Source organism: Grampus griseus (genome assembly GCF_964374135.1).
Source record: "Grampus griseus genome assembly, chromosome: 19".
Taxonomy (NCBI): Eukaryota; Metazoa; Chordata; class Mammalia; order Artiodactyla; family Delphinidae; genus Grampus; species Grampus griseus.
The window spans coordinates 6,551,091-6,676,837 of record NC_139013.1 but is presented as its reverse complement, the minus strand read 5'-3'; the positions used below and the strand labels follow the sequence as shown (position 1 = coordinate 6,676,837).

Below are 125,747 nucleotides of genomic sequence, written 5' to 3'. Positions count from 1 at the left end.
TGTTGCCCCGAGGCAGAGCTGGGGCCCATCACCTGGGGCATCTCTGGGGTCACTTCTGCCCTGGTTCAGTGAGTCTCACACCCACAGGGTGGGGCACTGTTACACCCACAAGCTACTGTTACACCCACAAGCTCCAGGCTCCAAATACTGTCACATCCACTGTCCGGGTTCCTCTCAACTCTTGTCACCCAGGCTGGGTGGGGGGCTATGACATTTCTGTTCAGACTTTGGCTCTGAGGCTGCTCCTGGGGCCAGAGCGCCCCACACCCTCCCCAGGTCCTTCCTGTTCTTCAAGCTCTGTCCCTCACTCTGTTTTTCTCTCTTTTTGTCTTTCCCTTTGTCTGGTCTCTGTCCTCCATCTCTGGATCTCCATCTTCCTGTGTCTCTCCTTTTCCTTGGCTTACTTTTTCTTTTCTTTCCTTCCTGGCGTCCTTTAACCTCTGTTCGGGGAGCCACACACTTGCTGTGTGATCTTGAGCAAGAGCCCTTGCCTCTCTGTGCCTCAGTTTCTCATCTGTACCACAGTGCTTGCAGGGCCGATGTGAAGCTGGAGGGAGTTACCACGTGTCCCAAGGGCAGCTGGTGTACAGCTAGTGCTCAATCAAGATCACAGCCAACATTGGCAACTCTGCGCCAAGCCCTGGGCTAAGATTTAAGACATAATGATTCATTTACCCCTCACAGTATCCCTATAAAGGAGGTAAGGTATTGCCCCCAGTTTACAGATGAGGAGACTGAGGTTTACAGGCTAGACTTGCCCAAAATCAAACAGCGAGTAAGTGGTGGGGCCAGAATTTGAATGCAGGTCACCTGGCCCGACCCCTAACCCTGAGCTATGAGACTTCTAGAGTATTAACTGTTATGTTTATCAATAAATATCAGAATTTCTGAGGTACTACTGACACCTGGGGCTGTATGATTCATCTTGTGGGGGCCATCCGTGCACTGTAAGATGTTCAGCTGCATCTCTGGGTTCCATCCACGAGATGCAGGTATCACCCCCATAAACATAAGCTGAAAGCAGCAGGAGAGGTATTTCATTGATCTACTCAGAAATTCTGATTGGGGAAGACTCAGACTCTGTCCACTCCCCTAGCCTCCTCCCTGGACTCCCTGCCTCCAATCTCCCCAACCAGCCCATTCCCTCCAGGACCCCAGAGCTGATCCTGCCCCTCCTTTGCTCACAGCCCTCTCATAACTCCCCAGTGGCCCCAGGACAGCGCCCAGCCCTTCATTGGAGACACCTGGCATCACCCTCTCTTGCACGTCTATATCACCTACGCCCATGAGAGGCGGGCACTCGGGGATAGTCTGACTCACACCTCCAGACTTTGTGCAGGCAGGTCCCTCTGCCCAGAACGCCCTCCCCATTCTCTCCTTCCCCACCTGCCCAGTGGACTCAACTCCATGCCTGAGTCACAGCCTGGCATGTGCCCTTTGACCAGCTACTCCAGTCTAGGAATTCAGCCTTCAGATAACAGTCACACATGAACTTGAAGAACCAAGCACATGGATATTCACCTCAGCACTGCTAATCCTAGCAGATTAGAGGGGAAATAACCTAAATGTTCATCAGGAGGGGACTTCAGATAGATTCCAGGGAATAGACTGGATGGAAGCGGAGAGCCCAGCAAGGAGGCAATAGATAAATCAGGAGGTGATGGTGGGCTGGACCAGGGTGGTGGCAGCTGGGTAATGGGGAGTGGTGGAAACTGGAACATATTTTTGAAGGTACAGGCTACAGAATCTATTGACAAGTTGGTTATGAGATGTGAGAGGAAGTGAGGAATCCAGGATGACTCCAGAGGTTTTGGCCTGGAAGGATGGACCTTCCTCCCCCTGAGACAGGGAGACAGAGAGGAGGAGGTCTAAGGATGGTGGGGTAGGCTGAATAATGACACACCCCCCATAGATGGCCAGGGCCTAATCACCAGAATCTGTGAGTATGTGACTTTACATGGTAAAAGGGACTTTGCAGTGGTGAGTTACATGAAGGATCTTGAGGCGGGAAGATGATTCTGGATGACCTGAATGAGCCCAGTATCATCACAAGCGTTCTTATAAGAGGGACGCAGGAGGACCAAAGGCAGTAGTATGAGATGTAACCATGGAAACAGAGGTTGCAATGGGCCATGAGCCAAGGTGTGCAGGCAGCCTCTAGAAGCTGGGAAAAGGCCAGGAGACAGATTCTCCCCTCAGAGCCTCCAGAGGAACCAGCCAACAAGCCCTGTCGACACCTTGATTTTAGCCCAGTGAGACTGATGACAGACTTCTGGCCTCCAGAACTGGAAGAAAATAAACTTGTGTTGTTTGAAGCCACGAAATGTGTGAGAATCGGTTACAGCAGCAACAGGCAACGAAGACAGAGGGGGAGAGGTTAGGAGTTCAGCTCGGGACAGGATGAAATGTCTGTTTGACACCCATGGGGAAATGTCAGGTGGACAGGTGGGTAAGTGAGTCTGGGGTTTAGAGGAGAGGTCTTGTTGTGAACAAATGAATGAATGAAGTCATCTCGGTCACTCCAGAGGGATCAACGGCTCCCTATCTGCTCTCCCTACCCTGCCCCGCCAGTCCATTCTCCATTCTTTGTTGTAGGGACCCTTCTGATACAAAATCCCATCCTGTCCTCTCTGCTTAAAGTGTCCGGAGGCTCCCTGTGAGCTCAGGATTCAGTCCACATTCCTCGCCACTGAGCCGTGCCCATATCTCCAGCCTCACCTCACGCTCCATCCTGCTTGCTTCTCTCCAGCTGCACTGACCTTTCTGTTTTCTGCGTGAACCTTGTATCTTCCTGTTACGGGACCGTTGCCTATGCTGTTCCTTCTGCCTGGACCACCTTTCCCTCCCGTTCTACCTAATAACTCCTACTCACTCTTCAAGTCAAAGCTCAATAAGGACACCTCCTCAGGGAAGCACTCTGGATGGTCCCAACAAGGTCAGATCCCTCTGTTATATATTCTCAGGGCATCACGCATCTTTCCATGGAAGCCGTCGGCAGGGAGGGGATTTTACATAAGAAGGAAGCTCTAAGAGGACAAGAACTTCCTGCCTGCTGTACCCCCAGCATCTAGACCAGCACCTGGTACACAGTAGGTGCTCAATAAATATTTGTTGGATGAGTGAATGAATGAGCAAATGTATGAATGACAAAAATAACAAGGATGCATACTGACAGCCACGGACTCAGAGAGGAAGGGATAAATGTCAACCCTTTGGCAAAGGAAGTATGGGCTGGGGATGGTGTGAGGGGAGAGGAGGAGACGGATTTGGAGAGAAAGAATGATAATAACCTTGGCCGAGAGAAGGAAATCCAGCCAAGAGAGTGGAAGCTTAGTCCAGACCTAAAAGGACTCCCCCTTTTTTTTTTTAAAGAAGATGTTGGGGGTAGGGGTTTATTAATTTATTTATTTTTGCTGTGTTGGCTCTTCGTTTCTGTGCGAGGGCTTTCTCTAGTTGTGGCAAGCGGGGGCCACTCTTCATCGCGGTGTGCAGGCCTCTCACTATCGCGGCCTCTCTTGTTGCGGAGCACAGGCTCCAGACGTGCAGGCTCAGTAGTTGTGGCTCACGGGCTCAGTTGCTCCGCGGCATGTGGGATCTTCCCATACCAGGGCTCGAACCCGTGTCCCCTGCATTAGCAGGCAGATTCTCAACCACTGTGCCACCAGGGAAGCCCCAGGACTCCACTTTTAAGCTGCATTGTCCAATGTGGCAGCCAGTTGCTACCTCTCACTCTTCTTTTTTCTTAAAATTTATTATTTTTTATTTATTTACTTTTGGCTGTGTTGGGTCTTCGTTGCTGTGCGCAGGCTTTCTCTAGTTGCAGCGAGCAGGGGCCGCTCTTTATTGCAGTGCATGGGCTTCTCACTGCGGTGGCTTCTCTTGTTGCGGAGCACGGGCTCTAGGCACTCGGGCTTCAGTAGTTGTGGCTCGAGGGCTTCAGTAGTTGTGGCTCGCGGGCTTTAGAGCACAGGCTCAGTAGTTGTGGCACAAGATAAGGAAAGGCTCACCATGCAGGTGAGGCAGGAGATAGACGGGCTGCAGGCTGAGCCGCTGGAATTTATCCTCTGTGGACAGATACTCCAAGATGAAGACAATAGCAGGAGAGAGGAGCTGAGCCCTGCCCAGATAAGAGATAAGTAGACCACATATTTCTCATTCTCAAGGTCAAGGAGACCTTCCCAACTACACATGTACAGAAAGGCTCCTCAGAGGTCGAAAAGGGAGGGGGCGCCTTCCCATAGTAGGTGCTGTCAACCTACCCATAGGCCTCTTTGTTAGAATCCATCTTGGCTAAGAGATGTGCGCGCACGCAGGGGAGGACCCTGAGATATACGAAATACAGACTCAGAGCCAGGCAAAGCAAGATGATTGACCAAGGAAACCCGGAAGAATTGTCCCATATAAGTGATTCAAACTACCATGAGGGCGCGACTCCCTCTCTGAGCCCACTCATTTGAGTCTATTCACACGTACCCTTTTTCCTCCTAATAAACAATTTACTTGTTTCACTACTTTCCGTCTCTTTGTGGGAATTCATTTCTACACAGCTGATGGGCCAGGGCCTTGTCACTGGCCAATGGTCCCTGGTGGTCTAGTGGCTAGGATTCAACCTTCTCACTGCCATGGTTTGACTTCAATCTCTGCCTGGGGAACTGAAATCCTGCTTCAAGCCGCTGCAGGCTGAGGCCACCTGGGATCACAGGGACTTCTGTTTTGTTCAGTGCTGTATCCCCGGCGCCTGGCACACAATAGATACCCAGTATATATATTTATTGGATGAATGATGAATGAATGCATGAAAGAACGAGTAAGTGCAGGAATGGAGTAACCAGGACACGTGCTTGTCTTTTGAAGATAGTAATGGAGGGTTAGAGTCCCAGCTGTGCGGCTTCGGTCAGGCAACGTCAGCTTCTTGGGTCCTGGTAGCCAAGGGGAAGAGAATTTGGGTAGAGGGAAAACCTGTTTATAATGATCTGACCCTGGAACTTAACTCTGTTTTGCCCGTAAACACAAAATACTTCTTGCTCAGTCTGAGTTATGCCAACTGTTCCAGGGGTGTGGCTGGCATGTACATTGAGAGATTTTGCTCCATCGTACTCTGAGATCATCAGAAGAGTTGACCGCGATTTTGGAAAAAGATCCCACGTCTGACAGCACAGTATCTCCTGGTTTTTGACTTCATACGTATCCCCGTGTCAGGCTGGGTTTCTAGCTGTTGCTTTCATGTTGATTGTTATCCGTACGTTGTTATCCATGCAAGCCCTGGCTACTTCTTTATGTAGGCTGGGTCTCAAACTTTAATGAACATATAACTCCTCTGGGGGGAGGCTGTTCAGAGGCAGATTCTGATTTACAAGGTCTGGGATGGGGCTGGAGAGTCTGCATTTCTAACAAGCTTCTCAGAGTTGCCATGCGGCCGGTCCATGGATTGCACTTCCGGAGTAAAGTTCTGGGGTGGGGTTTCTCAGCCTCTGCACTACTGACATTTGGGGCCAATGATGCTTCGTCGTGGGGCAGCCCTGTGCATCGTAGGATGTAGCAGCGTCCCTGGGCTCTACCCAGCAGCACTCCTTACCAGTCGTGACAATTGTCTTAGTCTGTTTGGGCTGCTATAACAAAATACCATAGATAGGTAGCTTATCAACAACAGGTATTTATTTATCACAGTTCTGGAGGCTGAAAGTGGAAGATCAGAGTATCAACACGGTTGGGTGAGGGTCACAGACTTCTTATTGCATCCAAACATGATTGTAAGGGTAAGGGGGTTCTTGGGGTCCCTTTTAGAAGGGCACTAATCCCGATTGTGAAGGCTCCATCTTCAAGACTTAATCACCGCCCCAAAGTCCCACCTCCAGGTACCATCCCTTGGGGATTAGGATTTCAACATATGAATTTTGGAGGTACACAGACATTCAGACCTTAGCAACAAACAAAATGGTCTTCAGACATTGTCAAGTGTCTCCTGAGTGACACAATTGCTCCCTGTGGAGAATCACTGATCTAATTAGAAAAAGATCAGAAAAAGTTTGACAACTCTTGTTCTAGAATGTTCTTAGCAGCCTTATTGTAATACCCCCAACTGGAAATTACACAAATACCCATTCACAGTTGGATGAATAAATAGACAGTGTTGTATTCGTACAATGGAATGTCATCCAGCAGGGGCTGACAAACTTTTTCTGTTGAGGACCAAATAGTAAATATTTTCAGCTTTCTGGGCCATATGGGCTCTGGCACAGCCATTGAGGCATGCAAGCAGCTACTGACAACAGTAGTTGAATGGGAGTGACTGTGTTCCAATAAAACTTTATTTATACAAACAGTCAACAAGCTGGCTCTGACCCCCAGGCTGTAGTTTGCCAACACCCACCATACAGCAATGAGAATAAACAGTCCACAACATAGAACCTTGATACATTATGTTAAATGAAAGGGGTACAGACTGTCCAATTCCATTTATATGAAATTCAAGAACAGGAAGAACCGAAAGAAAAAAAAAAAGAGAGAGAGGAAAAGAGAAAAAGAACAGGAGGAACTAATCTATGGCAATAGAAGTGAGGACAAAGGTGACCCTTGAGGGAAGGAACACAAGGAGAGCTATCCTGATTTTTTAATCTGGCTTCCTGGACATGCTCGCTTTGTGATAATTCATTGAGCTGTACACCTATGGAGTGAGCCCCCCTTTTCTGTGCATATTATTGTAAATAAAGATGGCAGGGGCGTTGGCTGGGATACAGCAGCTGGGACTCACTAGAGGCCCCTGATCTCTCGGTGGCATAGGGATCTGACGGCTTCGCAGCCTCACAGCTGTTGGGGCTTCTCAGAACCGCTGACAGAGTGAATTCGACACGGTGTAAAAATTCTCAGATTCTTACGAGAACCACACCCCCATGAGTCTACTCCCTTTTAATCTCACCAGTTTCAGACCAGGAAATGAGCAGGAAAAAAACAAATTAAACACCTCCAAGATACCGAGGGAAATGTCGTAAACACCAGGCGGTGAAATTTATATTTGTTACTCATAGGAGAACACAGTCAACTCCTCTCCTTCAGGCTATGACTCGAGTGACAGAGAGACCTTCCCAGACCACTCTATCTAGGGGAGCAGCCCCTCACCCCACCACTTCCTGTCCCCCTTCTCTGTTTGTGTTTTGCCTTAGTGTGTGTGAGGGGTTGAATTGTGTGCCCCTCAAAAGGGTATGTTGTAGCCCTAGCTTCCAGTAGGTCAGAATGTGACCTTATTTGGAAATAGGGTCATTGCAGATGTAATTAGTTAAAATGAGCTCATACTGGAGCAGGGTGGACCCCTAATCCAATGTGATCGGTGTCCTTATAAAGAGAACACCATGTATAGACAGAGATGCACAGGGATAATGCCATGTGACAACAAAATTAGAGATTGGAGGGGCGCAACTGCAAGCCAAGGAGTGCCAAAGATTGCTGACAGCCATCAGAGGCTAGGGAGAGACAAGGAAGAATTCTTTCCTACAGGTTTCAGAGGGAACATGGCCCTGCTGACAATTTGATCTCAGGCTTCTGGCCTCCAGAACCATGAGACAGTAAATTTCTTCTTTTTTTAAAAAAAATATTTATTTATTTATTTAATTTATTTTGGCTGCATCAGGTCTTGGTTGTGGCATGTGAACTCTTAGTTGCGGCATGCATGAGGGATCTAGTTCCCTGACCAGGGATCGAACCCAGGCCCCCTACAAAGTCTTACTCACTGGACTACCAGTGAAGTCCTGAGACAGTAAATTTCTATTGTTCTAAGCCATCCAGTTTGTGGTACTTTTATTTATTTTTTTAATATTTATTTATTTATTGGCCACACACATGGCATGTGAGATCTTAGTTCCCCAACCAGGGATCAAACTCATGCCCCCTGCAGTGGAAGCACAGAGTCTTAACCACTGCACCACCAGGGAAACCCTGTGGTCCTTTTTTTAACGGCCACACCAGAAAACAAATAGAGTGTGCATTACCATCTGACTTATTTACCTTGTTTATTCTCTCCCCACTGGGATGTAAAATCCATGAAGGTAAGGATTTTTGTTTGTCTTGTCCACTCCTGCATCACCATGGACTAGCACAGAGATTGTCATTAGTAGGTGCTCAATAAATACTTGTTGAATCAATTAATTCATTAATTTTGAAAACGTAGAGTGAGCACTTTCTTTATATCAATGCACTGCGTGGACAGAGAGGGTGTCTAAGGCATTGATGCTGCCCTTGGTGAGCTCCCACCCTAAGAGGACAATTACAAAATACAGACAAAAATAACTAGACAAGTCTGCATGAAATGAGTCTGGAGGACAAGGCTCTGGAGATTTAGGAGATAGAGCAGTGAGGGTTAGGCGATGAGGGAACACTTTAAGGAGGAATCTGGATTTCAGCTAAGCCTTGACAGGTTGAATTATGTCCCCGCCCCACCAAAGATGTTGGAGTCCTGACTCCAGGGACCTGCAAATGTGATCTTATTTGGAAACAGGATCTTTGCAGATGCTCAAGTTAAGTTGTGATCATTAGAGTGGACACTAATCCAGTATGACTGATGTCTTTATTAAAGAAAAGGGGAAACTTGGACACAGACACATACAGAGGGCAGATGATGTAAAGACATGGAGAACATTATCTACAAGGCAAGGAATGCATGAGACTACAAGAAACTAGGAGAGAGGCCTGGGACAGATTCTCATAGCCCTTACAAGGAACCAACCCAACCTACACCTTGATTTTGAACTCCTACATTCCAGAACTGTGGGAAAATACATCTGTTGTTTAAGCCACTCAGTTTGTAGAACTTTGTTCTAGTCATCCCTAGCAAACTACTACAGATGGGTGAAATTCAGATATGTGGAAGAGAGAGGTTGGGCATTCAAGGTGAGGGAGCAGACTGGGCAAAGGTAAGGAGGCAGGAAACCACTGGGCTTACACAGAGAAGAAAGCACAGGTTGGTTTTATGGGGCTGTGGCATGCAGTATTATAGGGTGCCGCATCTCTGGGACACCTAACCCAGACATCTTAACCTTGCATCTCTAGGACACTTAACCTCCTTCTCAGTTCCAGACACATATCTCTTCTCCTGGAAGAGGGGATATTTGAGTTAGGTGTTAAAGGATGAATAGGAGTTCACCAGGGAGAGAGGGGGAGGGAATTCTGGGTAAAGGGGGCAGTGCTTGTGCAGAGATGAAAATTGAAGGGCTGGGATGTTGTCCTAGAAGCACTGGGGAGCCCTGGGAGGACTGAGCAGAGGATGAGCTCTGGGTGTAGAAAGACCTGGGACCACATGGGGGACAGACCAGAGGGGAAATCTGGAGGCCTGGGAGGAGGATGGGGTAAGAGCCTGAACTGAGGCTGTAGCCATGGGGATGGAGAGAAAGGCTTGGGCAGAGATGGGAGCCAGAGGGCCCAGCTGTGAGAGAGGTGCAAGGAGGAGAGAGGCAGTGATGACGGTGCCTCTGTTATCTAACCTAGACAACTGGATGTATGGAGAAGTCATTTACCAAGAGAGAAAATACAGGTATTAGAGCAGGTTTGGCAGGAAAGATAATGAGTCTTGTTTTAGGATAAGTGCACAGAACATTTATGAGAGACTTCCTTCCAGGATGTCTGGCCCCAAGAGGTGTGGAATTTAAAGAGTTAATCCCTCTGCTATTTGGAAAAGAAAGGGCTTGGCTGGAGTGTCTTTCTCTCTTGCCCCTCCTTTATGTCTCTGGGAATAAACATATGTCAGATAACCTAGTCAAGAAAGCACCTGGCACTCAGTAAATAATCATTAGATGGTAATTAAGTGTGTATTTTTTTTAATGTAATGAGTGGAATGGTTGGAATTTTTTCTCATTCTTGCCACTTCTTTATTTCGTCTTCTCTTCACCCGCAGTGGGAAGGCAGTTGTCTGGCATAATAACACATTTGTGTAATCTTAAGAAAGGCAGTCACTTCTGCAAGAGACAGGTTGATTTCCCTGTAGATACTTCTAGAACTTTCCACGAAAGGGAAATGTTGCATGTCTGTGCTGCCAACATGGTAGCAACCAGCCTCATGTGGCTGTTGAGCATTTGAAATATGGCTAGCAGGACTGAGGAACTGAATTTTCAAACTTATTTAATTTTAATTCATTTAAACTTAAACAGACTTATGTGACTAGTGGCGACCATGTTGGGCAAAGTGGTCCTAAAACTAAACCGACTCCCCAGGAAGTGTAAAGAAATACCCTGCTTTCCTCAAAGACACAGAAAGCCTCAAGGACTTCTGAGGTGGCAGTGGAGGGGAGATAAGAGAGATAGAAGAATAAAAGAGGGACAAGCTGGGAACTTTCTATGTGGATGACAGGAGTGTGAATTGAATCAGTCAAATAAAAAAGGCACACATCCCTCCTGGAACTCAGAAAGAAAAAGACAAAAAAACCCAATTCAAATATGGGCAAAAGATCTGAACAGACACTTCATGAAGGAGAAAATACAGATGGCCAATAAGCTCATGGAGAAATGGCCAACATCATTCGTCATCAGGGAAGTGCAAATTGAAACTGTAATGAGACACAGCCCATCTGCCATGATGGTTGATATTAAAATAACTGACAGTGTTAAATGTTGGTGAGGAGGTGGAACAACCAGAACGCTCATTCACTGATGGTGGAAATGTAAACGGCAGGCAGAGTCATATCCCCCAAAGATGTCCACATCCTGATCCCCAGGACCTGTGAACATTACTTTACGTGGCAAAAGGGACTTGGCAGATGTGTAAATTCAGGATCTTGAGTTGGGGAGATTATCTCGGATTATCCAGGAGGGTCCTGAATGTCATCACAAGGGTCTTAGTAAGAGGGAGGCAGGAGCGTCAGGGTCAGAGAGGAAGATGGAAGCAGAGGTTGGAGTGATGAGGCCAGGAGCCAAGGAATGAAGGCAGCCTTGAGAAGGGTTGGAAATTAAAGTTCCAGATCTGTGCTGCTGACATGGTAGCCACAAGCCTCGTGTGTCTATTGAGCATTTGCAATATGGCTAGCGACACTAAGGAACTGAATTTTCAATCTTATTTCATTTTAATTCATTTAAACTTAAACAGACTCATGTGACTAGTGGGCCGCCATACTGGGCGGTATGATCCTAAAACTCAGTCTAAGGGATGGATTAGAGCCTCCAGAAGAGACACATTTCCGCTGACACCTTGATTTTAGACCTGTAAGACCCATTTCAGACACCTGACCTCCAGAACTATATAATTTGTGCTGTTTTAAGCTACTAAGATTGTGGCAATTTGTCATAGCAGCAATAGGAAGCTAATACAGCCACCTCAGGAAAAGATGTGGCATTTTCTTAGACATTAAACCCACATCCACTCTGTGACTAAGAAATTCCACGCTAGAGAAATAAAAACATGTACCCACAGAAAAGACTGGTAAAAGAATATTTTGGGGGGGTAAATTCTATAATAATTTTATTTATTTTTTTATGTGTATCTTTTTTTAAACATCTTTATTGGCGTATAATTGCTTTACAATGGTGTGTTAGTTTCTGCTTTATAACAAAGTGAACCAGTTATACATATACCTATATCCTCATATCTCCTCCCTCTTGCGTCTCCCTCCCACCCTCCCTATCCCACACCTCTAGGTGGTCACAAAGCACCGAGCTGATCTCCCTGTGCTATGCAGTTGTATTGATAGCAGCTTTATTCATAATAACCCCAAACTGGAAATATGTGTCCAATAGCAGGAGAAGGGATCAACAGATTGTACGTCCATACAATGGGATACCACACAGTGATAAAAAGGAAGAGACTACGAATTCATACAGCAACATGGGTGAATATCAAAACCACTTTGAGGAGTGAAGGAAACCAGACACAAAATATTACCAACTGTAGGCTTCTGTTTATGAAAAGGTCTAGAACAGATAAAACTTAATCTAGGGTGATAAAAATCAGAGCAGTAGTTGCCTGGGGTCGGGTGAGGGGCGGGGTGGAGTCAGGGATTGACAGGGAAGGAGCATGTGGTAACTTTCCGGGGCATGAAAATGTTCTCTATATTTTCATAGTTGGGTATATATTTGTCAAAACGTATCGAACGGTATCTTTAGGACTTGTGCATTTTGCTGTATATACATTTTACCTCAAAGAAAGAACCATTGAAGAAATAACAAACTAGCTGATAATGTGTGTGATGAAGTGTGTAGGATGAACTGGACTGATGTCTGCAAATTATTTTAGCGAATGGGCAGACTGCCATGTTTCTCAACTTCAGCGTTATTAACATTTGGGGTCAGAGAATGCTTTGTTGTGGGGGACCGTCCTGTGGGTTGCAGGATGCTAATAAGATTCTCTCCCACACACACAGGTTGCGACAATAAAAAAAAAGACTTCCAGACAATGCCAGATGTCCCCCCAGGAGCAAATTTGCTCCTGGTTCAGAACCACCGAGATAGAGCGAAGGAAAAAGGGATACATTTGTAATAAAGCACATACAGTAAAATGGTACAACTGTGGGATCTAACTGTGTGTTCATTGCATACTTGTTTTCAATGTTTCTATGTGCTTGAAATGTTTCATAATAAAAATTAGGGAACAATGCACGTGCCCTACGATCTACCAGTACTAGTACTAGTATCCACTAGGGAGAAATAATTGCTCTGTATTCATAAGGAGACATATATGAGAACATTCACCATTCCCCCATTTCCTTATTTATAATAGCAAAACGCTGGAGACAATCTAAGGGGTTCTATCAATGTAAATGTCCATCAACCCCATCAACTGGGGATTGTGTACAATAAGCCGCGATGCGTTTGTGTTACGGAATTCTGTGCTGCCTTTTTTTTTCTTGAATGAGAAAGACATGAATGGACTGACACAGAGAAATTTTTAGGACATATGATCAAATGTAGCGCTGCCTGTAGAACTGGGCAACAGAAACTACAAAAGGGGCAAGGGAATTTCAGGGGTGATGCATCTGCCCTGTATTTTGATCGCGGCGGTGGTTACACCACTGTCAGCATTTGTCAAAACTTCACAGACTGTACACTAGAAAGAATGAATTTTACCTAGGAAAACTATACATATATCTATGATATGATTATACATTTGTCTATAAATTATACCTCATAAACGCAACTTAATTATTCTGAGAAAGAGTCCGTAGGTTTTATCAGATGCTGAAGGGATCCACGACAAAGGAAGGCTTGTCTGGTGTGCAAAGGTGAGCTCACGTGGGTGAGGTGTGGGCATTGCCTGAATCACCTGTCACAGTGGGAATGGAAGAAAGGAAAAGAAGGACATTCCAAGGAGAGGTCCTTGCATGGGCTCAGGCTGGGGCTCAGAGGTGGGTCCTGGGACAGGTGTGCCCCCAGGAGGCTGGAATGCAGGGGAGGGGGAGACGAGGAGGCAGGAGGCAAGTTGAAACCAGATGGGGACCCTTGGCATATATAGTTTCCACCCTGTCACCAGGCTATTATCATATACAGCCTGCTATATATTCATTAATGATACACCTGCCTTATCTGCCCCCTCAGCCTGCATTTCGTTCAGGTTAGCAGATGGTTCTGGAGGCCCGAGGGACACCGGCCGCTGTGTCGGGCTCCGAGGAACCCGAGGGGAACCGACCCTGGTCCCTGTCCTTGAGGAGTTCCAGCCCAGCGGGGGAGATAGACAGCTGAGTGCCCTCACCTGGGGAAGAGGCTATACTGGAAGGACCCCAGGCGCTGGATGACAGAGCAGGAATTGCCCCTTGATCTGGGGCAAGTTGCTTCACCTCTCTGAGCCTAATACCCAAGACAGTTTTATATTGCTGCATAACAAAAAATTTAGTGACTTAAAATAACACATATTTATCATTTCATAGTTTCTGTGGGTCAGGAAACTCATAAAATTACATAGTAAACTTTTTGTGAATACACACCAAAATATTACCAGGGGTACATCTGGCTAGGGAAATGAGATGGAGGATGCTGGTCTATAAAGGTACCTGCAGACATTATTCCAATCCAGTGTGATCAGAGCCCATCCATCCATCCATCATCAGTCCTTCCGTCCATCTGTCCAGCTGTTCCACCATTTATGCATGAATTGATTCTTCCATCCATCTGCCCACTTATTTATTCATGGTGTATACCTCCATGCATTCATTTATTAATCCATCCATTCAAACATCTATGCCCTCATTCATTCATTTATTCCATCAGTTACACATCCATCCATTCATGTGTTTATTCATCAGTATCCACGGTCATGTGATCTTTCCACTCCAAATGTCACCTCCACAGGGAGCCTTTCCTGACCCCCTTTCTGAAAGAACATACCCCACCCCTTCCCTCTCTTACCTTCCATTGCTATTTCTTTGTAGCCCTTGCTCTGACTTGTCACTGTGCTCTGTAATTATGTGTTCACTTGTTTGGTGTCTGTGTCCACCACCCAGAAAGTATTTGTTGAGGATCTACAGAGTGCCAGGCTCTGTTGTAGGCACTGGGAACACAGCAGGGGACAAGACGGACAAAAGTCCCCACCCACACAGAGCTGACATTCTAGTCGGGGGCTTCAGACAATAAACAATAAGTGTAATAAGCAAATTACTGGCAGGTTGGAGAATGCTTAGTGCTGTGGTCAAAGAAAATGTAGAACAGGTGAGGGGTATCAGGGGTCCAAAGGAGAGGTTGCTCAGAGAAGTCCTCATGGAGGAGGTGGTATTTGAGTAAAGACTGGAAGGAGATGAGGGAGCCAAGTGGTTTTCTAAGGGAAGTGCATTCTAGTAGAGAGAGAATGGCACGTGCAAATGTCCTGAGGCAGGGCTGAGCCCTGTGTGTTTGAGAAGCATTGAGGAGGCCAGCATGGCTGGAGCAAAGTAATCAAGGGGGAGAGGGTGGGAGCTGTGGATAGAGAGGGGACAAAGAGGACCTGTTGGTATAGGGCCTGTGGGACCTGGTGAGGACTTTGCTTTAACTTTGAGACTGGACCCAGGGGTGGGCCCTGAGCAGAGGAGGGACAAGATCTAACTTAGATGTGAACAGCTTTCCTCTGCCTGCCATATAGGAGTAGATTAATATCTGAATTCTCTGAGGGCTGAGACTATATCTTTGTTCACTCCATCTCCTTGGCTTCCAGAACAGGGGTCTGCAAACTACAGCCCACAGGCTAAATGCTCCCACTTCCTGTTTGTATAAATAAAGTTTTATTGAAACAAACCCACACCCATTCATTTACATATTGTCTATGGCTGCTCTCCTTCTCTGCCACCAAGTAGAGTAGTCATAGCAGAGACCATCTGGCTCTCAAAGCTGAAAATATTTACTGTTTGGCTTTTACAGAAAACGTGTGCAGACCCCTGGTCAGGAACAAGACCTGGCACATGGTAGGCACTCAGTAAATATTTGTTGTCGCATAACTGAACCTGTCACTCATCTGTGACCCACACAAGGCTGCCAGATTACTCTTGTCTCAAAGCCAGTTCCAGTCACATGCAGGAAAACAACAGCCCAGGGACCAAAAATAAAATACTGGAACCAATCACATCTTTGCCACAGAGGAATTGCCCAGGCAGGAATACAGTCAGGACCCACAGAGAAACTTAACACACTCTTTGTCCCTTTCTTTTTCTCTATTAAGACTTGGGGCTCCTTAACCCCTGCCAGGCATGGAAACTGCTCCCCCATTTTTTTCTCACTTAAAAAATCCCCCTAACCCTCTTCCATAGAGAAGCCCCCTCCCCGACTCTCCTGTCTCCTCCCGTCTCAGCTCCAACGTTTCGTTTCTGTACATGAACTTAGCTCCCTGCTGTTTTTTTTCCCACACTTGTGCTGCCCATTACTAAGATTCTGCATAACAAGGTAGTTATGAGTTACGAATAATGGGGCTGTTTCAGCTGGAAGGAATCCCGCTGGTAACTGAAAAAGCTCCCACACTCCTATTTCCTTTTCTTCTCATACACATTTATCCCAGTATTCTATCCATCCCCATTTTCCGAGTTCCCTCTCTACTGCAGTTTATCCTGCACCCTTGGGACCCAGAGAAGAATCAGACCTGGTCCCTCATAGCCAAGGACTCACAATTTAGTGGAGACAATCCCAGTGCCTGGCGTGAAGAGGTGGATGCATGGTGGGGATGCCTTGACCGTCAAGGGAATGAGTTTGAAGTTTTATCCTGAGGACCCTCTCTGGCAGACTTGGATGGAGGCCAGATGGAGGGCTCTGAGGCAGCAGAATGTCTCCTTCTGACCTGGTTTCCTGGGTCTCAGCTACATTCTGGTGGTTTCACATAGGGATCCACAACGCAAGCTCTGGGGCCAGACTGCTTGGGTTCAAATCCAGGCTCTCATGCTTTCTAGCTGTGCAGTCTTGGGCAGTTTTCCCTCAGTGTCCTCACCTATAAAATGAGTATGACACTAGTACCTACCATTTAGAGTTATTGGGAGGATTATGGGACTTAATACATATAAAGAGCTTAGAACTGTGCCTGGCACACAGTAGGCACTCAGTAAATATCAGCAACTATTAATGTGCTTAGTACAGGCATCCAGCTCATAGAAAACCCTCAGCAAAAGGAAGCTCAATATTATCCTTTGGTGATGTCATCACTTACCCATATAGATCTCCAGTTTAGACCCTCGGTGGGAATGATGACATCACTAGTTGCCAGGTAGATTTAATCCCAGAGGGTGTTGATGACATCACCAGTCACAAGGCAGGAAATGGTTAGAATGTGCATGCCCGAGGCTTCCTTCCTGTTTGAACTTCTCTTGTGTCCCAGGCCACACTCTTCCCTGGGGCACATGAGATTTTCATCTATTTGAGCCCAGTTTTCTATCAGTCGAATGCAGATAATAAAAGTATCAATCTCGTAGGATTGTTGAGAGAATCCAATGAGTTATATACATACGAAGGGCACAATGTCAAGCACACAGTCGGCACTCAATAAACAGCAGCTCCTGTTAGCCTCACGGCAGGAGGCGTCCACGGTGGACACTCGGGCCAGAGTAACAGGTGCTCTCCTCTCTGTCTTGGTTAACAGCACAGACTCAGGAGTCTGACCTACTGCAGTCTGAGCCCAGATCTGCCATCAGGAGCAGGTGGGAGACCCTGGGCACATTGCGGGACTGTAAAGTGAGGTAATGACAGTGCCAACTCATAGGACTGGCATGAGGAGGCATTGACATGATGGTCATGTTCCCAGCACACAGTCAAGCTTATACCCGTGAGCTGCGTTATCACTGAGGATGTCCTTGGAAAGGTCCTCCCCTCCTTGGAACTCAGTTTCCCTGTCTGCAAAGAAATGGGCAGTGGCCATGGCAATCTCAAAGCTTCTTGCCTACAAGGACTCACCTTTGCCATTGCTGAGCAAATGCGTTGGGAGTTGGATGCTCTCACTTGTATCTGCTCTCAGCCCAACTCCAGCTCTCTCCTTCTGTCTCTTCATTTCCCACCTCTTACCTGTCTATTTTTCCCTTTCTCTGGCATCCTTCCCTTGCTCTGGACTTTCTCTCTCTTGTTTCTCTCCTGCATGCTATCAGCAGGCCATTTGCAGAGCAATAAATAACAACAGTAATCATAATCATAATTTGTTTATTTAGTCTTTCCCCGAGGCCAGGACTGCTCTAAGCTCTTTGCATGCATTAACTCATTTAATTCACACAATACAAGGACTTGTTATTATTGATTCAACAAACACTTATTGAGCGCCTACTGTGTGCCAGGCCCAGAGGAGCCAGCATGGAGCAAAACAAAGATCCTCATCCTTGTGGGGCTTACGTTCTAGTGGGGAGACAGAAGATAAACAGGTAAACAAGTAGAAAAAAAAAAACAACCAAACAAACCTCTACTAGTGCTATGAGGAAAAAAAAAACAAAGCAAAGTCAAAGGGAGAGAGAGTGATGAGGGGAAATGTTTTCTACAGAATGGTTAGGAAACACCTCCTGAAGGAGGTGACATTGGATCTGACCTGATGACGTGAGAGGGAGGCAGCCATGCAAAACCTGGGGGAAGAAAGATTCCTGGTGAAAGGAACAGCCAGTGCAAAGGCTCTGAGGCAGCACCATGCCTGGGGAGTGTTTGAGGAATTGAGGAACAGCCAGAAGGCCTGTATCACTGGAGCTGAATGAAGGGAAAACAGTATCACACAGGGCCCCGGGGGACCACATCATGCAGGGCTTTGTGGGCCATAGTGAGGACTTTCGCTTTTACTCTGAGAAGGAGCCATGAAAGGTTTGGAGCAGAGGAGGGGCACAGTCTGAATAAAGTCTGACAGGATCCCATGGGCAATAGGCTGTGGGGGGAGGGGGAGAGGGAGGTGAAGGTAGAGGCAGAGAGAACATCCTCCCCATTTTACAGATGCAGAAATAAATGGACCCTCACAAAAGGCCAGCAAAGCGGGCTCAAGCCCACACAGCTGTTGAGCAGCAGAGCCAGGTTGGCAGGCTGGCTGGGACTTGAGTCCCAAGCAGCCACCCCCACTGCCAGCCCAGCTGCTCACTCCTCCTGGAGCCTCAATGTACACCTGTAAATTGGGGACACAGCTCAGTGGTGCAGGGCTCTCCAGCGACATGCTAGCTTCGGACATGGACACCACCTCGGGGTTCAGTGGAGCCTTCACTCTGTGACCTTGGGAAGGTGCCTACCTCTCCTGAGCTTCAGTTTTTCCATCTGTAATTTGGGAAGCATTAACTAACGTCTGGGTGTAGCCTGGTGGTTAAGAGCGCAAGTTCTAGCGTCAGATTTGGCGGGATCTGAGTCCTTGCTCTGCCACTTGCCAGCTCCATGACTTTCCGCAATTAAACACCTTCTTTCTAAGCTTCGGTTTATCTCACCTGGAAGATGAAGCTCTTAACAGCACCAATTCCAAGAGGTAGTTGCAAGGATTAAATGAGATCATGCAGGTAAAGCGCTTAGCACAGTTCCTGGCATACATCGGGCACTCAATAAATGATCATTATTATTACTGACAGTAATGCCCACACCTCTGGGTGGGTGAGAGCCTGGGAGAGTGCCTGGTGGTACGCGGTCGGCGTTCGACAAAAGTGAATTCTCTCTCCCTTCCTTCATGCCCGCCGGCTCCCGGGGGACCCAGGCATTCCGGCCTCCGGCCGCCCCCCCACGCCGACCCTTACAAAGGCCCTCATTCATGCCTCGTGCACAAAGCGGCCCATTCACCCGGGTCCCTTGGGCTTCCCGCCCCTGGCCGCCCCCCGAGTCTCGCCATTGGTCTCACCCCTTGCCTGTCAGACTTTGGGTCCCGCCTATGACCGCGCCGCCTAGCTCCACGCTCCGGCGCCGTTCTTTTCCCACGGCTGGCACACTCCGGCAACTTCTGATTGGCCCCGCCCGCCAGCCGTTCCTCTTGATTGGCGGGAGCGTCCCTCGTGGGCGGGTCCATAGCTTGTCGCAGCGGGCGCCTATTGGCCCCTTTTGCGCTTGTGTGGGCGGGGCTTTTCTGACTGGCCCGCCTCTCTTTCTCCCAAGGCCGAAGCCTCTGGACGGCCCTGGAAGCCGGTGAGTGCCCGGGGCCAAATGCCCGCCTGAGACGGCGAAGTGGGACTGGGCCCGGGGAGGCTGGAGCTTCGGGGCTCCGGTCGCGGCTCCGGAGGCCGGCGCGAGCTGCGGGGGAGGGGCGGTGACGCGGACAGTCACCTCGGGCGAGCCGCCGGACGGCAGCGGGGGTCGAAGGGAGGGGGGTGGGGCGGGGCGCCTACACTCCCCCAACTCGAGCTCCTACTATGTGCGAGGCCGGGTCGGGGTCCTCGCCGGAGCCCCAGGCCTACTCCGCAGAAGGGGAAACTGAGGCTCGCTTTGGGACCTTGGACGCTTTAATACCTGAGTCATTGCCTTCAATCCCCCACTCCCAGATGACAGTGTCTCTATTTTCACGTGTAAAAATTGCGGACCAGAGACAGGGATCATCATGACTGGCGGAACAGAGGGGTGGGGAAGGACATCTTTGAGCCCCCACGGTGTACTTGGGTGCTTTTATTTTTATAACTAAATAATTACCTTTAATTATATTAACTCGAGATGGGTTATATTGCACCCATTTTACAGGGAGGGTAAACAGGCTGGACAGAGGCGGTGACTGCAGGGGGACAGGGTTGAGAACAACACTTCAGAGACCAACTGTGTGCTGGGTTCCTTTACCTTTTTAATCCCACAGTAGTCCCCCAAGGAAGGCTGTAGTCTCTAATAGATGGGGAAGCAGGTTGAGGGAATTACCAGTTGGGAGGAGGAAATTGACATCTTTGAGGACACGTTGCTCTCAAATCCCCTCTTTAGAATGACCGAAAATGGTCTGGGCTTGAATCCCATTTCTCCCTTTTACTGACCGTATGACCTTGAGCAGTTTACTTCGTTCACCTCTCCATGCCTCAGTTTCCCCATCAGAGAAGTGGAGATTCTGACTGTCCTTATCTTACTGTTTTTCGAGATCATTCTATGAATTTGGACAGCTGTTCTAAAAGCAGGAAAACAGCCGGCACATAGTAGGTGCGCTTACCACTATTTAGTCCTCAGTTCACCCCTGAGAGAAATGAACTGGAGCTCCAGAGCCTAGAAGAACATTTTGTCGTCTTCTTTGCTACTCCTAGTGCTTTCTGTGGATTGTGTGGTCCCATTTCCAGGGTCGGGGAACCTGAAGTTCAGCGAGATTAAATGATGTCGTGAGGCATTACTTGTTTAAGCGCTGGGCTGGGCACTTTCTCCCACATCGGCTTATTCATTTCATTGGCCTCAATTCGCGGAGAGGAAAGCCGATGCCCAGGAAGCTTGAGCGGGATTTGAACCCCCGGAGTCCTCAGCCCCCTCTGACGCGGGTCCTTGACCTTTGCTCGCCAGAAGAAGGAGGGGCCCCTGGCGCTGCTGCTGCCGCCCACCTGGCAACAGGCTTATCCCCGCCTCCCGCCGTCCCCCTGTCTAGAGCCTTGCAACTCCAGGACCCGCCCCCTTCCCAAGCCGGGCAGGTGCTGGGTGACATCAGAGCCGGGCTCCCTCCCGGTGACGTGACGTGGCCCCGCCCCGCGCTGGACCGCGGAGGTAGCCGCACCTGAGAGCTCGGAAGAGGACTTGGGTTCCCGTGCCTCCTCCCCATCTTCCCGCTTCCTGTACCAAGCCGGCGCCCCCCAGGTAGCCCCGAGGATCCGCGGGTTGAGGGGACAGCTACACGGGCACTTGGGTCTCAGGGAGATGGGGGTTGGGTGCTGAGATTCCGAGATCTGAGGAGAGGGGCTGGGGGTCAGGAATGCCAGGTCTGATTAAGGACTGCTCTGGGAGTCTGGGCTCCTGGGTCTGGAGGGAGGAAGGCACTGGTGCCAGGGCTCTGTGTCTGGGAGCCTGAATTTGTGGGTCTTGAAGGAGGAAGGGGCTGGGGACCTGGACTCCTGGGTCTGGGGACCCAGGTTTCCGAGTCTGGGGGCAGAGCAGACCCCTGAATCCTAGCACTAGACTGAGGTCAGAGGGCCAGGTGCCAAGGGCCCCAGCCCCTGCCCCAGGGGCGGATCCCTGGCTCCTTTGCCTTTCCAGCCCGGCAGTCTCTGCCCCTCCCAGGGTAGGTGCTTTCACCTGCGCTGGTGACAGAAATGAGCCCTGGCAAAGGTGTTCCTGCAGGCTAAGGAGGGTGGGGCTGCCAAAGGGGCAGGCCCACCTCATCAGAGCTGTATCAGCCCTCAGGATCTGGATGTCCCAGGCGTCTTCAGCTCTAGCCCGCCTGCAGTAAGGTGAGGGGGCTCGGACTCATGGGCCCAAGGGAGGAGGGGGCTGTAGGTTCCGATTCCTGGCTCCTGGATGAGTAGCCTGCTGGGGGCCCAGACTCCTGAGTCTGGAGGAGGAGGGGACTGGGGGCCTGGACTCCAAGGGAGGAGGGACTGGGGGCCCAGATTCCTGGCTCTAGGGAGGGGAAGCATAGGGCTGGGTGATTGCAAAAAACTCCCAAACCCTTCCTGGTCAAAGGCCGCAGGCTGGAGAGGAAGTGGGTGGGGTGAGGGTGGGGGTAAAGTCCCAGGGATGGGCCTTGGCTATGAATGGATCAGGGCCGCACCGGAGGCCTGGGGTGAGCCTGGGCAACTTGGGGCCTGGGAAGTGGAGAAATGGTATCCAGCGGTGGGAGAAGCCTGCTGTTGGAGTGCAGGGGCCTTGGGTTTGAGGCCCGAGAGCATCAGGACCAAATGAGAGCATCAGGGCCAAACGTCACGGGGTGGGCTGGGGCCCTGGGACTGCTGGTGGTGAGGAGAGGGTCTGGGGGGAAGAGGGACATGTGGCCTGGAGCTGAGTTTCTGGGTGAGGGGAAGACAAGAGCCTGATGGGACCAGATTTAGGGATGCCCCAAGAGGAGCTGGGTGTTTGGAGGGACTTCTGCAGGGATATGTCGGAGGTGGGGGGGCCTGGAGGGCAGAGGCAGAGGCACCGAGGTGGGAGAGACAGAACACTGGGGGGTTCCTGTGACAGGGGTGGCGGTGGCCAGGCAGTGATGTGGCCGTTTGAGGAGAGAATAGAGGCCGACTTTTTTCCTGACCTGTGCTTAGACTGCTGTAGAATTGCCGTGGTCTGTTCACTACTGGTCTGCAGCCCCTTTAAGGGTGGGGAGGGGTCTAGCACAGGCTGGCTCCCCCAGTGCCTCCGCTATCAGCTCACAGCTCATCTTGGGTTCTGACTGTCTGAGCCTAGAACTGTCCGAGACTAGATCAGCCCCAGACCAGGAGCTCCTCCAAGCAGGGCCCTGTCTGACTCACCTCTGGGTCTCCAGACTCACTCTTGGCAGAGGCTGGTACTTGAACAGCCTCAGGGAATGTTGAGTGAATGCCGAAGTGAATGAATGGGGCCAGTCTCCCCATTATAAAGAGAAGGAAGTCAGGTCACAGGGAAGGAAGCCATTAACCGAGGGATGAGATTCAGGTCTGTTCTGGGGTACACCAGAGGTGGTCAGGGAACCTGAGTTACAGAAATCAGATTGACACCCTCCTAGGGCTCACATCTATGAGATCAAGGTCCTCATCACAACACAACCTGACCCCTTTGGTCCCTAATCTTACCTTACCTACCACCCTCTCTGCCTGGATCACCTGGCACCAGCCACACTGGCCTCTCACAATGCCACAGACATACAGGCACACACCTGCCCCAGGGCCTTTGCACGGGGCTATTCTCCCAGCCTGGAATGCTTTTCCTCCTGACGTTCCCATGGCCTGCTTCCTTCATCTCCCTCAGATCTTTATGCTGATGCCACATCAAAGAGGCTTTCCCTGGCCACCCCAATTGAAACTTCAGCTCCCCTCAACCCCTAACATCTCCTGTTCCCTGCTTCATTTTTCTACTTGGCATGTATCATCATTTAACATACTATATAATTTACTTAGTTATCTTTGAATCCATCTCCTGGGATTAGAGCAGTGCGAACTCATACAAACACAATGCAAGCCAAACGTGTAATTTAAAAATTTCTAGCCACTTTCAACATAAAAATGTAAAAAGGAACAAGTGACATGAATGTTAATGATGTATTTTATTTAACCCAGTACATCCAAAATATTATCAGTGCAATATGTCATCCAATGTAAAAAACACGAATGAGCTTTTTGTCGTACTGTCTTTGAAACTGGGTGTATGTCTTATGCTCAGAACCCACCTCAGTTTGGATTCTCCATTTCAACTTTCCAGTAGCCACACAGGGCCATGGCTCCCGAAATAGCCAGAGCAGGGCTAGAATGTAAACACCTTAGGAAGGCAGGGATCTTTTTCTGGCTGGTCTTTGGCTATATGGCTGATGCCTTGAATAGTGCCTGGCTCACAGCTTGGCTTCTTAGAGAATTAATTCTTTTTTTTTTTTTTTTTTGTGGTACGCGGGCCTCTCACTGCTGTGGCCTCTCCCGTTGCAGAGCACAGGCTCCGGACGCGCAGGCTCAGCGGCCATGGCTCACGGGCCCAACCGCTCCGCGGCATGTGGGATCTTCCCGGCCTGGGGCACGAACCCGTGTCCCCTGCATCAGCAGGCGGACTCTCAACCACTGTGCCACCAGGGAAGCCCGAGAATTAATTCTTAAAAATCTATTTTATTGAAGTATAGTTGGTTTACAATGTGGTGTTAATTTCTGCTGTACAGCAAAGTGACTCAGTTATACATATATATATTCTTTTCCATTAGGGTTTATCACAGGATATTGAATATGTGTCCCTGTGCTATACAGTAGGACCTTGTGGTTTATCCATTCTGTATATAATAGTTGGCATCTGCTAATCCCAAACTCCCAATCCTTCCCTCCCTCATCCCCCACCCCTTGGCAACCACAAATCTGTTCTCTATGTCTGCGAATCTGTTTCAGTTTCGTAGATAAGTTCGTTTGTGTCATATTTTAGATTCCACATAGAAGTGATATCATATGATATTTGTCTTTGTCTGACTTACTTCACTTAGTATGATAATCTCTAGGTCCATCCATGTTGCTGCCAATGGCATTATTTCATTCTTTTTTTAATGGCTGAGGAGCATTCCACTGTATATATGTACCACATCTTTGTCCATTCATCTGTTGATGAACATTTAGGTTGTTATTAAAGAATTATTGAATCAGGGATTCCCTGGGGGTCCAGTGGTTCTGACTTGGAGCTTTCATTGCTGTGGCCAGGGTTCAATCCTTCGTCAGGGAACTAAGATCCAACAAGCCACGTAGTGTGGCCACACACACACAAACAGAATTATTTAATGAATGAATGGATAGAGAGGTGAATGGGTGGAATGAGTAAAGGAAGATCTGTGGATCCATTTTGCAGACGTGTAAATCGAGGTCTGGTGGAGAAAGGCAGTGGCGACTGGGGTGGGGATGGAGCCCCCCCTTCCCTGAACCTCGCCCTCTGCTCTCTCCCTGCAGACCATGGCAGCAGTGACCGTGTCGGTGCCCGGGCGGAAGGCACCCCCCAGGCCTGGCCCAGTGCCCGAGGCGGCCCAGCCGTTCCTGTTCGCGCCCCGTGGGCCGGGCGTGGGGAGTGTGCCCGGGGGCTCGGCCATGTCCCCGCAGGTGGAGTGGACGGCACGGCGCCTGGTGTGGGTGCCTTCGGAGTTGCACGGCTTCGAGGCGGCGGCCCTGCGGGACGAGGGCGAAGAGGAAGCCGAGGTGGAGCTGGCGGAGAGTGGGCGGCGGCTGCGGCTGCCGCGGGACCAGATCCAGCGCATGAACCCACCCAAGTTCAGCAAGGCCGAGGACATGGCTGAGCTGACCTGCCTCAATGAGGCCTCCGTGCTGCACAACCTCCGCGAGCGATACTACTCCGGCCTCATCTATGTGAGTGGCCTCCTTCCCCGGGAGGGCGTTGCCCGGGGTGCGGGTCTGGGTGTCAGCACCGCAACCTGAACCAACCTGAGCCTGTTCATAATCTTTATCCCATGTCGAATGACTCTGCCTGCACTTACTTGCCAAATGATAAACTATTGCATATCAAGAGTGCCTCAGACCCCATGGGGGCGTCCTGTAATATTATAGGGTAGATGCTCCTTATTATTTTCCTTAAGTTAAAATAATTCTGAATCCCCAAATAGAACACATCCAAAGGTTTTGAGAAAGGGATATGGATCTGTAGTGATAATTAATGGGAGCCGCTGAGTATGGAGAACTGCATGCCTGGCTCTGTGCATTTGTTTCCTTTCGTCTTCCAAATAGTAGAGTGTTTTATACCTAAAAGGAAACCGAGGCCCAGAGAGATTTAATAACAGTAAAAACTAACATTTATTAAGCATGTGCTAGGTACTCTAAAATATATTGTTTCAGTACATTTGCACAATTATAAAGCATTTTGTCCCCATTTTACAGATAAAGAAACTGAGGCACAGAAAGGTCAAGTGCCTTGACCAAGGTCACCCAGTTGGACTTGGCAGACGTGGGTAGTCTGGCTCCAGACCCCACCACTTTGCCATGATGCCTCTTAGGATTGAGACGGGATTGATGATAGTGAGGTTGACTATGGTCTAGTCTCTGTTAAGCATTCACCGTCTCCCATTAAAAGCAAACAGGTGGAGTAGGGCGGCAGTTCTTAACTCTGCCTTCACGTTAGAATCATGTTAGGAATGTTTTTTAAATACCGCCACTCAAGCCCCGCCTCACCCCATTTAAATCAGGCTCTCTGAGGGTGTGACTGGTCTTGTTAATAAGCTTCCAGGGTGGTTCTAAGGGACAGCCAAAGCGTTATTCAGGGCAAACAGGATTAGAGAGAGCGACAAGGAATGTGGACTATAATAATGAGAAATAATGATCATGTTGGCTAGCAAATATTTATCAAGCACTTGTGATGTGCCAAGTGCTGTTCTAAGTGCTTCCTGTGGGTTATCAGCTCACTTCTGGGGCGGAGCTTGTTCTTATCACCTGATGTTTCAGGAATGTTAAGTGACTTGGGTCCCAGGTCACATGGACATGAAGGATTTGAACCCAGGCAGCCGGCCCCAGAGTCATGCTCCAAACACTGGCTTAGAGTGCTGGGGTCTCACTACCTTACTCATTTCAACTGACCCCACAAGAAAAACTACAGAATACCTCGCTAAAACCCTAAAAGGAAAAGTGCTGGTTTTATATTTTTTTAAGAACCACAAAACTTTAATGAGAGTAATAAAAGAATATTTCAATAAATGATGAGATGTATCAAAAAGATAAATAAACTGGCCCCAGTATCCACCTCACAAGCACAAGATTAGAATATTTTTTATGAAATCTGATTCCTGTTTAGGGAGGAGACTGAGGTTGTGAGAGGGACAGTGGCTGGCTCAGGGACCCTCAGCTTTTGGTGGCAGGGGTGGGATTTGAACTGAGGGCTGTCTGGCCCTGGATGGAGGTGGCAGCTTCTCCAGGCTGTACTGGGCCCTTATGATTCCTCACTAACCTTTGCGAGTCCTGGGAAAGAGACCTCTGTCCAGGCCACTCCCCTGGACCTCACCAAAGACAGGGGATCAGAGGGGCACCCAAAACACTGAGCCACCCTTTTCCTGTTAATAAACACTCTGAACCCTCATGGCAACTTTGTAAGGTATCTCCTATCATCCCCATTGTGCAGCTGGGGACACTGAGCCTCAGAGAGGGGCCAGGATTTGGACAAAGCCCCACCAGCTATAAACCAGCTTAACTGGGATTTGAACCCAGGCCATCTGACTCCAGACCCTACATCCTATCCACTGCATTAGGAAGATTATTGGGAAAGTTCAGGGGAAAAAATGGTAAGGCCTGAGCTAAGGCTATGGCCCAAGAGCCAGAGAATTGGGACCTGAAAAATGAAAGTGAGATAGAAGATTCCAGAAGCCCAGACAGGAAGCAAATAGGGCCTTAACAATAATCATTAGCAATTAGTGAGGGCCTGCTTTCTCCATCAGGAGCTGTTCTAAACTTCTTTCCAATATGATCTGTTGACCCCCTCTCCACATAAGGCTGTGAGGTAGGGGTTATCACTTCCTTTGTCCACGGCTTGGAGAGGAGAAGCCATTAGCTCAGGAGTAGCTAACAGCTAACATATTAAACACACACAGGGAGCTCCCTGGAGGTCCAGTGGTTAAGGCTGCAGTGGCAGCACAGTTTTGATCCCTGGTCGGAGAACTAAGATCCTCGCATGCCGCGCGGCCAATAAATACACAAACAAACAAATAAATAAATATGCATGCACAGGGCTCCAGGGCCCACGCTGAGCCCTGTACTTGCAACGGGAACTTGTGGATGGCTCCCAGCAGCCCTCTGTGGAAGCGCTGTTCCCGTCCCTGTGTGATGAGAAAATGGGACCCAGAAAAGTTAAGGTGCTTGCTCAGGCCACACAGCTAGAAGATTCGATTCAAACTCCACCTTGTTCGTCCTTGGACCCTGCTTAATAAATACTAACTGGCCAACTGGTGATGGGGAAGACAGCGCTTCCCAGTGCAAGGAGTGGGGGGCGTCCAGGGTTCTAGAAACCCAGCTTCTGTCGCTAATAGGCTGTTTGGCCTTGAGTGGCTCAAGGTCTCGGTCCCTTCACAGGGATGCTCAGGGCAGGAAGGGAACCCATCTGCTGGACACTGGCCATGTTTCTGCTCCGTGAGGCACTGGAAGATGCATGGTGGCGTGCCACTCTCAGAATCCTTCTAGACTGTGCGGGGGGCGGGGGTTACAGCTCCATCTTACCAGGACTGGCAACTGAGGCTCAGAGAGGGCGAGCCCCTTGTGCTAAGTCACACAGGGCTCGAAACCCAGGATGACGTGGCATCCGAGTCTGAGTGAACTCTTAGCTTTCAGGTGGGATGGGAACGTGAGCGTCTTGGGACCCATGGCTGGAGTGCCTTTCATGGGGCCCCGCCTTGGGCTGGCTGGTTTTTATTCATTATCATCCTTAATCCCCACAGCCTCTGTAATGAGGTGGGGAGGGTTTCTCAGGGAGAAAACCGAGACTGTGGGGAGAGCCACGGGGCTGAGGAGAGGGGGAGGCAGGGAGCTGCACCCGGTGGGTCTGCCTTCAGAGCTCTGAGGGCCCGAGCAGCTACCCCAGACCCTTCCAGCCAGGTTTTCCGCAGCTGTGCCCCGGCCACTCAGGTGTCCCCGACCCTCTCTAGGCACACCAGCCTCTGCCCTTTGCCCCCTGGCCTTGGCAGCCAGCTCAGGTTCCATCTGGGGTGTCGCCCTGGCCACGAGGTATGGTTGGCAGGAGGGGGCTGAGATGGGGAGTGGCACGGGTCGGGGAGGCTCCTCTGTCAGCCAGGAGTGGGGGCCTGGGCGCCAGCAGCCATGAGATACCCTCCCTGGGAATGTGGTCCGGCCGCCCTGCCCTCGAGAGCTCCTGGGAGCTGCTGGCAGGGAGGGCAGACACCCAGCAAACCGGTTGTGCCACCCGCCCTCCCATCCTTAAGAGCTTGGCACCTGGGAGCCGGCAGCCTGCGGTGGCCACACCCTCGCTCTGCCTGAGAAGCTCTAGCCACCTGGGAGCTTAAAGCAGCTCTGCTACCAACCAGCAAGTAACCGGCTAGCCATTTAGCTAGCTAAGTAGCTAACTAGCTGGCTAAGTAGCTAAGTGGTTTCATAGTTAACTAGCTAAGCCCCTAAGCAGCTAACTCTCTGCTGGATTAGCTAGCTTAGTGCAGCTAACTTAGCTCGTTAGCTCTCTGGGTTGGGTTAGCTAGGTGATCAGCTAGCCCTCTAGCTGTCTAACTGCCTCTATCCATCCTAAGTGCGTCTTGTCTACCCGAGGCTCTGTCCGAGCTGGAACAGTTCTTAAACCGTTACAGGGTCCTGCACTCAGGCCCAACAGCTGTGTGGACAAATTCAGGGTGTCCATGAACTTGGATGCAAAAAAAAAAAAAAATCACATCTTTATTTTCACTCACCTTGAGAACCTGTTTAGCATTTCCTCCAATAAGAAGGAACCACCAAGACGGTCGTGGAAGCAGGTCCTGTGTGTCTGTTATGAACAGAAACTGCAGACATGCTCTTGTTGTGTTTCAGCTGCTGCAGATACTGGGAGCACCCTTCCAGAAATATTCTATGTGTATTCAAGCAAATTCATAAAAATATTCTTCTTGTACCCCTTTCAGTGCAAACAGTTCTTACCTTGTCTCCTTTCTGTGATAATGTTTTGGAGATAGTTCTCTACCTGTATACAGTACACCAGAAGCATCATAGGAATCCATTATATGACCGAGCATCCGGATTGTCTCCAGTCTTTCGCTGTTTTAAAAATGATGCTACAGATGAACTTGCACATGGTCCTTTCACGCATGTGCGAGTCCAAGCAGTGACAGGGCTCCAGAGCCTACATTCTCTCTCTGTGTATGAATCCTCATCTGTACAGCACCTTTATGCAGTTTGGAAAGCTTCTTTTCAACCATCCGCCTGAAACTGTAACAAATGTTCAAATCTACATTGTCATGATGTGAATGGCAGCCCCTTTGCCGGATGTCCTTGTGCAGTGCACAACCTGCCCAGCTGTACACGGCAGCCCCATGCCGCCCTCTGGGCCACAGGCAGGCAGCTAGCTGAGGCCCTCTCCTTCTTGCCCACTGCAGACCTACTCCGGCCTTTTCTGTGTGGTCATCAACCCGTACAAGCAGCTTCCCATCTATACGGAGGCGATTGTGGAGATGTACCGGGGCAAAAAGCGCCACGAAGTGCCGCCCCACGTGTACGCGGTGACTGAAGGGGCCTACCGAAGCATGCTGCAGGGTGAGTGTGGGGCTTGGGCTGCTGGAGGTGCCCCTTCAGTGGGGACTGGGCTGGGGGTCAGGATCAGATGACAGGTCAAGGGTTTCAGACACTGTGAGGCTTCTCTGTGGGGCAGGAGGTAACACCAGTGGAGGGCTGAGTGGGCAAGGCTCTGGGTCCTACCAGACAGGCCCCTTTTTATCTGTCTCTCTGTTCACCCCTTCCCTCAACAAGTCTCACTGGGACCTCACTGTTGCCAGCTCTTGCAAAAATTCCTCTTGAAACAGTGATTCTTAAGACTGTTCATTCATTCAGCATTTATATTGTTGACATGATCTACATTGTCATGGGTGAATGGCTGCCCCTTAGACAATGGGCAGCATGGGGTCGCTGTGTACAGCTGGGCAGGCTGAGCACTGTGCAAGGATGTTCGTCAGAGAGGCTGCCATTCACCCCATGACAGTGTCGATCAGTTCAGGCAAAATTCCATAATTCCCATGTCGTATTCATACTAAACTCATTAGATATTTATTATGTATGCATACATGCATATATATATATATATATATATATATATAAAATACCTGCAAATACCTGCATTATGCATTCAAACATATTTATATATAATGTTTTTATAGTCACGTTATAAATTTGTATTTAGTCAAACGTAACATTTTATTTGGTTATATAATCTAATTTGTTACATATTTTTTATACTAGTTAATGTAACAGGAATAAATGTTCAAGAAAATAAGAGTGAGTGCCTACTCTGGGTCAAACACTTTTCAGGGATGAACACCTTTAACATCACAGCCACCCTATGAAGGAGGTGTGCTCGTTATCCCTGGTTGCCAGATGGGGAAACTGAGGCATAGAGCAGCACAGTCACTGCCCACCGTCCCACTGGTGGGTCAGTGGCTGAGGTAGGATTCGAACCCAAGACCCCCAGCTGCAGCTTGCGTGTAGGTCACACTGTGGATCATGTCCTCGTCCTGGGCTGGGCACTGTTGAGTTTTGACATGTGACCCTCCTGGATTCTAATACCTGACCCCGACTCAGCCTCTTGCTTGCTGTGTAATCCTGGGAAAGTGGCTGTCCCTCTCTGAGCCTCAGTTTCCTTTTTTTCTTTTTTTTGGCCACACCATGAGGCTTGCAGGATCTTAGCTCCCCGACCAGGGATTGAACGTGGGCCCCAGCAGTGAAAGTGCCAAGTCCTAACCACTGGACCACCAGGGAATTCCCCCTAAGCTTCAGTTTCCTCGACCTGTAAAATGGAGACAATAAACTCCAACTGAACAGAATGTAATTCATTCAAGAAACTTCAATTTGAGCCCCTACCATGTTGTTCCTCCTTGTGCTGAGCATGTGAAATTCAAAGACATGAGAGCAAGGTTCTGGATCCCAGGTTCAGCCCTGGATACAAAACAGGCCACAAAACTGTATTATATACTAGCTGGTATATTAAAAAAAAATTGAAGATTCTCTCTGAGTTCTGACTATGGCCCTGTGAGGTAGGGGCTGTTTTGAGCCCCATGTTTCATCTCCGAGATTCTTTTTTTTTTTCTGGCCACGCGGTGCAGCTCGCGGGATCTTAGTTCCCCGACCAGGGATCAAACCCGGGCCCCTGCAGTGAAAGCACCAAGTCCTAACCACTCTGCCCCATTTTTCAGATGGGGAAGGTAAGGCACAGAAGACCTCAGAGACTGACGCAAGGTCACACAGCAAGGCGGGGAGGTGGCTGGGCCTTGAACCCATGTCCATAGGCTCCCAAACCAGGCTGCTAACTCTGAGGCCCTATTGAATGCAGCCCTCTCTCTGGCTTAAAACCACCCAGAGACCTCCTGCCCTCCTTAAAAACCATCCAGACCCTTTAATCGTGGTCTCCAAACCCCTCTGCATCATCTCCAGCTCTGCCCCCTCCCCCAGCCTCACCGGCCTCCTTGCTGTCTCTCAAACATCTCCAGCTTGGTCCCACCACAGGGCCTTTGCACTGGTTGTGCCCTCTGCCTGGAATGCTCTTTCCCTGCTTCCTCGACCTTTAGGGCTGAGCTGAAACAGCACCTCTTCTGAGACGCCTTGTGGCCCTCGACCCCTCCCCTCAGTCACTTCTTATGACTCTAGACCAGGGCTTCTCAACCCTGGCTCTGCTGACATTGGGGCTGGATGATTCTTTGGAGTGGGGGGTCGTCCTGTGCATCATGGGCTGTTAAGCAGCATCCCTGGGCTTTACCACTCAAACCTCCCAGGTTGTGACAACCAAGAATGTCTCCAGACATTGCCAACTGTCAAACCTCCATTTTTAGTTTATGGCGGGGGAGGGGGGGTTGTTGTTGTTTGGTTTGTTTGTTTGTTTTGCTGTGCTGCATGGCTTGCGGGGATCTCAGTTCCCAGACCAGGGATTGAACCCAGGCCACGGCAGTGAAAGCCCAGAGTCCTAATCACTAGGCCATCAGGGAACTCCCCTAGTTTATGTGCTTTTATCCCCCACTCAAGCGGATGCTCCATGAGGGCAGGGACCTTGCAAATTCCCACTGCCCTCAGTGTCTGACACTTAGTAGGTGGTCAGTGTGCATTTGTTGAAGGGTTGTGTCAAGCCCAGGACGAGCGCAGGAGGAGATGGTGGGGACTGAGCTGTGCTCTCTGCCCTCAGGTTGGGCAGATGACCCACCAATGGGCCACCAGTCACCATAACTATGATTCTGTGGCCTGTTGTCCGTTAGAGGCTGAGCCTGGGGCCCAGGATCTCACTCTCATGTCTTTGAATTTCACACACTCAGCACAAGGCAGCACACGGTAGGGACTCAAATTGAAGTTTGTTGAATGAATCACATTCTGTTCAGTTGGAGTTTGTTGTCTCCATTTTACAGGTGAGGACACAGGCTCAGAGAGAGGTAGCTGCTTTCCCAGGGTCACACAGCAAATGAGAGGTTGAGTTAGGATTAGGTATTAGAATCCAGGAGGGTCACATGTCAAAATCCAAGCTTTTCCTTAGCCCTTCGGAAGGATTTTGAAAAGAGGGTGGCCAGTGTCTCGCTGGAGAAATCCTCCCCGGTGACACGTCCCCCTCTGTCCCCTACAGATCGTGAGGATCAATCCATTCTCTGCACGTGAGTAATCCTGAAGGACTTCCTGGAGGAAGCGGGGTCCCGGCTGGGAGTGGCTCTGCTTGGAATGGGCGGGGCTTACCTCGGAACATTGCTGACACTTTTTGTTTCCCTTTGTGCCCCCCCTTAGCGGGGAGTCTGGGGCTGGGAAGACAGAAAACACCAAGAAAGTCATCCAGTACCTCGCCCATGTGGCATCATCGCCAAAGGGCAGGAAGGAGCCGGGTGTCCCGGTAAGTGACCTGCCTTGGGACATACTCTGGACCCTGCCACCAGCAAGGCCCCCTCCATCTCAGGTTCTGCTTCCCCCCATAACTAACTCCCTGCCTCCCTCATGGAGGGACACAGTTGTGGGCCTTCTCCTGGCTGCCCATACCCCCTGCGTCCCTACTGTGTGCCTGATATAGTGCTGGGAGCAGAGGCAGGGTAGACACAAAAATGTGAAGGCCAGTCCTTGGCCTCATTGGCCCTTGGAACAGCACCTGGCACACAGTAGGTGCTTACATTCCAGAGCATCCACTGTGCGTCAGGCCTGTTTAGGTTCCGGCAATGCCCAGGTTTGCTCTGTAAGTGAGCATTTATATAGTGCCCGTCCCTTTGCTTCTATTACTGTAACACGCCGGTGAGGTGGGTGTGGTCTTCCTGCGTTAAAGACGGGAAGAGTCACAGCTGGGGTGAATTGGTTGTCCGAGGCCGCACACCCAGGAGGGACCAGCCTGGATTCAAACCCCAGGTGCTGTGGGTAACCCTCCCCCCCGATGCCACCCCACTCCACATGGCCAGTTTCCCCAGCCCCTTGTCTCTCCGCCTCACCCCACCCACCACCTGAGACCACCAGTTCACCTGTGTGTCTGTCCACGTTCCATGTGCTGTGTCCTGCTCCGTGTCCCGGTCCGTGTCTCGTGTCCTGTGACTTCCTCAGGCCTCCACCAACACCGTGTCTTATGTGAGTAGTGGGGAATCGCCTCGAGTCCTGTCACCCCTCATACCACCTGGGTCACCCCAAACCACAGTCTTCCTGGCAGACAAGGCCCCCTCGGACACCGGTGGGCACCCCTGCCAGGAAGCCACATTGCCACTTATGACAGTCCCGTGCTGTGCACGCCCAGCCCCACGCTGTCATTTCACACAACCCTGCTGTGTGCCACAGGCCCCCCTCACCCCACTGTTGCTTATGGCAGCCCTACTGCACACACACACCTAGGGCCCATGCTGCCATTAGTGTGGTCCTGCCGCACATGTGCAGACCCCAACCACACAGCCGTTTCTGTTAGCCCTACTGTGTCTGTGCAGACTGGCCACAGATCCCAATGCGAAACAACCCAGAGGCCCAAACTACCATTTATTGTTGATCTGGTAAATATATGTAGACAGAGCCCACAGACACCACGAGTTCACACAACCCACAGACCCACACTGATAGTTACGGTAGGCTTGATGTGTACACCCAGCTCAGGCTAGTGTCTGAGGGCTCACAGGGCACTTGAAGAAATAGTTGGTGTCTTTGAGAGCCTGGCTAGGAAAGAGGGGAAGGGGATTGCTGTTGACTGAGCACCTACTATGTTCCTGGCTCTGCCACTGAGGTGGCTGTAGGGAAGTTCAGAATAAGATCCCTACCCATGGGGGTGGGGGGAGGGATAAACTGGGAGTAGAGGATGAAGAGATGCACATTACCAGGTATAAAATAGATAAACAACAAGGATTTACTGTATAGAACAGGGAACTATATTTAATATCTTGTAATGAACTATAATGGATAAGAATCGGAAAAAGAAGAATATAGGTATATACATATATATGTATAGCCATATCATTCTGCTGTGTACCTGAAACTAACACAATATTCTAAATCAACTATACTTCAATTTCAAAAAAAGGTTCCTATCTTAAAAAAATAAATCAATAAAAAATCCCTACCCATGGATCAGCCTGACTGGGGGAGGAGACTACCAAGCTGCCAAACAGTTCGAAGCACTTTACACGGATGGTGTAGATTTTTCTTTAATTCTACAAGTGATACATGAGTACATATTCACTGTAACAACAACAACAATCAGATAAAGTGAAATTCCTCTTTCCTTCTCTCAGTCCTTCCTTGGAGTGTCTTATGCTGTTGACAGTTTGGTGTGTATCCTTGCAGGCCTTTCTCTAAATGTTTACTGACGTGTCTATCCTTATAGAAATAGGAGTCCTGTTTTGTGGTGCGCTTTTCCCTCAGTTTATTTTTTATTAATGGGATCACGCTGTAGGCATTTTCCTGCAGCGTGCTTTTTGTTTTGTTTTGTTTCCACTAACAATGTATCCTGGAGATGTTTCCTCAGATGTTTCCTCGTTCCCTTCCCAGTAGACTGAAGGGCAAGACCCACATGCGGGAAAGAGGGCACACACCCGGACACACAAAGGCCCCCCCCCCACAGACACTCAGCCAGCTGTGACCCAGACCCACCCCCATTACAGCTGGGCCAACCCCCTCCCCCCACTGACGGGTCCTCCCCCGCGCCCCTGCAGGGTGAGCTGGAGCGGCAGCTTCTTCAGGCCAACCCCATCCTGGAGGCCTTTGGCAACGCCAAGACAGTAAAGAATGACAACTCCTCCCGATTTGTGAGTGCTGGGGGAGGGCGGTGCCTGGGCCTGAGTCAGTGAAACAGGAGCTGGGAGTTTAGGAGGATGGTGGAGGGGAGGCAGGACGTATGGGTCTGTTGAAGGGGGAGGGGCCTGGGGGCCGTGGCTCCTAGGTCTGAGGGATGAAGGAGCTGGGGACCTGGGTCCCAAAGAAAGAAGTCAAAGGGGCCTGGACCTTGAATTCCCCTAGGAACTGCCCCCCGAACTGGAACCTCACGATTGGAGTGGGGTTCAGTGGAGGGAGAAAGCAAGAGGCAGCCCTGGCTCTGGGAGGGGTGAGTGCGGGTTGGCGGTGCTCTCTAGGCCCACGGGATCCTTGGCTAAGTCCCTCCACCCGCTTCCCTCGCAGGGCAAATTCATCCGCATCAACTTCGACGTTGCCGGGTACATCGTGGGCGCCAACATCGAGACTTGTATCCTCTCACCGCCCGGAGGGGTGCCTGGTGGGGGGACGAGGGGTGGCAGCCAAGGAGGGTGGCTCTTGGGATCTCACCGCTTACGGAAAACAGGCGTCCACACTCGCCGGGAAACCTGGCTCCCTGCAGCTCAGAAACTGTGCCTCAATTTCCCCCTCTGCACAAGGGGAAGGATCCTAGAACCTCAGGAAGGGGCAGAGGCAGCATCTCCACATGAAGGGAGGAGGGCAGGGCCTCCCGGAGCTTTTAGGAGAAGGCCAGCCCAGCCTCGCTATGGGGCGGAGGGTCGGCTATGACTTAACCATAGAGAAAGGTCGCGAGCGCAGGCAGCAAAAGGGGAAGGCGTGTGGGGCTGAATGGGTGGGGGGGCAGAGGCCTTGCCCCATGGAGTCACACGGGACGTGCTTAATTCCCAGGTATGCCAACATGTGTGAAATGTTTTCTACCAGGCATGCTCATCAGAGACTCCGTGCCCAGGGTTTTTACTGGGGGCTGATCACATAGGCACCCTCTCCCTGGCACGTACCCAAATTCCGGAGTCCCTGCAGGAAAGCGGGTGTTCAGAAGAAACCATGTTGTTTTGCACAAACAGTTTAGGTGCAGGGAGCCCCTCCTATCAGCCAAGGAAGGCTGGGAACCCTCCCGAAATCCAGATTCCCAGACACCAGCCAGAGGCGGGCTTTGCAGGCCGGCTGGCTCAGGCCGGCTGTGTCAAACCTTTCCCACACATGCTCGGTAGGAATTTAAAAGATAAACCCCAGAAGCTCCAGGAGTGCAGCGCATAAGAGAACGAGCAAAGAAATCACACCCACCCGCGTTCGAATCCCAGCTCTGACACTTTGAGGCTCTTGAGCACGTGATTTGACCTCTCCGGGCTTCAGTTTCCCCCTCTGTAGAAGGGGACGGATCGTTGAACCTACTCTGGAAGGGTCTGAAGTGAGGCAGGTTCTTAGCGTGGCACCTGTCACATCGTAAGCACTCAAGCATGAGCTCTCTGGGAACTCCCTGGCGGCCCAGTGGTTAGGACCCGGCGCTCTCACTGCCGAGGGCCCGGGTTCCGTCCCTGCCTGGTCGGGGAACTAAGATCCCACAAGCCGTGTGGCACGGAGGAAAAAAAAAAAAAAAGAATGAGCTATCATTATTAGGAATGAATGATTAGATTAGCAGTGTCCTTATAATGTTAATATTGATATTCATAACAAATCACATCCCCATCCCCTCGGTATCTAAGCTCACTGTCTCCCCCCACCCCCCGTAATCGGGGGCTGGGGGGAGGGTTGAGAAGCAGTGTGTTGGTGAAGGGTTTTTCCTAAGAGGGCTTAGGGAGTAAGGAAACAGGGACCTCGCTGTCAAGCAGCTGGGCCCCATGGACTCTGCTGCCACCTGGTAACTTCTTCCTTGGGCTCAAGGCCTCATGTCCCCTGCCGCCACCAGCTTCTGATCCCCACAGTTCCTGCGGCCCGTCACCCCTCTGCATCACGGTTCCTGCTCACACAACTTCTTAGAGCTCACGGCTCTCCCTGCCCCATCCATCCTGCCATCCCAGGCCTCCACGGACCCCGGAGTCTTCTCTGCCTGCTTCCAAACGCTAACTTTCTCCCATCTACACTCCCCATCCAGTTGGGGCTGCCCCCACCAGGCACGGCTCTCCTTCCTGGCTGTCTCTGCCTCGGGGCCAATGACCAGCCTGTGGTCATTGGTGTTCGCGGGGCAGGTGCCACCCCCAGGGTCAAACAGATGGATCCCGGGCTTGGCCTGACCCCTCACACCAGCATCAGCATGTCCAACATTTCTTGAGGGTTTACTGCGTGCCTAGCAGTGTCTTGAGAACTCTCCATATGTTAACTCAGTTCCTCGTCTCTGTAACCCTGTGAGGCAGATGCTGTTATCCCATTTCACAGATGAGGAAAACGAGGCTCGGGGCTGTCATCACCCAGGGTCTCACAGGTCGTGCATGCTCCCTTCAGCCCACCTTGCCCTGTGGGACCTCCTCCCGTGGGTCCTCCCTGTCTCACCCAAGCAGGTTAGCGCCCCAGGGTGTCGGGTCAATGGTTTGCAGTCCACCTTGGGCGAGGCTCCCCAAGGCAGGTCCTGCATTATGACAGTTGTGCACAATATGTGCTCGGAGGTCCCTGAGTGAAGGACACAGACGGCCACACCAATTATCAGATGTTTTATTTTCCTTTAAGGCGTCTCACCAATTTTCAGTGTGTAAACGTGCCATGTGGCTTTCCCAGAGGGAGAAGCTGAGAGCCCCAGTAGTCATACGGGGAAACTGAGGCTGAGAGGGTCATGACAGCAGGAGGTATTCTTATCCTTGGTAACGAAAAACCAGGCACAGCTCCAGTGTTTGACACGTAATAACTCATTTACCCCGACAGCACCTCATAGACTCATGGACGGGTGTTATTATCGGGCCCCTTGCACAGATGAGGAAACTAAGACTTGAGGCTTAAGTGACACATGTCCAAAGCCACTGGTCCAGTTAGCGACCAGGTCGCCGGCCGGGGCTATGAGTGACTCCACTGTTCCACGGGATAGCAGGGGGTTCCCCTCCATGGAGTACCTTAACTCACCCCCCGCCCAGACCTGCTGGAGAAGTCGAGGGCCATCCGCCAGGCCAAGGACGAATGCAGCTTCCACATCTTCTACCAGCTGCTGGGAGGCGCCGGGGAGCAGCTCAAGGGTTAGTGTCCAGTGGCTCCCCACCCCTCCCCGGGGTCTGGGTGGTAGCCGCGTGTGGACCCCCTGGGGCGGAGGACATGGGAGGCACTAACCTTTGTCAAGCACCTGCTTTGTGTCAGGCTCCTGCTGGGTGGTGGATTCTCTCGCCTCCCGGATCCCACCGCCCCTGGTTTCTGCCGCCTCTCGACTCCTGCCACCCCCAGACTCTGCTGCCCTCTGGTTCCCGCTGTCTCCCGGGTCTTGCTCATGCCAGCTACGTGGCCACGTGTCTCCTGCCCACACTCACTTCTCTCCTGAAACTCCGGGGCTCTGCCTACTCCAGCGGGTGCTGTAACAACTCCAGCTTTGCCATCTCGTGGTTCCCGAAGATCGTGGTTTGCGTGGCTTGTAGGCTCCTGCTGCCTCATGGCTCCTGCCTGAGACTCCTTCTGTCTCCTGCTCTGCGCTCCTCCAGCCCTCTGGCTGTGGAAACGCCCCAAGGCTGTCTCGTCTACAGTGGCCCCGCTGCCCTGTGGCTCCCTGTCATTCTGGCTTCTTCCACCCCGTAGCTTGGGCCGCCTCCTGGCCCCTCCGCACCCAGCCTCCTGCTTACGGTGGCTTCCGAACCCTGTGCCATCGACCCCTCCTGTCCCATGGCTTCTGCTAACTCAGGCACCCGCAGCCCTGTTGCTTCTGCCAGTGGGCGGCTCCTGCCTTCTCTGGGCAACTCTGCGACTTGAGGATCATTATGGAAGGAGGGAAGAGGAAAGGTCTAATATGTGCTAAGTACCCACTTCACGCCTGGCCCTTCCCACCAAACCCTTGAAGAATGGATCCCCACTCGTTTGACAGAGGAGGAGACCGAGGTTCCTAGTGGGGAAGTGATGCTCTTCCTGGGGTGGCTATTGAGGAAGCCGGGACTTGAGTCTGACTCTACAGCTCATTCTTGACCTTGGCCTCCCCCCGTTATTCCTACAGCCGACCTCCTCCTCGAGCCGTTCTCCCACTACCGCTTCCTGACCAACGGGCCATCATCCTCTCCGGGCCAGGAGCGTGAGCTCTTCCAGGAGACACTGGAGTCCCTGCGGGTCCTGGGATTCACCCACGAGGAAATCACCTGTGAGTGAGCCATGAGCCCAGAGCCCCCCATGAAGGATGGGGGTGGACACCTGGCCATTCATTGCTTGGTTTGAAAACTAAAACAGGGAACGGAGGAAGGAGGAAGCTTTTAGTAGGGGATCGGGAAGGACACACTGAGATGGTGATGTTTGCGCAAAAGCCTGGAGAGCCGAAGGTGTGAGCATTGGTGCTATCTGCGAAGAGCGGTCTAGGCAGGGGGAAACAGCGTGTGCAAAAGCCCTGAGGCAGGAAAGGTGTGGCATGTTTGAGGAATTGAAACTTCTCGAATGGATTCAATTAGTGGGTGACCCAGGGGAGTGGGGAGATGGAGCCACAGAGGCAGGTGGGGTCTCAAATGCCAGCCTGAGGGGCTGGGATTTGTCCTGAGGGCACTGGGGAGCCATGGGTGGGCTGGGAGCGTGGAGGAGCAGCTCTGGGCCGTGTGGAGGATGGACTGGAGGGCAGGAGGAGGCTGAAGCGAGGGTGCAGGGAAGACCCTGCCCCTGGCCCAGGGTCTTCCTTGGTTGGTCTGGGCTCGGGGGCACTGGGGTGAAATACTCAGCTCATTATCCGTGTTCTGCTGCTTTGCCCCCCACCTTTCTCACCAAACAGTACATTTTGACAGTAGTTCCGTTGCAGTACTGTATTTGTTTGCCAGGGCTGCCATCACAAAGCACCATAAACCGAGTGCCTTAAACAAGTGAAACTGATCATGTCCCAGTTCTGGAGGCCAGAAGTCCGAGATCGAGGTGTTGGTGGGGTTGGTCGGTCCTGGGAGAATCTGTTGCCTTCCCCTCCCCTAACTTCTGGTGGTTTCCTTGTTAGAAACGTCACCTGACCTCCGCCTTCAGCTTCATGCGGTGCGCCCGCCTCCCTGCCCAAGCATCTTTATGCAAATCTCCCCTTTTATGGGACACCCGCCATTTTGGATTAGGGGCCACCGCACTCCCATGTGATCTCATCTTAACTTAAATAATTACAGCTGCAACGACCCAGTACCCAAGTCAGGTCACATTCTGAGAGGTCCCAGGCATTAGGATTTTAATGTATTTCTGGAGGGAGTAGGGGGACACGATTCAACCCATTATGCGCACATAGAGGGGGAAATCTCAGTCTTTTCTCCGCCTACCTGGCGTTTCATTGTCTGGATGAATTGTGATTCCTTTCACCAGTCCCGTGGAGACCTTGATTTCCAGTTCTGAGCGGGTCCGGTGCTGAGTCTCATTCTCCTCTGGTCTCTGGGGCTGCGGAAGGCCTCGGGAGCCACTGTCCACCCAGGCAGCAAACAGGCCAGCATCCTCAGGCATATTGACACAGGGTCCCAGGCCTCCCTGCTAGATTTCCCAACCACGGGTTGCGTAACTGCCCTGCTCCTCCCTGGGCAACTGACAAACAAATTCAGATGGAGGCCACAGTGGGGGCCTGAGCCCCTCAGGTACCGCCTGCCCTCCTGACACAGGTCACCTCAAGTAACCCTCCTGCCGTGTGGTGGGCGCGGGTAGCAGCTCCAATTTTTCCAGTCCCGAAACAAAAATTTTGCAGCACCGTCGGCATGTAGTGACATAATCTGAATATGATCAAAGGTCATCGTGTGAAAACCGAGTCGCCCTGGGCCCCTCTGAGCCCAGTTTTCCACTGTTAAGTTTCCTGCATCTCCTGCCAGAAATATTTCAGACATGTAAGAAAAGACACACATTATTCTCCAGCCCCAGGGCTGATGTTCTTCTGTAATGTTGATCAAAATGTTACCGAATTTCTGGGACTTCTCTGGTGGTCCAGTGGCTAAGACTCTGCGCTTCCACTGCAGGGGGCATGGGTTCAATCCCTGGTGGGAGAACTGAGATCCTGCATGCTGCCCGCCCACCCCCCCCCCAAAAATGTTACTGTATTTCTCTCCTGATTTAAAAGTTCCTGCACAGTGGTTGATCCAGATGGGCCCCACCTCCCTGACCTTCCTCCCAGTACCCGCTCAGAGGCACCAAGTAACAATGAAAACACCTGGCGTATCACGCCCCGCACCCTGGCCTGGGTCCTGGGCGGCACTGGGGTAGAACGCTCAGCTCATCGCCCCCCGTGCTAGCGTGGGCTTTGTCCCCTACTTTTCCCACCAAACAGCGTGTTTGGCAGTCATTCTGGTTTTGTAGGTATAGGTGAATTTCAGGTTTTTTTGTGGTTGCAGAAGGTTTCACTGTTTAGATGAACTGTGATTCTTGTAACCCATCTGTCCCTTGCAGACACACCCTTCAGGTGACTGCCTCCTATTGCTGTTGGAATCAAAAAGTGCCAGGAATATCCTTATAAGTAGATCTTTGTGCTCGTGGGCGAACAGAACTGCAGGATCAGTTCTTAAGCCACAAAATACTGAGTCCAAGGAGAGGTGCAGTTTTTGGTTTTATCCAGCTTTCACGGAAATCTAACAGCCTTATTGAGATATCATTCACATACCAGAACATTTACCTATTCAAATTATATGTCAGGGAATTCCCTGGCGGTCCAGGGGTTAGGACTCCGCACTTTCACTGTCAAGGGCCCAGGTTCGATCCCTGGTTGGGGAACTAAGATCCCGCAGGCCCTGTGGCGTGGCCAAATACAAGCCAGTGGCTTTTAGTACCTTCAGAGCTGTGCAGCCATCCCCACAATCAATTTTAGAACATTTTCAGTGACCCAAGAAGATAACTTGTTCCCCTTTGCGGTCGTCTGCTGGTTTTCCAATGCCAGCCCCTGGCAACCACAGATCTGCTTCCTGTGTCTATGGATTTGCTTATCCGGGACCTTTCATATAGATGGAATCATACAATATATCATCCTCTGTGGCTGGCTTTCTTCCCTCGGCATTATGGTTTGAAGTTTCATCCATGTGGTCGTATGTATCCGTGCTTCCTTCCTTTTTACTGCTGAATAATTTTGCTTTTTACCTTTGTCTTACGGAACCTTTCAAACAGGTATGCAAGTAGAGAGCAGAGGGTTGTGAACCCCCCACCCCTCCCCCAGGAACCTGGCACCAGATCCAGCAGTTAACGGGCTCATGACTTCTTGGCTTTCAGCTCTAACCCCCAGCCCCTTTCCCTTCCCCCAACCCCACTCTGTTTTTTTAAATTGTACTGAATCGACCTCGCCGCCGTCCAGAAGGTGGCGCTAGTTTCCAGTTTCTCCCACCCTGTGTCTGGAGCACCTGTTCCCCCGACGTGGTTGTCAGCAACCACTGTTGTCAGCTTTTTTGCTTTTGCTGGTGTGGCAGGTGGATGGGGTCTCATAACAGTGTGATTTTGTGTCTCACTTCCAAGGAGTGGAGCCAGCCAGTCACCTTTTTTCTAGACTCTCCTTTGGAAGAAAGAGGAGACAGAGATGGGGAGTTCCCTGGCGGTCCAGTGGTTAGGACTCGTAGGTTAGGGATGGCCCTGGGTTCGATCCCTGGTCGGGAAACTAAGCTCCCACAAGCCTCATGGCATGGCCAAAAAGAAGGACACAGAGGTCCAGGGAGGTGGGGTGTCTGCCCTATAGGACTCACTGCCTTTGATGAGGTGGTGGTGGAAACCGGGTCTGACTCCAAAGCCAGCCCGTGGTCCGTTTCCAGAGAGGCAGGTGGGCGCCTCTGGGTCGCCCACGGGAAGCCCAGGGCAGAGAGCGTTCGGGGCCAGTGGAAGCAGGACCTCCACGCCCCTCCTCACTTCCCATCCACGTTGGCGCCGTAAATGCCACCAGGGAGGTGGAACAGGCAGCCTAGCACGCAGGGAGGTGAGCTCCTGTCACGTGAGGCCGTCGTAGCCTCGCCAGCCCCGCGCCTCCGCCCGTGCAGGTTGGGGCTTGCTTACTGCCGGCTGGGTTGAAGTCAGCAGCCAGAGCTGACTGCCAACCCCTCAGGCGTCAGGTTCGCCGGGTGCTTGGAACCCACGCAGGTTCCGAAGCCAACCGTAAAAGGCCACCGGGGGAGCTCGAGTCTGGGTCGGGTCTGAGCTGATGTTAAGAATGAATAATCATCCGGTTTGTTAGGGGTGATGATGCCTTTGTGAGTCTATCAGGAGATGTGCTCATTTATTTATCTTTCGGGAGGTACCTCGCTGCCCTGCCGCAAAACCTCCCAGCGTTTCTGGGACCCTGGGCTGTTCCCGACACCCCAGCCCCCTGACCCCCCCGCCCAGCCCCTCCCACTGCCCAGCAGGGGAAACCTAGGCCCAGGAGGCCACTGGCTTGCCCCAGGTCACGCCTCAGTAATGTACCCCCCACTAGTTAACTCTCGGCCATTTGTTCATTCGTATATCGATTCATTCAACACATGATGGAGTCTGCGGGCCAGACCCCTGCAGACCTGGGAGAAATGAACTGTGACCGAGACAGAACAAGCCCCTGCCCCCTGGAGCGCTGAGACCCAGGGAGCATCAAATCACACAAGTGGATTAAAGTTGATCCCCTGGAAGAGTGATGGCTGGAAGGTGCATGGAGTAGTGACTGTGGGTCAGGGGGGTGGGGGCGGGGTCTCGGAAGGGGCGGGGCAGCCCCTGGAGGAGGCGGCGCTTGGTTGAGCCCTGATGGTCAGGCAGGAATTAAGCAGGTGTAGGTGGTTCTGGACCGCCTCAATGGGGAGGGAACTCCCAGGGCAAAAGCCTGGGGGCAAGAGAGGGTGTCAGGTGTTGGCGGGGATTAAAGAGGTTGGCCTGGCTGGTTGGAGTAACTGAGGGGACCCGAGGCTGGAGCAGGTGGGAGGATCGGGGACAGGGTGCCGAAGACCTTGATAAGGGATAAGATTGAATCCCAGAAGTAGTGGGGACTGTGGAAGGAATTCTTCCCCCCAGAGTGGCAAGCTGAAGTTCATTCGTGAACGCATTTATGGAGTGCTTACTGTATACAGAGGATACAGTTAGAAGGTGAATAAGGAACAGATACTTTCCACAAGGAGTTACGATCCTGATGGAGATCGAAAGGAAAATTCAGATTTGTTGCACACCCCAGCGTGCCCCGAAAACTATACCAAAACCTTTTTTCCCTGGGGGACTAGAATTCATGGACCGTAAAATTCGCCATTGTCAAGTATACAGTTCAGTATTTGTAACATATTCATAAGGTGGTGTGACTCATCACTGCAATTTCACTAATTCCAGAAACTGAGTCTTTTCTCAGCAGTGATCTTTTTTTTGACTACATTTCAAGGGGTATGAAATTCAAAAAGAACTAAAAGTCTTTGATCATTCCAGTGTCCCGGGCTCCCAGGAGGCCACCTCTGTTAGCTGTTTCTTGTGTGTCCTTCAGAGTAAGGCTTCTTGAAGCTGTCAGGCCAGTGACCAACACCCCCCCTTCTGTTTTCAGGGATTTTTTTTAACCTCTTTTTTTTTTAAAAAAAATACTTATTTGGCTGTGCTGGGTCTTAGTTGCGGCACGTGAGATCTTTGTTGCAGCATGTGAGATCCTTTTAGTTGTGGCATGCAGGATCTTTTAGTTGTGGCATGGGGAGTCTTTAGTTGCGGCATGCAAACCTTTAGTTGCAGCATGTGGGATCTAGTTCCCTGACCAGGGATCGAACCTGGGCCCCCTGCATTGGGAGCGCAAGTCTCAACCACTGGACCACCAGGGAAGTCCCTAACCTCTTTATTTTGAATAATTTCAGATTTACAGAAAAGTTTTAGCGTACACAGAATCGCTGCATACCTTCTCCCAGAGTCCTCAAACATTACCATCTTGCCACATCTGCTTTATCCTTGTCTGTCTTTCTGATTACTTGTTCTGAGCTGTTCGAGAGTGGGGGTGTAGCCCAGGGATCCCGTCACCCTTCGTATCTCCGATGACCACTGTCACAAGTGACCACAAACCTAGTGGCTTATAACAACACACATTTATTCCCTCACGGTTCTGGAGGTCAGAAGTCAAAAATCAGTCTTACTCGTTAAAGTCAAGGTGTCAGCAGAGCAGGTCCCTTCTGGAGGCTCTGGGAAGAATTCGTTTTCTTGCCTGTTTCAGCTTTCAGAGGCCACCCGTATGCCTTAGCTCATGGCCCTTTTCTGCGTCTTCAAAATGCATCACTCTAGGGACTCCCCTGGTGGTCCAGTGGTTAGGACTCTGCGCTTTCATGCCAGGGCCTGGGTTCGATCCCCGGTTGGGGAACTAAGATCCCGAAAAGTACGCGGCGCGGCCAGAAAAATTGAAAAAAAAACCAAAATGCATCACTCTAACCTCTGCTCATGTGGCCTTCCCCCTCTGCCTCCCTCTTGTAAGAACGCTTATGATTACGTTTCGGACCCACCTGGATAATGCAAGATTAATCTCCCGTTTTAAGATCCTGAATTTCATCACATCGGTAAAGTCTATTTTTCCCTGCAAGGTAACATTCACAGGATTCAGGCCGTGGACATCTGGCGGAGAGGGGGCATTACTCATCTTACCGCCCCCCCCCCCGAATCTGTCTGTGCTCATTTCCTAAGAACATTCTCTGACACAAACACAGTACAGAATCATCATTAGGAAGTTAACATTGGCACTGTTAGTACTGTTATCTAATCCACAGACCTTATGCCAACTGTCCCAATAATGTCCTTTATAGCAAAAAAAAATTTTTTTAAGTTAAACACACACACACACGCACACACACACACACACACACACTTCCCCAGTCCAGGATCACACACGTTGCATCTAGTCGTCACACTTTACTCTCCATCCATCTGGAACCGGTCCTGAGTCTTTATCGTTCGTGACCTTGACACTTGGGGAGATTACAGACCAGTTGTTTTGTCAACGTGCGTGTGTTTCCTCGTGATTAGATTCGGGTTACGCATTTTTGGCATGGGTCTCCCAGAAGGGCTCCCCCCTCCACCTTCCGCCACTCCCTTTTCCTAAGTAAACTTTGTACAGAAGCTTACGTAGCACAGACACCGGAAAATGAGCGCGGTGCCAAAGCGCCCAGCTCAGGGGAATTTCTGCAGGTGACGCCCCGTATCACCCGCACCTCGAAGCCCCCTCAAGCCCCTTCCCCTCGCCGCAACCCCCATCACCACTGTGTTGGCATCTAACAACATGGAGTTGTTTCGCCCGCTCTTGAATTTGGAACAAACAGACCCGTACAGATCGTGCACTTTTGAACCTGGCTTTTTCCCTGCAATCCTGTGAGTGCGCCATCTGTCCGAGTTCAGTGAGTGGCCAGAAGGGGGCTTCTGAGGGGCTGGCCCACTGGTGTGTTCGTTTTGTAAGCTCTCACTGAGCTGCATGGAGGTGCTCTGTGTGCTTTTCTGTGTGTGTGCTCTACGGTCGTACAAACGTCCGAATTTTATGCTAAAAGAGGGACGGAAAGGGCTGCACGGCTGTTAAGAAGACAGACCCCAGGGCCAGACCACCGGGTGTGTCTCAGCCATGCTGCTTATGAGCTGGGTGATCCTGGGTAAGTTGATTACCCGAATGTGCCTCGGTTTCCCTGTCTGTCAAATGGGGGTTTTACTGTTTCCCATCGCAAGATGCTATTGCAGGATTTGGCTCAGTGAGTTGTTCCGAAGGTGACATGAGGTCATTTGTGAGTGCTTGGAACAGGACCTGGCACGGAGTAAGTGAAAATAGATCAGTGTCCTTTTCAGTCCGTAAATCGTGGAGACTGTTCTAGGAGGAACGTGGATGAGGTAGCTGGGTGTTGGCGCTGGTCTGAAGCATCACCACGAAAGCAGCAGACAGGAGCCCAGTCTGATGTAGGCGTGTTATATGGTCCACTCCAAGGAGCCCAGCCTGATGTAGGCGTGTTATGTGGTCCACTCCAAGCCGAGGGCAGCCTCGCGGGTGGAGACAAGGAGGCTTTGACGCGATGACCAAATCTTGATAAGTTCTGAACAAAACCAAGACCAGCCTTCCCTCGGATTCCTCAGTGACTATCCTCCTAGAAAATGCACTGTGTATTAAAACCAAACACAAAACACTTTTGTGTGTATACATAAAACTGCTGGGGTTAGTCTCAGAGCATTCCAAACCATGATTTCACAGACGTGAATGTCCACTGGGACGTTTCGCAATCAAACGGAATGTGGGCAACTCTTTGTTGATACAGAAGGGCAACTCCTCTGGTTCCCACCTGCCCAGTCTCTGTGGCATCCAGAAACGTTGCCAGGGTGGCCCCCATCCCTATGCTAACCAACCCCTGCACGTTCCCGAGACGTCCTTTAGGGGGCAGCATTGCACACTCACGGCGAGATTTCTAGCCGCTTTGCGCAGACGTGCAAATATTAATACAATCGATCTTCTTTTACGATGTCCGAGTTGGAGAATTCACCTACCCACGACATTTATTCGTAACCCCCAAACCAGCAATCCTGGTGCTTTTGTGGTCATTGCTGTCATGCATAGAGGAGTGAAAGTTTTGAGTTGCCCAGTGTGCACCCAACTGAAGTCTCACGGGGTGACATTCAGCCTTCTTGTTCCAGCCCATACTGTAAACCACTGTCCTTTCTACAGTCTGTTGAGTGCCATGCTTTTCACTTTTGGGGTGCTTTTTGGTTGGTGATTTCACTGTCTGAAATGTCCCCCTAAATGTAGTGCTTAATGCTGTCCGGTGTCCCTAAGAGCAGGAAGGCTGTGATGTGCTTTACAGAGAAAATACGTGTGTGAGAAGAGCTTCCTTCAGACTCCAGTTGTAGTGAATGTTGGTTGTGAGTTCAGTGTGAATCAATGCTGTATATCAGATAAGATGTCTTTAAAAAAATGTTATTGAAGTATAGTTGATTTACAATGTTGTGTTAATTTCTGCTGTATACCAAAGTGACTGAGTTATATATATGTGTGTGTGTGTGTGTATTCTTTTTCATATTCCTTTCCATTATGGTTTATCACAGGATATTGAAGAGTGTTCCCTGTGCTGTACAGTAGGACCTTGTTGTTTATCCATCCTATATACACTAATTTGCATCTGCTAATCCCAAACTCCCACTCCTTCCCTCCCCTACCCCCCTACCCCTTGGCAACCACAAGTCTGTTCTCCGTGTCTGTGAGTCTGTTTCAATTTCATTGATATGCTCATTTGTGTCGTATTTTAGATTCCACATATAAGTGATATCATATGATATTTGTCTTTCTCTTTCTGACCTACTTCACTTACTATAATAATTTCTAGGTCCATCCATGTTGCTGCAAATGGCATTATTTCATTCTTTTTTATGGCTGAGTAGTATTCCGTTGTATATATGTACCACATTTTCTTTATCCATTCATCTGTCAATGGACATTTAGGTTGCTTCCATGTCTTGGCTTTTGTAAATAGTGCTGCTGTGAACATAGGGGTGCTTGTATCTTTTCAAATTAGAATTTTGTCTGGGTATATGCCCAGGAGTGGGATTGCTGCAATTCTATTTTTAGTTTTTTGAGGAACCTCTGTACTGTTTTAGATAGTGATGCACCAGTTTACATTCCCATCAGATAAGGTGTCTTTAAACAGAAACACACATAAACCAAGGTGGTGCATTGATCAGTTGATGAAAATGTGACCAGAGGCTCCCAGGAACCAAACCTGTATTCCCCCATAGGAACGTTTGTTCACATTCGATAATTCAGTGTTTCAGGTGACGCTATAGAACATAATTACCAAGAATAAGGAAAATTGACTGACCTTGACATTTTCTGCCTTTTTTTTTTGCATAGATAGTGGTTGCCATATATACCTTTCTGCACCTCGAATTTTTTACTCGATATTTTAGAAATCTTTCCATATTGCTAAAGATCTTCCTCATTCATTTCTCTAAATCCTTTTAAATCTTCTATGCATTGCTCTATAAAATGGACATGAGCAGACACCAAATGACGATAAAGCAAACTTTGAATATAAAATACAGAATTCAGGGACTTCCCTGGAGGTCCAGTGGTTATAACTCCGCTCTTCCACTGCAGCGGGCGCGGGTTCAATCCCTGGTCAGGGAACTGAGATCTCTCGTGCCACGCAGTGTGGCCAAAAAATAAAATAAAATACAGAATTCATTTATCCGTTCATGTATTTAAGACCTGCTTGGTGTCAGGTGGTGGTATAATTTGACATAAGGTTTTTAAGCTAGATTTCTTTTTTTTATTATCTTATTTTTTAATTGAAGTGTAGTTAATGTACAATGTTGTGTTAGTTTCAGGTGTACAGCAAAGTGATTCAGTTATACATACATATACATATATCTATTCTTTTTCTGATTCTTTTGCATTATAGGTTATTACAAGATATTGAGTATAGTTCCCTGTGCTATACAGTAGGTCCTTGTTTAAGCTAGATTTCTAAGGGGCTAGTTTAGACCACATGTCAGGACCCTGAGCCTCGCTGATCTGTGTCTCTGCTGCCCCTTAGCCATGCTGCGGATGGTCTCGGCCGTTCTCCAGTTTGGCAACATCGTCCTGAAGAGAGAACGGAACACCGATCAAGCCTCCATGCCTGACAACACAGGTACCACCACATGGCCTGCTACCCACCTACGTACAGAGCATCCTCCCTTCCCAGCCAGACCCACCTCCCATCCAGGACCACCCTGATTTCCTGCCCTTTGCTGAATCTTTACCAAAATAACACCATCCACTCTTTTCTTGATTATAAAAAGTGTGAGCTCTGCTGAAAATTTGAACAACACCAGTGTGCCAAGGTGGAAGGGGGCGCGGACAGCAGGATCCTCTATCATCCCAGCCCCTCCCAGAAAACCAGCATTAGCACTGGCCATATCTCCTCCTGGCCTCTGCGCTCTGCGTATATATACTTCTGGGGTTTTTTTGCCTTTCAGCAGAAGTATAGTTGATATTCCTTTTTTTATCAAAATGGAAATAGCTTTGCTTCTTTATTATTATAAAATAATACAATCTGAATGGGGAAGAAAATATGGCAAGACAGGGAAGTATAAAGGCAGGGAAATTACCCATAATTACTGCTAACACTTTGGGGGCATTTCTCTCGGGGCTTTGTTCTACGTCTGTATCAATGTGGAAATAATTATCACAGAAATGGAATCTCGCTTTACACCGCCTTCCCCTCGAGATGGGAAGAGCTTTCTGTCCTGATTATGACACCCTATGGGCTGTTTTCAAAAGCTGTGCAACACAGAACATATGAAGGAAGGGGCATCTCTCACGATGTCACTGATCTGAGCTGTCCCTGTGACATCTGGGGGCCAGGTTCACACACGCAGCAGGTGTGCCATACATACTCATTCGTTTGATTTTCAAAATTGGGGTCAGACCTTATAAACTGTTTTGAAACCTGCTTTCCCCTCACCCCCTTAATGCAATGGGGGTAACTTTTCAAGATTATTAACTAGAACTCTACTGGGGTTGCTTCACCTGGGCTCTGTGAGGAGAACTGTATGTCAGTATAATTAATCTCCTTTGGAATCCCTTGTATTTCCTTTTCTGCATTTGCAAACATTAATTGGAGAAGCAGCCCCCAGGCTCCACCGGCTGGCAAAGTACACACCAAGGGCTTAGAACCCTGTTAAGTCACCCTGTTACTGGCAGCATAGTACTCCATGCTGTTTTTTCAGTTTTAAATATTCCCATATAATGCAAAATCACTGTAGAAGAAGTAGAAATTGCAATTGCATCAGAGGGAGGGAGAGAGAGAGAGAGAGAGATTGATTTAAATCCTCATCACCTCTCAGAAATAACCACTGTTGACATTTTAATGTGTCTCTTCCTCAGTGTTTTTCTCTTTTGCTGGAGCTGAGTATTTGTAGTAACTATCTTCCTGTGACGCAAGTGATAGAGGCTCAAAAACACTTCTTAATGATCATTTTAATTCAGAGGCGAAAGAAGAAATACACCTGCCCACACAGCCCTTCCTCCATCTTCTGCCAAAACAGCTATTAACATTTTGGCAATTTTTTATTCCTACAAAAATAGGGAAGAGCAGTGAATTTATTAAGATTTCTTTTAGGTTTGGCCACCTCACTGAACTCTTATTCCAAGAGTTTTCCCCCAGCATTTTATTGAGACATTTTCCAACATATAGAAAAGTTCAAAAAATTTTATACCGAACACCCAGATCCACCACCAAGATTCTACCACTGACACTTTACTACGCTTGCTTTATCGAATATCTTTGCATCCTCTGTTCATCCGTCTCCTTTTCTGGCGCGTTTCAAAATCTCAGATATTGGTACAGACCCTTCAGCCTGTATATCATTTACTGGCATCCGATATTTGTTTACAGTTCTTTCATGGACTGGAAGTGAAACATACAAATCATGAAATGTACATGTCTTAAGTGTACTGTGTAATAATTTATAATGATTATTTATTTAGTAAATAATAATTATTTATAATGCTTATATTATTAATTATAATGTTATAAATAATTATTATTTATAATAATAATATTTAGTGACTGCAGAACATTTGTTCAAATGGATGCACCCTGACTCTCTAACCAATCCCTAGCTGTTGGACATTCAGGTTGCTTCCTGGTTTTCCCCATTGTAAACAGTGCTGTGACGGACATCCTCCTAGTCCAGCTTTTGCCCACATCCAGAATTATTTTTGCCAACTTAGGGTTCCAGGAGGAGAATTATTGGGCTGGAGAATGCACACACCTTTAGGACCCGTAATGCCTCTAGCGGGAAAGGCTGGTGTTCCACCAACGGTGGGGGGTGGCACCCTCTCCCCCCTCCCCCCCTCTGCACTGTCCCCACCTCCCAGTGCTGATCGCATCTTGGTGCCTCTCGCCCTCAGCTGCGCAGAAGCTCTGCCGCCTCCTGGGCCTGGGGGTGACAGATTTCTCCCGCGCCCTGCTCACCCCCCGCATCAAAGTTGGCCGGGACTACGTGCAGAAAGCACAGACCAAGGAACAGGTGGGCAAGGCTGGCGGCAGGTGGGCGCAGGGAAGGGCCCTGGATTTTTAAGCAGCTTATGCCAGTTTTTTCTCGCTCACTCAACAAACTTTTGCTGAGTGTCTGTTCAGTTACCGACTCTGGTCTAGGTGCTAGAATAAAGACAGTCATGGAAACAAAGACCACGCCTTCAGGGAGCTCAGGCTGTAGTAGGGAATCAGATAATAAAGGAAGAAACGGGTGCTTTCTTCAAAGGAGGGGATTGAGGTGCTCGGGAAAGTCTTCTCGGAAGAGGTGACATTTGAGTTGAGACTTGGATGGTTCAAGACAAAGGGAATATAGCATGTGTAAAGGCCCTGGGGCTGGAACAAGCTTGGCAAGTTGGGAACATTAAGGAGATCAGTGAGACTAGACAGTGGGGGAGAGGGTGGTAGAAGCTGGAGTCAGAGAAGTTGGAAGGGGACAGATCACATGAGGTCTTAGGAGCCACAATAAGGAGGTGAGTTTTATGCAGAGTGCAGCAGGAGGCCAGTGAGGATTTAAGCCAGGGAATAACTTGGTTCAGTTTGTCTTTATAAAGATTCCCTTGTCTACTGTGTGGAGAATTGGGTCCAGGGGGACCCAGTAGAAGCAATGAGACACAAGGAGGCCACTGTCACAGTGCCGGCAAGCGATGAGAGCAGCACAGATAAGCGTGGTGGCAGTGAGGGTGGGGAGAGGTGAACACAGACTAGATGTTTTCAGAATTCCAGTTTTGGGGCAGAGGCCTCTGCCTGACCCCAGGCTGGGCTCTCGAGGTGCTAGGACAGAGGAGGCACAGTGACGGATATGAGCTTGGGGATCACACTGACCTGGGTTCTGCTGTCAGTCAAGGTACTATTGATAGGATCCATTTTACAGATGAAGACACTGAGGCACAGAGAGGTTTATTCACATGCCTGAGGTCACACAGCCTCTAAGTAGCAGAGCTAGGATTCCAATCTAGATGTTGGTCTCCAGATTCCACCCTCTTACCTGTTCTGCCGTGGAAATTGGTTCAAGGGTTGGGTGGAATATTCATGAACTAATGTGCCCCCAAGCACTTCACACAGTGCCCGACGCACAGTAGGGCGTCACTAATGATCTGCTGTTGTTAATGTCACTGCTCTTGACGAACTATGATGGGGCTCCGTCCACACCCAGTGTCTCCCTGCCGGCAGGGCGGGGTCGGGGGGCACTAATGTGCAGGCTGGGCCCTCACTGTGTGCCCTGACCTGCAGGCTGACTTTGCGCTGGAGGCCCTGGCCAAGGCCACCTACGAGCGCCTCTTCCGCTGGCTGGTCCTGCGCCTCAACCGAGCCCTGGACCGTAGCCCCCGCCAAGGCGCCTCCTTCCTGGGCATCCTGGACATCGCCGGCTTTGAGATCTTCCAGGTCTGCGCTTTGTGCCTGGCTGGGGGCTGGGAGGGCTCCATCACGGTGGCCCTGTCCCCCTCTCTCTGGGTCCCTTTCCCCCTCTCTCTGGGTCCCTGTCCTCCCCTCCCTGGGTCTCTGCTCCCCTTTCTATGGGTCCCTGTTCCCCCCGGGTTCCTGCCCCCTCCGGGTCCCTGTCCCCCTCTTTCATGTGTCCCTCCCCCCCGCAGCTGAACTCCTTCGAGCAACTCTGCATCAACTACACCAACGAGAAGCTGCAGCAGCTCTTCAACCACACGATGTTTGTCCTGGAGCAGGAAGAATACCAGCGCGAGGGCATCCCCTGGACCTTCCTCGACTTCGGCCTCGACCTGCAGCCCTGCATCGACCTCATCGAGCGGCCGGTGAGCCCACGGCTGCTCTACCCTCCACGTGACCTTGGTCCAGCTCCTCACCCCACCGGCCTCAGGCCTCTCCATCGGTTAAATGGGGAAAACGGCATAGATCCTTGTGGCTGCTGGATGATTAGAACCCAGAACATGCCTGCCACAGGGCGTGGCTCGAATCAAAGGGCTAATCGATGGCTATAACGGTTGTTCTCGTGTTTGCTCGTAGGTCCCAAGTGGCACAAGAACTAAAAATTAGCAGCAACCTAAGTGTCCAGTATTTGGGGATCTGACTTAACTCTTCTGCCCTCCTCTGTTAATGGTCAGGCCAACCCCCCTGGGCTCCTCGCTCTGCTGGATGAGGAGTGCTGGTTCCCAAAGGCCACAGACAAGTCCTTTGTGGAGAAGGTGGCCCAAGAGCAGGGTGGTCACCCCAAATTCCAGCGGCCAAGGACTCTGCGGGATCAGGCCGACTTCAGCGTCCTGCATTATGCGGGCAAGGTAGGGAGCAGGGGCCAGCCTTGGGGGCTGTGGGTGGGAGTGAGGATGAAGGGAGGGTGCAGAGGGAAAGCAGGGGCCACCTGGTGTCCACTGGGACAAGTCACAGCCAGGCCAGGGGTAGGAAAGCCCTTGGAGGAGTGAGGACTCTGTCTGATGAAGTCAGCAAAGGCTTCCTCAAGGAGGGGATATTTGCAGTGGGTTTCGAGAGATGGATAGGAGTTCACCAGGTGGAGAATTAGGTGCATTTTATTCACTCATTTGGCCAACATATGCCTTTTGTGGGCTCAGCCCTGTGCTGAGCAAAGCTGGGAACCCACGTCAGATATGATTCTGTCCTCACAAAGTTCCTTATCTGGGAGGGAGACGAAGACAGACCATCGGGATATAAGGCCGATAAGTGCTTTAATGGGGCCAGCTAGGGATAGTGTCAAAGTCCAGAGGAGCAATCCCAGGGAAGGTCTCACAGAGGAGAGTGATGCTTGATCTGAACTCTAAATCAAGGGTCAGCAAACATTTCCTGTGAATAGTTTCAGTTCTGTGGGCCAGTCTCTGGCACAACTACTCAATTCTGCCATGAGAGCACAAAAGAAGCCACAAGTTCACACATAAATGAAGGCCATATTCCAATAAAACTTTATTTATTTTATTATTTTTTAAATTATCTATTTATTTATTTATATTTATTTATTTATTTTTGGCTGCATTGGGTCTTTGTTGCTGCACGCAGGCTTTCTCTAGTTGCGGCAAGCGGGGTCTGCTTTTCGTTGTGGTGCGCGGGCTTCTCATTGCAATGGCCTCTCTTGTTGCAGAGCACAGGCTAAGCACACAGGCATCATGGCGTGCGGGCTCAGTAGTTGTGGCTCGCAGGCTCAGTAGTTGTGGCACACGGGCTTAGTTGCTCCGCGGCATGTGGGATCTTCCCGGACCAGGACTCAAACCCGTGTCCCCTGCATTGGCTGGCAAAGTCTTAACCACTGCGCCACCAGGGGAGTCCTATTTATTTATTTTTGGCTGTGTCGGGTCTCAGTTGCCACACCCTGTGCGGCCTCTTTGTTGTGGCGGGCGGGCTTACTTGGCCCGTGACACGTGGGATCCCAGTTCCCCAGCCAGGGATTGAACCTGCGTCCCCTGCATTGGAAGGCGGATTCTTAATCACTGGACCACCAGGAAGGTCCCTAAAACTTTATTTATAAAAGGAGGTGGATTTGGCCGGGAGGCCATTGTTTGCCAATCCCTGGTCTAAATGATGAGTAGGGACTTCCCTGGTGGTCCAGTGGGTAAGACTCCATGCTCCCAATGCAGGGAGCCTGGGTTTGATCCCCGCTCAGGGAACTAGATCCTGCATGCCACAACTAAGACCTGGTGCAGCCAAATAAATAAATATTTTAAAAAATAATAATAAAATAAATGATGAGTAACCCGTAGCCAGAAAAGAATGGGTGGAGGGAACGGCATACACAAAGGCTGAGGGGTAGGAGACCCATGTGTTCTGTTCTAGAACTCAGTTGTTTTCCAGACATTTGCTAAGATTTCCTGTGTGCCCAGTCCTCTGCTGGTTGTGAGTCAGACTCAGGCCCCGGCCTCTGGAAGCCACCATCTGGTGGGGGGGAACGCATGCAGGGAATCGTGGTGGTCAAGACTGTGATTCCATGGAAGGGAGCTGGCCACGTGAAAATCCACGGAGAGGGAATCACAGGTGGCGGGAACGGCAGGGGTCAAAATTCTGAGGTGGAAATGAGCTTGCACATTTGAGGACCAGAGTGGCTAAATGAATAAGGAAAGAAGTGTTGGTGGATGAGGTCCCAGAGGTGGGCAGGGTCCTCTTAAGGGAAATACAGAAAGGGAGAGGGACCATGCTGCGGGTGGGTGCAGTTCAGGATATGGGCACAAGGTGTCCACCAGTGCTCTCTCCTGAGTGGTGAGCCCCAGAGCTGGGAATCTCAGAGCTTCTGGGAGGCTCCCTGGGAAATCAGCAGTGCTGGTGAACCCACCATCCCGCCACCCTCCTGTGCCCAATTTCATTCAGGTTGACTACAAGGCCAATGAGTGGCTGATGAAAAACATGGACCCTCTGAATGACAGTGTCGCAGCCTTGCTTCACCAGAGCACAGACCGGCTAACGGCAGAGATCTGGAAAGACGGTAAGGACCAGCTTCCGCAGGCCCTGTCCCTGGAGCTCTGTGCATCCCTTCTCCCAACTCACAGTGTGAACACTTTTGTTCCAGACCTGAGTTGTCAGCTCAGAGGCAGAACTGGTGCCAGTAGGCCAGACAGCCTTACAGTAGTGATTCCAATTAGTGATTATTGATTGATATCTCAAACCAGCATCACACTCAATGATAAAACACTCCTCTTTAATCAGAAAAAGACAAGGATGCCCACTGTCAACACTGCTGTGAAACACTGTTTGGGCGATAATAGTTTATGCAATCAGACCAGAAAAAGAAATAAGTATATGAATTTTCAAAAGGAAGCAATGAAGTTATTAATTGTAGATGGCATGTGATCCCTAAAAAAAAAAAAAACAAGAGATTCGACTGAAAAAGAATTAATAACAACAAGAGAACTCGGAAGGGCAGTATTTACAGGTTAGTCAACTTTTAGGCTTTGCTTTCATTGATCTCTCCCAAAGTTCCCTTCAGGGATTCAGGGAAGAAAAAAAAGAGCAAAAACCCAGGTATAGTTTTGGAGTTTTCCTGCTCCAACAAGGCCCGTGTGAGTTTGGCCATCCGTCTTTTCAGACTGACACTTTCAGACCAGCAAGCCCTGTCCATCCTTGCCCTCCATCCTTAGAGGAGGTTTGAGAGATGATTTTATAAAACGGACAGAACCAGTATCTTGGTTTCCTGATTCTGGGTTTCCAGAATCTGTCAGTTTGCCTTAATCTTTTATTGAAGTGAAAAGCATAGTAGTAGCAGCGCCAGCCCATGCAATTGGACAAGAGAACAAAATAAGCAAGATGAGTCATTCCCAAAACAAACTCACAGAGCAAAAGGGCATAGCACACCTTGATATGGTGAGCTGATTTTAGACAGGGAAATTTGATGTTAGTATCTCATATAGTTTATACAAGAGGGATTGAAAAGCATCGTTTGATGTTCAGTAACAGAGCCAGATTCTGCCGAGAATCATCTCCTTCAGACTGAAAATCTTCCCCGTCAACTTCTTTAAAATTTGTGCCATGTTCACGGGCACATGATGTTCCCCCTAATACTTCACATGCTCCACCCTGTATATGCTCGGCTCTCAAAGTGTTCCAAGAGAGAAAGTAGAAGTGGCAAAGCCTCTTGAGTCCTAGACTGGAACCCCACACAGTATTATTTCCTCCACAGTTCTTCTGAACAAAGCAAGTCACAAGGCCAGCCCAGATTCAAGGAGCTGCAAGTCACAGAGAGGGGTGGGGGATTGGGGCCATTTCTGCATCAATCTCTACTACAGCTGCCCTGAGCCCAGAGTTGGCTTTGCTTTTGGGCATCCTGACAGCCCAGAGTTGGGTACCCAACATCCTGGAAGCCCAGGGGAAAAGGCAAATGAGACAAACTCTCTTCAACAAGCTGGGTGGGAGCCTTGAGTTAGTCCTTGAGCTTCCTGGTGGCCAGGGCAAAAGGGGATACCTAATAAAACAGATACAGACTCAACCTATAGGGAGAGAAGTTTTTTCCCCCCGGGTATTAAATTCGAAGGGGGCATTTGCCCTTTCAACCAACGTTGATGCCCTCATAAAGCTGAACAGGACAGTCTCCCTGGCTTTAAAAGTTTATGGCCAGGATCAGGTTCCTCCTCCTGCTTTGCTCTGTGCTGTTGACTAATAACCCTTTCTTCTTTTTTCTTCCTGCCTCTTCTCATGCTGCTCCCTTTGCACCTGCCATCCCATCTCCCTGCCTCTCCCCCCGTCTGTCCTCACCCCCACCCAGAGCACGGGGGCTTGCAGCAGTTCTCTTTCCTGGGCTCCTTCCCACCGTCGCCCCCAGGATCTTCAGGGAGGCGCGGCTCTGCCATTTCTCCGTCAGGGGGTGGGTGTTGCTGTGCACCAACGGGTGAGATTTGCCAGACGAGGAGGGTGGGCCCTTTGGACCGGGAACCTGGTTTTGAACGTCTATCCCCTTTCCTTACCATACAGAGATCTTTCCCTCTTCTTTCCTGTCCCCACCCCCTGTTGGCTCCCTTAGCAGTTTCCAGACTCTTTGTAGCAGCACAAGGCCTTCTTCTAACTAAACCGCATGTAAAAGTGCAAACAACTGTGATAGTATCAGCTGGCACTAATTGAGCCCGTACTGTGTGCTGTGCACTGTGCAAAGCCCTTTCACCATTATTAACACATGGAATCCTCTGAACCACCTAATCAGGCAGCTGTTAGTACTGTTACCCCTGTTATACGGTTGAGGACATGGAAGCACAGAGAGGTTAAGTCACCTGCCTGTGGTCACACAGCCAGTAAGGGACAGAGCTGGGATTTGAACCCAGAGCCTCTGCTCTTACCTGTGCTATAAGAACTTAATAAATGATAATTATCCTTTTGATAATAACTAGGAGCATGGCGGTAGGAGGGAGACTTGAACCTGGGGAGGAAAAATGCCATATCTGAGCCCCCACTGTGTGCCAAGCACTGCCCTCAGAGCGAGTTATCTAGTTGACCGTGATAACCCTCGTGATTGGGGGTTGCAGGCCATCAGCTTCTGCCCCAGCTGCAGGTTCTTGAGAAACTGGGAAGGATTCAGTACATAGAATTTGAGACAAAGGAGTGCATATTTCTCACTAGTTGAAGTGACAGCATCAAATGACAATAGGGAAAAAAAATTATCATGAAATCAGGCCTTTCTGGGAAAATGGTGACTATGGAGGCAGTTTGCCTTATTTTATTTTATGTTTTTTCATTTCTTTTTATTTATGTATTTTTAATTTTTTGCCTTATTTTAAACATTGCCTTATTTCAAATATCGTAATAAAGCCAGACTTCATTACATTGTTAATGTGACACTGTTTCAAGTTCCTGAAAATGCAGCTGTAGTTATCGCCCTTTTCCCTCTCTGTGCCTCAGTTTCCTCATCCATAAAATGGGAATGATTTTTATAGGCTTATAAATAAGCTGATGTATGTCAAGTGCTTTGAGCAGTGCCTGGCAGAGAATAAGTGCTAAGGAAGCATTTTCTATCTTCATCATCATCATTTGCTGATAAGGAAAATGGAAAAGAAGGGTCAGAGACCAGGGTTCAAGAAGATTCATACTGCCTGGGTTCAGATCCTGGGTCTTCAGATCCTAAACTGTGTGGCCTTGGGCACAGTCTTCCATCTTTCTGAGCCTCAGTTTGCTGGTCAGTCCAATGGGCTGATAACACCTACCTTACTAGGCTGTGAGAGGTGTTTCATATGTAAAGTGCCAGGTCCTATAAATAATAAGATCGTTGACCTTTGGCCAACCCAGCCTCATAAAACTGACCTTTGACTTTACTCTCTCTCTACATCTGTTTCCTCCTCCCACAGTGGAGGGCATCGTGGGGCTGGAGCAGGTGAACAGCCTTGGGGATGGCCCGCCTGGTGGCCGCCCACGCCGGGGCATGTTCCGGACGGTGGGACAGCTCTACAAGGAGTCCCTGAGCCGCCTCATGGCCACACTCAGCAACACCAACCCCAGCTTCGTCCGCTGTATCATCCCCAACCACGAGAAGAGGGTGAGTGACCCAGCCCAGGGAGGGATGGCAACTCTGGCAGTGGGTAATGTCCCAGTCGCTGGATGTGGCTGGAACCATGTCTGGCCCCAGGCTCACTTCTGACTGGCTGTGTGACCTCGAGCAAGTTGTTTTCCCTCCCAGGCTCAATGCCCTGTTAGGAAAATTCATTCATTCATAGGACTTAAGTTTTACTGAGCACCTACTAAGTGCCAGGTAGTGGGAATACAGTGAAGTCAGGGAGGGCTCCCTGGAGAAGGTGAGGTCTGAGCTTGGAAGGATAAGTGGCATTCTAAGCAGAGAACAGCTTGTGCAGAAGCCCAGTGGTTGGTTGGAGCATGAAAGGTACAAGGGATGGAAAAAAGACCGTTGGAGCTGGGAGTGTCATGTAAGTGTGGGGTGACCATGCCTGGCCTCCTAGGCCACCAATAAGTTTTCTTGTTGGGAAAATCAGAGAATAGGCCCTGTAGAGAAGGGTCAGCATAGAAGGTGAAACTAGGTGCCTGGGGCTTATACTGTCCTCAGAAAGCAGGAGCTGAGGTTATTGAGTAGGTGGATCTGTGTTTCTCATAGCTGTAAATACCATATTTTATCAAATCTAAGACACATGTATTGTGACATTTTAGCATCTCTGAAGTTGGGATGTGGCTTACAATCAAAGGCCTGTCAGAGTTTAATCGACAAGAGCTTTTCTTTCTTGGTGGTATAGAAGATAACAGTGTGTTTTACAATTGATAGTGGCTTTTATTTGATGAAATACGGCATACATGGACTCAGCCACTTCTCCAAAGAGCCTTAGTGGAGAATGGTGCTTACAGTCTAAGATCTGGGTGCTAGGTGTGCTCCATGGTATCAAGGTGTCACTCTCAGGATCTCTCAGTAAATAGAGCTATGTACGTACACACTAATGTACATGCATGCATACACATATGTATATACGTGTACACATATATGTGTACACACTTACATCTATGTTTATTTCTATGACTATCTTTATATATCGAAAACTACGAGTTCCCACCAGTATGTCAAGTTCCAGTCCAACATCTCTTTTTAGCAACAGTGAGATCCTGTAATATAGCACACATTTACTAGTTTTCTCAGTCCCCTTTTACGTAATCAGTCTCCTGACCTTGCTGGGCACCTCCCCACTCAAGCCTGCCAAATGTCTTGTTGAAGGGTGGAATGGAGGAAGGAAGGAGGAAAGGAGGGAGGGAGGGAGGGAAAAAACCAAAATGTTACTGTGAGACCATCCTATATATTATTTCCAATTTCCAGCTACTTTCAGCCATTTCCTTGGGGCTCTTTTGAGAGAGCCACTAAGATGGCTTAAGCAAAAGTGAGAATGTATCAGGAATTCCCCGGCGGTCCAGTGGTTAGGACTCCACGCTTTCACTGCCGAGGGCCCGGGTTCCATCCCTGGTTGAGGAACTAAGATACCACAAGCCACAGGGCACTGCCAAAAAAAAAAAAAAGTGAGAATGTATAGATTCACATAATTGAAGATTCCATGATTAGGTTCAGGCACAGTTGGATCCAGGTGCTCAAACGGTGACGTCAGGAATCTTTTTCCTCTGCTTGGCTCTGCTTTTCTATGTGTTGCCTCCTCTCCGATGAATCTCTGTCTCCATTCTCAGGGTGGCACGGCAGCCACCAATGGCTCCAGACTTTCATTCTTTCAGTTCAGCAACCCTAAAGGAAAGAGAGAGCCTCTGGCAGCATGGATGTAGCAGCAGTCCCAGGGCTGGCTTTCACTGGCCTAGGATGGCTCTTGTGCCCACCCTTGAACCAGCCTGATTGACCTGGCCTGAGTCACATGACCATGTCTGGAGCCAGGATGAGGTCAGTCCTAGCCACTCATGGACTGACAGCATAGGGGGAGGAATAGCGCCCTCCCTCCCACAGAATGGAAGTGTTATTACCAAGGAATAGGGAACATATATAATAATAAATAAACAGAAACTCCCTTTTTGCTGGGACATAAACATTCTGAGGGCAGGGGCTTTTATCGCCTTTTTTACTGCTGAGTCCCCAGTGCCTAGAACACATTGTGTGGCAGACAGTGAGTATTAATAAACATTTGATGGATGAATAAGTACATATATGCTTAGATAGCCCTTGAAAAAGATATAGAATGGTGGTTCTCATTTTTTAACCCTCGTCCCTACCAGATATTTATATTCTGCCCTAGCCTGGGGCCAGGGCTTTTTTTTTTTTTTTTTTGGTTTTGTTTGTTGTTTGTTTTTGCTTTTTTAAGCATGTGAGGGGACTCCAGTGTGTAGTCTGGGTTGAGAACAACTGATCTAGGAGGCTCCATAAAAACCTGGGTATTGTGTTGACCACTCTGGGGGCCTGGGCAAGGCAAGAGTTGTTTTTCAGAATGTGTAATTTGAATTTTTTTGTAGTGTTTAGATTTTTACCATTTGTGTATTACTTTGGGGGGAAAAAAAAACAGGTAAGAGAAAGAAAAGGCAATGAAAGCTAACTACCAAAAATAATGATGTCCGTGCTTTGTTCACACATCGCCTTCCTAGACTGTCCTATGCAAATTCAGCACTCTCCGTCCTCCCTCCCCTCTGCTCTTTGCCCCTCAGCACTTAGTACTCATTTACTCCTGACGTTTGTGATGTCTTGACCTCATTTATTGTCGACCTCTCCCAGTGGACAGTGAGCTCCCTGGGGCAGGCATTTCTGCCTGGCATGTAGTAGGTGCTCAGTAAATGATAGGTTGAACCAGATGAAATTGCCAACCATTTTTGACCTGCCCAAACTGCCATCCACCTGAGTTCCCCTGACGGCTGCCATCCAGTGAGTGGCGCCCCCGTGTGGCAGCCACTGACCTCGCATGTCTGTGACTGCTCTTTGCAGGCTGGGAAGCTGGAGCCGCGGCTCGTGCTGGACCAGCTGCGCTGTAACGGCGTCCTGGAGGGCATCCGCATCTGTCGCCAGGGCTTTCCCAACCGCATCCTCTTCCAGGAATTCCGGCAGAGGTGAGCGGCATGGGGTGGGGTAGGGCTTGGGTGCCTGCAGCCGAAGCACCCCAACTGCTACTTCTGGGAAGGGTCAGGGGTGGGGCCTCAGCGCGAGTGGAGGGGCGGGGCCTCCGGGCAAGTTCCTTTGGTTACTGAGTCTCAGCTTTCTCCTCTGTGATTTGGGAGAGCAATGCCCCCATTCACTGGACTCCCCAAGAGAAAGGGCATAGAGTACTATGTTGCGATCTGGGTATCGCAATCGGCATTTCTTATAAAAATGCAGTCAAGGACTTCCCTGGTGGTGCAGTGGTTAAGAATCCACCTGCCAAAGCAGGGGACACAGGTTCGAGCCCTGGTCTGGGAAATTTCCACATTGCCACGGAGCAACTAAGCCCGTGCACCACAATTACTGAGCCTGTGCTCTAGAGCCTGTGAGCCACAACTACTGAGCCCACGTGCCACAACTACTGAAGCCCGTGCACCTAGAGCCCATGCTCCACAACAAAAGCCACCGCAATGAGAAGCCTGCGCACTGCAACAAAGAGTAGAAGCCCGCGCATGGCAACAAAGACCCAATGCAGCCATAAATAAATAAATAAATAAGTTAATTTTTTAAAAAATGCAGTCGAATAGGAGAGAAGGAAAAAATATCAACATATAATAAGCCAGTAATATGGTGAATATTATAACAAAAATTATGCTTCATGCAAGCTGTATATAGCAGCACCATGCAATAGAAAGAGAATGTGAGCCCATATACAATTTAAAATTTTCTAGTTGCCATATTTTTAAAAGTAAAAAAAAACAGGTGAAATTAATGATAACAAGAGTTTATTTAACCCAGTACACCCAAGATATTAGATCATTTTAACATGTAATCAATATAAAAAATTAGTAGTGAGACATTGTGCATTCTTTTATTCCTACCGAATCTTCGAAATTTGGTGTATGTCTTACACCTGTAGCACATCTCAGTTCAGACACTGAATTTCCAGTGGTCAAAGTGAAATGTAGTCCTATCAAAACAGTGAAATCGTGGGAACTCCCTGCGGTCCGGTGGTTAGGACTCCCTGCTTTTACTGCTGAGGGCGCATGTTCAGTCCCTGGTTGGGGAACTAACATCCCCACAAGACGAGCGGCCAAAAAAAAAGAAAAGAAAGAAATTGTGTTGAACAGAAAAATATTTTACACTGCTTCAGTTTTTTTTTTTTTTTTTTTTAATATTTATTGATTTATTTGGCTGTGCTGGGTCTTAGTTGCAGCATGCAGGATCTAGTTCCCTGACCAGGGATCAAACCTGGGCCCGCTGCATTGGGAGCACAGAGTATTAACCACTGGTCCACCAGGGAAGGGAAGTCCCCCCTGCTTCAGTTTTTAAATTTAAATTTCACTTAGTTAAAATGAAACGCAGTTAAAAATCCAATTGCCCAATTGCCCCAGCCATGTTTCAGGGGCTCAGTAGTTGCGTGTGGCCAGTAGCTGCTGCACTGTACAGTGCACGTCTGCAGTTTCATACTCAAAGTGTGGTCCCCAGGCCAGCAGCATCAGTGTCACCTGACAGCTTGTTGGGTATGCACATTTTCAGGCCCCACCCCAGACTTACTGAATTAGTATCTGCATTTTAGCAAGATCCCTGGTGACTGAGAAACTCTGATACACACACACACACACACATACACATACACATTTCCCAATCACCAGTCAAAAAAAATCGCATATTAATATATGACATTAATATATAATATTATGTATATGTGTTTGTGCATATATGTTGTACATCTAATATGCATTATTTTTAATGAAATGTCAGGATCCAGGGAGAGGGCACAGCAGGAGAAAGGCTCTGAGGACAGACACGTGTGCTTATGAAACGTACTTTTAAAATTTGGAGTTGCACTGAGAAATGTGAAAGAAACAGCTGTAAAGCACTTAGCTCAGGACCTGACACGTAATAAGTTCAAGAGCATCAGCCCCTATTCGTTGTTATTCTCACACTTCCGAGACACACCTTGCCTTTACGTCTCAATGACCTATGGTGTTGGTGTAATTAAACACTCATAATCAGCACGTGGTGTGTCCTAGGAGTGGACACACCTAGGACATATTGATGATGTTGCCATTGGTGGTGGTATTAATGCTCTCTGCCTGGTGTGTGGCCCTCGGTAATACTTAAATATTTGTTTTTCTTACTGTTCCTATTGTTATTGTTATTATTGCTATTTGTCACTCTGAACCCAGTGCCTGGCCATGGTGACAGTTTGCTGTTACTCTTCACCCCTCCCCCACCCCTCCCCACCCACTTCAGGTACGAGATCCTGACACCCAATGCCATCCCCAAGGGCTTTATGGATGGGAAGCAGGCCTGTGAGAAGATGGTGAGTGTGGGGTGGAGGCTGAGGGTGTGTGCATGAGTGTGAACGTGTGTGCACAGTCTCAGGTGGTGGAGGAGGTTGAACTGGAGCCTCCCCTTTCATCACCCTTCCTCCTCATGACCCCTCCCCCACTCTCACAGATCCAGGCCCTGGAATTGGACCCTAACCTCTACCGCGTGGGACAAAGCAAGATCTTCTTCCGGGCAGGGGTTCTGGCCCAGCTAGAAGAAGAGCGGGACCTGAAGGTCACAGACATCATTGTGTCCTTCCAGGCAGCTGCCCGGGGATACCTGGCTCGCAAGTGCGGCTCCCCACTATCTCTTGGGGTCACGTTGGCCAAGGCTGGTTCAGGGAGGGGTTGACCAGATGGCCCCAGAGGCTGGGTCAGGGAGGCTCCAGGATGGTAGAAGATCAATTGGCTCCAGATGTCAGGGCCTCCAGGATGGTAGAAGGGCTGAGAACAAAAGGATGGAGCCACTGGACGCCCAGGCTTCTTGGTTCTAGAGTCCCTGAGGCTTCTGAGCAATGCTGGGGACTCAGAGAAGAGCTAGACTCAGCATTAGGGTGACCAACCATCCCGGTTTGCCTGGGACTGGAGGTTTCCCAGGATGCATGACCTTCTGTGCTAAAACAGAGAAAGTCCCAGGCACACCAGGTCCGTGTGATCACCTTAGTGGCCAATCCCTCAAGCGACTCCAGTCTGGAGGGGGAGACATACACGGGCTCAAAGTGTCACAGTCCAGGGCGAGATGTGCTTTGATGGGGGTCATACAGGTACAGCAAGAGGCCCTTCAGACCAGGTAGATGAAGGAGGATGGGAAAGGTGTTCCAGGCAGGAGTGACAGCTTGTGCCAAGGCCCAGTGATGTGAGAGCCTGGTACATTTCAGGAATGCAGGGAGTTTTCAGGACAGTCTCCTTCTCCCTTGGAACTGGCCCAGAGGAAGGATCAGAGAATAAAGGACTCCTCAAACACCAGGCAGAGGGGCAGGGACCATATCCAGGGGCACTGAGGAGCAAGAGAGGGGTGGGTCAGCTGTGGGCATAGAAAGCCCTCTCTGGAGGCTGGGAAGCTGGGGAGGTGGCTGGGGTGAGGGTCCAGTGGGTGGAAGATGAGGCTGGGGCTGAACTGGGGCTGGGGCTGTGGGGACAGAGAGGAGGGAATAGGGCAGAGAGAGTCAAGGGCAGAGAGACTGATAGACGGAACCCAACAAGATTTACTGATAATAGAGCAGTGCTTGCACACAGTAGGCATTTAATAATGGTTGACTAATTGAAGAGAGCTTTGCTCCCTTGCTAAGGGGACGGGGCCTGGAGGGGCTGAGTCTCCATTGTCCCACCCACCCATCTCCCCACCCAGGGCCTTCCAGAAGCGCCAGCAGCAGCAGAGTGCTCTGAGGGTGATGCAGCGGAACTGTGCAGCTTACCTCAAGCTGAGACACTGGCAGTGGTGGCGGCTCTTCATCAAGGTGAGGGCACCTGGAGAGGTGACCCAAGTGGCAAGGAGACAGGTCCTTGGGGCCAGGTCTGCTTGGGCAAGTGACTTTCTTGGTTTGGGCCTCAGTTTTGTGCATCTGTAAAATGGGACTGATCAGCCCACCTTTTGTTCATCAGGATTCTCGAGGTAACAAGCGACAAAAAATCTGACTCAAACCAACGTGGTTAAAAGATATGGGACAGGGCTTCCCTGGTGGCGCAGTGGTTGAGAGTCCGCCTGCCGATGCAGGGGACACGGGTTCGTGCCCCGGTCCGCGAAGATCCCACGTGCCGCGGAGCGGCTGAGCCCGTGAGCCATGGCCGCTGAGCCTGCGTGTCCGGAGCCTGTGCTCTGCAATGGGAGAGGCCACAACAGTGAGAGGCCCGCGTACAGCAAAAACAAAACAAAACAAAACAAACAAAAAAAAAGATATGGGACAGCTTTAGGTGCAGCTGGATCTAGGGTTGAGTTGAGGTCCCTAAGACCCCCTAGGATTCAATGATTCACTGGAAGGACTCACAGAACTTAGAAAAGCTGTTATGCTCATGGTTACAGTTTATTACAGTGAAAGGATGGACATTAAAATCAGAAAAGGTAAAAGGCGCACAGGGCAGAGTCCAGGAGAGACCAGACACGAGCTTCCAATTGTCCACTCCCAGTAGAATTGTACAGATAGGACTTAATTCTTGTAGAAATGCTGTATGAGAGCGCATATGGAATATTGCCAACCAAGGAAGCTTACCCAAGCCTTAGTGTCTAGGGTTTTCATAGGCATGTGATTGACCCCCTTGACTGTCCACGTGGTTGACCTTAGTTACTCCAGCCCCTCCAGAGGTCAAGGTAAACAAAGGACTCTTATCAGGCAGGATAATCCAAAGGTTTAGAGATGATCTCCCAGGAACCAGCCAAGGGCCAGTCCTTTCCTTGAAATATGCAGGGTTTGAACAACCCAGACCTGCTGAGTTAACCCTTTATTGCACAAGGGCCCAAACAATGTTAGTTATCTGACATTCTGTGCCTCCCATGTGACTTTCCCCCATGATGATCCCTGCAGACTTTTCCCACATGGCGGCCACCAACTAGGCCACTGTGGTCTTTTCTTATCACAGACCTCCAGCCAGAGTCCCAGGTTTCACTCTCACTGGCCTGGCTGGAGTCATATGACCCTCCCAGAACCAGTCAGTACACATCAGATGAGCCAGGCCGGCATCACATGCCTCCCCAATGCAGAGGGGCAGAGCCAAGTGTGTGAACTTCGAGGCAGGGTGTTCTCCCAATGGGAAATTGGAGAGCAGGAAGGAGGATGGAGATTTGGAGGCAAAAACACAGCTGTTCAGTGTAATTCTGAATATGACGTCTGAACTGTCAGCCTACATGCCCTCAGCCCATGTTAACTGAGCACCTACTATGTGCCAGTAACTTTTGAGGGTACAATAATAAAATGGTAAATAAAAACAGACAATGCCCCACCAACAAGGACCTACTGTATAACACAGGGAACTATACCCAATATCTTGTAATACTCTATAATGGAAAAGAATCTAAAAAAGAAAAAATATATATATATTAGAATATATAAGAATATATATAGTTATATATAACTGAATCACTATGCTGTGCACCTTAAACTAACACAACATTGTAAATCAACTATATACTTCAATTAAAAAGAAAAATACAGTGCCCTGCCCCGCGAAGCCCACAGTTTAGGGCAGGGGTTGGTAAGCTATGGCCCATGGGCCAGACACCTGTTTTTGTAAATGCCCATTGGTTTGGTTACTGTATTGTCTGTGCCTGTTTTTGAGTTACAGCAGCTGAATGGAGTAGTTAAAACAGAGACAGGATAGCCTGCAAAGCCTCAAATATTTCCTAGCTGGCCCTTTAAGAAAAAGTTTGCCTATCCTAGGTCTGGGGACAGGAGGTGTGGTTTGCCAGGTGTCACTGAAAAAAAAATACACAACCTACAAGTTGAGAATTATGTTTTGTTTGGGGCTTTACTGAGGACTTTAGCCCCGGATACAGCCCTCAGATAGCTCTGAGGGACTGTTCCAAAGAGGTAAGGGAGGAGCCGGGATATATAGGAGTTTTGAAACAAACAAACAAACAAAACCAGGTAGTCAAACATCAAGATTACTGCTAATTAAAGAAAAACCAGTCACCTTGAGTTAATGAATTTAGCACTTTTCTCTGAATGGGAAGATGCAAGAGTCTGGGCTGAATGAAATTATTCCTTTGATATGCACCTTAATGACCTAGGGCCAGTATCCTGTTTTCCTCCATCCTGAATCCCCTCAGGGTGCACCGTTGGGGGCAGTTGCAGCGGCTCACGGCTTGATGGCCTCAACATCCTCTGTTTACTGATATGTCAGGCGATGTCCGGCAACATTCTTGGTCCACACAGGCATCAGTGAATGAATCCCACAAATAAACAGAAAGTTATAGTTGTGATAAATGCTATGAATTAGCTCAGAAAGGAAGATAATAAAACAGAATCAAATACAGTAGAGAAGTTGAGAAGAATCGGAGTTGAGGAGAACCAAAGAAAAGCAATAGAACAGATGTGAGCAGAGTATATCCCGCTTAGCAAAGGGGAGGGTGGTTTGGTGAAATTTCATTTCGGTTATTCATGTGGTGGGGGGGGCTGGCCTGTCACTCCAGCCTGGAATCACACAGTGTAAAGTGCATCTCTCACTATGGACCTTGGACCGAGAACTTTGAGGCACAGTGTCTCCTGTAGGCCAAGGGACCCTGTAGCAAAAAAGGGACACATTTAGTGCTGCTTGTAATGTACCCCGGACTGTTCTAGGCTGTTGGCAAATGTGAAGTCAGTCACTCATTCCGACTGATGAGGTCACAAGGCCAGTAGTAGAGGAGCTGAAATGCGAACCCAGGAATGCGGTCCTGCTCAGAGCGTGAGTTCTTAGCTCCTGAGCCCAGCGGCCTCCCACGGTGGGAGCCAGTCACCCACCATCCCTCCTGTCCCCCTAGGTGAAGCCACTGCTGCAGGTAACGCGGCAGGATGAGGTGCTGCAGGCACGGGCGCAGGAACTACAGAAAGTGCAGGAGCTGCAGCAGCAGAGTGCCCGCGAGGTGGGCGAGCTCCAGGGCCGGGTGGCGCAGGTAAGGGGCGAGGTCCCCGGGTGAGGGCGTGGCGGTGGGAGGAGCTGATGGTGGGCGGGGCTTCCAGCTGAGCTGGGGCAGGGGCAGGGGTAGGTTGCGGGCTGGCGGAGAACCGAGGTTTACTGGGGCCGAATGGGCGCGGAAACTGGTGTGGTTGAGCAGCGAGATGCTGGGAGCGGGGCCCTGGGGATGTAGCCAGGGTATTGAGTGGGGGTGGGGCTGGTTGCTGCAGAGCCAAGATGATCAGGAGGCTGGTCCAGCATCGGGGCAGGGCAGGGACTGGGCTATCCTACACAGGCGGTGGACTTTTAAGTGTTGCCAGTATTTCTGGAATCTTAAAATAACGCTGAAGCAAACCCCTTCTTGAGCATTTTTCTGTTTGTTTTTTCAGAATTATTTCCTTTGGTTAAATTTCTAGGCGTAGGAGTATTAAATGCACTGTGAGCTGATAGAACGTCCTCCCTGGGGCTATTTGGAGGATGGACTGGAGATGGAGAGACTGGAGGCTGGGAGAGCGGGTAGAGAGTCCATTGGGAGAGGATGAGGCTCAAGCCTGTTAGGGTTATGGGGAGAGAGGAGGGGGGCAGGAGGGATGGAGCTGGGGACTGATGGGCTGTAGGGAGGTGAGGGAGAGGGAGGCCCCCAGGGGTCTGACTTGGTGACTAGAGGTCATCCTGAGATGAAGAGCAGGGTGGGGGACTGTCTTCCATCTCTCCCTCCTGCCCCCCAGGCCTCAAAGGGCAAAGTAACTCAGCAGGCAGGAGGGACCTCGTGCTCCACTGAGGGCCATCCTGGGAGCACTACCTAACGGACGCTGACCTCCCACCCCATCCCCAGCTGGAAGAGGAGCGTGCCCGCCTGGCAGAGCAACTGCGAGCAGAGGCAGAATTGTGTGCTGAGACTGAGGAGACCCGGGGGCGGCTGGCAGCCCGAAAGCAGGAGCTCGAACTGGTGGTGTCGGAGCTAGAGGCCCGTGTGGGCGAGGAGGAGGAGTGCAGCCGCCAGCTGCAAACCGAGAAGCGGAGGCTGCAGCAGCACATACAGGTCTGGCCCCCGTGCGCCCGAGGCCACCTCCCCCACCCCTTCTGTTTACCCCACACACCTTGCTTCAGCAAACCCTGCCTCTTTTGGCCATGAATTGGAAAAAATGAAACAAAACAAAACTCAGCTCCAAGTGTCTTAAGCAAAAAGAATACTTTTTTTTTTGGCTTTCGAATTAATGGGAGACTCTAGAATGTGTAAGCTTCAGGCATGGCTGGATCCGGGTGCTCAAGCAGTAGCTTCAGTACTCTGCCTCTCTCCACCTCCTGGCTCCATTTGCCTCTGTGCTGCTGCATTCCAAGGCAGGCTGCCCTGCCATGGTTCCCCTTCAAAATCCATTGTGTATTTTACACTTAAGGCGCGTCTCAATTCAGATGCTCAATTTTCATTGGCAGGACTTCATCTGCATTTGTGTTTCATAACTTCTTCTGTGAAAAAAAGTAGATTAACATCCCCACGTTGATCCAAACGTACTTAAAAGTTCCCCAATAATTAATTGAGTGACTGGTTTTAAATTTAAAAGAAATCGAATTAAATTGAAAATTTGACTACTCAGACTGGTCACATTTTTTTTTTTTTAGACTGGTCACATTTTAAGAATTCAGTAATGCTTTAATCACCTCCTCTTGACCCCATTGGTGAGGGGGGCGGGGATCCTGCCCTGTGGTTATGGAGATGGCCTAACACACCACACCTGATCCTGGACAGATGAGATAGAAAGCACGTTATTAGTCACAAATATTCACGGCCTGAGGGAGGCAGGCACCATGGCACAGAGAGTCACAGTGGGGTTGCATTCAGGAATGGCATGAACAAGCTGCAGCTGTGAGAGGCAAGCCTCGTAGTAACAAGAGGATGAGGTGACCCCTGGTTCCTGCAGGAAGATGTGATTGGTTTGTTTATTTATTTATTTATTTATTTTTTGGCTGTGCCACACGGCATGTGGGATCTTAGTTCCCCGACCAGGGATCGAACCCATGCCCCCTACAGTGGAAACGCAGAGTCCTAACCACTGGACCGCCAGGGAACTCCCGATTGGTTTGTTTTAAATAATTCCAAGGACTAGCAGGTAACTGAAGCCTACTAGATAGGGATAAGCAGGTACCCTGTCTGGTCCCCAGGATACAGAGGGTTATTGGTTAGGGGACCTTATCTTTGGTAGCGGGGCCGGTAGAAGGACTTGTGATTAGGCCATTATAGGGACTCCCAATTTTATCAGCCATCAAGGCCACACGTAATATTGAATTTTTTAAAATTGAGGTGTAATTGACATATAACGTATTACTTCCAGGTGTACACATAATGATTCGATATCTATATACACTGCAAAGTGATCACTGCAATAAGTCTAATTTACATCCAGCGCCTTAAGTAGTTAGAAAAAAATTTTTCTTGTGATGAGAATTTTTAAGATCTGCTCCCTTAGCAATTTTCAAATACACAATAAAGTATTATTAGCTACAGCCGCCATGCTGTACATTACATCCCCATGACTTATTTCATAACTGGAAGTTTGAGCCCCTTCACCCATTTCTCCCACCTCCCTACCCGCACACCTCTGGCAACCACCAATCTGTTCTCTGCGTCTATGAGCCTGTGGGTTTTGTTTTGTTTTGTTGTGCCACTCAGCTTGTGGGATCTTAGTTTCCCGATCAGGGATTGAACCCAGGCCCTCGGCAGTGAGAGCACCAAGTCCTAACTATCGGACCACCAGGGAATTCCCTGAGCTTGTGTTTTTCTGTTTTTTTGGTTTTTTAAATTACTTATTTATTTATTTATTTTTGGCTGTGTTGGGTCTTCGTTGCTGCGTGTGGGCTTTCTCTAGTTGTGGCGAGCGGGGGCTACTCTTCCTTGCCGTGCATAGGCTTCTCATTGAGGTGACTTCTGCCTGCTGTGGAGCACAGGCTCTAGGCACGCAGGCTTCAGTAGTTGCAGCAGTTGGGCTCAGTAGTTGTGGCACACGGGCTTAGCTGCTCCGCGGCATGTGGGATCTTCCCGAACCAGGGATCGAACCCGTGTCCCCTGCATTGGCAGGCGGATTCCCAACCACTGCACCACCAGGAAAGCCCTGAGCTTGTGTTTTTTTCTTGTTTTAGTTTTGTTTCTTAGATTCCACTCATAAGTGAGATTGTCTGGTGTTTGTCTTTCTCTGTCTGACTTATTTCCCTTAGCATAATGCCCTTGAGGTCCATCCATGTCATTGCAAAATATTAAATCTTAATTTCCAGTCTCACACCACAGATCGCCCCGCGTGCCTGGTGACTGCCGTAGTGGACAGTGCCCATCTCTGTGATATGTTTATTTATGATGTTTATTGTTTATAATCTTCACACACACATACAAGAGTGTGATTTCAATGTGATAGACAAAGATTTTTATCTATCCTAATACCTCAAACAGTGCCTGGCCCCCACCAGGCACTCAATCAGTGTTTATTGACCCAATGAATGAAAAGTAAGCCTTGGATCCTTCCCAGCCCCACCCAGACTGTGGACCTGTCTGAGCAAGGAGCCCCGGAGATCCGTGAACCATCCCCTCCACCCATCCTTCCCATCACACTCCAGTCCCCAGCCGCTGGGTCCTCAACCCTGCCTTCTCCCCATTGCAGGAGCTGGAGACCCACCTCGAGGCTGAGGAAGGGGCCCGGCAGAAGCTGCAGCTGGAGAAAGTGACGACGGAGGCAAAGCTGAAAAAGTTTGGGGAGGATCTGTTACTCTTGGAAGATCAGAACGCCAAGCTGAGCAAGGTGGGTGGGCTGTGAGCCCCAAGGGCAGGGGGAGTGGGCTCACTGGTGAGCACAGGTCCTTCTCTGCATCCCCCCCAGCTTGCCCCACCTCTAGGGGTCTTCAAACTCTTGGTCTTGGCTGTGTCTCCTTTGAACCCTTTCCATCTCCTTGCGTCTCTGTCACAGCTTCACTCAAGCTGGTATTTATTGAGCAGCTATTATGTGTCATTATCTATCTCTGGATCATCCGACACCCCAAAGCCACATCGCTGAAAACAACCCCCGTTTCATTACATCCCATCGTTGTGTGGGTGGGCTGGACTGTGGTCCCCTTAGGCAGTCGCGATGACGTAGTGGCGGGCGCTGGAGGGCTGGTGTCCAGGTGCTCTTTTGTGTGACCTCTCTGCCCACGGGAGAGCCTGGGTTTCTCACCTGGCAGCTCAGGGCTCCCAGAAAAAGAAGTGGAAGTGGGCAGGTCTCTGAAAGGCTTAAGGCTGGAACTGACACGGCATCACTTCCCTTGAATTCTATAGATCAGGTGTTGGCAAACATTTTCTCTAGAAGGCCAGATAGTAAATATTCGGGCCTTGGCAGGCCACTCCGTTTCTGTGACAACCACTCAATTCTGCCATTGTAGCATGAATGCAGCCACAGGTGGTCTGTGATCAAATGGGCGTGGCTGTGTCCCAATAAAACTTTATTTATAAACACAAGCAGTGGGCTATATTTGGCCTGCAGGCTGTGGTCTGCAGACCACTGAGCTTAAAGCAGACTCAGTCTAGATTCAAGGGTTGGGGAATTAGACTCTGCCTCTGGCTGGGGACATGGTGAAGAGTCTGCCACCATCTTTAACCTGGCACAGCCAGGACTGGACTAGGCACAGGGGATATGGCATTTAACTAACTAGAAAACCATTTCTGTCCTCACAGGGGCATGGGGGGAGAGAGAAGCTAGATGAGTCACCCCAGGAAATCAACATAACCACACATCATGAACTAATTATAAACTGTCAGAAAAGAACAGAAAACCATGGAAGTGGGGTGGCCTGACTTGTGCTAGGGGTAGTCAGGGCAGGCTTCCTGGAGGCGATGGTGCCTGAGTTGAGAGCTCAAGGATGCACAGTTTTTTGCAACATTCCTTGGATGCAGTGGCTCTTCTCTTCTACTCTGTTCTATTTGTTCCTTTTTGAGGTAGTGCTGACCCACTGCCTTGATTTCTAAAACCACTGACAGTTTGAAAAGTGCTGCTCAGAAATAAATTAAAAAACAAAATAATAAATAAAAATAATAAACAGAAAGAAAAAAGAAAAGAGCTGCTCCAGGCCAGTGCTTCTCAAACTCCACCGTGCCCAGGAATTATATGGAGAACTTGTTAAAATGCAGATTCTGATTCAGCACGTCTCGGGTGGAACCTGAGATGCCATTCCTTGCAAGCTCCCATTTGGTGCTGATGCTGCTGGTCCATGAGCTGGACCTGTAGTAGTCACAAGGCTCCAGAACTCACCCGTAAGTGCAGCACATGTGCAAAGATGTTCACTGCAGTGTTGTTTATAATAGCAATTGATTTGAATCAGCCTCAGTATCCATCTTTGGGCCAATGGGTTAATGAATGGGAGTGTCCTTCAAATAGTGGGAGTCTCCACAGTTAACAGGCGTGAACCCGGTGCCGGTGGGACGGGTCCCTAGACCCTAAAGAATGCAAAAGGAGGGAAGGGGGTGGGAGCAGGAAAGGTCAGGGAAGGATGGAGATAAGCAGAAACGCAGATGAGAATGATATCAAAGATGAGGGTCGGGCCCCTGACGCCCCACCCCCACCTCCTACCACCCTCAGGAGAGGAAGCTGCTGGAGGAGCGTCTGGCCGAGTTCTCATCCCAGGCAGCTGAGGAGGAGGAGAAAGTCAAGAGCCTCAATAAGCTTCGACTCAAATACGAGGCCACGATTGCAGACATGGAGGGTGAGCACCTGCCCCTCAGTGGGGGCCCGTGCACACTCCAGCGGGGTCAGGGGGTACCTCGGGTGACCTTCATGTGCTGTGGGGCCTCAGTGGTCATATCTGTTAAATGGGGGCAGGAAAGAAGACTCAGGACAGGTTAGGTGTCCTCCCAGCTCTTAAGTTGTTTCTGTCTCTCTCCATCCAATTCTCTCACTCTCTCCTGAGTGTCTTGGGTCACTCTCTCAATCTGACGGTCCCACTAGCTGTTTCAGACACTTTTTTTTATCTCTGTCCCTTGCTGTGGACTCAGAAGCAGAAACAGAAGGGAGAGAGCACAGGAGGAGGCCGGGGAGGCAGGGAGGAAAGGGCAGGGCAGAGAGAGCCAGCAAGCAGGAGCAGGGGCTGTCCCTGGGGGGGCGGAGGGGAGAAGGCATCTGGGGGTCTGGGGACCAGTGGGCGATCCCAGGGATGGGGAAGCTGGGAAAGAGCGGGAGGGGTGGAAAGAGACGCTGAGCTCAGCCTGACTGCGGGGCCGTGGGTCTCCCTGGGTGTGTGGGTCTGGCTCCCTTGTGCATGCCCCACCCCCCCACCTCCCGCCTCCAGATCGCCTCCGGAAGGAGGAGAAGAGCCGCCAGGAGCTGGAGAAGCTGAAGCGGCGGCTGGACGTGGAGGGCTCAGAGCTGCAGGAGCAGATGGTGGAACAGCAGCAGCGGGCGGAGGAGCTGCGGGCCCAGCTGGGCCGCAAGGAGGAGGAGCTGCAGGTCGCCTTGGCCAGGTGCGGGTTGGGCCGGGTGGGCTGCACAGCACGGGGGCGCCCCCTGCCAGCGTTGGGGGCGCCCGGCGAGACCCTCCCGCAGGTACAGAGCTCGGCCGAGCCGCTCAGCAGCCGTGCACACCCACTCTGAGCCTCCGTGTCCCCTTCTGTAAGATGGACACAGAGTTCCAAGCCCACCTGGTTAAGGGAAAACTGAAACCGGGCCCTACGTGTCTGGTGACTTACACAGTTTCTTGCACAGAGGCAAGGAAATGCTATTTCTTCTTCTCCCACAACCCCAGCCTCTCAAAACCAAACAGCCCAGAATCCGCTGTGATTGGATAGGTGGTCTGGCCATCTTAGGAATCATAATCATCATACTTACAGTCATTCACAGTTATTGAGCACTTACTGTGTCCCAGATACGATGCGCAGTGTTTCAAATGCTTTTCACCCACTGCGCTCCATGCGACCTGAGGTGCCCTTGTGTACGGGTGCAGCTTGATTTCAAAGAGGTTACAATGTGGGGAAAACATGCATCTGAGAATCGATGGGACACGGGGTTGGTGGAGGGGGGTTAAGAACACGCACCCTCCAGCCTGACTTCTGGGTTCAAATCCTGGCTCCTCCCCTTTTTGGCCATGTGACCTCACCTGGGTGACATCACCTCTCGAGCCTCAGTCTCTCTATCTGGAAAAAGGGCATGATTATAGAAACTCTCCTAGGATTAGTGTAGGGATTAAATGAGAAAGGGCTGAGAACTTGCTTGGCACACCCTAAGCCCTCATTAGATGCTGCGTGTGTCTGTTCCTACCTTCCGTTATTGCTGTTGTTATTTTTTTCCGTTTTCTTTTGTATTGAGGTGAAATTCACATAACAAAATTAACGATTTTAGGGAGTTCCCTGGTGGTCTAGCGATTAGGACTCCGTGCTTTCACTACCGTGCTTTCACTGGGATCCTGCAAGATGCGTGGCACAGCCAAAAAGAAAAAAAACTTAACCATTTTAAAGCATACAGTTCAGTGGCATTTGGTATGTTTGCGATGTTGTGCAACCACTACCTCTATTCAGAACATTTTCATCACCTCAAAAAAAAAATCCTATTAAGCAGTCACTTCCAGTTTCCGCTCTCCCCTCAACCCCTGGCAACCACCAATTTGCTTTCTGTCCACATAGGATTTGCCAATTCTTACTCTTTCACGTCAGTGGAATCATATAACATGTAGCCCTCGGCGCTACATTGCCATCCTCGCGGTAGCCCTGTGAAGGGGGGCAGTCACGCTTTCTCACAGACCAGGAGCCTGCAGTTCAGAGAAGCTGTCACTTGCCAGGGCAGGTGGCCAAGCAGGGCACCTGTGCATCTCCCTGAACCATTCTTACAGGGTTTTTTTGTTTGTTTGTTTTTTCTTTTCTTTTCCTTTCTTTTTTTTTTTTTTTTGGCCGCTGCCGCACGGCTTGTGAAATCTTAGTTCCCAGACCAGGGATCGAACCCACACCCCCCTGCAGTGGAAGTGCAGAGTCCTAACCACTGGACCACCTCCCTGAGCCATTTAACCCAGAGTCCACGCTGCTGCTCCATTCAGCTTCTCTTTGCAAGAGGTCGATCCCATAGGGGTTATGAGGAGGGACTCTGGGGTCAGCCACCCACTGACCGTGTGACCAGGGCAAGTACTTTCCCGCTCTGGGCCCCAGTTTCCTCATTTGGCATGAACGTTACACAAAATGATGAAGTGCTCTCAAGTGGCAGGAGCTTAATGAGTGTCCCTGTGACTACTGGTGGTGTCATCCCCATTTTACAGCTAAGAAAGCTGAGGCTCTGGGTACTGGAGACACATGCCCAAGGGCAGAGCTGGGCTTTTAACCGGGGACTGGCCGTGTCTGGCCCCTCCAACCCCTAGAAATCGTCCCCACCCCCTGCCTGCCCCTATACCAACCCCCTGGTCCTCGTCCACCCCCAGGGCAGAGGATGAGGGCGGGGCCCGGGCCCAGCTGCTCAAATCCCTACGGGAAGCACAAGCGGGGCTGGCCGAGGCCCAGGAGGACCTGGAGGCTGAGCGCGCAGCCAGGGCCAAGGCAGAGAAGCAGCGCCGGGACCTGGGTGAGGAGCTGGAGGCGCTGCGGAGCGAGCTGGAGGACACGCTGGACTCCACCAACGCGCAGCAGGAGCTCCGGTGAGGCTGGGTGGCCTGCAGCTGGCACAGGCGGGGCACATGGGGGCTGGGGGCGGGGCAGGGAAAAGGATGTGGGTCCAAGCTCTCCATCTACACACTTGTTTAGTCTTTCAACAGTTGTTTATTGGACACTGGCTCTGGGCCCAGCGTGGGCCACGCTGGGGACAGAGACGAGTCAAGACTCGGGCATTGCCCTCAGGAACTCCCAGTCCAGGGGTAGGCAGATTCGGGCAAAGACAGACACAGTGCAGAACAAAGTGAGCTTTAATGCAGTACGACAGGGCATCATGGATGATCAGAGAGGGCCCTTGTATCACTCTATGGGAGGGAGTCCAAAAAGACTTCTTTGAGAAGGGGCCTTTTGAATAGGGTTTCGAAAGATGCGTAGGAGCTCACCCTTAAAGCCACCCTTCTTCTGCAGCATCACTGCCCAGATCCCTTGGGGAATGTAGAGTGAGGTCCCCATCCTTGGAGGGAAAGAATAAAAGGAGGCACAACCAGCAGTCAGGGGCTCCCTCAAAGTCCCAGCCTTCCTCTATTCTGAAATTCTGTTCCCTTCCCCTTCCCCAATAAAAGGTCCAAGAGAGAACAGGAGGTGACAGAGTTGAAGAAGGCTCTGGAGGAGGAAACGCGCGTTCATGAGGTGGCGGTGCAGGAGCTGCGGCAGCGCCATGGCCAGGCACTGGGAGAGCTGGCAGAGCAGCTGGAGCAAGCCCGGAGGGTGGGTTGAGGTGGGGGAGGAGTGTCTGGGGAGCCATGGGGAGGGGAAGCAGGATGCTGGGTTGGAGGAGGTACCTCTGGCTGGTTCTAGGCCAGCCCATTTTTCTCCTCACGTATCCATGTCCCTGATCCATCTTGCATTCAGCAGATGTTAATTGAATATGTAGTATATTGCCGGGTTGGTACTGGGGGCCCCAGCTGTGAGCCAAGCAACCAATACCCACTTCCGTCGTGGAGCTCACGTTTTAGCAGGCAAGGCAGAGAGTAAACGATCTAAACACATTCATAATATATAGCGGGGTCATAAGCGCTACGGGAAGATGATGAACAGGAAAGGGGTTTCAGAGTGCTAACGGCCAGGCGGGGGCGTGTTGTGATTTGAAATAGAGAGGCCTTGGAGAGATTCAGTGAAAAGATGACATCTGAGTAAAAAACTGAGGGAGGTGATGGGTGAGCCATCCTGGCATCACAGGGAAACATGTTCCAGGCAGAGGGAACAGCCAGTGCAAAGGCCCTGAGGCAGGAATGTGCCTGGGTCTTTAAGGAACAGTGAGGAGTTCCAGAGAGAATAGACAGTACAAAGGACTTGGGGCGTTCATGTGCCTGGTCTGGTAGAGAAAGGGAATCATAAAATCATTGCTGTCTCTCTCCCCCACCAGAGCAAAGGTACATGGGAGAAGACCCGGTTGGCTCTGGAGGCTGAAGTGTCTGAGCTACGGACGGAGCTAAGCAACCTGCAGACCGCGCGTCAGGAGGGTGAGCAACGGAGGCGTCGCCTGGAGTCACAGTTGCAGGAGGTGCAGGGCCGGGCTGGCGATGGGGAGCGGGCACGAGCAGAGGCTACTGAGAAGCTGCAGCGAGCCCAGGTGAGTGGGGCGGCTAGGTAGGGGGTGGTCTCTGCTGTGTGGCTTTGGGTGAGATGCCTGCCCTCTCTGGACTTCAGTTTGGTCCACATCAACCCTACTGTCCTTTCCAACTTTTCCAACACAATCACACATTAATAGCTAGTATTTGGTGAGTGATTACTATGCACCAAACATCCTGGGTATTTTGCCAAAGGCTCCTCCTAATGCTTCTTTGAGGGAAGTGCTAATACTGTTCCCATGTTACACACAAGGAAACTGAGGCCCAGGGAGGTGAAGTTGATTGTCTTGGGTCCCTCAGAGCCAAAGCGTGAACCCAGGCATGACTGATCCTGTATCTCTTAACCCTGCCACAGCGCCCACCCTCCACCCTCTTATCTTCTGGTCTTAAATAATCCATGGTCTGATTAGAAAAACCCAGCGTGAATACTTGGACCTGTGTCAGGACAATATCATACTATGACTGTTAGAAAAAATGTGGGTTTTTAAATTTTTATTATGTTTTTTAACTAAGCGACCAATACCTGTTTATTACTGGGAATACAAAGAAGCAGAAACAGGGTAAGAATGACTTTTAATTCCCCAACCCCAAGGCGGGGAAAACACTGTTACCGTTTTCAATTTCAGGATTAAAAGAGTGTATAGTTAAGGTGAAAGGTCAGTCGATATAACAAAGAGACTCCAGAATTCATCAGCTTGAATAAAAGACATGTGTCTTCCGTCTCAGGAAATAGGCTCAGAGTAAGCAGTGGAGGCTGGCGGGACACTTATGCTCCCTGAGGTCACTCCATTATCCCTGAGGGCATTGACCTCACCTTCAGAGTTAAATCTGGATTGTGGGCACCTGTGTGCTCCAGCTTAGGAAGGGGAAAAGAGGATGGGATGGAATTTGCATATATCCCTTTGCTTGCATTCCATTGGCCATAACATAATCACATGACCACAGCTAGCTGCAAAGGAGACTGGGAAATATAGTTTCTAGCTGGCAGCCATGGGCCTACCTAACAGCCTGTCACAGTGGGACCAGGGGAGAAGGGATTTGGGGGGACAGCTAGGGGCTGCCCCCATGGAATTAAGCTATGTAGTGCTCATTCTCCTAAGCATTTTACGTATTACAGAAATAAAAGTGACACCAAGAGTAGAGTCTGGTGGCTGATAGCAGGAGTTCTAGGTTGCACTGGTCAGTAGAACTTTCTTCAGTGATGGAAATGTTCTGTAACTGCACTATCCACCTGGCATGTGAGGAGTACAACTGAGGAGCTGGATTTTCATTTTATTTAATTTTAATTACTTTAAAGTTAAATAGCCACCTAAGGCTAGTGGCTACCATATTGGACAGGGCAGCTCTAGAGCCATTCTGCCTGGGCTAAAATCTCAGTTCCACCACTTGTAGCTGTGTGACCTTAGGCAAATTGCCCAACCTCTCTGTGCCTCGGCTTCCCTTTATGTAAACTTAGACTAATAATAGTATCTACCTCATAGGGTCGGTGTGTGAATCCAGTGAGCCTAAACTTGGAAAGCTTTTAGAATAGTTCCTGGGCTCTCAGTAGGCTCTCAAAAATTGTCAGATGTACCTATATATTGAGCACAGGTATATGCCAGGCACTGAGCTAGTCACTTTACGTTCATTATTTCATTGACTCTTCAAAGCAGCCCTGGGAGGTAGGTCCTGTTATCATCCCCATTTCACAGATGAGAAAAACTGAGCACCAAAAAGATAGGAATCAGGCACTTCCCTGGTGGTCCAGTGGTTAAGACTCCATGATCCCAATGCAGGGGGCCCGGGTTTAATCCCTGGTCAGGGAACTAGATCCCGCATGCATTCCTCAACTAAAAGATCCCTCATGCCACAGCGAAGATCCTGCGTGCCATAACTAAGACCTGGCACAGCCAAATAAATAAGTAAATAATTTTTTTTTTTTAAAAAAGATAGGAATCACTTGCCCAGGTCACACAGCCAGGAGGTACCAAGGTCAGCTCAAAATATCATTTTCAGAAGTTCAAAGCATGACTGTCATACAAAGACATAATAAGCCCATGTCAAAGATTTATTTAAAGCATTAATGAACCATAAAAAAGAATGAAATAATGCCATTTCCAGCAACATGGATGGACCTAGAGATTATCATACTAAGTGAAGTAGGTCAGACAAAGACAAATATCATATGATATCGTTTATATGTGGAATCTAAAAAAATGATACAAATGAACTTATTTACAAAACAGAAACAGACTCACAGACATAGAAAACAAACTTATGGTTACCAAAGGGGAAAGTTGCAGGGGAGGGGTAAATTAGGAATTTGGGAGTAATATATACACAGTAATATATATAAAATACATGAACTACAAGGACCTACTGTATAACACCGGGAACTATACTCAATATTTTGTAATAACCTATATGAGAAAAGAATCTGAAAAAGAATATGTGTATAATGTATGTATAACTGAATCACTTAGCTGTACCCCTGAAACTAACACAACATTGTAAATCAATTATACTTCAATAAAAACATAAATATTAAAAAAAAAAGCATTAATGAGGGATCCAGCAGAATGTCAAAGATGTTCAAGGAGAGAAACAACAACAAATTGGTGTGTGTGTAGTCAGCAAAAGAGAGAATGCCAGAACGAAATGGCGCAGTCAGAGACAAAACCGGTTAATGTCCCAAAGGGCAATCAAATGTAAGCTTTATAGAAGTGTAGTTGATTTACAATGTGTTAGTTTCAAGTGTACAACAAAGTGATTTATTGATTGATTGATTGATTTTTGGCCGCGTTGGGTCTTCGTTGCTGCACGCATGCTTTCTCTAGTTGTGGCGAGCGGGGGCTACTCTTCGTTGCGGTGCGCAGGCTTCTCATTGCGGTGGCTTCTCTTGTTGCGGAGCACGAGCTCTAGGCACGCAGGCTTCAGTAGTTGTGGCACACGGGCTCAGTAGTTGTGGCTCGCGGGCTCTAGAGCACAGGCTCAGTAGTTGTAGTGCACAGGCTTAGTTGCTCTGCAGCATGTGGGATCTTCCCGGACCAGGGCTCGAACCCATGTCCCCTGCGTTGGCAGGTGTTAACCACTGCGCCACCAGGGAAGTCCCAGTCCTGTCCTTTCTAAAGGATGCCTGACCACTGCCTTTTCTTATTTCCAAGTTTTCAGATAAATTTTCTTACCAGCCAGAATTTGAACCCAACCTTGTTTGTTAAGTGAACCTCAAAAAGGTAGAGAAGAAATTTCAGGGTAATACACATGTGCTGGAGGCACTCACCCAACAAACATTTTCTGAGCACCTACTGTGTGCCAGGCCCTGTTTTGAGCCCTGAGGACACAGCAGGGAACAAAGCAGATGAGGTCCTACCCCATGGAGGCAACAGTCCAGGGGGGAGAAAGTGGTAAGCTGCTGCCCAATTCCTACAGCGAAGGAACGTGAGACCAGGAGCTGCACCCAGGATCATTGTGGTGGTGATTTGCATGCCAGGGGAACAGCTCTATTGTAATATAACTCACATACCGTATAATTCACCCATTTAAAATGTACAATTTGAGACTTCCCTGGTGGTCCAGTGGTAAGACTCTGTGCTCCCAATGCAGGCGGCCTGGGTTTGACCCCTGGTCAGGGAACTAGATCCCACATGCCACAACTAAGAGCCCACATGCCACAACTAACACCCAGCACAGCCAAAATAAATAAATGAATATTTTAAAAAATAATAAAATAAAATGTACAATTCAATCGTTTTTAGTATATTCATAGAGTTGTACAGTCATCACCGTAACCTAATTTTAGGACATTTTCATCAGCCCAGAAAGAAATCCTGTACTGTGCAGCCATCATCCCCCAGTCCCACCCCCTGCCCCGGCAACCACTAATCCCCTTCTTTTGTCTCTCTAGACTTCCTATTCTGGGCATTTCATAGAAATGGAATCATACAATATTTGTCCTTTTGTGTCTGGCTTCTTTCATTTAGCATAATGTTTTCAAGGTTCATCCATGTTGTAGCATGTGTCAGTACTTCATTCCTTTTCATGGCCAAATAATATTCCATTGTCTGGATAGACCACATTTTGTTTATCCAATCATCCGTGGATGGACATTTGGGTTATTTCTGCTTTTCAGCAATTGCGAATAATGCTGTCGTGAACACCCCTGTACAAGTTTTTGCCTAGACTTCTTTTCATTTCTCCTGGGTACACACCTAGGAGTGGAATTGCTGGGCTGTATGGAAACTCTGCATTGAACCATTTTAAGGAGCTGCTAGACTGGTTTCCATGGCAGCTGCACCTTCCATGCTGGTGCATCCTCACCAGCAGTGGTGGTAGGGATTAGAGGCAGAGAAGCAGAGGGGTTGGCTGGCTGGAAGCCGCCATTAGAAGATGTCCCTTCCCTGCAGGCTGAACTCGAGATTGTGTCTGGAGCACTGAGCGAGGCCGAGTCCAAAGCCATCAGGCTGAGCAAGGAGCTGACCAGCATGGAGGCCCAGCTCCACGACGCCCAGGTGATCCCAGCCCACCTCTCACCACCGGGCTCCCCCCAGGCCTCCCCACGCTCCTGCCCACACGTAACATCCATTCTCCCATCCATCTTCAGGAGCTGCTGCAGGAGGAGACCAGAGCGAAGCTGACCCTGGGGTCCCGGGCCCGAGCCCTGGAGGCGGAGGCGGCAGGGCTGCGGGAGCAGCTGGATGAGGAGGCAGCTGCCAGGGAGCGGGCGGGCCGTGAGCTGCAGGCTGCGCAGGCCCAGGTGAACAGCCCCGCAGGGAGATCTCAAAGGGATGCCCAGTCTCCCAACCTGTTCCTCCTGGGTTCCCCTGCTCCGGGGTGGCCCCGTTGCCCAGCATATCATAGGCCAGACCCTTTCAAGCCATACCCGCCTCTGTCTCTCCCGCAGCCCCAGAGCCTGTAGGTGCAGACCCCCATCCCTCCTGTCCCCAACTCTCTGTTTCATTCCCTACTCTCTGTCCCCACAGCCCCAGTCACCTGGATCCTCATCTCAGCCTCCCTTCAAACCTCCCTGCCCCTAGTCTCTCCCCTTCCAGCTCATACTTCACATGGTCTTTCTACACCCTGAGTTGACCCTGCCCTTCCCTAGCTCACAGACCTCCCATGGCTCCCCAGCTCCCCCCAGACAAAACCCATGCCTCTCAGCTGGGTGTCAGAGGCCCTGCACTCTCTGGGCCTTCCTTCATGTTTAGCTGTATTCATCTCTCATCACTTTTTTCACTTCTCTTGGGAGCACCCTTTTCATTTTTCAGGACTTAGCATCAGCCTCTCCTGTTCTGGGAAAACCCTGACCATTCGGCTCTGGGCTCCCACAACCCTTCTTTCTCCTTTGTCCCCACTCCAGTCACCCTGGCTGGAACTGTCTTTGCCCATGAGTCCCCCCATCAGACTGGGAGCACCTTGAAAGTGGGACCCCATCAGAGTTAGCTCTGGATCCCCAGCATAGGCCAACATAGAGCCTGACATATAGGAGACCTTGAGAAATGCCTGTTGAATGAATGAGTGATGAATGTATGCTTGCAAATATCCTTCTTTAACTGGAAAACTCCTATGCATACTTCAAGATCCATCACAAATGCCCCCTCCTCCAGGAATTCTCTCTTGAATGTTCTAAATAGATTTTTGAACCCCTCCTGTGGACTCCCATGGGTCTCATATTTCTTTTACCTTAGCCTCCATCACCCTGGCTGTGATGTTCAGTCTCCCCCACCAGACTGGGGGTTCCCCAGGACAGAGCCTGGGTCTGATCCATCTTCTGGGCCCTGGTGGGAACCATTTTAATCTCCTGGAGGAGCTGGGGCTCATGGAACTCACAACCTCATCCCTACTCATGAGGCAGAAGTGCCCAATGAAGTGAATTATTTCCCCCTTCAGGTCTCAGTCTCCTCATCTGGGAAATGGGGCCCCACCAACTCACACCTGGATCGCAGCCATGAGTGACACCCTCCCTCTCTCTCCTCCCCAACCCCAGCTCTCAGAGTGGCGGCGGCGCCAGGAAGAAGAGGCGGGGGCACTGGAGGCAGGGGAGGAGGCACGGCGCCGGGCCACCCGAGAGGTTGAGGCCCTGACCCAGCGCCTGGCAGAAAAGACAGAAGTGGTGGAGAGGCTGGAGCGGGGCCGCCGGCGGCTGCAGCAAGAGCTGGACGATGCCACGGTGGACCTGGAACAGCAGCGGCAGCTTGTGAGCGCGCTGGAGAAGAAGCAGCGCAAGTTCGACCAGGTGAGGCACCTCGGGTTACCCAGCTGGGAAATGGGGATGCTGATCCACGCTGCCCATGGTCATCGTGAGCAATCAGTAACATGTGATGTCACAGCTCAGCTGTGAACTTGGGAGGACCTTAGGGCCAGATGCCTCTTCCCTCTGAGCCTCTGTAAAATAGGACACCCATCCATCCTGGCTTATGTCTCTTGCCCCAAAATAATTACTGGTGGTACCCACTTTTACTCCCAAAAGAGTCCTGAAGGTACACCAGAAGGTAGTAGGAAGATGAAATGAAATAACACACCTTGCTTCTCCTGCTGACTCCTGTGGACCTCAGGCAAACTGCTTGTCCCATTTCGGCCTCAGTTTGCCCATCTAGGAGATGGGGATAATGTTAAGCAGCTGGCAATCTGAGGATGGAATAAAGTTCTTAGAACCCCAGAGCATTAAGATCAGGCAACCCTGAGGTTCAAATCTCAGCTGAGGCCCTTTCTGGCTGTGTGGCTTGGGCAAATTGCCCGACCTCTCTGTGCCTCAATTTCTTCATCTGCAAAATGTGAGAGTCCTTATTTTGCCTTCACTTTTGAAAGGTATTTTCACTGACTGTTGAATTCCAGGTAAACGGTTTTATTCTTTCCACACTTCAAAGAGATCATTCCATGATCTGTGGCCTCCATTGTTTCAGATGAAGAGTTAGTGGTCACTCAAAGCATTGTTTCCCTGCCGGTAGTGTGATGTGGTTTTCTGGCTGGTTTAAATTTTTTCTCTTTCTCTTTGGTTTTTAGCAGTTTGACTATGATATCCAGCTGTGGGGTTTTGTATTTATCTTTGCCAGGCTTCCTATATCTTTGGGGTGGTGTTTTTGATCAGATGTGGAAATCTTCAGCCATCATTTCTTCAGATATTCTTCTGCCCCATTCTCTCTCTTTCCTCTTCTTCTCAGACTTCAAATACATGTGTGTTTGACTGCTTAATACCATTCCATAGATCATCAAACATTTTTTAAATGTTTTTAAAAAATTTTTTGTATCTCCTAGAGTTCTATATAAATTATTTTTATATAAATCTCATTTTTTTTTTTTTTTTTTTTTTTGCGGTACGTGGGCCTCTCACTGTTGTGGCCTCTCCCGTTGCGGAGCACAGGCTCCGGACGCGCAGGCTCAGCGGCCATGGCTCACGGGCCCAGCCGCTCCACAGCATGTGGGATCCTCCCGGACCAGGGCATGAACCCGTGTCCCCTGCATCGGCAGGCGGACTCTCAACCACTGCGCCACCAGGGAAGCCCTAAATCTCATTTTTGACTGGCTTCTTTCACTTGGAAAAATTACTTTGAGATTCATCCATTTTTTAAATAAATTTATTTATTTTATTTATTATTTTTGGCTGTGTTTGTTCATTGCTGCACGTGGGCTTTCTCTAGTTGCGGCGGGCGGGGGCTACTCTTTGTTGCGGTGCAGTGGCTTCTCTTGTTGCGGAGCATGGGCTCTAGGCGCGTGGGCTTCAGTAGTTGTGGCACGTGGGTTCAGTAGTTGTGGCTCACGGGCTCTAGAGCACAGGCTCAGTAGTTGTGGCACACGGGCTTAATTGCTCCACGTCATGTGGGATCTTCCTGGACCAGGGCTTGAATCCATGTCCCCTGCATTGGCAGGCGGGTTCTTAACCACTGTGCCACCAGGGAAGTCCCTCATCCATGTTTTTGCATGCATCAATAATTCATTCCTCTTTTTTTTTTAAACTACTGATTATTATTCCTTTATAGACCACATTTTGAAAAGCACTATACTGTTGATGAACATTTGAGTTGCTGTTTCTAGTTTTTGACTGTCATGAATAAAACTTTAACCTTTCCAATAGATGTAGTGGTTTTACTTTACATTTCCCTAATAAACGATGTTGAGCATCTTTTTATGTGCTTATTTACCATCCATACCTATTCTTTGGTGAAGTCCCTGTTCAAATCTTTTGCCTTTTTTTTTTTAAAAAAAAGGATTGTTTCTTTTCTTATCATTGAATTTCGAAAGTTCTTTATATATTCTGAATATGAGTTCTTTATCAGATATATTGCTTGGCAAATATTTTCATCCAGTCTGTGGCTTGTCTTTTCATTCTCTTAGTAGAGACTTTCAAAGAGCAGAAGTTTTTGTTTTGTCCAATGTTTTAATTTTTTATTCTGTGGATTATACTTTTGGTGTTGTGTCTGAGAAATCTTTGTCTAACTTAGGGTCACAATGGTTTCCTTCTATGAGTTTTTTACTAAAAGTTGTCTAGTTATAGGTTTTACCTTTAGGTCTATGATCCATTTTTCTTTTAATTTTCTATGATCCATTTTGAGTTAATTTTTATATATGGTGCTATCATAGCTCCAAGTTAATTTTATATGTATCTGGATATCTAGTTGTTCAAACACTATTTGTTGAAAAGACTCTCTCCACTGACTTGCTTTGCATAGATATTGAAAATCAGATAGCATTAGTTCTCCAATTTTTTCTTCTTTTTCTAAGTTATTTTACCTCTTCTTGGTCCTTTGCATTCCCATGTGTATTCAGTATTTTACAATCAATTTGTCAATTTCTACAGCAAAAAAAAATCTCCTTGGTTTGAGATTGTTTTGAATCTATAGATCAGTTTGGGAAAAATTGATGTCTTCATGATATTGAGTTTTCTGGCCCAGGAACATGATACATATATCCATTTATTTAGATCTTCTTTAATTTAATCTCAGAAATGTTTTATACTTTTCAGTGCCCATCTTTCACATCTTTGTCCAATTTATTTCCACGTATTTCATTTTTGATGCTATTTTAAATATTATTTTTATTTAATTTCTGATTGCTAGAATATGGAAGTGTAATCAATTTTGTTTATTGATCTTGTATCCTACGATCTAGCTAAACTCACATTTTGGTGCTAGTAGGTGTTTTATAGGTTCCATTGGCTTTTCTACGATTATGTTTTCTGTGATTAAAGACAATTTTACTTCTTCCTCTCCTTTTTTTTTTAACCTTTCCTCTGGGACTCCAAATACATGTATGTTTGATTGCTTGATACTGTCTCACAGGTTATTAAAGCTCTGCTAATTTTTTTTTACAATATTTTTTCTTTGCTCTGTTAGATCATCTCTATTGACCTGTTTTCAAGTTTACTGATTCTTCTGATGTGTGTCCATTCTGCTCTCAATTTCATCCAGTGACCTTTTTATTTCAGATATTGTATTTTGAAGTTCTGGCATTTTTCTTTGGTTCTGTGTTACAGTTTCAAATCCCTCCTGCAATAACCCTGCCTCTTCACCCATTGTATCCATCTTGTCCTGAAACTTACTTAACACAGTCAAAGTGCTTGTGTGATAATCCCATTATCTAGGTCATCTGTGGGTCTGTTTCCATGGACTGATTTTTCTCTTGACTGTGAGTCCCATTCTCTTCCTTTTTTGCATGTCTTGTAGGTTTCATTGTCAATTGCTGTGTCTTAAAAAACAGTGAGGGTTGAAGTACATTTAAAAAATTTATGTATTTTTTTCCTGCCATTACCCCAAGAGGAAGAAAGGAACACTATTTCCTCAGTTGTTTATCTAGAATGAGGGGCTGATCAGTTGACCCATTTAAGAGGTTTTTTTTTTCAACTCAGAATTTCCTTTAACTTTTAAAAATTGAGGTATAGTTGATTTACAATGTTGTGTTAGTTTCAGGTGTACAGCAAAGTGATTCAGATATATGTGTGTGTGTGTATATATATATGTATGTGTGTGTGTGTGTGTGTGTGTGTGTATATATATATATATATATATATACGCACATATACACATTCTTTTTCAGATAATTTTCCATTTAGGTTATTACAAGATATTGAGTATAGTTCCCTGTGCTGTACAGTAGGTCCTTGTTGGTTAACTATTTTATACATAATAGCATGTATCTGTTAATCCCAAATTCCAAATTTATCCTTCCCCCCTTTTCCCCTTTAGTAACTGTAAGTTTGTTTTCTATGTCTGTGGATCTGCTTCTGTTTTGTAAATAAGTTCATTTGTGTCATTTTTTTAGATTCCACATATAAACAATATCATATGATATTTGTCTTTGTCTGACTTGTTTCACTTAGTGTGATCATCTCTAGGTCCATCCATGTTGCTGCCGGTGGCATTATTTCATTCTTTTTTGTGGCTGAGTAATATTCCATTGCATATATGTACCACCTCTTCTTTATCCATTCATCTGTCAATGGACATTATGTTGCTTCCATGTCTCAGCTGTTGTGAACAGTGCTGCTATGAACATAGGGTTGCATGGATCTTTTCATATAGTAGTTTTCTCTGGATATATGCCCAGGAGTGGGATTGCAGGATCATATGGTGACTCTGTTTGTAGTTTTTTAAGGACCCTCCATACTGTTCTCCATAGTGGCTGCACCAGTTTACATTCCCACCAACCGTGTGGTCCATTGAAGAGTTGGGCTGCTTTGGGACATGGTTGCGACTTTAATCCCTCTACCTCCCTCTTGTGTCTCTGCCTCTGTCTGTCTGTCTGTCTGTCTCTGCCCTTGGCTGCCCTGTCTTCCCCATCCCCCTGTACATTCCTTTCAGCTAACCTGTCTCCCCCACCCCATCTCCCTCACCCCGGAAGCTCCTGGCGGAGGAGAAGGCAGCCGTCCTTCGGGCGGTGGAGGAGCGTGAGCGGGTCGAGGCGGAGGGCCGGGAGCGTGAGGCCCGGGCGCTGTCACTGACGCGGGCGCTGGAGGAGGAGCAGGAGGCGCGGGAGGAGCTGGAGCGGCAGAACCGGGCACTGCGGGCCGAGCTGGAGGCACTGCTCAGCAGCAAGGATGACGTCGGCAAGAGCGTGAGCAGCCCCCCGTCCGGGGACACACACGTGGCAACACAAGCACCCGTGACGCTGGGGCGCACATACACACGTGTGTGCTTTCCCATACGCAGGGTGAAGGGAACCAGCGTCAAAGCCCCACTTTCACGTACCAGACGTACGTGTTCATGCACACGCGCAGAACGGGAGGAGAATCTTCTGCCAAGCAGACGCGTGCACACAACACACACAGAAAGTAAGGAGAGCCAGTCGTCACCGTGCATGTTCACGGGCACAGAACAGGAGGAGAATCTTCCAGCAAACATATATGTTCACACACTGAACATGAGAGCTGCTTACAGAACATACATATTCACCTGTGTGTTCATGGAATGTGAGGCGAATCTTCCATTAAGCACGCTTGCTCGTGTACACACAGAGCATGAGAACCACTCGTCTTGTGTGTATGTGACTCAGAGAGAAAGAAAAAAGAAAATGAAGAAAATTTACCACAACATACAGCCTGAGACGCACTCCACAAACATGCGGATGTGCACGCGCGTGCACACACAACATACACATATATGCACATACACACATATACACGCACCACGTACACACATAGCGCACACACCACACGCACATTATACACATCGCATACATACATAACACACACACACACACACACACACACACACACACACACACACACTGTGAAGACACCCCGCCTTGCCACCCCCCAACTCCACTGAGCACACACAGGCTCCCCTACGAGGTCTCTATCTTCCCCCAACTCATACATCCCTCCAGGGCCTGTGCGGGGGTCTCCCAGGCCAGTTCCCAGTCCCCCCTCACCCAGCCAGTATCCCAGCCTCCCAGGCTTCTGAAAGGTCTGAGACACCCTCCACACCATCCTTTCTTCATGTGCGCAATAAATATATTTGTGGAGCATCTAGCAGAACAGGCCCAGGGCCACAAGCCACCCTGGCTAATGACGGGAGGCACTGATGGAAGGCGTGTTTAGTTGGGTCCCTGGGCAGACACAGTCCCAGCATCCTTCCTTATTGCCAGGGGTGCAATGGCTGAGGGCTTTATTTTCTCCGCATGCTCTGGCATTAATCCAATGGAGCTTTCAGCCAGGCCTGGAAAGAACCTCCATCCCCATGACACACCCTTGGCCTGCAGCCCCGAGGATAGTCCAACTCATGCTCAAACTGCTAAGGCCTGTCCTTTGGGAAAAGTGTTAAGTTATATATAGTGACTCCAAAGGCCTTGGTGGGAAGTAGGATGTTGATGGGAGAAGTTTGAGTCCTTCAAGTCAACCAAGTTGATTGGCAGGTGCCAAATAAAAGGGGGACCAGTTGGACCCTTCTAAGCACTGAAAGTAGATACTGTCACTGACCAGCATTCTCATGAGGGTAATTAGGCAGGGGTGATAAGCAGATACAGTCCCTGCCCCGTGGAGCACACAGGCCAATGTGGGAGGGGGTGTTGCCCAAAAAGACACGTAAGCACATAGTAAAGGACCACTGTGACGAGGGCTGCGTCAGAGAGCGACTCAGTGCCAGGAGCATGGGTAACAGGGAGGCCCTGGCAGGTTGGCAATACCCTGGGGAGCCTGGCGGAGCCAGCTCTGCCAACTCGGGGGCTACGCGCCTTCAGCACATCTCCACAGGGGACTCCTGAAGGTGAGGCCACACGGAGTGAGCTCGCAAACCAATCGCAAGACCAGGAAGCCCCCGGGCGCCCAGTGGTTAGGACTCTGAGCTTTCACCGCCAGGGCCCCGGTTCAATACCCAGTCGGGGAACTAAGATCACACAAGCTGCGCAGGTCCTGGCCAAAAAAAAAGATCACAACACCTACGAGGAAATAATCCACCATGAGTGAGAGTCAGCCGACCTCACAAACACTGGAATTGGATTCTCAGGAGCTTCAGAGAATAGAATTACGGTGCATAGGTTATTAATAAAATATGTTCTAGGATAATCCAGAATGAGACACACAGTAAGTAGGTGCTCAGGAAATGTTGAACGTGTGAATGAATGAGCAAACTAGGATGGGCACGTCAACTTGCTGCCTCCCCCTCGTCTGTCAAAGCTTCCCGCCCCTCTAGCCTAGGATAGATCTCGGGTCCTGGCCTCCCCATTCCTCGGTGCCCCAGGTGCCCCAGTGCTAACTCTCCCTCCCCTCCAGGTACACGAGCTGGAGCGAGCCCGCCGGGTGGCCGAACAGGCAGCCAACGACCTGCGGACACAAGTGACGGAGCTGGAGGATGAGCTGACGGCGGCGGAGGATGCCAAGCTGCGCCTGGAAGTGACCGTGCAGGCCCTCAAGGCGCAGCACGAGCGGGACCTGCAGGGCCGAGACGAGGCTGGTGAGGAGAGGCGGCGGCAGCTGGCCAAGCAGGTACAGGCAGGGCGCCCGTCCAGCGGGGGATGCCCTGGTGCTCACAGGCAGCAAGAGAGGCCGGAAGTCTCACCCACCCACCTTCTACTCCGTGTTTCTACCCAAGTCCCTCCTGCTAGCCAGCCAGCCTCCTGTTTCCCAACCCACTCACCCATCATGACCCATGAACCCACACGCACATCCTGTTGACCCATTCAGACACCCTCCATCCGCCAAAACCCTCCACCCAGCTACCACCCCATCTACTGAGCCACCCGGCCGCCCATACACAGCCTCCCCAGCAACCAGCACTTCTACATAACCAACTCTGCATCTGACTTCCCCTCCATGCACCCAACACCCGCTTCCAATCAACCTCCTGTCCCCAGCCCAGTCACTCCACTATCTAGCCCTCCACACCCACAACCTACCCAGGCACTCATCTACTCATTCATTGACCAGCTCATCCGCACCCCGCTTCATCCACGACCTTCCTCCCGTATTCATTTACTCCTTCACCTGCTTCCTCATTCATTCCATCTCTTTCTCTCTGTCTCTGCACCATTCATTCATTCAGTATTCATTCAGTGGAGGAATTTCCTGTGGTCTACAGTGGGCAAGGCTCTCCGCTAGGTGATGTGTGCTGAGCCGGGAGGGGGGGTCAGCTCTGAGTGTCAGACCCCTCTGGGGCCATGTGGGCAGCAGACTGGAGCGGGGGAGACTGGAGCTGGGAGGCCCTGAGAGAGATGAAGACGTGATCCAAGGCGGGGGGGGTTGGGGGTGTCTCTGGGTGTTTTTTTGATCTCGCCTGGCTCCACTGATCCAGCCATGGGCTCATCCAAAACTTAGTCCTGGGGGCACTGGGGAGCCGCAGGAGGGCCATAAGCAGGGGAGGGGCAGTGTCAGCTCTGATCGTAGAAGGACCCTTCTGGAGCCATCGGGAATGGGCTGGCGGGGGAAAGATGGGAGCAGAGAGGAAGCTGGGGCAAGGGGGGAGGGTGAGGCCTGAGCTGGGGCTGTGGGGTTGGAGAGGATGATGGGGTTTGGTGGTGGAGAGAGGCAAGGGGCAGGAGGAACGGGGCTGGAGGCCTGGGCCAGGGCTGGAGGGTAGACATCTATGTCACTAGCACGTAGAGGGAGCCTGGGCCTCCCGTCCCCTGAGCCCGCCCCTCCCGGCCTCTCCCGTCGCAGCTGAGGGATGCAGAGGTGGAACGCGACGAGGAACGCAAGCAGCGTGCTCTGGCCGTGGCCGCCCGCAAGAAGCTGGAGGCCGAGCTGGAGGAGCTGAAGGCCCAGACCGCGGCCAGCGGACAGGGCAAGGAGGAGGCCGTGAAGCAGCTTCGCAAGATGCAGGTAAGGGGTGGAGCTTAAGCTTCGGACCAGGGAGGGCCCCACCTCCCTCCGGCTCCAAAACCAACTGGGGCCCCGCCCTCTCGATCCCAGGAGCTGCACCCAGCGTAGGCAACAGCTTTGTAAACAGCCATGCCCCAAAGGCTCATTGGGTTCTTTTCCTGATTTTACTTCCTTTATTTAAAATGCATAATGTGGAAGTGCAGTTTCCTCATTGTATTTCATTTTTGAAGTGGAAATACCTTAGGGTTCCCCCCCAGCCCCATTATGAAACATACATGGTTGTTTAAAAAGAATTTTTTTGGATGATGATGTGTCAAGGTAGGTTCATCACTGATACCTACCATCAAGGTAGGTCCCACTCTGGTGGGGAATGTTAATAATGGGGGAGACTGTGCACGTGTGAGGGTAGGGGCTGTGTGGGAAATCTCTGTACCTTCTGCCCAAAACTGCTGGGAACCTAAAACTGCTCTAAAAAGTAAAGTCTATTTTTTTAATATAAATTTATTTATTTATTTGGCTGCATTGGGTCTTAGTTGCTGCACCTGGGCTTTCTCTAGTTGCCGCAAGCGGGGGCTGCTCTTCATTGCGGTACGTGGGCTTCTCATTGCGGTGGCTTCTCTCGTTGGGGAGCATGGGCTCTAGGCACGCGGGCTCAGTAGTTGTGGCACGCGGGCTCTAGAGCACAGGCTCAGTAGTTGTGGCTCATGGGCTTAGTTGTTCCTCAGCATGTGGGATCTTCCCGGACCAGGGCTCGAACCCGTGTGCCCTGCATTGGCAGGCAGATTCTTATCACTGCACCACCAGGGAAGTCTCCATTTTTGTTTTTTTTAAGTATAGACCTGGCCTGTCCAATACAGAGGGTACCAGCTCCATGTGGCTACTGGGCATCTAAAATGTGGCAGGGGAAAAAAAAAAAAGGGAATTCCCTGGCGGTCCAGCGGTTAGGACTCTGCTCTCACTGCTGCGGGCCCAGGTTCCATCTCTGGTTGGGGAACTAAGATCCCACAAGCTACCTGGCGAGGCCAAAAAAAAAGGTGGGTGGGTCCAAAATCCAAGTTACATGCTAGATTCAGAAGACTTCATAAAGTAAAACATCTCAATAATTTTCACATTGATTATAAATGGAAATAATAATATTTTGGATATATTAGGCTACATAAAATATAGTATTCAAACTAGTTTTACCTATTTCCTTTTACCTTTTTAATGTAGTTACTAGAAAATGTTAAAGAACGTAGGTCCTTGCAGTGTATTTCTGTTGGGCAGCACTGATGTATGAAGATTCCTCCCAAAAAGTGAAAATTATAAACCATGTCATCACTGAGCAAAAACCCCTACACTGAAAACCTATTATTATCAAGCAGATTATAATAATATCAGTAACAGTGATGGTAGTTATCCTTCTACTACCAGGCCTGCCCGCTGTCCTCACTATATCAACAAGCACTCGCTACACCATTGTAAAGATAGGGTGGGGATTTTTTTTTTTAACGGCGATGGACATTTCGTTTGTGTTTTATTTTTCTTTATTTTAAGCACCTTTGAGGAGAAAAACCCTTTTACCGGCATCCCTACACACTCAATAATGTGACCAGGTAGCTTGGGACTTTCCTAGCTGTCCAGTGGTTTCGACTCCGCGCTTCCACGGCAGGGGGCGCGGATTCGATCCCTGGTCTAAGAACTAAGATTCCGCGTGCCACCTGGCGCGGCCAATCAATCAATCATCAGTAACGTGGCCAGGTATCAGAGTGGCTAAAAGGGTGAACTCCAGGGCCAGACAGCCTGGGTTCAGGTCCAGTCTCTGCCACTTACCACCCTGAGCACGTTGCTGAACCTCGCTGTGCTTCAGTCTCTCCATCTGTAAATTGGGGAGGAAAATAGTCCCCACCAACTGGAGTTGTGAGGATTAAAGGAGTCAGTGTGTCTGTAGAATAGAGCCTGGCCCAAGGTAAGTGATCGGTGTTTCCCATCCCTATTATTACTGCAGAGCCCAAATATTATCCCCATTTTAGGCTTACTTTAATTTTGATGTGCTCCTTTTTTAAAGAGGTGAGGCCCCGAGATGGGAAGGGGCTGGCCCAAGGTCACACAGCCAGCGGCCGGGGGCGGGGTGCAGAAGCCCAGGTCCGCAGGGCTCTGCTTGCTCACGGGGAGCCCCCACAGGGCTGATGCGAGGGTAGGGGGCGTCCCCGTGAGTCACGATCAGGCTGGGTCCGCTCACTCGCTAAATTCCTCCCAGGCCCAGATGAAGGAGCTGTGGCGGGAGGTGGAGGAGTCGCGCAGCTCCCGGGAGGAGATCTTTGCCCAGAACCGGGAGAGTGAGAAGCGCCTCAAGGGGCTGGAGGCGGAAGTGCTGCGACTGCAGGAGGTAATGCCAGGATGAGCGGGGCCTTGGGGGAAGGGAGGGGGGCGGGGCCTGGGGGAAGCTTGGGAGCCCAGAGAGGGTCTTGAGGCGCAGCCGCAAGGCCCTCTCTGGGGCGGTGTGGGGCATGGACTAGGGGGAGAATGGAGGCTGGGAGGCTGGGGAGGGAGGATGAAGCCTGAGCCAGGGCTGTGGGACGCAGAGGAGGGACCAGGGCAGAGTAAAAGGGCAGGACAGACAGGGCTATGGGTGGTAAGGAGGCAGAGGAGTCGAGGAGGTCTGGCCCGATGACCGGGGGAAACTGGAGGAGGAACTGGCTTGAAAGGAGATAGTGGGCTCAGTGAGGAGACTATGAGGGTGAGGGGCCTTGAGGGGCAGCAAGAGGTGGACACGGACCAGGGGCTCCGGAGACGGATTTAGGAGACATCTGCCTATGGACTGAAGTTCATTCCAAGGTTATACAGGGGCAGCATGTTCAAGTGCAGTGAAAAAAAGGCCAAGAGACTTGAGGTGTGAGGGGCAGGGAGACCAGTGCCCAGACAGCCTCCCCTCACCACAGCTGACCACCCCCTCTCTCGCTCATCACAGGAACTGGCCGCCTCAGACCGTGCCCGGCGGCAGGCCCAGCAGGAGCGGGACGAAATGGCAGATGAGGTGGCCAACGGCAGCCTTAGCAAGTGAGTGGTCCCTGGTAATGTGGGGCAGGGCGCCCTCCTCTGGCCATCCTGCTCTCTCACCGCCCCCGTGCCCGTTCTCCCTAGGGCTGCCATTCTGGATGAGAAGCGTCAGCTGGAGGGGCGCCTGGGGCAAATGGAAGAGGAGCTGGAGGAGGAGCAGAGCAATGCAGAGCTGCTCAATGACCGCTACCGCAAGCTGCTTCTGCAGGTGAGCACAGCTGGGTCACCACTGCCAGCCTGGGTCCTTGCTGATCTGGGACCATAACACCTTCAGTTCTCTTATTCAACAGACGTAGGAAAAGGGAATATTTGACTTGGGTTTTGAAGGTTGAATAGGAGTTCTCAAGGTGGGGGAGACATTGATGCATTCATTCACTTGTATTTCTGAAGCTTCTCAAAGGCTGGATTCAGGGATAAATTATGTGGAGTCTCTATCCTGCAGAGTTCCCTGGGGAAACAGACAGGGAATTACACCATGACATTACAGAGTGACATGTGTGATAATATAAGTACTGAGGGCCCAGTAGCGAGAGGGAGAGAACTCTCTGCAAGAGAGGCATTTGCAAGAAGGGGCATTTGTCTGGGTTTTAAAGATACATAGGAGCTAGGCAGACAGACAAAAGCATATTTCATTTGTTTATTTATTTATAACTATTTTATGAGGCTTCTGGAGGCCCATATCCTATTCTGGGTGTGCTAGGGACCTAGAGATGGATCATTCCAGGTCTCTGCCCTTAAGGACATCCTAGTCTGATGGAGGAAACAGCCTATCCCAATACCGAAATTCAAATGAAAATGGAGGAAGCACAGGACACTGTGAGAATGTAGAGGAGACTGGATCAGTATCCAGCCTGGAGGCTGGGGGCTATCAGGGAAGACTTCCTGATAGAGGTGATTCCTTAAGAGGTCTTGTAGGAAGTTAAGAGTTTGCCAAGCAGACATTAGAGGGGTGAGATTTCCAAAGAGAGACCTACATCATTATTATTTCATACCTTTTAAAAGATACATTTTGAGACCTCTCATGCTGGGGACTCAGAGAGGAGTAAGAACCCAGCTCAGCCCTTGGGGAGCCCCTAGACCAGTAGGAGAAGCAGTCATACACCATGATGATGCACTCCCATCTTACTCAGAGTAAAATCTCAGTCACCAAAAAGGCCCCACACTCTGGTCCCTGGCTAATTCAGACCTTGGTTATCTCTAACCCTTTTTCCCCTAGTTCACTCTGCTTCAGCCACACCAGCCTCCTCACTATTCCTTGACTATGCCTAGTTTATTACTACCTCAGGGCCTTTGCACTTGCTGTTTCCTCCTCTTGGAAAGCCCTTCTCCCAAACCATCACACATCTCACTCCCTCAAAACCGCCTTCCCTGACCACCCTGTGTGAAACAGCCACCCTCCCTCCCATAATTTCTCTCCATTCTCTCTGCTTTAATCTCTTCATATCACTTACCACTGCCTGGCATTCTATTATATATTTACTTATTTGTCTGTGGTCCATCTTCCCAACAGAGTGTAAGCACCTTGAGCATAGGGCCTCTGTCTTAGTTTTAGTTCTTAGTTTTTACCTAAAACAGTACTGGGTGCTCATTATAAATGAAATAAATAAGCCAGTATATGCCTAGTGGAGAGCCCGTAGGATACTACAGTCATATAAAGAATGATGTGACTTAGCCCAGCCCACATCTTTGGCTGTTGGTGAAAAGGAGAACCTTTTAAAAAAAATCAAAATAAAACTTTTTTTTTAAAACCTATTTCCTATTTATTTATTTATTTTTGGCTGCATTGGGTCTTCACTGCTGCGCACGGGTTTTCTCTAGTTGTATCGAGTGGGGGCTACTCTTTGTCGTGGTGTGCGGGCTTCTCATTGCAGTGGCTTCTCTTGTTGTGGAACACGGGCTCTAGGTGCGCAGGCTTCAGTACCTGTGGTGCGCGGGCTCAGTAATTGTGGCACACGGGCTTAGCTGCTCTGTGGCATGTGGGATCTTCCTGGACCAGGGATCGAACCTGTTTCCCCTGCATTGACAGGCGGATTCTTTTTTTTTTTTTTTTTTTTTGTGGTATGCGGGCCTCTCACTGTTGTGGCCTCTCCCGTTGTGGAGCACAGGCTCCGGACGTGCAGGTTCAGCGGCCATGGCTCACAGGCCCAGCTACTCCGCAGCATGTAGGATCTTCCCAGACCGGGGCACAAACCCGTGTACCCTGCATCGGCAGGCGGACTCTCAACCACTGCGGCAGAAGCGAAGTCCCCAAAATAAAACTTATAAAAGACACAAAAAGAAATTCATAAGAAAATGGCAAATATTGAAGATAGGCAGAGAAGATCCAACGTATGGATAATAGGAGCCCCCAAAGAAGAAAATCAAAGCAAGGGGTCAGAGCAAATAACAAAAAACCATAATGCAAGAAAACTCCTGAAGCAGAAAAGTTTGTAGCCACTGTGTACCTGAAGATATTGACCCATACTAACTCATACCATGACAGATTCTAATAAAAACCCTTGGACTTAGAGTGAAAAATTCTTTAGCCATCCAGGAAAAAATAAACAAGTGATATATAAGAAAAAGAAAATTAGATTGTCATCAGATTTTTCACAGCGAGACTTTATGCTGGGAGAAAATGGAGGGATATAGTTACGATACTCAAAGAAAGAAAATGTGAGGCAAGGATTTTATATCAAGCAAGACTTACTTTCTTTTTTTTTTTTTATGTGCAGATATTTGGGGTTTTTTTTAATATAGTTGATTTACAATGTTGTGTTAGTTTCAGGTGTACAGCAAAGTGATTCAGTTATATATATGCATATATATTCTTTGTAAGATTATTTTCCATTACAGGATATTGAGTATAGTTCCATGTGCAATACAGTAGGTCCTTGTTGGTTACCTATAAGATATAAGACTTACCTTCATGTATAAAGGACATAAACAAGTTGTCAACGTGCAAGAACTCAGAGACTGTTATTCCCAGGAGCCCTTCCTGAAGAATCTAGGAGAGCAGCAGTCCTCAAAGTGTGGCCCCGAGATCAGCAGTACCAGTCTCACCTGGAAACTTGTTGGAAATGCAAGTTCTGGGGCCCCAACCAAGCGAATGAGGAACGAATGAATGAGGGATGCTGGAGGTGGGGAAACCCAGGAATCTGTGTTTTAACAAGCTCTCCAAGTGGTTCTGAGGCATGAGCAGCCAGAACCACTGCCCTGGAGATCCAGGTTCAGATGATCAGGGTCACTAGAGAGACATCAGCTAAAGAGAGTAACGAGCATACAGTCTGCCCGTAGCTCTACAACTAAGTGAAGGCTGAAAAGGAGTAAGAAGGATAATTGGCTAAATGCTCATTTATTTATAACACAACTATTTTTTAAATGGAGAGAATGGGCAAATATGCAAAAAAAAATTTTATTACTATATTCAGTAATTATATTGATAATAGTAATATTATGTGTATAATGTGGGATAAAGTAAATGATTAAGGATGGGATATTCTAATTCTATCATCTCTACCTGTGTTCATAATCTGAGGATCATCAGCATGTGAGAACCAATATATAGATGTCATGGAGAACAGGCTAAGTTAAAAACAAACAAATAGGGAGTTCCCTGGTGGCCTAGTAGTTAGGATTCTGGGCTTTCACTGCTGTGGCCCGAGTTCAGTCCCTGGTTGGGGAATTAAGATCCCACAGCTGTGTGGCACAGCCAAAACAAAACAAAACAAAAAACACACAAAAACCCTCTAGTCCCAAATTTGACTTGGATGTATTCATGTGAACTTATGGGGTAATTTGTGTAGATCCATCCTATCTCTGTCCACCAAAAAAGCCTCTAAACAATAACCAACCCAATAGCAATGAACATCGTGGTCTAGAAATACCATTTCCCCCACTAAAAGAAAATGGGGCTTTTTTTTTTTTTCCCAGAAGAAGTGGCTCATTCCAGATCTGAATCAGGAAATGAATCAGAGTAGCCTGGACCATCTTGTCGTACCATGCCTTAGTCTGCTCAGGCTGCCATAACAAAATACTATAAACTGGGCGGCTTTGATAAGAGAAATTTATTCCTCACAGTTCTAGAGACAGTGAAGTCCAAGATCATGGTGCCAGTAAGATAGGTTTCATTCTGAGGCCTCTTCTCTTGGCTTATATGTGACTATCATCTCATCGTGCACTCACTGGCCTCGACTTTTTGTGCATGTGGGGGTAGAGAGAGAGCAAGCTCTCTGGTATCTCCTTACAAGGGCACTAATGCCATCGTAGGGGCCCCACCCTCACATTTCTCATCTAATCCTAATTACCTCCCAAAGGCCCCATCTCCAGGTACCGTCACATGGGGATTAGGGCTTCAACGTATGAATTTGGAGGGGACACAAACATTCAGTCTATAACACACCCTGGTTATCTCAAAAGCACTTAGAAGTCAACCTGGAAAGGCTCCCACTGGCCCCAAATGGAGCAACTTGAGCTTCAACAAGGGTCAGAATCGCACTGCTTTAAATCCATCAAATCTGTTTAAATACACGAGTTCACAATGATATTTTAAAAAATACTAATTAGTCACTGTATTAATTTCCTGAGGCTGCTGTAACATTGCCACAAACTGGGTGGCTTAAAGCAACAATAACTTATTCTCTCACAGTTCTGGAGGCTAGAAGTCCAAAATCAAGGTGTCATCAGATTGCTTCCTTCTGAGGGAGCATCGGTTCCAGGCCTCTCTTCCAGCTGCTGCTGGTTGCCAGCAATCCTTGGCTTGTAGATGCATCAGCCCAATCTCTGCCTCTATCTTCACACGGCCTTCCCTGTGTCTTCTCTATGTGTCTGTGCCTCCTTCTCTACTTGTAAAGACACCAGTCATATTGGATTTTGGGCCCACCCCAATCCAGTATGACCTCATCTTCTTTTAACAAATTACACCTCCAAAGACTGTCTTTCCAAATAAGGTCACGTTCTGAGGTTCCAGATGGGCATGAGTTCTTGGTGGACGACTGTTCAACACGGTAGAGTCACCTTCATAAAATGATATGGAACCATTTCATTACCTTGAAAACTCATAGAGAAAAAGAATTAATTCCCTGGACCGAGCTGCCTATTTGAAGGAAACCGAACAGAGCAGCATGCTGAATTAGACCGTGAATGTGTAATCAGGAAAATACAGATGCAGAGAAACTCTGTAGGTCAGACAGCCCAGATTCTTCAACAGATAAATTGTAAGGAAATAAAAGGGATGGAGTAGGGAACTGTAGATTAAAAGAGACTTAAACGTCATATACAAATTTTTAAAAAGATTTTTTTTTTATTTTTTAAATTTTTATTTTTATTTGGCTGCATCAGATCTTAGTTGAGGCATGTAGGATCTTTCGTTGGGGCATGTGGGCTTCTCTCTAGTTGTGGCATGTGGGTTTTCTCTTCTCTAGTTGTGGTGCACAGGCTCCAGGGTGCGTGGGCTCTGTAGTTTGTGGTACGCGGGCTCTCTAGTTGAGGCGCTCGAGCTCAGTAGTTGTGGTGCATGGGCTTAATTGCCCTGCGGCATGCGGGATCTTAGTTCCCCAACGAGGGATCGAACCCATGTCCCCTGCATTGGAAGGCGGATTCTTTACCACTGGACCACCAGGGAAGTCTCTTAAAGCTTTTTTTTGATGTGGACCATTTTTAAAGTCTTTATTGAATTGTTACAATATTGCTTCTGTTTTGTGTTTTGGTTTTTTTGGCTGTGAGGCATGTGGGGTCTTAGCTCCCTGACCAGGGATCGAACCCACACACCCTGCATTGGAAGGTGAAGTCTTAACCACTGGACCACTAGGGAAGTCCATACAAGTTTCTTTTTTTTTTTTTTTAATGGGCAGGATTCAACTATAGGATCTAGGGATGCATCTTTGAGTAATAAAACTCGAAAAAAGAGCAAGGAAGTGATCACCTCCAAAGTCAGGATGACATACTATTTGGGGGAAAAGGAAGAGGTTGTTATTAGGATGGGTACGTAAAGTTCTGTTTCTTGACCTGGGCAGGGGCGACAATGATGTCTGCCTTTCATAAACCCATTAAGCCATATATTTGATCTGTTTTTTACTTTTTCTATATCACGGTTTTATTTTCCCAAAAAAGGTTTTAAAAAAAAAAAGCATATGCTAATCCCCACGTCGATGTCTTCCTTTGAGGGTGAAATGAAGTAAAGTATGAATCAGACTGGATCTGACTAATTTCTGTGTCCCCGGCATAGGACCTCACTCAGAGTAGGAGCTGAATAAATAAACAGGCACTATTATTAGAGGTATGTTTACACATTCCCAATGTAGTAGCTCCTGTTCATTGAGCCGGCATTTCTCAAAACGGTCCTGCATATCATTCGTTTCAAAACCACCTGAGATGCTTGTTGAAAATGCGGATTCGTGGACCCCATTCCAGACCTGCTGAATCAGAATCTCTGGAGCGGGGCGACCCTGCAGTCCACAATTTTTTAACAAGCTCCCCAGATGAGCCTGGTGCGAACAAAAGTGTGATAACCCGGGCTTCCCTGGTGGCGCAGTGGTTGGGAGTCCGCCTGCCGATGCAGGGGACGCGGGTTCGTGCCCCGGTCCGGGAGGATCCCACGTGCCGCGGAGCGGCTGAGCCCGTGAGCCGTGGCTGCTGGGCCTGCGCGTCTGGAGCCTGTGCTCCGCGGCGGGAGAGGTCGCGGCAGTGAGAGGCCCGCGTACCGCACACACACACAAAAAAACACAAACAAACAAACAAAACCCTGTGATAACCCTTGGAATAGACTCATTCACAGTCAAAGGTAGAAGTTACAGCGTTTAAACAAGTTTGTGATAATCTTGTGGGCTTATTAAAATAGCAAAAACCTATCTAAAAGGTTAAAACCCAGGGCTGGCACTGCCATTGGCTGATGAGCCAATTGGAGAAAAATACACATTACTATTTGTTGAGTATTTAGTATATACCAGGTTCTGTGCTGTTTATTTAACAATCATCAACTCACTTAGTTGTGGGAGGTGCCTGCATTTACCTCCCACCTTCCCTCTGAGACTCCACCATGACAGTCCCGCCTTTCCCACTGATGCAGGTGGAATCACTGACCACAGAGTTGTCAGCTGAGCGCAGTTTCTCAGCCAAGGCAGAGAGCGGGCGGCAGCAGTTGGAGCGGCAGGTCCAGGAGCTCCGGGGACGCCTGGGTGAGGAAGACGCTGGGGCCCGGGCCCGCCAGAAGATGATCATCGCTGCCCTTGAGTCTAAGCTGGCCCAGGCTGAGGAGCAGCTGGAGCAGGAGAGCAGGTAGGCGGGAGAGGAGGGCACGGCTGGAGGGCAATCCTCACATTCTGGTCAATGAGATGAAGGGGAGCTGTGTTACAAGCACATGGTTTAGAAACATCCAAAAGGCATCATAATATTAATGGTTGATGATTTCCTATGTCATTTAGGATGCTTTGTGCTGCAAGTAACTGCATTCCCACTATATAATTTAAACAGTAATGTAGCAGTTAGCTATAGCTGCATAACAAACCACCTTAAAATTTAAGTGGCTTAAAACAACAATTTTTTATTATTGCTCAAGAGTCTTCGGGTTGGTTGGTAGGTTCTGCTGCTCTGAGCTTGGTGGGCCTCACTCATGCATCTTTGCTCAGCTGAAAGTCAGCTAGATGGATTTGCTGATCTTGGCTGGGCTCTCGTATGTCTCCAGCCTGGCCTGGGACAACTAGGCTAACTTGTCTCTGCTCCAGGTTGGCCCAGGATTGTTCACATGACAAAGTGAAGGTTCCAAGAGTGAGGGCTTCTTGGGGTCTAGATTTGGAACTGGTACAATGTCACTTCTGTCACATCCTGTTACTAAAGCAAGTCATGTAGGGAATCCCCCGGTGGTCCAGTGGTTAGGGCTCCTCCACACTTCCACTGCAGGGGGCATGGGTTTGATCCCTGTTCTGGGAACTAAGATCCTGCATGCCGCACATGGCACGGCCAAAAACAAAAGAAAGAAAGAAAGTCATGTGGCTGGCTCAGATTTAAGGAAATGTCCAGTCATGGCTGCCAAGCACTGCCCATTGCTAGGGGCCCCATCACATGGACTTCACCCAGGTGTGGATGAGCAGGGACCGTGGGGATGGGGGAAATTAAGGAGATGGGAGGGAAGAGAGGGAGGTAAGGATGGCCCCAGGTGTCTGACCTGCATATCTAGGTGGATTATGGGGGATTAGGAGGAGGAGCAGGTTTGGGAGAAGGCATTGAGCCCAATGCAGGGTGTGCAGGGTCTGGGGATAGCTGAGGCTGGGGGCTGAACCAGGCTGGAGCTCAGGAGACGGATTTAGCAGACAACAGGCTGTTGATGGTTGTAGAAACCTGGGGCACAGCTGAGCTTGTCCAGGGAAAGTGTGTGAGTGAGAAGGGGAGAAGACAACAGAGATGGTTGGAGATGGAGCTTTGGGTTTCCAGACTGTTCCACAGAAAGCTAGAGAAAGAAATTGAGAGAGAATTCCAGGCCAGGTAGAGGGAAGGTCAGGTGGGAGATGATGAGTCCTGAACTGGGGGCTAGGGCTGTGAGGCTGAGGAGGGGACAAGACAGAGTCCAGGGGGCAATGGGACAGGGTTCGGTTACTAACAGGCTGGGAGTGGGGCAAAGGAGAGAGAAGGGGTGAGGACAATGCCTGGTGGTCTGACTTAGGGACTGGTGGTCAGTGGGTCAGTCCTCTGAGAGGAGGAAGACTGGGGGTGGGGTGGTGGGGGAATACAGGTGAATATGAGAGACTGAGTGGGATATGGAAAACTGGTATAGACATGGAGACACTTTAGGACCTTCAGGCATCTTCCTAGAAGCTAAGGACTAGATTCCCTGGTGGGAGCCTGGGTGCCAGTGTCTGGCCTGAGTAGACTGTGGGAGCCAGTTGTGGGTGGAAAAGAGGGCAGAGGCCACTCTGAGAACAGGTAGCCACTGGACGAGGCTTGGGGGACTGAGCCCCAGGTGAGCAGCTCTCCTGATTCTCCCGTTCATACCTCTCCATAGGGAGCGCATCCTCTCTGGCAAGCTGGTGCGCAGGGCTGAGAAGAGGCTTAAAGAGGTGGTGCTCCAGGTGGAGGAGGAGCGGAGGGTGGCTGACCAGCTCCGGGACCAGGTGAGCAGCTGATGTCATTGAGGTGCAGTGGGAGTGGTGGGGGGACCACTGACAGAGAAGTAGCACATGCCATCTCTAGAGGCAGTGAGTTCCCATCACAAGAGGACGTGTGGGTGCTGGACTGGAGCTGAGTGCAGACACCATCCTGGGGCTTGGTGCGTCAGCAGAGAGGTGGGATCAGTGACTTTGTGATCCATAAATTCTGGAATCCAGGAAAGGCCCTGGTGGGGACCTTAGACAGCCAGGGAGAGGGAAGAAGTTAAACCCTATCCAGAGGCTCGGCCACAGCTAAAATAACAACACCTGCTGTTTACTGAGTGCTTTCTACGAGCCAGGCAATATGCTAAAGACATAACATATAGTACACTTAATTCTTATCCGAACTCTACGAGGTAGGTTAAACTATTATTTTCCCTCTAATTTTGGTGAGAAAACTGAGACAGAAAGGTGAATTAACTTGCTCACAATTATTTATTTAGTAAGAGATAGAGCCAGAGTTCACACTCCAGCACTCTGGCTGCAGAGTCTGTTTTCTTAATTATTTATTGAGCAGTTACTGTGTCCCAAGTAGTATGCTACCTGCTTTTTAAAAAATACATGCTTACGTTCCCTCACCAGCTCCATTTCACAGGCGAGAAAATGGAAACTTTAAAAGGGGATATAATTTGCCCCAGAGTCACACAGTCAATAGAGAGCCTGGATCAGATCCTCTTGCCAGCTTCCATCCCAGGCTCAAATGTGACTGATTCTAGTTGCTGTGCCCTTAAAAGCTCAGCTGTGTTTTATTCACCATTCATCTCACAAAACAATTGTTGAGCACCCTCTATGTGCCAGGCACTGTGCAGGGCATTGGAGATGTGGCTGTGAATGACACAGGGAAGGACTGTGCTCTCAAAGAGCTCACATTTTCAACGTAGGAAAAGAAAGATACCATAAACCTATAAACAAGTAAAGATAATTACAGATTGTGACAGGGGCTATGAAGAAAAAAGAGAATGAAGAGAGAGGGGGACACAGAGGACTGGGGAATCCTCCCTAGATTGGGGGTGGGGTGTCAGCAAGACCTGTCTAAGGAAGTGACAGTTGAATTGATACTGAAGGGTGAGAAAGAGCCAGGAAGAGGGAACAGCAGGTGCAAAGACCCTGGGGTATGGAAATGAGCTTGGTGAGTTCCAAGCCAAAAAGCAGACCAGTATTGCTTGAGAGAAGAATGAGGTTGGGGGGTTGAATGATGATAAGAAATGAGGTCAGAGGAGTTGGCAGGAGACAGATTATGTATGTCCCCTCCATGGAGAGACAGATGGCAGGGTCTGGGGAGGGTCTCAGTGAAGATGGTCTGATCAGTGTGTTTATGGGAAGAAGACCCTGCAGGGCCTGGAATGCCAGGCTGAAGGGCTGAGACCTTGTCCCAGGGGTACTGGGGAATCACGGAGGACTTTGAGCAGGGAAGGGGCAGGGTCAGCCCTGAACATAGAAAGATCCCTCTGAGGCCGAGTGGGGGATAATCTCACATTTGAATCTGAGGTGGAGGCTGGTGAGAGGATCTAGGAGAAAAGAACAAAGCATGAATAGATGGCAGGGCACAGGACAGAGTCAGGATGTAGGAGGGATGAGCTGTGGGGAGCTCTGGGTGAGGGTAGCACCCAGAGAAATGACCCGGCCCCCCTGCTCACGCCAAGCTGGAGAAGGGGAACCTTCGAGTGAAGCAGCTGAAGCGGCAGCTGGAGGAGGCCGAGGAGGAGGCGTCCCGGGCTCAGGCAGTCCGCCGGAGGCTGCAACACGAGCTGGAGGATGTCACAGAGGCCTCCGAGTCCATGAACCGGGAGTTGAACACGCTGAGGAACCGGCTTCGGTAAGGCCACCACCCCGCACATGCGCACCGTCGCTCCATAAACCCCAGTATCTCGCTGTCCCCTCATCTCTCTGTGCCCCCCTCCCCATTTTATTCTGTCTCTCCATATCTCCCTATCTCTCACTTTTCTCTCTGCCCCCTGGTCTCTCCTCCCCGCAGACGCGGCCCCCTCACCTTCACCACCCGCTCAGTGCGCCAGGTCTTCCGACTGGAGGAGGGCGTGGTGTCCGACGAGGAGGCGGCGGCGGAGGAGGCGGAGCCGGGGGCTGGGCCACTGCCCGCGGAGCCCGAAGGGTCCCCTGCGGCTCCAACGCAGTGACCCTACCCTGCCTGCAGCCACTGGGCCCTCCCTCCCTGGCCCCCTTGGTGCCTGTCCCACGAACAACCCTCTGGCTTCTTGCACTTTGGAAATGGTGCCACCCTCTGGCATAACAGCACTTATCAACCCCACGGGGGGTGGGGGCGGGGGGGTCGCCTGAGACTTCCCGTGAACCCCTAAACACAGAGGAGCGGGCAAGCAGGGAGGAAGGGACTGGGGCGCTCTCGCTTGGGAGAAATTCGGGTATAGTTGGCAAGCTGGGGTCCCATCCAGCTCCAAATCCTTCCTTCAGTTATGAATGATCTATATTAGGAAGGGAGCATGGCTCCCCTGCCCTCCTCAGCCAGGGCTTCCCACGCCCCTTCCCCCTCCCTCTCTCTTCTCCCCCTCCCCCTTCCCCCTACCGCTCCCTCTCTCCCTCTCTCTCCCTGTGTCTTTCTCCACTTAGTCACTGACCCCAGAACTTCTGAGCAACAGCACCCTGAGCCCCAGGCCACCACCAGCCTTTGACCCTTGCAGAGGGGCAAGATAAGGGGACCTCACGCCTTCCCCTCCCCCCATGCTCCCTTCTGGTTGCTCTTGTGTGATCACAGTTCAGTTGGAGTATCTCATGGGAGTTGGAGGAGGCCCCCATACCCTCCCAGGCTCCAGACTCTGGCAGAAATAAACTCCAACCTCGACTGGACCCCTCGGGGGCTGTATGTGTTCCTGCAGGGGTAGGGGGACAGGGTGGGCAAGGGGCAGCGAGTGGAGGGGGCCAGTCTGCTGGTTCTAATCCAACTGGCCAGTGTCAGGGGACCTCACATGTACCCAGCATTTAATGTGAAAGAACTCATCTTCCCCTCACCCAACCTTCCTCCAAAGTATCCCCTGCATTATACAGACGGGAAACTGAGGCTCAGTGCTCCAGGGTCCCTTGCTCCAAGCCTCTCCACCAGCGAGTGGCAGAAGGGCTGCTGCACTCTAGCTGACCCTCGAGTCTTTGCAAAGCAATGATAGTGGTGACTGTTGAGCTGTTTGCTGCGTACTATTTGTTTAGCTGAGCTAAACTTGGGACATTAGTCTCAACCCTCAGCACAACCCTTAGAGGCAGGGATTTCATTGCCTTCCAGTGTCTAGAACAGTGCCTGGCACGTAGTTGGCCTTAGTATGTTTGCTGAATTAATAGATCACCCCCCCTCGCCCTTTTAGAGTGGTGGAAACAAGCCCAGAGAAGTTGAGAGACTTGCCCAAGGACACACAGCTACTAAGAAATTGAACCCAGTCTGACTTCAGAGTGGGTAACTGCTGAGCCCACACTCCTTTTCTGGGGACTAGTCACCGGCACATGACCCGGGAGCTCACATGACCCAGGTGCCCTCACAGACTTTCCAGTTAGGGGTGTGGATCCCCATTTTTACCATCAAGGAAACTGAAGCAGGTACTTGCCCCCGCCAAAATCACAAGGTGAGAGCCGGCGATGAGGGGGATGTCTGGACCCTCAAAGTGCAGGCCCTTGCCATCTTAATACGACCCTGCTGTTCTGTCCCAACCTTCTGTCTGCCCCCAGAGCCCCTAGCCCCATCAGGAGACCTTCTCTGGAGACAAAGAGGATGAAACTTTTAAATGAAAAGGAAACTTTTATTTTGGTGGGGAGTGAGAGGGTGGGTGGGAAGGGGGCATGACACTTTTTATTTGGGGGGGGTGACATGCGGCAGCTTCTGCAACGGGCGGTTCATGCACCCAGGGTGGGCGTGGGGGAGGCTTGGGGGAGGGGCCGTGCCGACCCCTCCCTCCCTGCCCTGGGGGTGGGCTGAGAAGACCCGCCATTAGCACCAGAGTTGGACGATTTGCAGACCTCCCCTCCCCAGACTGACTCCGGGCACCCTCCCCCATCCCTGAGAGCGCCCCCTTGCCACTCCCCCCCACCCCAACAACAGGACAGGCCCGCCCCGCCCACTTTTGAGTGAGAGAAACTTATTGCTGTGTGTGTGTTGGGGAGGAGCCGCTGTATTCAGAAAGACCCCCCTCCATTCATTCCTTCCCCAATCACCCCGCCCCCGCCCCGTGTCCGTGCGTTCCCGGAGCGCAGGAGGGGCGCGACATGCGTGTGGGGAGCGCGTCATGCAGCGCATGCGTGTAGTTGCAGGCACCCTGGCGGCCGGGGGGAAAAGGAGAGTCGGGACTTGGAAGTTGTCCCTTTAGCTCTCTCTCTCCCTCCCCGAATCCCACACTGTTGACTTGGGGGATGGGGAACAAGAATAACGTGTGTAGAGGTTTATAATGGTTGTGACTATTTTTTAAAAGCTGAACTAAAAAGCTGGGTACGTGTGGCAGATTGGCGAGCAGTGGGGAGACGTTGGGAAGAGGTCCGTACCCTTTAGAAAAATCCTCACCCCCTTTCCCTGCACCGTTCGGCTTCCGTGAGGGTCAGGGGTATCTGGGGTTTTGTTTTGCTTTAAGAAGTTAAACCCTTTGGCAATATAATCAGTCTCCAACCCCATACCCTGGTGTTTAAAGCCCCTAGCCCTTTGCCCCGCCCCACCCCGCTCCCGCCAGAACCCGCCCCACCCCTCACCCCTGGTTCGCCAGGGTTTAGGGTCCAAGGGAAGGATGGGCGGACTCAAAAATGCCCCTTGCATAGGAATCGTTGTATCAAGAATCGTGCTCAGTGACACCCCCACCACCAATCCTGAGGCGGGGGGTGGGGGGTTCCTGAGGCCGTGGGAGCAGAGGGAGGGAGGTTGCTAATTCCATGGGCCCCAAGCTCCAAAAGGGGTAGTCCCTTAAGGATTCTGGGACCGATATGGTCCCTGGGCTTGGGGTAGGTAGCGCATCCTTCTTGAGCCAGGATGGGGTATGAGAAATAATTTTCCACCCGCGAACGTGGGGGGTTGAAGAAGGCCGGGGAAGGGCGAGCTGGGATCCCAACCCAGGTAGATATGTGGTTTCCCAAGCTTCTGATATTCCAGCGTCCCTCCACTAGGGAACAGCCTCTACATTTTAAATGTAAACACCTCTAACCTAAATAAACGGTGTCCTGGCCAAGCAGCAATTATGTGCGAAATGCCAGGAAAGACAAAACTTTAAAAATAAGTGTTTGTCCTTGTACTGCCTAAAACCTTAGCACATCGCCAGGGGTACAAATATGACTCTCTGGGAAACACTGGCGTCTATGAAGAAGGTGCCTTTGGGGCACCATTTAAAGAAAGGGGCTCTTGGAGGGTTAGGCATAAGAAAGGGGGTGCCCCGGGAAGGTCTGGTTCCCTGGAATTGCAGACAGATTGAGCTTATCTTGAAAATTCTAGCGTCAGGGGAACCTGAGGAGGATGTCTGATGTCAGATTTAGGGGTGTCCAGGAAATGTCCAGAGTGTGGGAAGGATTTGGAAGCATCCCAAAGGCTGAAAGTGAGCTGAAGGGCTGGATCAAGTCTTGGAGGTTTGAGGTGCTGGGATGCAGCTCAGGGAATGGGTGGGCGGTGAGGGGGGGGCGGGGGGGGGCGCGGTGCGGACAGCAGCGGTTAAGTCCCAGGAGCGTGTGGGGATTTGGAGGATGCGGGATGCCAGACTCAGTCTCAGGAATTCTGGGGGCAGGCCTCATGTGATGGGAATCTGGAGGGGGTGTTGGGGAATTTTGTGTGCTAGGGCCAGAGCATCCCAGGAATACTGGGATGGGAGGTCTCAGTCCATGCAGCAATAGAGGCGAGCAGATCCCCGGGGGTGGGGTGGGGTGGGGGGTGGGGGAAGAGGAGGAAAGAGTGAAATTCACCAGAGGGATGCTCCTAAAGGCTGAGGGAGCAGCTGTCCTCAGCCCACCCCTCCCCCCGTGCCTCCGCTTCTACCGTCTGAGCTCGGCTCCGGTTTTTGGCTTGGGTGACTGTTCCTCCTTCCCCCACATTGCTGCTATTTTTTTTTTTTTTTTTCGTGATGGGTTGCCCTCCTGGGGTGAAGGGTAGGAGGCTAGGAGACCCTCCGGTAGCTTAAAGGCTAGCCCGACCCACATGGAGGTCCCCACCCGCTTCCCAGAATGCCCCTTCCCTCGCACGCAGCATGCAGCCCCTGGCGGCTTATTGCTGAGGTGGAGTTGGAGAGGGCGGGGATCCAGTTTTGGGGAGGCATGCAGAGTAGTGGGGAGGCGCCCCAAAATGTAATTGATATAGTTTGGACGTATTTACACGAGTCGATTCGGGGCGGGGGGGTTCCTATGGTTCATGGAGACCTGAGGCTTTTTTTCAGGAGGGGCGAATAGTTGGGGGGATGGGCTTTGGCTCCTCCCCCCCTCCATCCTGGGGGCCCAGGTGGAGGTGAGGGGCCCGGGGGTGTCTGCTGGCATCGTCGTCTCGGTTGCATATTATTAATGACTGTTTGATTTTTTAAAAAAAAAACCCTTTCCCCCACCCCCCACCCCCAGCTCCTTTGACCTTCTTCCCTGTCACCCCCGAGTCCCCCCACGGGGGGGAAGGGAGCGCTAGAGGATGGAGGGCAGGGTTGGGGGAGCGCGGCGGGCGGCCCTGGGAGAGCCAGGGGGAGTGGCAAGGGGGGCGAGGCGCAGGGACACCCCGCTCAGGCCCGCGATGCTGCTCAGGCTGCGGGATTTCTCGTAACCTGGGTGGGGGGGGGGGCGAAGGGCAGAAACACGGGGAGGAATCGAGGAGATAGGGGTGCAGGGGAAGGGTCCAACAGACAGAGGGACCCCAAGACAGAGAGAAGCAGGAGGGAAACAGAAGGGATATGAGATGGAAAAAGAGAAGACAGAGACAGGAAAAGGCAAGAGACAGGAAGAGATGGAGAGGGCGAGTCAGAGAGAGAAGGCAGGTGAGAGAGACGGTGAGGGAGACAGAGAGGATAAGAGATGGAGAGACAGACACCAAGACACAAAGTGACAGATGGCAAGAGACGGAGAGATGGACAGAGGCGGACCAAGGAGACGGAGAGAGAGAGAAGTGAACAAATTGGACAGTCAGTCGGCGTCAAGGAGAAAGGTTCAGACATGGGGAGGGGGGAGAGACTCAGGGTTAGGAGGCAGGGTGGCAGCCACCGAGCCTCCCCCACCCCACCCCCACCGCAGCCCCCCTCAACTCCCCTCCCCCCTGTTGGCCCCCTCGTCTGAGGCAAAACGGTGGGGGGCAGCGAGGCAGATGGTGGGCAGCACGGGCGTGGGGAGGGAGCGTGGGTGGAATGCCAGTGGGGGAGCAGCCGGTGGAGAGGCCTTGGGAGGGAATGGGTGGGGCTGCAGTGGGTAGGGGGCTAACCTAGATGTAGAGAAATGAAGACAGGCGGGTGGGGACGCTGTGAGGGGCTGAATGGAGCACAAGTTGGCAGTGCCTCCTCCCTGGGCGGGGCGGGGGTGGTGCAGGAGGGCAGCTCCTAGAGCAGTCTGATGAGGGCAAGACTCAGCTGAAGGCTGTAATGGGGTATCTTAAAGGGTCAAGAAGCCTTTAAACGAGAACCTTCTGATGGGAAGGTCCTGACAATGTCTTGATAGTCAAAGGGATCTAAGGCTTAGGGGCACATGTGGGGTTTCTTGAAAACTTAGGAATGTCTGAAGAGTTCTGCCACTGTCTGGGCTCTTCTAGGGCTTTGCTAGGCAGTACGAAGGGGTCTGTCTGGACGAGGGCATCTTGACTGTTGGAGAGAGGGCCTGGGGGAGGTTGGAAGCCCAGTATCTTGGGGACACCCCCTCCCAGCCATTCCCAATTGCTAACCTGGGGGGAAGGGGCAGGGGGGGACCGAGGGTCTCACGAGGTCTCAGGCGGTGACAAGAGCTGGGGACAGAAATACACAGAGTCACGGGGGGGGCGGGTGGGCAGGGGGAACCCCCCAACACAGCCTCACTGTTGGGGGGACGGAGAAAAGCTGAGATCTCTTCCTCCTCTCTGGTGTTTTCCGGGGGAGGGGAGCAGTGAAATGGGGGCGGCCAGAGACATCAAATATGGAAGGAGCTTCCGGGGTGGCTGAGGGGGAAGGGGAGGATGAAGGAAAGAGGAGGGGGAGGGCTGGGGAGGATGGGGGGAGTGCAGGTCAGGTGCGGGAATCAGATGGTTGGTGAGGGGAGACGGAGAAGGGAGGGGTCATGGGGCGGGTGAGGGTCAGGTCAGGAGGAAGGATCTTGGTTGGGGGGTAATAGTGGAGGGTGGGTCCTGGAGGAAGGTTAGTTAGGAAGGGAGGCGTGTGGAAGAGGGAGGGATCCAGGACCTTGGGGGAGGGAGTTCAGTCAGCCCCATCAGCTCCAGCCATAATTTGAGTTCAATGAATGGATTTTGGCATCCGAGGCAAGAGAAGCAGGGAACTCCCCCCACCGGCCCCCCCCAGTCCTCCCTCACCCACATTCCCGAATCCTCCCCCCTCCCCCTGCCCCTCAATTCCATAGGGGCCCATCCAGACCTGGGAGTGGGGAACAAAGGGAGGTGGGTAACAGGACTGGGTGCAAGCAGGGCGAGGGGTGAGATGGGAGCGGGGAGGCAGGGGGTTGGTAATGAGATGAAAGTGGAGGATGATGGAGGTGGGGGGTGGGTTGCAACAAGGAGAGGTCCGGGGATAGAACAAGAAGAGCCAGACAGTCCCCTCTGGACTAGGACCCCAGAAGCCTGGGTTCTTGTCCCCCATCTGCTCTGTGGCTGGGGGTTGGCCATGGACCTCCCTGAACTTCTGTAAGACAAGGGGGTTTAGATGCGGCTGTCCTTGGAGGCTCCCTAAGTCCTGCCGTGGCATCTCCTTAGGCTGTGAGTAGGGATTCTTTAGGATGTATCTCTGTATTGCGAAGGGAGATTCCACAGGCATGTGTTGAATGAATAAGCGATAGATCAAATGCTTTCAGGTGGCCTCCCATCATTTTTAAGATCAAATCCAGCCTCTCACCATGGCCAAAAAAACCTTCCCCCCCAGACTCCTCCCCTCTCCCTTAGGCCACTCAGCTCCAGCCACACTTCCCTCCTCGCTGTTCCTTTAACAGACCAAGCTCATCCCACCTCAGCACCTCAGGCAGCACCTCAGGGCCTTTTCACTTGCTGTTTCTTCTGCCTGGCTGGAGCTTTTTCAGCTTTCAAATTTCATGTCACCTTCTCAGAAAGACTCTCACCCCTTCTCTGACCTGGCCAGAGTAATTATCCTTTTGTTTGTTTTCTGCTTCCTCCAGTCATGGAGTGGCAGACATTCGCTGTAAAGGGCCAGATGGTCAAAATTTTCAGGGCTCTGTGGGCCATACCATCTCGGTCGAAACTATTCCAGTCTGCGGTTGTAGACAGTGGCTGTGTTCCAATAAAGCTTTATTTACAAAACAGCTGGTGGACACATTTGGCCCCTGGCTGTAGTATGTTGACCCAGGCTCTAGAGTAGCAACTCTGTGATGGCAGATTCTTGCTTTGTGCCCTGCTAAATCTCCAGTGCCTGGAATTCTACCCTCAATCATCAGTTGCTGCATGCATGCATGAATGAATGAAGTTAGGGGTCAGCTGGGGTGGTTGTGAGGATTACAGAATATACGTTGGATTCCTGGCACGTGCAAAGTGCTTCGTTATGTTTGCTGAATAATTCGTCTGCCGTCTCCTCACTCTATCTCCCTCACCTCCCCCACTGGCCAGTCCTGACCCTGCTCTCTTGACCCCTGGCCCCCCGACTCTGTCTCTTTCCTTCCTCTCCACCCCCAATGCCCTGACCCCGGCTCAGGCTTTGTCCTCTCCCCCTGGACCCTCATCCCAGCCTCCTCCCCAGCCTCCTGAACTGCAGTCTCCCCACTCAGGTGCGTCCTCACGAAGCCCCAGAGCAGACCCGCCTCTCCCCAGATCCTGGGACAAGGCTCCTCAGCCCAGCCCTGCTTCTCGGCCTCAGTTCTAGGTCTGTGTCTGCCTCTCCCCCAACCTGAGAGCTCGTGGAGGGCGGGGGTGCGGTTGGATTGCTCACTGCTGAGTCCCCTGGGCCTAGCGCTGCACCGGGAGCCTGTGTGTGCTTTGTCAGTGCTGGCCAATCCACAGGGGACTGCGTGAGTGGCTGAGTCTGTCCCACCCCAACCTGCGCCCAGAAGAATGTCCTGGGTGTGTACCCCATTTTCTTGGTTAAATAAACAAAAGCAAAACCAAGGGGGGAGGCAGGGAGAGAGATGTGGATGGGGCTGAGAATGGGGGTCAGTCGTAAGGGCGGGGAGGGAGGTCAGGCACATGGTGGGGAGGGGTGGGCTTAGTTCTAGGGGTTAGTGAGGGGCACCGCAGGTCCTGGGCAGGTGGGTGCGGGGCCAGTGTCAGGGCTGGGGGTTAATTGGATGGAGCTGTTCGGAGTGAGGGGACAGGAGTCTTGGTCAATGGGGGCTGCATGTTCTCAGATGGGTTAGTCAGGAGGGAGGGGGTTCAGAGGGTGGGGGCTACTTACCCTGGGGGGAGGGGGTTCGTCCACTAGGGGGATATCCAGGCTGCAGCGTTGGCGTTGAGGTCGGGCAAGAAGCTTGGGGGGCCTGGCTTACGCCAGTCTTGGGGGGGCAGTGGGGGAGCACCAGTGGCTGGGGGTGGGGGAAAAGGCCAGAGGGTCGGGGGGGGGACATGGAGATGGAATAAAGACAGGTGAAGGGTCAGTGGTGAGGAAATTTGGGGGAGGGCGTCTAAGAGGGAGGGAATTTGGGGCCAGGAGATGGGGGAAGGGAAGTCCAGCACCTCCTCCCTCATCTCCCTCTCTCCCCTCCCCTGGGGGAGGGGAAGAGAGGGAGGGTCCCAGGGGGCCAGTGGAGGGCACCTCACCTTTCCGGATGGAGCCATCAGGGGAAGGGGCATAGTCAGTGAGCAGGAAGCAGGCTCGGTCCCGGCTGTAGCGGCCCCGGCTCCCGGGGGTGATGGGGCTCTTGTCTTCTGGTGACATGGCGGGCTGGTCAATAGCTGGGCAGTCCTCGTGGGCAAGCGCAGCTGCTGCAGGGTCCCCGTTGGGGCGAGGATCTGTGTCCCGAGGGTCAGACAGAGACACAAAGGAGAGAGTGAGGTGTGGGAACTCATGGAGAGGGCAAGGTCAGCAAGGAGAGGTGATGGAGGTGCAGGTGGCTAGGGGGTGTGGCTGGTGGGTTTGGGGAGCGGGTCCTGGGTGGGGAGGGTGCTGAGTGTTGGGAAGGACAAAAGGGTAGGGAAGGGCGTTGAAGGCTAGGAAGTGGGGGTCAGGCGGGGTGTTGGGTTCTGAGAAGGGCAGGACTGAGGTAGGGTGTCGGGTGTTTGAAGGGACAGGGACGGGGGGAAGAGGTGGTTGGGAAGTGAACTGGGTGCTGGGAAGGAGGCTGAGACAGAGTGGAGGGTGGGATGGTTGGTTGAAGTGGACCAAATAGGGCACAGCTGGGGTAGGGTGCATGGTTTCGGATAGGTTTGGAGGGATGGCTGGGAGGGATGCAGGGGGCTGGGAGGTGGTAGTTTAGGGAGGGGTGTCGGACGCTGGCAAGGGCACAGTGGGAGGCGTTGGGAAGGTGACAGATGAGGGAGGGGGGAGGTGGGGGTCCCCCAGGCTCTGACTTTAGCTATTTTTAATTGGTGTGAAACTGGGTCAGCGGCTGAGGGAGAAAGATGGGGGCCGGGCAGCCCAGCTCCCTTTCTTGACCTACTTACGGCATGGGGGTGGGGCCCCCCAGCCTCTCCCTTCCCTGGGACTGATGCCCCAATCACTGCCTCTGAGACACAGACTCCCCTGGGGGGGGAGAGATGAGCACAGGCTCAGTCAACTTTCCTCTCCCCTCACCTCCTTCATCAGACACTGCAACAGTGCCCTGTCCTCGGTCTCTGGCCCCTGATTCCCATGTGAGACTCTCTCCCTGTGCTCTGAACCGCCCCCCCATCTCTCTTTCTCTGAGTCCCTCTCACCATATGGCTGATCGCTCTGCCCCCCACCCCCCTGGTTCCCCTGAATACCTTGGCTGCAAGTCTGTCTCTCCCCAAAACTCTCCTTCACACGAAATCTCTGTTTCTCCATCACTATTTCCGTGCCTCTTCTCTGGCCTCAGCAATTGCTGTTCACTGTCCTCTCTTCCGTCTCTGTTGCTGACCACCCCATCTCTCCGGAGTCTCAGCAACTACCTCCTGCCCCCCTCACAACCTCCCCACCTCTGCCTGTGCCCCCCACCTCCACCCCTCGCGCCCCCTCCTCACCTGCCCGGTTGATCTCAATCACTTCCTCCTGAGCCAATGGGCAAGGCTCCCCAGGGGCAGGCAGAGGAGGCAGCCCCATGATCCCGAGCCCACCCGCTCCCCCCCTGAGCAGCCCGGGGTGCGTGTGGGGCCCTGGTGGGTAGGCCCCTGCCACAGTCACCCCCATGGAGGGCGGGGTGATGGGTGGTGGAGGGCTGATGCTGCCGCTGCTGTGGTGAGGATGGGGCGGGGGCGGTGGCGGTGGGTCGGGCTTGCAATAGTTGGGCGAGCCGGGCTGCGGAGGCCGGGGAATATGTTTATTCTTCTTCTTGGGCAGCTTCTGTTTGGCCATGGCCAGCGAATAGTACATGCCAAAGTTGTTGACAATGACGGGCACGGGCATGGCGATGGTGAGCACCCCAGCCAGGGCACACAGCGCCCCAACCAGCATCCCTGACCACGTCTTGGGGTACATGTCTCCGTAGCCCAGGGTTGTCATGGTGACCACGGCCCACCAGAAGCCGATGGGGATGTTCTTGAAGTAGGTGTGGTTGGAGCCCAGGATGTCATCGGGGTCAGCGCCAATGCGCTCAGCGTAGTAGATCATAGTGGCGAAGATGAGCACACCAAGCGCCAGGAAGATGATGAGTAGCAGGAACTCATTGGTGCTGGCACGGAGAGTGTGGCCCAGCACGCGCAGCCCCACGAAGTGCCGCGTGAGCTTGAAGATGCGCAGGATCCGGACAAAGCGGACGACCCGCAGGAAGCCCAGCACGTCTTTGGCGGCCTTGGAACTGAGGCCCGAGAGCCCCACCTCCAGATAGAAGGGCAGGATGGCCACACAGTCGATGATGTTGAGGCTGCTCTTGAGAAATTCCACCTTGTCTGGGCAGAAGGTGATGCGCATGAGAAACTCAAAGGTGAACCAGACGACACACACACCCTCCACGTAGGTCAGGAAGGGCTCCGTCTCCACCTCCACATTGGTGATGTTCTCCGGCGGAGCCCCAGGGATCGGGGAGGCCTGCGTCACTGTCTTGTTGCTGATGTGGATGAAACCCTCGTGGGTCTCCAGGCAGAAGGTGGTGATGGAGATGAGGATGAAGAAGAGGGAGGCGAAGGCCACGTACTGCGGGGCAGGACAGGAGAGAGAGAGCAAAAGGTGACCCAGGCATCTGGTCAATTAGCCATCTCCCTGAGACCCTCCCAGTGGCCCCTTTCCCAGACACAAACTCCAGGGAAACCCAGGTGTCCCAACCCCAGTGCCTCCATCACTTCTTGCATCCTGTTCTCTCTAAATCTTGCAAAAGGATCAGAGGCAGCTCTCCCCCAGCTCGGGAGAAGAGCTGGCCCCAGAAGCAGCAGCAGATGGGCCACTTCTTTCCTGGAAACAGCAATTTTTGCCTCCTTGCTCTGTCTCCTAGACCATCCCCCCCGCTCCTGTTCCCTGTGTCGTATCTCAGGGGTCCCTGGCAGGGTCCAAGCATTCTGCTGGGGGATGTGGGTAGGGAGACTAAGATCATACATCCTGAGTCTCAGAGGCTTTGGGGCTTAGCTTGGAGCTGAGGGAAGGCGAAGGGGAGAAGGTGGGTCGGAGGCAGAACCAGGAGGTGGTTAAGAGTAAGAAAGCCTGGGTTTGAATCCAGCTTTTTCCCTGCCTAATTGAGCAAGGAGATTAATCTTTCTGAACCTCAAATTTTTTACAGGATTATTGTAAGGATTACATTAGATGAGTATACAAAGGGCCTGACTCCAAAACTAGTGCTTGGTCTAGTGTTTGGAACTTAGTAAGGCTTGAGCCGTTATTAGGGTGTTGCGGCATCAGTTAAAGGGAGCCAAGGTTGAGGCCTCAGATAGGTGCCGGTGTTTAAGGACCTTGATGCTAATGACTGGGTCTCAGAAAAGGGAGAAGGCTGAGTGAGGCCCTCACCCAGAGAGAACAGCGCAGAGTTGGACCCACAGAGGGGAGGAGGGATGTTAGGTCCCTGAAGGAAGAAGGAGGTGAAGGGTCAAGACTGAAAAAAGGGAAGATGATAGGGGTGGGGTTTAAGGCTCTGGAAAGGAAGGGAATGTCAGGGGCTTGAACATAGGGCAAGGGGAGAGGGCAGGGCTAGGCCCAAGGAGAGGTGAAGGGGCTTGTCAGAGGTTCAGAGATATGGGGGCAGGGGTGCCTGGTTCATTTCAAGATGGTCCTGAGCCCAATGGTGTGGGTTTTGATGAAGGCCTTGAGAAGAGACAGGGTCAAGCTCTTGGAGAAGGCCCCTAGAAATTGTAGTTGGCTTTATCAGATATGTAGAAGGGAGGTCGAAGGAGTGGGGTTAGTCCTTAGAGAAGGAAGGGGATGGGCTTTGAGGCAGAGGGGGCTTTAATCAGATGGGTAGAGGAGAGATGGCCTGGGGTGCAGAGAAGGGAGGAGAGCCAGGGTTGGCTCCCGGGCCAGCACTGTCCCTCTCAGCACTCCCTTTCCTCCACAGGATGGGGGGCAAGGTCCGGGCTTGGGAGACCTTGACTTTAATCTGAAGTGCAGAGCCGAGAGGCGGGCCAGCGTCCGCCTCAGAGATGACCCTAGATCTTGGGGTGGGCTAGGGCTCAACTCTGGCCCTCTGCCCCGCCCCCCTCTTCGTTTCTCCGCAGTGGTTTAAGAGGCCAGAGGCCTCCGCAGAGCGCATGCGTGGTGCTCCCCCGCCCCCCTCCGAGCCGGGCGCTGGGCGCAGGTTGCGGCACCGCAGTGGGGGCGGGCCGGATGGACCAGGGGGCGGGGCGCGCGGGGGGCAGCACCACGGACAGCTCCCCCACCGCAGTGCGCAGCCGCAAGGCCTGAGCGCTGTCTTAACCCATTCCAGGCCGTTGCCGAGCAGGCAGTGCGCAGCCGCAGTGCCGCTTCACAGCGGGAGGCCACAGGCCAGGAGCTTGCTTAACTCCTTCCCTCCCGGGACACAGAAAGAAAGGTGGGCACCCGTCGCAGTGCGCAGCTTAGAAGCTGGACAGCGTCAGGACCCCCTTGTCCAGAGATGCTTCAAAAGCAGAAGGGGTAGGAGGGCATGGAGTCCCTGTAAGAAGGAAAGAGGAGATTATGGGGAGAGGAGTGAGGGGGAGGTAGAGTCGGACCCTCCACTTTGCGTTGGCCTCAACTCTCAACTCTCAAACTCTCATTTGGCGGCTAGAAGATGCTTGGCACTACGTGGACACTCAAAACACATCTGTAAAGTAAATGAATGTTCCCCATAGCTGTCCCAGACCCCTAGTTTCACCTCAGAACACTTCAATGGGGTCACAAGAGGGAAGGGCTCCCCAGGCCATGGGGGGAGGGTGCCGCTCAGAGGCCTGAGGGGGCATATAGGGCCACGTCCTTTCTGCACCTCCTCTCCCCCACCTCCCCCCCACCCAACCCCAAATCTTGCCAACTCAGCGCTTCCCGGGGACCAAACTTTATGCGGTGCCTCCGGCCCCCCTCCCCCTCGCTCCCTCCCCCAGTGCGAATGCGGCACTGCGGGTCCTCCGTGTCCTTCCTGGCCGGCCCAGGACGCGGCACGGTGGGGGGAGGGTGCCGGACCGCCTCCTCCGAGTGTTTGGGTCCCCAGGAGGCTAGAAAGGGGCCTGGAGTCTCTCCTCTTTCCCTCCTCTCTCTAATTTCCCACCCCCACATCTTGAACTGTCCTCTCTCCTCCAACACAGGGAGGAAGTTAAGAGGAGGAAGAGGTTCAAATGAGAACCAGGGGGAAGGATAGCTATTTAGCCTGGGAAGTTACAGATGTTTGAGGAAAGTTTTTTTGGGGGGGAGACGAAGAGAGCTTTGGGGGAAATATGGAATTTTGAGAGAGATAAGACTGGAGAGAGGAGAAGGCTGGAGTGTGGGCTCTTTGGTTCACTTTGCGGGGGGCAGAGGGGGGTCTGAGAGGCCCAGTCCTGTGCTTTGGAATGGGTAGTGGGGGGGGCGTTAGGAAAGGGGAAGTGAGCAGGGCCTAGGGAGGGGCGTCAGGTGGGAAGATACCAAGGTAGATCAGAAAGACCTGGGAGCTATTTTGAGGAGGAAGTTTGGGGGCTGATAACTTGAGGAGGGTCCCAAGGATTGAGGTTAGGTAAAGTTCTGGAGCGGGAAGGAAAGTCATTTACCCACTAGGAAAGAGGCTGGGAGGCTGAGGGTGGGAGGAGGGCGTCCCAGAGATAGAGAGTGGGCTATGCAGTTTAAAGATGAAGGAAGAAGTTGGGAGAATCTGTGGATGAGAGAGAAGCTATTCTGGAGGGCATATGGGAAGTTCTGGAGAGGAAAAACATATCATGGGGGCTCAGGACTCTTCTGGAGACATTGAGGAGGAGTGTGAAAGCCTTGGGGGAAGTCTGGAGCTGTATGGGGAAATCCTCGGGAGGGGAGTTGGTGTGGAGGATGCAGGAAGGGATGTGAACACAGAGGGGGCAGCAGGGTCCCAGGAGAGAAGAAGCCCCAAGACTCTGTTGCAGTGAGGGGGAAGTATACTAGCCAGAGCAAGTGGTTTGGAGGTTCAGAGGAGTCCAGGGGACTCTGAGATTGGGGTGGGAACTATTCTGAGACTTTAAGGGCAGAATAAGCAAGGGGGGTTCAAAGGTAACCAGGAGACTCAAACTTGGAGATAGGGAGGGGATGTGGAGACGGGCAGAAGGAGAATCAGAGGTGCTGGGAGAGGCTTCAGGACTGAAGACTGGAAGCTAGAGAGCAGGCTTCAGAGGGTCTGCAAGGGGTGGAGACAGTATTCACAGGGCCTGGGACACTTTGAGGGTTAGAAAGAGATGTCTTCTGAGGATCTAAGGAGGTACAAGAAACTGAAGGCTGGACAAGGGTCTTCTGAGGGTCTGAGGGGTGGCCAAGAGAGGTGAGAAGAGGTTAAAAGGGGCTAAGAAGACTCAGGGTTGAGGAAATGTCTTCTGAGGGTCTCAGGAGGGGTCCAGGAAAGGTAGATGTGGGGTTGTTCAGGGGGTGTGTTTAAGAGATTCATGGTCAGAAAGGAAGTTTCTAAGGGCCTACGATGGCCTAGATAAGCTGGGTGGGGTTTAGAGAGGTCTGGAGTATTCTCAAGGTGGCAAAGAGATCTTCTGAGGATCTGGGGATGGCCGGGAGACGGGGGTGTGTTCAGAGTATGGGAGACTAAGAGGCTGGGAGGCCGAGAGACCAGGAAGGGCTGGGAAGGACCAGGGATTAAGGGCGAGGATGGGGCGTTTCTGAGGGTCTGGGAGCTCCACGAGAGGGGAGGGGGATGGGGGCTCCGAGAGTACGCTCACCCTGGCGGCCCGCGACGAGTAGGGGTCCTCGAAGAGCGCCCACACGCGGGGCTGCCAGCGGCGCCACCACGTGCCGCCCGCGCCGCCCGCGCCCCCTGGCGGGCCCCCGGCGCCGCCGCCAGCGTCCTGGAAGCAGAGGCGCTTGAGCTCGCCGCCCGCGCCGTCCAGGCCGCCGCCGCCCGCGCCCGCCTCGTCGTCCAGGCCCGCGTCATGGGCGCCCGCAGCGTTGGCAGCGTTGGCGGCGCCCGAGGGGTCGGGTGCCTCGAAGGAGTCGAGCGCTTCCTCGGCGTCCCGGTGCTGCCGGTAGGTCATCCAGCAGCAGGCCTCCACGTCGGTCTCGTCGATGCCCCAAAAGCCAAGCTCCTCCTCGAAGAGCGGCCCGCACACGTCGGCCGGGCAATGCAGCTTGCCAGTGCGGTAGTAGTTGAGCACGTAGGCGAAGACACCCGGATGCCGGTCAAAGAAGAACTCATCGGCGCCCGGGTCGTAGTCGAAGCGCGCCGCCGCCTCGGGCTCCGTCAAGCCGGCCAGCCGCGTCCCCGGCAGGGTGCGCAGCGTCGAGCGGTACGTCTCATGG

General features: G+C 50.7%; 2 protein-coding genes across 6 annotated transcripts in view; one reads left to right on the top strand and one right to left on the bottom strand.

Moving 5' to 3' along the window:
* Nucleotides 1-19,428: 19,428 nt before the first annotated feature.
* MYH14 (myosin heavy chain 14) lies at nt 19,429-110,541 on the top strand. Of its 3 annotated transcripts, none has more exons than XM_082676799.1 (42): nt 19,429-19,466; nt 24,821-25,231; nt 29,947-30,103; nt 33,162-33,189; nt 33,317-33,419; nt 34,109-34,132; nt 35,695-35,787; nt 36,158-36,221; nt 38,812-38,910; nt 39,867-40,007; nt 50,290-50,385; nt 52,653-52,771; nt 54,010-54,162; nt 54,372-54,545; nt 54,855-55,028; nt 57,055-57,169; nt 60,510-60,697; nt 63,563-63,684; nt 65,972-66,041; nt 66,179-66,339; nt 67,397-67,505; nt 70,502-70,633; nt 71,471-71,677; nt 74,283-74,420; nt 76,230-76,353; nt 76,936-77,107; nt 79,045-79,257; nt 79,834-79,978; nt 80,637-80,843; nt 85,224-85,328; nt 85,421-85,573; nt 86,804-87,052; nt 91,651-91,863; nt 94,019-94,231; nt 95,402-95,563; nt 97,803-97,931; nt 98,514-98,602; nt 98,687-98,810; nt 105,648-105,856; nt 107,577-107,685; nt 109,365-109,537; nt 109,697-110,541. In XM_082676799.1, exons 2-42 carry the CDS (start codon nt 24,824-24,826, stop codon nt 109,854-109,856), a joined length of 6,024 nt encoding a protein of 2,007 aa, XP_082532925.1. In that variant the 5' UTR covers nt 19,429-19,466; nt 24,821-24,823; the 3' UTR covers nt 109,857-110,541. The 3 variants fall into 3 exon arrangements, with proteins under 3 accessions (XP_082532925.1, XP_082532927.1, XP_082532926.1); XM_082676800.1 differs by lacking the exon at nt 19,429-19,466 and adding an exon at nt 20,998-21,086; XM_082676801.1 differs by lacking the exon at nt 34,109-34,132.
* A 3,762-nt stretch (nt 110,542-114,303) lies between these two features.
* KCNC3 (potassium voltage-gated channel subfamily C member 3) overlaps nt 114,304-125,747 on the bottom strand; it is a gene marked incomplete at both ends in the record, with an annotated part of 11,764 nt that continues 320 nt past the window's right edge. The window contains 4 exons of one of the 3 annotated variants that reach the window (XM_082676807.1): nt 114,304-114,440; nt 118,559-118,750; nt 119,939-121,046; nt 125,171-125,747. The exon at nt 125,171-125,747 is cut by the window's right edge and continues 320 nt beyond it. In XM_082676807.1, the coding sequence (XP_082532933.1) occupies nt 114,304-114,440; nt 118,559-118,750; nt 119,939-121,046; nt 125,171-125,747 (2,014 nt within the window). Of the gene's footprint in view, nt 114,441-118,219; nt 118,324-118,558; nt 118,751-119,893; nt 121,047-125,170 lie in introns of those variants that run through there. The other 2 variants (XM_082676806.1, XM_082676808.1) reach the window with 2 other exon arrangements.

Excerpts from the sequence above, each read along its gene's own strand:
- MYH14 (XM_082676799.1), top strand. The coding sequence starts at position 24,824 with ATGGCAGCAGTGACCGTGTCGGTGCCCGGGCGGAAGGCACCCCCCAGG. Across the intron at positions 87,053-91,650 it reads AGCAGCGCAAGTTCGACCAG|CTCCTGGCGGAGGAGAAGGC; the intron begins GTGAGGCACCTC and ends TCACCCCGGAAG. Across the intron at positions 91,864-94,018 it reads AGGATGACGTCGGCAAGAGC|GTACACGAGCTGGAGCGAGC; the intron begins GTGAGCAGCCCC and ends CCTCCCCTCCAG.